At 45.0% G+C, this 111903-nt stretch overlaps 1 protein-coding gene and 1 pseudogene across 4 annotated transcripts; one reads left to right on the top strand and one right to left on the bottom strand.

Annotated features, from left to right (window-relative positions):
• Positions 1-232: 232 nt before the first annotated feature.
• Positions 233-111386, bottom strand: SNX9 (sorting nexin 9). 4 transcript variants are annotated; one of them, XM_085022972.1, is made up of 20 exons: positions 111295-111386; positions 111000-111145; positions 65960-66046; positions 63234-63308; positions 61760-61885; positions 47048-47131; positions 39745-39910; positions 37761-37911; positions 32237-32321; positions 29225-29350; positions 28987-29104; positions 23403-23533; positions 20873-20976; positions 19107-19210; positions 15936-16013; positions 10150-10226; positions 8439-8528; positions 5476-5590; positions 3038-3129; positions 233-1800 (listed from the first exon to the last, which is right to left on the bottom strand). In XM_085022972.1, the coding sequence occupies exons 3-20, from the start codon at positions 66035-66037 to the stop codon at positions 1753-1755; spliced, it is 1848 nt and encodes a 615-aa protein (XP_084879098.1). In that variant the 5' UTR covers positions 66038-66046; positions 111000-111145; positions 111295-111386; the 3' UTR covers positions 233-1752. The 4 variants fall into 4 exon arrangements, with proteins under 4 accessions (XP_084879098.1, XP_084879081.1, XP_003353219.1 ...); XM_085022955.1 differs by lacking the exons at positions 111000-111145; positions 111295-111386 and adding an exon at positions 110227-110447; XM_003353171.5 differs by lacking the exons at positions 47048-47131; positions 111000-111145; positions 111295-111386 and adding an exon at positions 110227-110447.
• On the top strand, positions 75674-81643 carry LOC102162833 (GA-binding protein alpha chain-like; annotated as a pseudogene).
• Positions 111387-111903: the final 517 nt, after the last annotated feature.

The raw sequence follows: 111903 nt of genomic DNA on the forward strand, positions 1-111903 counted from the left end.
TGTAGGTCGTCTCTCTAGAGACCCTAACACGCTGGGCGTCGGTCTGTTTCCTCACAGCTCTTCGGGTGACTGGGACATGATTCCAGGATTGATAAGGAATTAGAATTATTAATTCATGTCAGGAGAAATAAGTATTGGGGAAAAACTCACTACCTGGACTCTCTTCAGCAGCTGGCAACAAGAAACAACCATTCCCTCCTCCCCCCAAAAATCACACAAAAACACCAACAAGTGTCTTGAAAAAGTGCTTGAGAATTTACTGTACAGTTTTTTTAACAATTTATTTATATATGTTGGCTTCTACATGCTCTTACATTTGTGTAAAACATTTATACATATTCTTTACAATTTGTACATATATTAAATGGCTGTATCATAAACACTGCTCTATGAGTTTTTATAAAAGAAAAATCAAGTGGGGAAAATTACTTATAAAACAGGAACAAAAACCCGTGATACTGAAGAACAAGACGTTCTCATTTGCTTTCCACTTCTACTTAGTTTTTGGTGTCACTTTTTTTGTGCTGGCCCAAAATTGCCATTTTCTAGAATATAACCAATCGGTCAGAAAAGTGAAAGCGCGGGGGGGGGGGGGGGGGGGGACGGGACGATGCAGTAAGGCCGCTGTGGAGGACGGGGCGTCCGCGGGAGGCGCGTGTCTGCGAGGTTTGCTTTGTGCCCCTCGGCGACGTCCTAGCGGTGGGGACGAGGGTCTGCCGCGTGGGACACAGTCGGGCGCCGACTCTGCGCTCCTTCTCCGACGCCAGGCTGGGGGCTGCTGCGCGCAGGGCAGGCCGGCGGCCTCCGCATCGGCCCCTCGACGCGCCCCCTGCTGGGGACGGGCGGCTCCTCCAACCCGCGCCTTGCTCTTCGGGCAAAGGCCGGCTCCTCGACAGTCACGCAAATCGCCAACGGTGCTTTCCCCGCACTCCTCACCGCGACTCGGCCCCAGCGCCGAGATGAAAGCGAGTGGGGGGCAGTGGCCCCGAGGAGCAGGCTTCCAGCACGCAGGTCACAGGCCGCTCCTGCCCTGGGAGCAGGGGCTCCCTGCGGGGAGTCTTCCAGCGCCCAGCACGCCCTGCCCGGGCGCAGGCTGAGGCCCTTCAGAAACTCTGCGGGGTGGGAGGCGGGCAGCGGGCCGGGGAGCTGATCCTGGGCTCCTGCCCAGCCAGGTCCTCTGAAGGGACATGGGCGGCCCACCCACTGGGACTTGGGGTGCCGGGCCGGGCCCCAAGAGCCCCTCTGCTTCCTCCCTCCTGAGTCATAAATATGTCAGTGAAAGGCATGTGGGTTTTCCTAAATAGACAGGAATCCCAAAGGGCTAGAAAGAGTTATAAAAATATACAAACATATATTTTTTATTCTGCATATTTCATATTTTTAAGAAAGCAATTAGTAATCTGACATTGGGTAAGGACTAGAAGATCATGGGTGATTCATAAATTAAAATTTTATGTAAAATATCAGTGAGGGAAATCCCTAATTTTCCCTTCAAAATTCTGCTGACTTTAAGTACTTTCCAAAAATAGACAACTTCCACCGGCTTAGGCGATGGATGTGGAAGGAACAAAAGAAGAATATCCCTAAATAACTGATGCATTTAGGCTGGTTTACAAAGTAAATGCCATTTTTTCAACTGTTTCTTTTTGGTTTTCTTTTCTGTTTTTTGGATGAGGGAAAAAAAAATTACATTGCATTGCCCCAAGTCAGGAAGAAGCACTTCGGCAGCGTGTCTTGACGTGCTGTCCGCGCCTACATCACCGGGAAGCGGCCGAGGGCCTGCCTCAGCTTTTCCGCGATCTGGGGAGAAACACAACTGTGTCACTCCAGCTGTGACGTCAGTGACTCTCCTATTTCCATCTCTTATGAGTTAAACATTAGCAAAATTCCAATATTTTAACTGGTCTGGGCCCCCAGACCCTTCCAGCACCAGGCAGTGCAGAGACCCCCTCAACCCCGGGGGCGGGCTGCTGGCGGGGGCTCCTGGGTGGCAGGAAGGCCACTCCTTCCCGTGGCAGGCGACGAACCTGGCCTCTCCCGGAGCAGCATCTGCAGCCCCTCCGCCTGCCCTCAGGGAGCTGGGGGACCGGGTCTCTGCGCTGGGCCCACTCCGCAGCCTTCCCGGGCATCTGTGCAGTCCTGAGCCTCGGGGGACCAGCAGCCCCCGACCAGGCTCCGCCGCTGCCCCACAGCATGGAGACAGGTCGCACCCTCACCTTGTCCCTGAGACCAGCTGTTTCCAGCCACAACCGACAATGTGCACGGAGCAGGTCAGCGCGGCTCCCTGCTGAGGACGGGCGGTGAGCACCCAGAGACGACACAGGCGAGGGCCTACAACTGGGGCTTGCCCACCACTGTCCCTGAACACACAGGAGATGATACCACGGAAAGAGCGGGAAACTGCGGAAGCCGCTCGGCAGCCAGCACGTGGTCGATGGTAAAGCCACCGAACCCGTCTTGGGGTCCACGTTCCCATTTACACGCTACACACTCTGGCAAACGACAAACCGCTCTGCGGAGGCCACGTGTTTCCACTTTCATTACCGGTTCCCGCATGAAACTAAGGTCTCCCTCTCCCTCTCCTTTTAGTTCTCTTTCTGCAGTTCCTTTGGTTCAACTGCAAAGACCCCACTCTCCAACAAAGCCGGCCTGTGCCGCCTGAGCGGTGCCAGGCTCCTTCCCCAGCTGGGAGCCTGTGGGCGGCAGGGTGACCTAACCTCATTCACAGTGTTCCTGAGCGCGGGGCGGGGGGATGGGACCACACAATAAGGGCTTCTTGGGGCCCCACATCCAGCATCTAATACCCTTTCTTGTTAAAAAAAACAAACAAACCCAAACATACCCTTTTTTAACCCAGTGTTGTTCAAAAGGAGAAGGCAGAGGTGATGAAAAGAGATTAGGAACCCCCCCTGCTGACTATTTAGCCTCCTTTGCTTTATTACTTGACTTCCCAGAGTCAAAGCAAGAGAGCAGGGATCCTGCTCCCCCCCCCCCCACCCCATGTAGGCAGAGGCCTGGCGGCCGCTTGGCAACTCACCGTCTCGTAGAACTGCACCTGCTGCTCCAGGTACAGGCGGATGACACTGTTGTAGTCATAGATCCGGTTACTGTGGAAGTGATTCATCTCGGCTACAACCAAAGCAAGAGAGCGATCAGCTCCCACCACCCCGTGGGACCACCCTGTGTCTCTGCCCTGTTCTGACGGATCATCAACTGGGTTTAATCAGGTTGGCCTGTGCCAGTTCCAGAAAAAATGTTTTAAAGAGGCTAGATGAACAATGGGAATAGCTAATGGCAAACGACTTTCCAGGAGATGGGTGATTAGTGCTGATTTGCATGTGAAATCCTCTAAAGCCCAACACAGATCCTCACCCAAAGAGCGACCACCATTTGAGCAGGAAACCAGCTCGGTCCTGCCGTCTACACAGGACTGCAGTGCAGAAGGTGCAGAGTCTGTTTACAGGGACCTATTGAGGCTCCCGCTGGGCCCTGCCACATCCCGTTGCCCAGAGGCCGTCCAGGTGGCTTTATCAGGTGCCTCTGAAAGGCTGGGCAGAGGAGGGAGCCACACAGGAGGCCCTCTTCCTTCGGAGTGGAGCTTCATGCCGCTGAGAAGCAGGGCTGCTGGAACTCAGCCTCTCACCAGGCAGGAGTCGGAGGCCCCCCTCATCTTTGCAGAATACATGGATTCAGCAGATGAGGCCCTTCTCAAAATCCGCCTCTCAGCAGGCGCCCCCCCCCCCCACCAGTTGCCACTGGAGACCCCGGAGAGGCCCCATCAGTGCTCCACCCGCTTTCCCCTTATTCTCTGCGCCTACAAAGCCAACGGCTGGCATAAATTCCTACAAAAAGCTCATTGTTTGGAGTTTTACGTTGTTATCTGAAGTTGTACAAAGCTTCTCATTTATCTGTTTGGATGACCTCAAACATAAGTTCAAAACCAACTTCCCCATTTAAAACCCTTCAAAGCCCAAAGCTTCAATCAGGCGTCCCGGTCCGCCCGAGTGGCCCCAGTTCTGGCAAAATCTTTCACCTTCTTCTCTTCTCCCACTACTTCCCTGGTCCTGACGGCTGTCCCTTGGAAAAGCCCCCACACAGCACCTCATCTTCTCTGGGCCCTCAAAAGCTCAGATGGCAGGAGCCCGGTCTCTGGTTGAGGGGGCTGATGTCAACCCCCAGTTTGCATCCCCGCCGCCCCCGCAAACCTTCTCCCTTGAGCACCTTTTAATTGTCTTTTTTTTTTTTTTTTTTTTTTTTGTCTTTTGTCTTTTTGTTGTTGTTGCTATTTCTTGGGCCGCTCCCGAGGCATATGGAGGTTCCCAGGCTAGGGGTTGAATCAGAGCTGTAGCCACCGGCCTACGCCAGAGCCACAGCAACGCGGGATCCGAGCCACGTCTGCAACCTACACCACAGCTCACAGCATCGCCGGATCCTTAACCCACTGAGCAAGGGCAGGGACCGAACCCGCAAACTCATGGTTCCTAGTCGGATTCGTTAACCACTGCGCCACGATGGGAACTCCTTAATTGTCTTCTTAATGCCCACAGTAACTCTAGACTCTTGGCTTTCAAGGCCCCCCACAATGACCAGAATCCCACCCCCACCCCCAACAACCTGCAAGTGTGTTTATTCCCGAAGGCCAATCATCCAATCTGGTGCCGTTGTCTGTGTGCATGTTTTGTGCCCTCTAGAAACAGCCGACCCCTCCTCCTCTGCCATGTATGTTGTAGCCACAGGACAACTCCGTTCATTGTCCCTGTCTGCCGAAAAACACTAAAATAAACTGTCTTCTTTTTACTAACAGTCAAACTATGCCCAAAATGCTCTGTCCAAACTCCCTTCATATTCTATGACATCGGGGCCTGGAGGTTACGTGCTGCTCAAAGCTGAACTCTGGATCTAACACAGTGTTAGGATGGGGCTGCTGCTGAAGGTCATAAAAGGAATCTCCAAGTTCTCTGAGGTTTAATCGAGGTACAGGTTTTTGTTTTTGTTTTTTTAGGGCCAAACCCCTGGCATAGGGAAGTTCCCAGGCTAGGGGTTGAATTGGAGATAGAGCCACTGGCCTACCCCACAGCCACAGCAACTTGGGATCCAAGCCATGTCTGCGACCTACCTCACAGCTCATGGCAACACCGGATCGTTAACCCACCGAGCAAGGCCAGGGATCAAACCTGCGTCCTCATGGAAACTAGTCAGATTCGTCTCCGCTGAGCCACAACGGGAACTCCCAGGGTCAAGTGTAATCAAGCTGTCATTCATGGTTATGTCAGGTAAATGTGTGAAAAAGTAAATAAATACTAAAGCTTTTCATTAACACTGAGATCCTGCAAACAAGAGGCTTATGAAGATATTTTAAATCAGTTCTAATTAGTTTCACTGCTGTTCACATTTGAATTTCTCTCCAACAAGGAAAACAGAAAACTTGCTAGGGAAAAAAATCTCCACTAGCTGCGCATGGACCTCTTGTCTTACCTTGCAATGCATAAGACATCGTGCCAACGCGTTTCACCATGTTCTGTTTGTCCTGTGGGGTGATCTTACTAGTTGCAACCAGCTTATCACTTTCTTTCACTTTTTCTATTGCTCCCTGTGAAATATAAAATTAGTGGCATTAATAAAACCTATCTAAAAAAATTAGTCATTAGTTTAAAATATAACAAAGCTACCATATTCTATAATTGACTTGTTACTAAATAGGAAAATGTCCCCACAAAATAAAAACAGAAGGAAAGCATGTAACTTCCTCTAAGTCACTCGGGAACAAAAAGGCTGCTATTCTCTCAAACTATAACTAAGGTAAAATCTCTAATTTTATGCCAAAACAAAGCAGAAAACTAACTAGCACTCTAATTCTGTAATATTTACAAGCCATTGCCATGATAAGAGCAGCACATAAGAGAACAGGCACTAGGTTTAGGATGTCATTTTTTTTTTTTTTTTTTTTTTCTTTTCAGTTGCATTCACAGCATATGGAAGTTCCCTGGCCAGGGACTGAATCCAACCTGCATTTTCAACCTAAACCACAGCTGTGGCAATACCAGATCCTTAACCCACTGTGCCAGCCTGGGGATTGAGTCACCAATGCCACAGAGACTGTGCCCCAGTGGGAACTCCCTGGGACATCATCAGAGACAGTCTAGCACACGTGCACAGGCACTGTGTCTATCACAGAGTATTTCATAGGCTGGTGCTTAAGTGCACTGACCCTAAGCTTTACTGTGACTTTGGTAAGAAGCCTGAATTAATCTAAAATCAACGCTTAGATGGAAACAGCTGTGAAAGTTGCCGACACGTCCACGGCCGCAGCATGACAAGGTGCAGCCACCGAAGCGGCCTGGATAGAAGACCTCGACGCTCACGCCCAAGTCAGGCTGCCTGCCAGAGCTCCAACCGCAGGCCCGAGCTCACTGTTCTGAGTCTTTCAATAACTGAGATTTTAACGATTTTATCCACCTGGTTTTCCTGGGATATAACTGACAAACACCGCTCTATGACTTCAAGGTGCACAGCAGAGCGAATGTGACATGTATTTGCATGTGTATCACAGAGCAGAGTGACTACTACGGCAAAAGCATGTTCACATCTATCCCCTGAGACTCACAGGCGTTTTTCTCTCATGATGAGAATTTTTAAGACCTACTCTCCCAGCAATTCCAATTCTCAGCAAGAAAGCAAAATCACTGTCTTGAAGAGACAGCTGCCCTCCCATGGCCACTGCAGCACGAGTCACAACAGCCAGGCCAGGGAAACACGTGCGTGTCCACGCTGTGCCAGTGCGTAAAGAAGAGTCCTGAGTTTTATGCCAAGTTCTCTGAAGCCGCACAAAGCTTATTTCCCTCTGCTCCCCCTGCACCACGCCTCCACCGTAAAGCTGGATGCTAGACTGCCCCCATGCCAGGGTTATGAGGGTGGGAGACCAGCTTTGTAGGGATTCTCTCAATAAATCCAAGTATGTCACACCATCCTAGAGTACAACAGCCGATAAAATGCCCACGGGTCTGAGGCCATACAGATTTTGAAAGGAGAGAAAAATAAACCAGAGTCAAAATCTGAGGACACCTCAAACCAATCTTTTATTTAGTTTAAAAAAAACCCCTTGTGGGAGTTCCCGTCGTGGCGCAGTGGTTAACGAATCCGACTAGGAACCATGAGGTTTCGGGTTCGGTCCCTGCCCTTGCTCAGTGGGTTGACGATCTGGCGTTGCCGTGCGCTGTGGTGTAGGTTGCAGACGCGGCTCGGATCCCACGTTGCTGTGGCTCTGGCGTAGGCCGGTGGCTACAGCTCCGGTTCAACCCCTAGCCTGGGAACCTCCATATGCCGTGGCAGCGGCCCAGGAAATAGCAACAACAACAACAAAAGACAAAAAAGACAAAAATAAAAAAATTAAAAAAAAACCCCTTGTGATGAGAACTATAGTTCCCTTTTTATGAATAGAAACATAGAAAATCAGTATTGACCATTTAAATTTTTTTTTTTGTCTTTTCTAGGGCCGAGCTCTAGGAAGTTCCCAGGCTAGGGGTCTAATCAGAGCTGTAGCCGCCAGCCTACACCACAGCCACAGCAACGCGGGATCCGAGCCCTGTCTGTGACCCACACCACAGCTCACGGCAACGCCGGATCCTTAACGGTTAACCCCTGAGCAAGGCCAGGGATCGAACCCGCAACCTCATGATTTGTAGTTGGATTCGTTAACCACTGAGCCGTGACGGGAACTCCAACCGTTTTAATTTAAATTAGGAAACCCTTCTCTGGCTCAGAGACAGAACATCTTATTTCATCTGGACAGGAAGGCACCTTTGAGAAGCTTCCAGGCAGCGGCAGAGTCTCGCTCATAGATGGGGAAGGATCACGCCTGACCCCGCCTTGAAGACCAAACACCACGCCTGGGCGCCTCCATAAAGGACGAGCTCTCATACATTCAGCTCCCTCGGAATCATCCTTTTTTTTTTTGTCTTTTTTTGCTATTTCTTTGGGCCGCTCCCGAGGCATATGGAGGTTCCCAGGCCAGGGGGTGAATTGGAGCCGTAGCCACCGGCCTACGCCAGAGCCACAGCAACTCGGGATCCGAGCCGCGTCTGCAACCTACACCACAGCTCACGGCAACGCCGGATCGTTAACCCACTGAGCAAGGGCAGGGACCGAACCCGCAACCTCATGGTTCCTAGTCGGATTCGTTAACCACTGCGCCACGACGGGAACTCCGGAATCATCTTTTTATAGAACAAAAGACACTCCGACACACCCCATGTCGCTCAGCGCTTTAGGGGACGTCACTATTACAGCACTTGCAGCAGTGCCGGCTGCTCTCAGAAAGCTGCTCCTGACGGGGGGGGGCGGGGGGGGGGCTGCAAGGGGAGAGGGGCACATCCAGGCGGCCGTGCACCCGGCCCCGATGCACCCGGGACGTCATCCGTGAACTTGAGGGATCTCGTTACCTTGTGAGTGCCGATGATGTCAGGGAAGCAGCCGAGGAACCCTTTATACTCATGGTTACATTCCATCAGGAAGTGGAGGTCTTTCTTGGGCTGTAAGAAGACGCAGACTGGTTATTCCTGACGGAGGAATTGGGGCAAACAAGGACCCCTGCTCTGTCTGAGGACTGTACCAGCCAAATCCACCAGGCACTACGTTACACAACAGAGTGTCAAGCACTCAGCCTCGTTTCCCTATAAAATCATCCCCAAGACTTCTGTATTCTCATCATCAGTTGTGAAGAAAACAGTAAAATAATTTTTAGGTTGGTTGGTAAAATCAGATATTTTTGAGGTGGCCCAAAATACCACACTGTGAGGAAAAAAATTAGTTCATACAGTATGTTAACATATAAGCAACTAACGTGTTACAGTTTAATGTCTAAATTTCAGCAAGAATAAACATTAAAAATCTGATAATCACAAGCGGCAACTTTAAAATTTTTCCGGATTATCTTTTTTGGATTATCATTTTTAACAGTTACGGTATGTATGCAATTTTCAACACTTATCTTTTTTTTTAACAAGTATCGGGACGGTAGTTTATGGCCACTTGAACGTACACGCACACAAACATGTACTTCAAGAAGTCATCTGAAAAAGGTTTTTAAATTTAGGAATTTGAGACAGCTTAGATGTTATTCCCCTTCAGAAAACTTCATTTGTTATCTATAAACGTGACTGAAATTCGGCTTCTAAGGACTCCAGTAAAATCCACGTGGCTGTAACAAAACCGGCTCTGTGCTGGGAACAGGACCAGCTGCTCTCCCTTTGTCAGCTGTCGGGTCCTGAGGTCCTTGCAAGGTCGGGGCTACCACGGCCATTTACCAGGAAACCAAGGCTCACGGAGGATACGTGAGGGTCCAAACGGGGCGTGAGCGAAGCCTTTTCCTGTGCGTTCTAGCCCCATGGTGGCTAAAAATGGACCCAAACCTTCGATACTGGAAGGTACTTGCATTCCTTTGATGACTTTTTTATCCATCACTTTAACTTAGCCTAAGAAATACTATTATCAGATGTAATTAACAAAGATACACAGGGATAGAAGACAATAGCCATTTGAAAAGTCTGTCTTACAACAGGTTTTATTTTATTTATTTTTGCTTTTTAGGGCCTCATAGGTGACATATGGGGGTTCCCAAGCTAGGGGTCCAATCGGAGCTGCAGCTGCCAGCCTACGCCACAACAACTCGGGATCTGAGCCCCACCTGCGAGCTACGCCACAGCTCACAGCAGCGCCAGAGCCGTAACCCACTGAGCAAGGTCAGGGATAGAACCTGTGTCCTCATGGATACTAGTTGGGTTCGCTACTGCTGAGCCACGGCAGGAACTCCTACAACAGGTTTTAAATTAAGTATATGGATTGGGTAGCATGAAAATCTTTTTAAAAAAAGTTTTATTGAAGTACATTTAATTTACAAGCCTGTTATAATTTCTTCGGTACAGCAAAGTGGCCCAGTCATGCATACACACACATATCCATTCTCCCTCAGATTCTTTTCCCACTAGATGATCACAGAAAAACTGGCCAAGTTCTCTGTGCTGTGCAGCAGGTCCCCGTTGGCCAATCTTTCCATGTACCTCAGTGTGCATGTGCCAGTCCCCAACCCCAGCCCATCCCGCCCACCCTGGGTAGCACAAAATCTTCGTCGGAATTGTATGGTTATATGAATACCTGTTCTGCCACTAGGCTGGCAATTTCTTCGTAGGTCTTTCCTGCTTCTGTTATTGCATCATTGAGATCTGTTTCACCTGAAAATCATCAGAGGCATGTGAGTGGTTGTAATTTATGTTTCTTCTTCATTTATTTAAAAATTTTATTATAGAAAACTTTAAACTTATAAAAACTACAGAACAGTAGTGAGTCCTCGGCTACCCATCATCTGACGTCGCAGTTAACATCCCATCTCTTAGCTGACCCCCAACTCTCCCTTCACTGGTCATATAACATTTTGTCCATGCATTTCACCTCAAAGACAAAGGTTCTTCAGATAAAAAGGACAATACCAATCTCACACCTAAGACAAGACAGCTGGTCCTGATCGAAGCTGTCCAGCTAGTGTGCAGCTGCCTCGTGTCTCCAAACAAGCTGGCTGCTTGAATCAGGATACAAAGAGGGCCCACGGGGCACAGAGCTGACGTGTTCCCCGTATCTGAGGGTCCTTTCCCCCCATCCTTCTTTTTTTCCCTGCACTCTTCTTTCTGGGAGGTGCTGAGGAAACCGGGTCATTTGTCTTGGTACGGCGTCTGTTGTGCCGCCCGAGTCTCTGGGGTGATGACGGCCCTCTGTCCCCTGTGTCATCTGGATCTCTTATTATAACAGGTTTGCAAAATGGTGCTATTCCACTTCTATCACTGCTTCATTAGCTAAAATACTTCTATACAGAGAAACTTCCTTTATCAACGTTTGGGTTACCCTGAGGTATCGGAACAGGAAGAGCAGGTTAAATACTTCTTTCTCTTTACAGTTTGCAGAATAACAAGTTGATCCTCTTCCAGTCTCCAAAGGTAACTGAGGTTCACTTTTTTTTAGAAAAGTGTCCTTGCAAGTCTGGATTTAAACATATTTGATATGCTTCAACCCACTATAATTTCTGTTTCCATTAGTGCTTCAATCTTCTCTGCATCGGACGGTGGAAGGCTCTTCAGATTGGCATCTGAGTTCTTTTGCTAGGAACTCTGGTTCATTTCAGGAGGACATAAAGTTTAGAAATAGCCATGTGAGTGGTGCTGGGGGTGCTTCTTGCTATTGGACTAGAAAATTGTTTCTAGGCCTCTTCAGTGAACAGTGCAAGGCAAATTGTCTTTTTTAAAAAAAGAGGAAAATACAATAAACTCATTGATGTTTTGGAAAAACATTTAGGATTTTAGTGTTTTTCTTAATATATTTAAAGAATAAAAAAAATTTTTTTTGGCCCCACCCATGGCATGCAGAAGTTCCTGGGCCAGGGAGCAAATCAAGCAGTGGGCTAAGCCACAGGAGTGACAGCAACAGGGAAGTCCTAAGACTTCTGATTTTTATGTTTATCTCTCTCATTTAAAAAAAATCTTAGTTCCTAATAACAGTAATAAAGTTATCTATTTGCTTTGCCCTACGATATGTAAAATAGTTTTAGAAGTTTTAGAATAACAACACCAAGATTACATTGCTAACTACGTGGTTATAGAAAACAAAATTTTAAGTTTTTCTGACCGTAAGACATCTGCTCCTCAGCCTAGATAGTCAGAATACAATTTTTAAAGGTGATCTGAAGTAACCCCTCTCTGTGCAGTCATCTTGGTGTACCACGTCATTTGTTCTGTTTTGCTTTCGCTTTTTAGGAATATTTTACACTGTGATTTAAATTTGCTTTCTAATAATTACGTAAAACAGTCACATGGTTCTAAAGTCAAATCTACGAAACAAAACAATCACAAGTCTAGTTTCTATACCCATTCTTATCCTCTTCCAGAGATAAACATTTACATATTTTACTCGATTACACTTCCACAATAATCTCTAGGAAATGCCTCTCGGACGTGTGCAGAGGCCATGCTAATAACCTCGGCATTGTTCCACGGACCGAGGGAGCATGGCAAGTCATACTTGACACAATCCGAAGCGTCCTCGGCCATGGAGAGCCTCTGCGGTACTGAGAGATGGAAGAGCACAGTCTGAGCAAGGAAGGCGGGTCAGACCCGCCTCAGCGCGCTGACCTTCATCCTCCTCGCAAGGGGAGAAGCTAGCTGATCTTTAAAAACAAGATCTTTAGCAAGTGGAATTTAGTTAGGTTGTGTTAAGTATTCAACACAAAACGAGTCATTTTAACCCTTGAGAAAGTGCTATTTGATAATGTACTGACCAATAACTACTGTAAGTGCAGAAAAGATTAAGGAAGCGTTAGGTGGCAAACAGTGCTTCTCTGAGCTGTGGTTCTGCGGGGATGAAACGGGCAGGCACTTTGGAGACAGGTCACTTCTGTCACCTTCCACCCAGGAGGCCCAGGACACTGCAGGGAACTCATCCCACTGCTGCCACATCATGCTCCATCCCTCCTCTCTCTGCCTCGTCAGCTCCCCTTCCTCTGCGCTGCTTCAGGCTGAAGTTACACAGACTATGAAACTCTGGAGAGAACCTGACCATTCTGAAGGCACATGAATTCTACTGAAACGTAAAGAGTGGGTAATAGACCAGAAGATTTATTTACATTATAAAGTCATCAAAGAACTGCTTTAGGATTCATTTCCCAGATTATCAATGGTCTTCTCTTTTTTCCTTTTCCAAGACATCTGGTTCAGTTACCTGTGCCCTCTACTAATAATACCCCATTTAGTGAATAGCGAGTGATAGCTGTGTCTCTTCCAGCGTCAATCAGGAGAACAAGTGAACCGCTATTTTAAAATTCTGTGATTTAGCTCCGAATGGTTTCTAAATTTTACAGGTGACTTCAGGTGATGAGAGACTTCAAGTCTGGGTGCGTGTATTACAATCTAGCAATAGACTCTGAAATTACTGGAAAGGTCACTGTTAGGTTTAAAAACCTCGTCCTGGGGAGCTTCTATTTCTAGTTAAGACGAAGGTGATTGCAAGAGACTGTTTCTCTCACCATAATAATACCAAATAAACTAAAAGGTCATACTTGTCCTCCATGTCACGAGACACAGTAGGAAAGAAGAAATTAAAGCAAATGACGTTCAGAAAGGGGTGAGGCCTGCACCCTGGCACGCTGCTGAGCGGGAGGCCCTGGCTGGGTGGCCAGGGAGCCTTGCACAGACAGAGAAACTTTGCTGTGACAAGGAGGCACCCACGAAGCTTGGAGGAGGCTGGATGAAGAGCTGGTTCCCCTTGTGGACTATGGTGACAGTGGGAAGTGAGAGTGAGACTTAAGGACAGAGACATCAGGGGAAGTTTAGGGAAGGTCTGGATTCAGCTGAGTTCTGACACGTAAGGACTCGACTGGAACCAACTAGATGTTTTCCCAGCATCTCCAGACCCCACTGCCGCATCCTGTCAAGACAGCACAGAACCACAGAGATGAAAGGACTCCTGGAGACTGACCAGTACCTGAGCAGTGGGTACGGGTCTAGCCTTGGGGAGGCTCCTCCAGCAGCCACTGTGGAACCTCGCCAAGATGCTTATCTGTCTCTTTTTTTTTTAACTGAAGTACAGCTGGTTTACAATGCTGTGTTAGTTTCAGATGCTAAATGGATCAGCAAGGTGATTCAGTTATATAAATATAAAATGACACACACTCTTTTTCGGACTCCTTACCACTAGAGGTTATTATGAGATACTGAATATATTGAGTGTAGCTGCCTATGCTGTACCGTAGGTCCTTGCTGGTTTCCAGTTTACATGTAGTCGCATGTATCTGTTAATCCCAAACTCCTAATTTATCCCTCCCGCTTTTCCCCTCTGGTAACCACAACTTTGCTCTCTCTGTCTGTGCGTCTGTTTTGTGAATAAGTTCATTTGTGTCATTTTTTAAGATTCCACATATAAGTGATATCATATGATACTTGCCTTTCTCTGACTTCCTTCACTTAGTATGATAATCTCTAGGTCCATCAATGTTGCTGCAGATTTCATTCTTTTTTACAGATGAGTAGTACTCCGCTGCATATTATGTATACACACATACACCACATCTTCTTTATCCACTCATTCATTCTTTTTTTTTCTTTTTTCTTTTTAGGGCTGCACCCAAAGCATACGCAAGTTCCCAGGCTAGGGGTTGAACTGGAGCTGTAGCTGCTGGCCTTCACCACAGCCATAGCAACGCCAGATCTGAGCCGTGTCCGTGACCTACACTGCACCTTACAGCAACATCAGATCCTTTAACCCATGAGAGAAGCCAGGGATTGAACCCGAATCCTCATGGATACTAGTTGGGTTCTTAACCTGCTGAGCCATGACTGCAACTCTCTGTCTATTGATTTGTGATGGATACTTGGGTTGCTTCTGTCTCTTGGCTATTGTAAATAGGCTGCTATGACACTGGAGGCCTGTATCTTTTCGAATTAAGAGTTTTTGTCTTTTCCACATATAAGCCCCAGGAGTGGGATTGCTGGGTTATATGGCAATTCCAGTTTTAGTTTTTTAAGAAGCCTCCATACTGTTCTCCATCGTGGCTGTGCCAATTTACATTTGTGCTAATTTACATTTGCACCAACAGGGTGGGAAGCTTCGCTTTTCCTCACACCCTCTCCAGCATTTATTATTTGTAGACTTTTTTTTTTTTTTTTTTTTTTTTTTGCTTTTTAAGGCCGTCACTGTGGCACAGGAAGTTCCCAAACTCGGGGTCAAATCGGAACTGCAGGTGCTGGCCTCCACCACAGCCACAGCAATGCCAGATCCAAGCCACATCTGTGACCTACACCACAGCTCACAGAAACGCCGGATTCTTTAATCCACTGAGTGAGGCCAGGGATTGACCCTGGGTCTTCACGGATGCTAGTTGGGTTCGTAACCTGTTAATCCGCAACAGGAACTCCTATTATTTGTAGATTTTTTGATGCTGGCCATACTGACTGGTGAGGGATACCTCACTGCTCATTTTGATTGGCATTTCTCCAACTAGTGATGTTGAGCATCTTTTCACGTGCCTGGTAGCCACCAGATGCTCGTCTCAAAAACGAGGAGGTCAGGCTAACGAGTCCTCAAAGCTCCCACCCAGATGACAGACGTAATTCAGCCAGGTCAACAGGAAAGACTCACATACGGGAGCCCCAGCTCTTACATTCTGGTAAGGGGCTAATTTCTTATTCCTGAAAATACTCAGACACTGACCTCCAAAGATGTACCCTCCCTGGGCATCACGACGTATCACAAAGTACCAAGTCTGTCATTTCTGTAAGTGATAGGATGCTCTCAAAGTCAAGAGGTGCCTCTCACCTCGCCCATACTTTTTCCTTCCTATCTGCTCCACAGGCCAAATGAGAAAAACAAACCAAAATATAAAGGAAAAAGCTAACTTGTTCTAAGAAACGTTGTCAATGCAAATGCACAAGGAACTCAAAATACCACAACGAAGGAGGACAACACGGGAGGAGCTGACAGCGGTGACGAGGTATGGGGAGATGGGAGGCAAAGCAAACTTGTTACTCGGTCAACAATTTTTTCTCCAAGTGACCTTGATAAGGTCTGGCTTTTGACAGTCAGTCTTGACTTCAGAGTTTGGCAGAGAGATGAAAGCAGGGCACAGAGTCACTTACCATCACCGTCTGTTTTACCAAAACACAAGAGCTGTATCTGAGCACAAGAAAGGCGAAGAAGCCGGCAAGAAGATACAAATTACAACAACCCACTTATCTTTTCAAAAGTAATAAGGTGAGGTTGCAAAAGTCCTTGGAGCAGTGTAGCCAATTTACACGCCAGTCACTGACTAGGGTGCTTAAGTACAGTCACGGTTTGCAAGAGCCTAAAGAGGCTGGTCTGTTTGCATAAGACATTCAAGGCCCAAAGGATAGAGAAAGCTGTACCTTGATAGCCACTAGAACTGAAGACTGTTGCTAAACTCTGCAAGGCCTTGCCTATCTTCTGATATTCCTTGGGTAATGCTGCAAGAGAAGGAGGAATAAATCATTAACTAGGCCTCAGAGCAAAATGAGATGGATCCAACTATTTTCCAAAAACGATTACGTTCATAATAAAATTTTGAAATGACTCAAGAAGTCTATATTCTTTAATAAAATATTGACATAAAATAATTGTCTTTAAAAATTAATGACTGTTTCTTCAATTAACTTTTTTTTCAAATTTTTTGGGGGTCTTTTTAGGGCTGCGCCTGTGGCATATGGAGGTTCCCAGGCTAGGGGTCAAATCGGGGCTGCAGCTGCCGGCCTACACCACAGCCACAGCAATGCCAGTTCTGAGCCGCATCTGCAACCTTCACCACAGCTCACGGGAAGTGGGGATCCTTAACTCACTGAGGAAGGCCAGGGATCAAACCTGCATCCTCGTGGATGCTCGTCAGATTTGTTTCTGCTGAGCCATGGTGAGAACTCCCAGTTTTAATTAATCTACTGTCCCATTACTGGTGGGTGCTATTATCCTCAACACCACATTCTCATTTACTGAATGAAATCCAAGTGGACCAGAAGATGACGTCCAGCTTTGAGCCCCATCCCCACCTGCACCAGATGCCGAGGCCCCAGCTCTGTGTCGTGGGCTAGGAGAATAAGGGTCATGTGAGTAAACCGACTTGCCCAGGGTCATGTGGCGAATAAATGGTGGTGGATTTGCACTTGTGATTCCTAAATACACTGCTTTTCTCACTCAGTTATATATGTAACAAATGACCATTTGCAAAACCAAACCAAACCAAAAGCCACAGGGTGTGGAGAAAAATAAGGCAATGGGACGCCACAGGACCGGGGAGGAGGGATTTAGTTTTCTCATCTGTATAATAATACAATTAATGAAACCACCACTAAGACTCCTTCTGATGCTAAAATTCTAGGCTTGAGGGTCCCTCTGGAGGACTTAACCTAGGGAAGAGTCTGTATTTCAGGACACGTCTTCTGCATTTGTACACAGTCCCCTTAGACATGTCTGCTGTCTCTCAAAAGAAACCATTATTTGCATTTGAAGACAGTGCAGTTTAAAAAAAAAAAAAAACAAAAAAACAAAAAAAAACCAGGAAAACGATTCCAATGTTTAAAAAAAAAAAATCTAGGCCAGAGAAATCTGACATATGGTCCAAAAGCTGCAGTAATCAGGAAACACACATTCAAACTCTATTAGCTTAGTTAATTTAAATAAACCATTTACCCTTTTGTGACTCGGTTTTTGCCTCTATATTGGGGATTAAAAACACTCGCCCTGGGCTTCACCATGTGGAGTGTGTGCTGGATTCCTTATTTCACAGATTAGGAATTTTTAAAAACTCTTTTGTTGAGAGAATAGAAATTATGCCTGAATCAAACTCTAAACAAAGCACTTCGGCTGCCTCTCCCAGCCAAAGACAGCAGCCCTAAGCTATTACCATTTCATAAATCTGGCCTATGGATTATAAAGGACACGGAGTTGACCAGATGTTAGACATACGGGATTTAATTCTTCAACTGAAACAATAGTTCTAGATTTATGTGAGATCCCTAAAAAAACTTTATTGGCAGATGTGTACTCATTTTAATTTTTCTTTTCTTTTTTTTTTTTTTTTTTTTTTTTTGGTCTTTTTCCCTTTTCTAAGGGCCGCTCCCATGGCATATGGAGGTTCCTGGGCTAGGGGTCTAATTGGAGCTGTAGCTGCCGGCCTATGCCAGAGCCACAGCAACTGGGGATCCGAGCCGTGTCTGCAGTCTACACCACAGCTCACGGCAACACCAGATCCATAATCCACTGAGCAAGGCCAGGGATCTAACCTGCAACCTCACAGTTCCTAGTCAGATTCGTTAACCACTGCGCCACGATGGGAACGCCTTAATTTTTCTTTAAAAAGGGGGAAACAGCTGAGTTCATAGTTAAAATTATTTAAGAAAATGACCACATTTATGTTTTAGAGAAGCGTCACTCCCCCTTTTGCCCGTGAGCTACTCTCCGTGACCAAAGGCTTGAAGCAGAGTTTGTTTTCTGATGCTGCATTTGCATAGGTTATTTTTTCAGGCTCAGTTCTATTTTTAGGATTTTTTGCCTTGGGAAAGAAGCAACTGTTATTACTCCCAATGTCTGCCCACCAAGCACAAACAGCTGGTACACTACAAATGGTTCTGCTGATGTAAAATACCATGGGAACTGAGGAGGGCCATTCAGTCTAAGGTCTGGCTTTTTCCTGCAAAGGGCTGGAGTGTAAATATTTTAGGCTTTGCCGGGGCTACAGGTTTCTTCTGAAAAGCACTCAGCTCAACCCCCATTTACACAACAGCAGCAAAGACAATACACAAAGAGACGGGCAGGGCTGTGTTCCGGAAAACCTCATTTACAGAAACCGGCAGCAGGCTGGCAGGCTGCAGCTCGCCACTCCTGATGTGAGGCTGCAGCTCTGGACTCAGCAGATCTAGTGTCCCCCCGTCAGCCTCGCCAGGTAGCAAGTCCCTCCACATTCGATTTCTTATTCATTAAAGTTATTTTTTGACTTCGGATTCTGATTCTTTCCCCTCGTGTAGAAGAAAAATACCGCCTTAAAAAAAATCTTCACAAAAGCAGGTCATTAAGCTGCTTCCTATGCTGAGTCCAGAGTGAGTATGTATTACTTTCCTAATTCAAAGGAAGAGACATTTTAATTTATTTTTTAAACAAGAGCTGAACACAACTAGTGCTCTCGTAGAGTGTGGGCTGAAGGCCAGAGGGTTCCGAGTGACAGAAGAGAGGGGCACACGCGTGCTCTGAAACCGGAGCCCCGTTTCCTCCCTGGGCCTCAGAAGGCAGGGAGGCAGCAAGCGCGGGAAATACGCGCCCTCTGACCCGGGAGGAAAGGCCAGGTCCTGAGGGCGGTCAGAGGCCACCGTGTGAGTGACTGGGGGAGTCTGGCCTCTGCAGCAGCTGTGCCTTCGAGCCCCACAGCTGACGCCTGACCGCGTCTCCCCTGGGGTCCTGGACAGCTGAGCGGCGCGGGTTCGGGGATGCGGGAAAAGCAGTTTGCAGAATGACCGTCTGCAGACGGGGCCGGGCAGGCGGATGGGCAGCTCCCGGGGACGCAGGACAGCACTTACGTCCTGTGCAGCGCTTCCAGTGCTCCTGGCCCACGGTCAGCAGCTCCTTGACGCCGTCATCCATGGCCTTGGTGAACTTGCCAACAGCCTCGCACTTCTGTTCTCTGCGGGGCAAAAACACAAGGGGTGTGTCCTTGACTCTCAAACGTCCACACGGCTTAAGGGTAGGGGAGAGAAGTGCACGTGGTCGGTCGGGGGAGCTCAAGGCCAACGCAAGCACAGGGGCCTGTTTCCTGCATTCTCACAACCGCCCCTGAACTAAATTAGTCTTAAAATCAGGCTTGATTCAGGTTTTAAAGATTTACGACAAAGTGTGCCATTTCTATTTTAACGCTGCTTCCTTTCCCCCGATTCCTTGTATATTTTAACTAAAATTATTCTAACGTAAATAAAATCTTCATTTCTGGACTATCTTCCTTGGTGAAATCCAATCTCTGGGGGCACTGGAATCTACAAAAATGCGGTGTGGGTGCTAACAGGAGTCGTTCAATCATTCCAACAAGTACCTGAATGAATCAAAAGAAGAGCCTAGATGCACAGCATCCAAGTGACACGGAGCACAACCAGCTCCTCGAGGACGCAACAAGCTTTTACTGACTTGGAAAGAACGTCACAACATAATTTTAAATGAAGAGAGCAGATTATAAAAGCAAACATGGCAGCACAGACGGACCCAGAGACGAGCACAGTAAGTGAAGTCAGAGAGCGAAAGACAAACATCATGTGGCATCGCTTACATGTGGAGTCCAAAAAAAGGACACAATGAACCTTCTTTGTAGAACAGAATCAGACTCACAGACCTTGAAGACACACTTACGGTGACCACAGGGGACGGGTGAAGGGGGAGGGACTGGGGGTTGGGACTGGCATGTGCACACCGAGGCCTGTGCAATGACTCGCCGACGGGGCCTGCTGTCCAGCACAGGGAACTCCGCCCGGTATTATCTATGTGGGTAAAGAATCTGAAAGAGGATGGCTGTGTGGACATGTGCAACTGAATCGCTTTGTCGTACAGCAGAAATGATCACAACCTTGTAAACCAGCTCGACTTCCATACAACTTTATAAAAAAAAAAGCAAATGCATAATGTGAGGTCACTTGCGGTTAAACAAACAATTTTTCCTTTAGATGCCTGTGCACAGAGAAGGGTTTGGAAGACCACTGACCTAGGTCAACATACTAACACTGATTTTCTCTCTGGGTAGTTGGAAGACTTATTTGGTAACAAATAAGCAATGATTTTATGTTAAGAAAAAAGCTACTTAAAATTAAAAAAAAAAAAACCGCAGCCAAGATTTCTTATTAGTCTTCATATAGAAAAAGAACTCCAGTTCTTTGACCAAGCCTGTGTTAAAAAGATTACAAGATTAAAAACACCAAACAAAACAGAAAAAGCAGGTTTGGGACTGTTCCCTTCAAGGCAATGTTCAAAGAGATTTTTGCCTTGTGGACTATTACGTGGGTGTCGGCTGGCTCTGCGCCACCCTGTTTCATCATACTTTACTGGAAATAACTACTAACCACTCGGTCAACGAGGAAATCACTGACTTCAAGGTAAAGAGGAAGCAGACTTTAAAGGGTGTTAGGGTTAGAAAGACAGTGTTTCATGGACGAGGCTGTCCATGCCATCCGGCTACAAACCCCACTCGTTTCACACACTCTGCTCCGACGATCCCACTTCCAGCTGCGGTCGGCCTGGCCGAGACCCACAAGCCAAGGAGGCGGACACCGCGTGAGAAGGAGGAAAGTCTGGCAGTGTTGCTTACATCTCCACTAAGTCCAGGTCAGGCGCCTCTGGTTCCATGGTGGAAAATACCATCACTCCCACCAGCTCATCTTTTTCAGCCTTCCTCTTCCCAGTTTTCCACTCCTGTAAACAGGAACATTACAACATCACAGGGGAGAGCAGAGCCAAGCGGGTCTTTCAAAATTCCCTGAGAGAACTGGCTCTCCGATCATCTCTAGCCTCCTAATTTTCAGGAAGCAGCTCCACGCCACCTCCCTCTGCACGTGGGCCAAATGCCCATACCTCTCAACGTCACTTTGTATTCCAACAGTGCCACTGCACACAACGGTCCTGGGGGGCCCAGGTCATTTTATTTTTCTAATTGTTTGTCTTTTTAGGGCTGCACCTGTGGCACATGGAAGTTCCCAGGCTAGGGGGTGAATCGAAGCTGTAACCGATGGCCTACACCACAGCCACAGCAACACAGGATCCAAGCCTCCATCCTACTTTTTTCTTGCTCATTTCAACGGAAATCTGACATATCACTTCACCTGTAAATGCTTCGTTACATCTTTAAGAGATAAGGCCACGTCTTAAACACGTAACTACAACACCAATATCAAACCTAGCAAAATCGACAGACTCTGGTGAGGCAGAGACCATGTTTCACTTCTCCCAGCGATTCCATCCCACGGGAAGAGCACCGCTGGCTGAAAGGACTGTCCTTCCCTCACTATACGCAGTACCACCTTTGTCAGAAATCAAGTGCCCATTCCATTCTGTTCTACTGGTCTGCTTTTCAAGGAATTTTAGCTTTACAATAAGCTTTTTTTTTTTTTTTTCTTTCTCTTTAGGGCCGCACTCACGGTACACGGAGGTTCCTAGGCTAGGGGGTCTCATTGGAACCACAGCTGCCCGCCTACACCACAGTCACAGCAACACCAGATTTGAGCTGCGTCTGTGACTTATACCACAGCTCATGGCAATGCTGGATCCTTAACCCACTGATGGAGGCCAGGGATCGAACCTGCAACCGCATGGCTCCTAGTCGGATTCGTTTCTGCTGTGCCACGACGGGAACTTCCTGTAATAAGTCTTAATATCCAATAAAGTTCTCTTCCCACTTAATCCTTTTTAAAAAGAATTTTCTACTGATGACGTTTTTTCAGTTCTTTAATCCATGAAAAATAACTGCAATATTTATTTAGGTCTTCTTTTATTTCTCTTGAAAATGTTTCATAGTTTTGTTGTTTTTGGCCAAATCCATGGCATATGGAAGTTTGTGGGCCAGGGATCGAATCTGAGCCACAGCTGTGACCTATGCCACAGCTGTGGCAACGCTGGACTCTTAGCCCACTGCACTGGGTGGGGAATTGAACCTGCACTGCCGCAGAGACAACTCTGGATCCTTAACCTGCTGCACCACAATGGGAACTCCCTCACAGGGTAGATCTTTCACACTTTCTAGGGAAGATTCTTTGGGATTTTCTATATCCATCGCTATGAGCTATTATTGCCCAAAGAAGGAGTATTTTTAAAAGCAGCTTTCTAGTTTTACACTGCCAGTTAGCAGGCAAGGAAACTGTGGCCGAAAGAAATTAAATACTTTGATCAGGTCACAGACATAGTTGGCAACAGAGCCAAGACCAAAACCAAGTGCCCTGGCCCCAAGTTCTTTCTTTTTTCATTTATATTAAAAACACCAAAAAGGCTTATTAGATTTATTATTTTTGACAGTAATATCCTGCATCAAACAAAACCTTCAGAAGTGCTTCCTAAATCGCACCCTTGACAAATCCGTCAAGTAAGCCCTCGTTACAGCCCTGTGGCTAAGCAGGAAGGCACAAACTCAGAGAAGGTTCCATGTCGTTTTTGTAAATATGAAGCCTTTTCACATGTACTACTCACCACGAAATGCAAAAAGACCAGAAATATGTGAGTGGAATGAGCTCTAACCCTGAGATCACACTAGGTGCTACCAAACAAATCACACACATGGGAGACTAAAGTGACGCTCGGCTCCTTCCAAGACAGATACGAACAGCAGGAAGACCAGCAGCCAGCTTCTTCCTGATTTTCAAAAAAGAAGAGATGATGCTGGCAGGATGACTGCCCACGGGGCAGGCAGAGACAGACCAGTGTTTACTCTGGGCTCACAACAATAGTTCTGGAAAAACAATGTGGCTTTGAGAAAGCTGGTGCAATTCTGAATCTCCTTTTCCTTTCGAACGCTGTTTACTCTGCAAGGTCAAAATGTGATGCTAAGAGATCATTCGCCCACTTCCCTACCTTCACACTGAGAATGTCTGGCATGGTCTGGGGTCTGCGTTATTTTTCACAGCATCCAGGAAAAAGCCCCTTATCCTATCATATCCTTCACACTGGGCCAAGCCACTCCCGGTTTATGGGAAACCATCCTGGCAGTTCCTCTCACACAGGCCGTGACTGACTTCCTATTACTTAGAAATAATCAACTAGCCAACATGATTTCACCCCTTTCAGACTCAAAACTGGGGGTGAACGTGACAATTCTTAATATTCTCCGAGATCACCATAATAAGTCGTCCTACCTTTTCATCTCGGAAATTTAGAAACTGCTGGAAAACCTCACTTTCTGAGATTACTGGATGGCGACACATCCTGGACATCCATGCCTGAAGTCTCTCCATGCGCATTTTGATAAATTCTTCTTCAAAGCGACCTGCAAGAGAAACGCAGACACTGACGTGCAACCTTGTCTCAGATGAGTCACCGTCACACAAACGAAACGCTGTTACAGAGCCACTGGTTACTCGGTAGCAAGTTATTTACTAGAAGGTAAACCAAGGTCATTTTTTTCACTAACCTAAAAACAAGCAACAGTGAATGTTATCTGACAGAGGACATGCTTCCAGAATAAAGAATCTTGTCTCAAAATTCAGTAATAAGAAAACAACCTAATCAAAAAATGGGTAAAAGATTTGAACACTTTACAGAAAAAAAACATGTGGAAGGGAAATAAGCACATGAAAAGATGCTCACCGCCTCTAGTCCTTAAGGAAATGCAAATTAAAACCTTGAGGAGACACCACGACATTAGCCTAGCAGACATGTTAAAATAAAGAGAAAAGGACACTCTCAGAAGTGCAAGCAGGATGGGGAGCTCCTGGCGCTCCCATCCACTGCTGGCGGGGATTTCAAAATGGTACAGCCGCTTTGGGAAACAGCCAGACAATTTCCTTTTTTTTTTTGCTTTTCAGGGCCGCATCTGCAGCAGATAGAGGTTCCCAGGCTAGGGGGCGAATCGGAGTCACAGCCGTCAGCCTACACCACCGCCACAGCAGCGCGGGATCTGAGCCGCCTCTGTGACCTACACCACAGCTCACGGAAACACTGGATCCTTAACCCACTGAGTGAGGCCGGGAATCACACCCGCAACCTTGTGATTCCTAGTCGGATTCGTTTCTGCTGCGCCATGATGGGAACTCCCACAGCCTGGCAATTTCTTAAACATTAAATATATACCTACCATATGGCCCAGTCATTTCACTCCTAGGTATTTACCCAAGAGAAACGAAAATTTATAATTATGCAAAAACTTGAATGCAAATGTTTAGAGCAGATTTATAAATGCCCCAAACTGGAAACCTCCTTCAGTGAGTGAGTGGACAGAAACTATGTGGAGCGAGACAGTGAAATCCAGCTCGGCAATGAACCTATCGCTGCAACAGGAGAGGTGACTCTCAAAGGCATTATGTTAAGTGACGGAAGCCAGACTCACAAGACTCTAAAGTCAGACCACACACACCCTATACGCTGCCATGCAAAACACGACTCTGGAAAAGACAACACCCCAGAGACAGAGACCCAATCAGTACTCTGCCTTAGGGTTGGGGGAGGTGCAACAACGTCAGCACAAGGCAGTCTGGGGAGAGGGTGGAACATTCTGTATCTTTTTTTTTTTTTTTTTGTCTTTTTGCCATTTCTTGGGCCGCTCCCTCGGCATATGGAGGTTCCCAGGCTAGGGGTCCAATCGGAGCTGTAGCCACTGGCCTACGTCAGAGCCACAGCAACATGGGATCCAAGCCGCGTCTGCAACCTACACCACAGCTCACGGCAACACCGGATCGTCAACCCACTGAGCAAGGGCAGGGACCGAACCCGCAACCTCATGATTCCTAGTCGGATTCGTTAACCACTGCGCCACGACGGGAACTCCGAACATTCTGTATCTCGATCGTAGTGGTGGTTGCTAGACTGTGTGATAGCTGTCAAAACTCTTAGAACCATACACTGAAAGGAGTGAATTTACTGCATATAAGTTTTTTTTAAAAAAAAAGCAGCCTGGACTTTCCTTAAGAAATTACAGGTACAAATAAGCACAGGTATCTTTTCTGTTTTTTTGCTTTTGGCCATATCTGTGGCACATGGAAGTTCCTGGGCCAGGGATCCAACCCAAGCCACAGGAGCGACAATACTGGATCCTTAATCTGCTGCAGTGTCTGGGCACTCCTAAGAACAAGTTTCCGTTAATGAGAAGAGTATTATAAACACATGTATCAAAAACTCCTTAAAAGTGGTCCCTGGAGAGCATGATGGGTCTAGACATCTCCTGGATATTAAAACACTTCAGCTTCTGCACTTATTGGAAGTAGAGACTAAGTACTACATACGCTTAAGGCCACGCAAAAGATGCCCCAACTCAGAAAGGACCCAGTAAAGTCAGCACGGACCTAAGGGTTATACTGAATGGCCCATTATGAGCAAGTGAAGTACACCAAGAGTTTATAACCTATTCACTGGTTGAAATTAATTAATGTCTCTTATTCCTCCTGAAAAAATTTTCTGACATAGTTGGTTTACTCACAAACTGTGTCTTCATATGTTATCTTGTGCTCATTCAGATTTTCATATCAGGAGTTTCCATCATGGCGCAGCGGTTAATGAATCTGACTAGCAGCCATGAGGAGGCAGGTTCAATTCCTGGCCTCGCTCAGTGGGTTAAGGATGTGAGCTGTGGTGCAGGTTGCAGACACAGCTCAGATCCTGCATGGCTGTGGCTGTGGCTGTGGCGTAGGCCAGCAGTGAGGTCTCCAACTGGACCCCTAGCCTGGGAACCTCCATCTGCCGTGGGTGTGGCCCTAAAAAAATAAAAAAATTTCGTATCAGGTGCCATAGAATTAAAAAAGGGAGAGGGGGGATTTTCATTTCCTTGTTTTCTACAACCCTTACCTAGGCTTTCACTAGGTATGTGATATACCAGTCTGGCACTCAGAAATAAAAACAAATTTGTTCAATATTATTGCACAAAGGACAAAAGCTATACACCAATAAAAACTCTTAGTTGTAAGCTTTCCATGGCTGGATTATCAAGCCCACAGAAATGTCATGACATCGTCCACTTGGTATTCCTTTTTCTTTTCTCCAGGATTTAAGTGAGAGGGGAGTTTACATAATAAGGACCCAGTGGGCATCACAGGCAGCAGGCAAACAAGAGACGGAAGAAATAAAGTGGCTTCTGTGTTTTTCAGTTTCCTCGGCACACGTCCCAGTCACTGAAGTGAGGCTCAGCTTCCTTCGGACTGAGGGGCCACTGCTGTCTTGCTTTTCTGTGACATCTCCCTGACTTAAAAAAGAACCTCAGTATGGGAGAACGATGACTCTATGATGCTTTAAGATACCCATGAGTTATCTGACCCTGAATAAACAATGTATCATAAGCTGAAAGACAGGAGAATGCCCACGACCCTAAGACAGCTTATTAATCCATTTATTTATTTTTTAATTTTTTTTTTTCTTTTTAGGGCTGTACATGCAGTATATGGAGGTTCCTGAGCTAGTGTTGAATCAGAGCTGCAGCTGTGGGCCTACACCACAGCTACAGCAACGCCAGACCCGAGCTGTATCTGTGACCTACACTGCAGCTTGAGGCAATGCTGGACCTTTAACCTACTGAGTGAGGCCAGAGATCAAGTCTGCATCCTCACGGTCACCAGTCAGGTTCTTAACCCGCTGAGTCACAATGGGAAGGCCAATCCATTTACTGAAATACCACCATATATATATGCTAATATATTACGCTAATCAAGACCATATATTATTCTATGAGTAATAACAAATAAAAAAAATAATATTAATTTCCTGCCTAAGGGGGGGGGGGGAAGACCATATATTAGTCTAAACAAGTTGCTAGAGGAGAAGTCTGAAATGTGAAAATGTGGAGAAAAGGAGTTCCTGCTGTGGTGCAGCAGAAACGAATCCAACTAGGAACCATGAGGTTGGGGGTTTGATCTCTGGCCTCACTCAGTGGGTTAAGGATCCCGCATTGTTTTGGCTGTGGTGTAGGCCGGTGGCTACAGCTCCGATTCGACCCCTAGCCTGGGAACCTCCATATGCTGCGGGTGTGGCCCTAAAAAAAAAGGACAAAAGACAAAAAAAAAAAAAAAAAAAGAAAAAAGAAAAAAAAAGAAAATGTGGAGAAAGGAAGGCATCTAAATTTTTAAAAACAAATCTGTGATTTAAAACAAGAAGGAAGACAGAAAGGAGGGATGTGAGTATCTGAACTGGCACCGAAGTGGGGGTGCGGTGACATGTCTGTGTGGGAGGAAGCCACCGCTTACGCCAGCCCGGCCACCCTGACGTGGCTGTCACTCAACTGCCCCGGCTCCATGAGGGGCTGCCCGGGAGTCACCCCCCTGGGAGTCACCCCGCGTGAGGGCGAGGATGCAGCCCCACCCTCCTGCTCTGATGATTGGAAACTTTTGAAAAGTGTGCCAAGGGAAAAAAAATTAAGATCCAAATCAAAACAACTTTTTTAGAAACAAAGTTTCCATCTGCTCAAATTTCACAGAAACAAACATAAAACAAAGTAAAGGACAAGCACGATTTTAAGGAGAAGAGCTTTCCTCTCGGGAGGTCACTAAGGCCAGCTGCAGATGGGCTAGTCCACACCGCATGACCCAAAGCCAGCACGCTTTGGAATCACACTGACATCCGTATCTCGGCACCAAGTGAGCAGGGCCTGGCATCCCTGAGCTGAGAGCGCGTGTGTGAAATGCCCGGGTGACGCGTGACGCCTGGCATGTAAGGGACACATGTCACCACATGGCTGACTCAGATGCTTGGTCCCTCTAACCGCCCCCCCACCCCCCCGGCAGGGTCTTGGCTGCCTCACGGGCTCGGCCGGCCTTTCCATGCCTTTCCATGAGCCTTCGCTTCTCTTAGAGGCTGTCCCAGCTCTGACCTTTTAAGTCTTACTCTCATCTTTGATCCTTTCCTCTCCAGACGTACAGTTTCATTTATCTACACATTATCTAGCGACATACGCAAACTCTACGTGAAGCTCGGTTCCTTTATAGACTTTGATTCCAAGACAGATATACTGACTCCTCAGTGCTAACATACCAGTTTCTAGATTAGCTCGGAGAGTAAAAAAATTCAGTGACAGTTCTCAAAACAGATGCAGGAACAAATACTCTCCAACTGCATATTTACAAGGGGCTCTGGGAGCACCATGGGTTAGTTACTAGAAGATTATATGGGGTGGGAGGGCTGCGGGAAACATGACAATTTAAATACAGAAGAAACAAGGAGAGGACAGTAATCATGCTAAATAAAAAATTTAAGTATCAGTAGTCCCCAAAATAATTGCATAGAAAACTTGGTAACTGCCTAAACTAACGTGTGTGTATGTATGCATGTGTATAAAACAAATATGTATATAAAAACACATTTAGCTCTATGGCTTCTATTTTTTTTAAATGTTTCTAATGAAAAAGAGCACAATTGGACTGTATAATGCGTTTACATCATTCGGGTCATACATTTTAATTTCCATTTTAAGCTATTTGGATTGGATCATTTCTGTTTTCTCAGGTGTCATTTCTCACATTTTAAAAACGCATGTATTTCTTTTATGGGAAAGGGTGTAGCAATAAAGATACAGTGACTTCACCAGAACTGTATGCATGTATATGGGAACTGATAGAAAATTTCATGCAATGTTCTTGCTTGGTGTTGAGGGAACTTGCACAGACATATATATGTCTATTTGGCTGTATGTAGCCACTGTCTCCAAACCCTACATCTTGTTCCACTGGAGGACGGATGTACACTGGATACTCTAACGGGAGTCCTGCGACTTGGCATCCTGAGTTCAGTATCACACGCACTCACCTGTGACTTGCTTATCTGGGAGAGAAGGGATGGGGATGGCTAACCCAAACTTCACCAGGAGGCGCTCATACAGCCAGTCAAAGTGCTTATACCTGTGGTTTACAGATCGATTCGTGTTCTACAAAATAAGGAAAGAGAAAAAAGTTACCAGTGATAACTACAGAAAATGAAGAGGCAAGTGCATTGTTTGTTGCTAGCCATGCAGGCACGATTCTGTCTTGATAACTGCGATACTTACAGTGGGTGTTAACTGATACTCAATGTAGCTCTTCAGTCCATACATTTTGGAGCCTTTCCTGGGATCTGCTACCACACAGTCAAATGTAGAAGTAGGATAAACCCACATTGGGCCATAATCTCCAACCTACACAACAACGCAAGAAGAGTTCATTTCGTGACATGGAAAAAGAGTAAATATAATTGACATAAGTCACCGAATGAATCTTTTTAGGCCTAGAAGTCCTTAGGAGGGTCATTTTTGTTCTTCTCTGAGAAGTTACACAAATGCTCACTGTTCCTGCTAAGCTTCTATTTGAAGAACACACTTAAGGGGACCAGCCCTCTGCTCCCAAGCGGGCACCTCAGGCCACGGACAGGTGAGCTCTGCTTCCTCCAAAGAGTGCCGGACGGAACACAAGTTCTCTCTCCGGAGTCCAGCTGTCTCAGGAACGTGTAATGAAGGGACAGTTTAAAATTGCAAAACTACTGCAGACGGATAGTTCTGTGAAATGTAAAATGACACACTTGGATGTCTCGAGAATGCCATCAAGCTCTCTCGACACTTAGTCTCTTTTCTGTGTACTCTCATCTTTTTTTTCTTTTTAGGCCGCAGGTGTGGCATATGGAAGTTCTAGGGTAGGGGTCAAATTGGAGCTGCAGCTGCTGGCCTACATCACAGCCACAGTAACACCGAGCCCCATCTGCAACCTACACCCTAGCTCATGTCAACACCAGATCCTTAACCCACTGAGTGAGGCCAAGGATTGAACCTGTGTCCTCATGGATACCTGCTGAGCCACAATGGGAAATCCTGTATACCCTGATTCTCTAAATAGTCCTAATTCTTTTTAAAGGTGAAAGGAGAAAAAGTGAGATGGGGTATGAAGGTTAAGAGGCTATTAAGTTAGGACAGTGACTGGGGCACAGAGAAGTTCAGTCGAGGACTAAAGATCTCTGACAACGAGGGAATTTGGGGAGAGGATGGAACTTTCTGTATCTTGATCGTAGTGGTGGTTACTGGACTGTGGTGGTAGTTGTCAAAACTCTTAGAACTATATACCGAAAGGAGAGATTTACATATATAGTAAAAAAAGAAAAATGCAGGCTGGACTTCCCTTAAGAAATTACAAGTACAGGGAGTTCCCACTGTGGCTCAGCGGTAAGGAACCCGACTAAGATCCATGAGGATTTGGGTTCAATCCCTGGCCTCACTCAGTGGGCTAAGGATCTGGCGTTGCCATGAGCTGTGGTGTAGGTTGCAGATGTGGCTTGGAGCCTGCGTTGCTGTGGTGTAGGCTGGCAGCGGCAGCTCTGATGCAACCCCTAGCCTGGGAACCTCCATATGCTGTGAGTGTGGCCTCCCCCCAAAAAAAGAAAATTAAGCACAAGTATCTTTCCTTTTCTTCTTTTTTCCCCTGGCCATGCCTGTGGCAGGTGGAAGCTTGCTGGCAGGGATCCACCCGAGCCACAGTAGTGACAACGCCGGATCCTTAACGTGCTGACCCGTCAGGGCCCGCCTAAGAACAAGTTTCTCTTAAGGAGAAGAGGATCATAAACTCATACATCAGCAACTTCTAACAAGTGGCCCTTGAAGACCATGACCGGTCTAGACACAAGGGGGAGCCTGGCTGCAGAAAGCGCTGTGAAAGCTGCGGAGCAGGAATCCTGAAGAGGAGGCTCTTGGGAACTTGCCTCAGGGGAGAGCTCGGTGGGACCCAGAGACCAGGTGGACCTGACTCGGGCCCAGTACCCACGGGGTCATGTTTTAGCAGTTGGGAGGGTTACTGCACCTTAAAAGCAAAGAACCGGGCCTTTGCTTTTTCTTGGTTTTCTCAAGACTGGATGGCTTTTGTCAGCTTACTTTTCCACAGAAGAAACCCACACAGGCAGGACTGCCGACAGGGCACCCGGGCCCAGTTCCACCTAAAACACGTGGGACAGCTCAAATGCTGGGGTCCTTTAGCTCTGCTCCAACACCGACATGCTTGTGACAACCCAGGGGGCAAGGCTATGGGCTCTCAATCCTGTGGAGTTTCAACTTTTATGAAAAGAACAAGGGTCCATATTCCGCATTTACAAAAAGAAGTCTGAAGGAAAACAAGAAAACTCAAATAACCTTTAACCCAACCACTCAGAAAATAACTTCCCCAAGTTTGCTTTAAGGGAGAAGGAGCCCAGGGCTCTCGGTGGTCACCTTCTCTCTGGAAGTTTCCAGCATTTCAAGCTTTCCACAGAAGGAGGAGCAAGTGATACACAACCTTCAATAACATTCTTGCAATGCTGTCAAGTTTTCTAGGACCCAAAGATTCCAGGGTAAAACCAGAAAGGCTCCTGGCCCCTCAACTTATAGTTACGGGATGAAACCAACAGCGACAGGAGACAGCTTGGTTCTCTTTCCCGGAATTTCATCTGGAGATACACAGCTTGATAACATTTAGAGGGAAAATCTATCAGCCATCAACATCTGGGTGAAACCACAGGGCCTGTGTCATGTTATCATAAGCTGTTCAAAGACAGGTATTCTTCATGGTGTCAATAACCCCCAGCTCTTAGTTGCTGGCTCCTGACAGCTGGTTTACTAAAAGAAAGCCTATTACCCACAGCGTGGGAGGGGCAAGGTATCCTGACCACATGTATGTACTCTGCCATTGGGAACCGAAACATGTGAATTAGGCTTATGAGCTAAACATCACGGCTAGTAGGAAAACAGCATGTAAAAGATACTCCAAGACACTTTAGAGAAAGAAAAATTATTTAAAAAATACATATATATATACACACACTATGGGTGCTACTGATTCAACTGTTAACAGTCTGAAAGGTAAAAATAAAGACTAAACAATACGATAGGCATTAATTTATGCCAATTATTTTTAGTACTCTCAAAACACTAACCACCACTGGCCATTACTTACTTGGAGCATTGATGTGTTTAAAAATACTTTCCAAATGACTACTAACCCTCTTTGCTTTAAAGTATTATAAAAGAACTTAATTAGAAACAGAGGGGGAAAAAAGTGAACAAACTTACAATGATAGGAATTTTCTCTTTGGGTTTTGCTAGCTGCTTGGCCAACAAATACTGTTCCATTCCAGGTTTGGCAAATCCAGGAAACCTAATCATGAAGACAAATGCTTGTGAGTCTTAGGTCTTTCCTTATGAGAATTCTACAGCTCTCACCCACACGTCCTTAACACAGCAGGTAGAACGTGTTCTTTCAGATGTCCTAGACTTCGGAAACTGCAGAAAATGAAACCGAACGCAATCAGATTGTTCAACGGCCAATTAGTCATTTAATTAAGCTTCTTCTGGTAAGAGAACCGTTTGCCTCCAGGAGGTGTGACATTTATGGACTATCTCCTTAACTGGACCCGAGACACTGTCACCACACGAGGAGTGAAGGGCAGACTAGAAAACGTCCCCCAGGTCAAGGGGTTGAAGGCAATGACCATCCAGTCTGAATGGACCACAAGCTGCAAAGGCCACACACTGGCATTTTTATACCCAAATTAAGGCTGCCTTTCAATATTCTCCCTCGGGAGGCCACAATTTCCCAACGAAACTGCCACTGTTCATAAGGATATGTGCCCTTTTCTTTTGGAACCAGTTAATGAGACACACACACCTCCTTAATAAAGAGACCCAAAACATAACAGACTTGGCTATTTCCAGAAATCTAATGTACATCCAAAGCAAAGTTCTAAAACTGAAGAAAAGCTGGATAAATGCAGAGCCCTTAAAAGGACTACTTCTGAAGAGGGTAAGATTAATTTGGGTTTTGGAATTTTTTTTCCTTTTAATAAATAGGGGGTGAAAACCCTCGGGGCGGGGGGGAACCTAAAGTAGGAAAAGAAATCTTGTTCCTACAAAAACTAGCTGCATTACTTCTAACTGCATTCCTACACCAAGTTAAAGGCCAAGGTGACGCTCTCAGGGCCCACAGCTCTTCCTTCCTTCTGGACTGATCTCTCTTCAGGCTCTTTTCCCAGGATGTGCGTTAACACACAGTACATCAAAGAAAGTAGACGAGGAGCTGGGTGGCCTTGCGTGGAATTCCAACTCCAACACCCAACAGCTATGTGACCTTTGAGGCTTGTCTTCTGTGAAGAAACGGGACTAATGTGATCTACCTTTCAAGATGATAAAGGAATTCAATAAAAAGATTTGAATAAGGATTTACGTATATAAATCGAAAGCCCTAGTATGTACTCATAAATTAAAATTACTTCTCACGTTGCAACAGAAGAAAGGGTGGGGGAAAAAACTGTAACTGCAATGTGTACATCTAAGGATAACCTGACCCCCTTGCTGTACAGTGGGAAAATAAAAATAAATAAATAAATAAATAAAATAAAAATAAAATAAAATTACTTCTAATTACGTCATCATCTCTTTGGAAGTATTCCCTACAGCCTCAGGTAGAGCTTCCTCTGTGCTTATTTAACCTTCAAAGTATATTTTTGCTCTACAACTTACAGTGCCTATTTTTTTTTTTTTTTTTTAGGAGCTGCACCTGCAGCATATGGAATTTCCCAGGCTAGGGGTCGAATTGGAGCTGCAGCTGCCAGCCTAGCCACAGCCAGACCAGACCTGAGCTGCTTCTTCCAACTATACCACAGCTCAGAGCAACACCAGATTCTTATCCCACTGAGCGAGGCCCGGGATCAAACCTGTATCCTCCTGGATACTAGTCAGGTTTGTTACCTCTGAGCCACAACGGGAACTCCTACAGTGCCTAATTGCCCTTATTCATTACAGCAGACCAGAAGTACTTTCAAGAAAGTATTTCTAGCACCTGAGGAATTAAGGGAATATACTAAATACTTGATGAGTTACAGGCTCACCTGGAAGACTTTTATTAAAGAGCCTACATTTTTTGGCTAGAAAATGCTGATGGATAAATTGGAGGACTACACACAGCAACAATTCCCTGACTAGACTGTGACCTCTTCTCTGGGTGCAGAGACCACATTTCCCGCTTCCTTGGGGATTTTTAAGGACCAGAGCAGAGCAAGACTCTAGGGCTGATTATGTACTCACTGAATACTGACTCAACAGCAATGTAATCTAGTAATTCTTTGAGTATCATCAAGATGTGGTCTTATGCTCAAGTGTACCTAGGTGTCCGATCTCCTTTTCTGGGGTAAGGTTTATGTTCCATGATTGGAACACAGCTGTCATATAAAATGGATTAACTGCTGAAAAAATGTTGATATTAAAAAAGTTTCTTACAACTGTTTTATTTATACATTAGTCTAGATAAATAAAAATGTGTAGGATTTTAAATGGCTCCCAGTGCCACAGAGAGAGAGGGACACCTTCAGAAGTGCAGGTACAAATTAGGACTCCTTCTAGAAGTTTGGTTTCAACCTGGACTGAAATTTTAGAGCAGAAAAAATTATTTTTCTTTTTTGGCCCCACCCATGCCATGTGGAAGTTCTTGGGCCAGGAACTGAACCCTTAAGAGCAGGGACCTGAGCCACTGCAGTGACAATGCCGTATCCTTAACCCACTGCACTACCAGGACCACCAGGGAACTACAGAAAAAAATTCTTTTTTTTTTTTTTTTTGCTTTTTTAGGGCAGCAGGTGTGGCATATGGAAGTTCCCAGGCTAGGGGTCCAACTTGGGATCCCAGTCGCATCTGCAACCAGCTCACGGCAACGCCGGATCCCTACGCTGAGCCCAGGGATCGAACCCGAATCCTCATGGACACTAGTTGGATTCGTTTCCAGTGCACCACAGTGGGAACTCCTGAAAAAATTCTTAATTAAAGTCAATTCCTACACTTTAGAGATGAAGAAACTGAACTTCAAACAGATGATGCAACTTGCCCACGATCAGCAAACCAGAAGGCAGGCATGGAGCCCTGGGAAGCTGGAGAAAGTGGAGTCATGGACCAGCTACAAAACTCAAGAACTTGGCTAGTCTCTTGTCTAGTCTCTGCTTCCTTATTTTCAAAACTGGGCAGAGAGATACGTTATATTAAAGTGGGTTTCAAATGTCCTTTGTTTACAGGCTTAAACAACAACTGAAGGTAAGGTACACTCCAGGCCATAGTGAGAACTTCCAATCGGACTCTAGAAATGATACAGTCAGTACACACACAGTATGATTTTATTATGCATGCAACTGAGCAGGAAAATACACAATGGAAGAAACTGGACGGACAGACAGGAGAAGTGTGAGCTAAAAGGTAACTCATTTAAGCACCAGATGCTATTTAACAAGCAGAACTTGTGGGGCTCATTAAACTTTAGACATGTACCTCAAGACATTGAGCAAACATGTTTACAATTTTTTTCTGGACAAAGATAACATTCTTTGATGTCTGCTTGGAATCACAAATTTGAAACACTGAGAAAAACTCCTTTTTTTTTGGTCTTTTTGCTATTTCTTAGGTCGCTCCCATGGCATATGGAGGTTCCCAGGCCAGGGGTCCAATTGGAGCCATAGCCACCGGCTATGCCAGAGCCACAGCAACGCAGGATCCGAGCCGCGTCTGCAACCTACACCACAGCTCACGGCAACGCCGGATCCTTAACCCACTGAGCAAGGGCAGGAACCGAACCCGCGACCTCATGGTTCCTAGTCGGATTCGTTAACCACTGCGCCATGACGGGAACTCCAGAAAAACTCTTTTTTTGGCCATAGCGTACAGTGGCCTGATGTGGGATCTCAGTTCCCAGACCAGGGACTGAAGCTGGGCCACGGTGGTTAAAGTGCAGAGTCCTAACCAAGACACCACCAGGGAACTTCCCTAGAAAAACTGCTTTTTTTTTCTTTTTTGTCTTCTGTCTTTTGAGGGCTGCACCCGCGGGCCCGTGGAGGTTGCCAGGCTAGGGGTCAAATCGGAGCTGCAGCTGCCGGCCTACACCAGAGCCACAGCAACGTGGGATCTGAACCGCGTCTGCGATCTACACCACAGCTCACAGCTAGAAAACTTTTTATCTTTGTCTTTTTTTTTTTTTTTTTTTTTGTCTTTTGTCTTTTTGTCTTTTGTCGTTGTTGTTGTTGTTGTTGCTATCTCTTGGGCCGCTTCCGCGGTATATGGAGGTTCCCAGGCTAGGGGTTGAATCGGAGCTGTAGCCACTGGCCTACGCCAGAGCCACAGCAACGCGGGATCCGAGCCGTGTCTGCAACCTACACCACAGCTCACGGCAACGCCGTATCGTTAACCCACTGAGCAAGGGCAGGGACCGAACCCGCAACCTCATGGTTCCTAGTCGGATTCGTTAACCACTGCGCCACGACAGGAATTCCAGAAAACTTTTTAAATGTAAGAAGAGTATTTGAAGATAAATCGTCTGGAAGTCATAGATTCTATGTCCTTCAAGCTCCACTGGGTGTAAACTACAGACTCATCCAGAACTCTCTACCGGGGAACCCACAGGGCTGTGTCCACAGCCCTCCTCTTCCGCACGCTTTCCGCGAGGCAGCGTCTCTACGGCACCATTCAAAACATGACAAACCTAAGGATAAGCCCAGTGAAAACAAAGTCTGAGGCACATGAGGCAGAGCAGCTGTGAGTGTGCGCTCAGGAGGTCAGGGGCTGGCCTGAGTCCCGAGGAAATCACTTCTACCCGTGTGAACCTGGGCAGTGACTTCACCTCTCTGGGCTTCGGCTGTTCCCAGAGTGAAACAGAGGGTCACATGAGAATGTGCACAAACTGCTTTGCACAAAGCCTGGCACGGGGCACAAGACCAATGAATAGTGAAACATTTGTAAGAAAGTTAACATTATGTTTAGCTTTGCTGTACATCAGCAATGAGTTGATAAAACCAATATTCAGCATATCATGACATGGAACAAATATTTCACTTTAAGATGAAAAAAAAAACCCAAAACTTTCAAACAAACCTCCAAGCAAAGAGCCACATAAACATGATCAAACCACACCCAAAACTTGGCAGACCACTGACAAGAGAAAAGTGCCTCTTCATATCATCATCTTATTTCTTTTTTCTTTTCTTTTTATGGCTGCACCTGCGGCATATGGAAGTTCCTGGGCCAGGGGTTGAATTAGAGCTGCAGATGCAGCCTATGCCACAGCCACAGCCACACCAGATCTAAGTCACATCTATGACCTACACCACAGCTTGTGGCAACACTGGACCCTTAACCCACTGTGTGAGGCCAGGGATCAAACCTGCATCCTCACGGACACGATGTCAGGTTCTTAGCCTGCTGAGCCACAATGGGATCTCCTTGTTGCATCTTACATCTGTCTCTTTCTTTCTTTTTTTTTTTCGGTCTTTTTGTTTTTTCAGGGCCGCACCTGAAGCATATGGAGGTTCCCAGCCTAGGGGTCGATTTGGAGCCATAGCCGCCGACCTACGCCACAGCCACAGCAACTCAGGATCCGAGCCGCGTCTCTGACCTACACCACAGCTCACGGCAACGCCGGATCCTTAACCCGCTGAGCAAGACCAGGGATCAAACCCGCAACCTCATGGTTCCTAGTCAGATTTGTTTCTGCTGCGCCACGACAGGAACCCCATCTTATATCTGTTTCTACAGAGAGTTCATGTTCCCCCAGTGCCCTGAAACCTACTTGTTAAGCGGCAGCTTCATGGAGGAGGAGCCCGCCCGGCTGTTTCCCCGCTGGGCTCCTCCGGCTTCGGCCGACTCTCCGTCCTTGAAGTAGGGAGATGACGACTTGGGCTCGTCCCAGTCTTCGTCCCAGTCGTCATCGTCCCCAGTGGCTGGCGGGAGGCAAAGAAGATCGTCAGCAAAGGAAAACAAGATAAAAACGGGATGACACTTTTCTGATAACAACCGTCAACTGGGTTAACCGTGTATGAAAACTCGGAGAAAAGGGGCAGGGGCAGGACCACACTAAAGACCTGACAAGTACACGCTCTGCGGTCAGTTTGAGGCTGGAAGATTTTTTAAGAGCAAAACACAAGCTGGAAACAACTTAAAGTGGGTTGCCAGTCCCAGTACCTTCAGGTAGATGCCAACTATTAACACGCTCAGTGGGCCAGGGAAGGGCTTCCAAAGGCTGGCAGGCTGATAGGTCTGGCTTTATAAACTTGCCACCAGGCAGATCAAACACCCTTTAAACAGAGAAGACTGGAGGGGCCGAAGGGGACCCTAGGTCTCGGAAAAGCAGCTGTTCAACACTGATGATAACGCAGGTGAGAAGGGCGAGCTGGTGGAGGAGGGAGAGAGGAGAGGGACGGGCAGCAGCCAGCTGGCGCCAGGGGCCCAGCATTCCGGGAAGAGTCTGTGTCGGGCAAGGCGCTGCCAGCCTCGCTGCCCCCGCCCTTTCTCTTCCACTGCTCCGTGCCTCTGTCTCCCTGAGATGTCCCCTTAGCATCAGGCAGGAAACTGCCCTGGATTTCTGCCCAAAGAGTGCCATCGAGAGAAGCTGAGAGACGAATGGCGAAACAGAAAAGGAGGGGAAAGAAAGTATTAGAAGGATCTGAGCCAAGACGCCCGGGCCACGCCAAGCTACTCGAGGAGCAGGTGTCAGCAGTCTAGTCTCGCCGTTTCTGCTCCACCCACAGCTCCTGGGCCGGCCAGCAGCCAAGCTCCTGTCCACGACTGGGAGCTTGGAACCAGCACCTGGGCCCGTACGGCTCCTGCAGGCGAGTCCCCCGCCATTCAGCACATTCAATTCCTGGCACAATGTACTCATATGGGAATCATTAAAATTACTGGGTGGATCTCTCCTTGTTTTGTTTAATCCCAGAACAGACATAAACAGCCTTTCCTAATTCCTCAAGTGTTTCTCCTTTTAGAAATTCTGCTTTTGCCTCAATTTCTGTTAAGAACCTGGGAGTCAGAGAGGTAAAGAAAAGACAGAAGAGCCAAGTGAGAGGTCATAAACTGGCCGCTGATGACCATATTCAATCTGCGTGCACATTTTTGGAGCCAAGATTTAAAAACAAGTGTGTTAGCTGCTAAGATTTTAAAGTGGGAAGATGACATAAAAATTGAGACTTCCAGTCTCTGGAACTGTGGAGGCCCAGAAACACCAGCTCAGCTCTGCAATGGTGTCAATCCGCTCCCAGAGCAGGGCTGCCCACCTCCATCTTCCGCATGGGGTGGCTCTGTGGCTTTGCTTTACGAACCTGGGCCCACAAGCGTTTCTATTTGCGACTCCATGACAGATAACTGAGAGTGGACTAAAGCTCACAACTGAAGACCACTGGGAATTCCCATTGTGGCTCAGCAGGTTAAGAGCCTGACCAGCATCCATGAGGATGCAGGTCTGATCCCCGGCCTCGCTCAGGGGGTTAAGGATCCAGCATTGCCATGAGCTGTGGTGGAGGTTACAGATGTGGCCTGAATCCCGATTTGCTGAGGCTTGGTGCAGGCCTGCAGCTCCAATTTGACCCCTATCCTGGGAACTTCCATATGCTACAGGTGTGGCCCTAAAAAGCAAAAAAGAAAAAAAGGCCAAAAGGCAAAAAAGAAAAGAATGCCTACATCTGGATCCAGACAAACAAGTCTGCTGTTAGTGAATGCGGGCCGCTGAGAACAGTTCCTGAGATGAAACCTGTCCACCGACGGCAGAGCCTCCTCCTCACCTGGGCCTTGGTAGGCCTGGGGATGACCGAAGGCAGCGTCCCAGTTGTTGGAAGTGTTTCTCTGAGCTGCAGCCCCCTCTGGCTTGGCTCCCCAGCCATCCGTGTTATCCCAGTTTCCAGACTTGGAGGGATTCCAGGCTGACCAGGGGTCATTGCCACTGCTGACCTGTGGTCAAGGGTAAAAAAGAAGAAAGGATTTGTGACTTCTAGAAAGCATTACTCAATTCAGTAGGACTCACATAATAATTGAACAGGGATGCTGAAAAAATAGATAGAAATCTATAACAGTTTAAAATTTAAATAATACATTTTCAAAAAGTAGGAAAGCACAAAAAGTAGCCATCAACCGAATTTTAGTGATGTTAAAAATGTGTCAAGTGGAGTTCTCATCGTGGCTCAGTGGTTAATGAATCCGACTAGAAACCATGAGGTTGCAGGTTTGATCCCTGGCCTCGCTCAGCGGGTTAAGGATCCGGCGTTGCCGTCAGCTGTGGTGTAGGTTGCAGACTCGGCTCAGATCCTGCATTGCTATGGCTGTGGTGAAGACCGGTGGCTACAGCTCTGATTCGACCCCTAGCCTGGGAACCTCCATATGCCGTGGGAGCAGCCCTCAAAAGAAAAGGCAAAAAGGCAGAAAAGAAAAAAAAAAGTGTCATGTTTGCCTGGGAACTTTAAAACCAGTCACAAAGAAACTCCCTTTTTTTTCTTCCCTCGAATAACTACTTTTCTGAACCCGGCAGGTTCTTACACTTCCCTGAGTATGTAATGGAATACGTAACACATTATAAATACCAACTGTTTTCTATGTTAAAAACTGACCTGAAGGACACGGCCCTGTATGTGTCTCTTCTTTTTCTTTTTAGGGCCACACATGTGGCATATGGAAGTTCCCGCGCTAGCAGTGGAATTGGAGCTGCATCTGCAACCTACATCGCAGCTTGTGACGACGCCAGACCTTAATCCACTGATTGAGGCAGGGATCGAACCCGCATGCTCACGCACACTACGTCAGGTTCTTCACCCGCTGAGCCACAACAGGAACTTCCTGCATGCATCTCTTTGCAATTTTTTTTTTATAAATGTAATATCATGTGTTTTGAGATCATAATGCTGATAATAAAGAATCTATCTTACTCAATTTAACTGCTTTATAGTAATTGGTTGTAGTTATTTTTAATTGTCTTAATTTTTATTTGTAAAGGTAATATGTCCCCAGTAAAAAATTCAAATAGTACGTATAAAAGGATTTGAATTTTTTTTTTTAGGCAAGAAATAGATTTAAGATAGGACACTTGTGAGAGATGAGCAGGCAAGGAGGCTCTCAAAAGGATTTGAATTTTTGCTTATTTTTCAGTCTTTTGTCTTTTCGGGCCGCACCTGCAGCATATGGAGGTTCCCAGGCTAGGTAAGGGCTGAATCGGAGCTGTAGCTGCCGGCCTACACCACAGCCAAAGCAACGCAGGATCCAAGTTGCGTCTGCAACCTACACCACAGCTCATGGCAACGCCGGATCCCTAACCCACTGAGCAAGGCCAGGGATCAAACCCACAACCTCATGGTTCCTAGTCAAATTTGTTAACCACTGAGCCACGATGGGAACTCCATCTACCTGTTTTTTTACACTTTTTTTTTTTTTAACGGTCACAGCCACGACAACACTGTATCTGAGCTATGTCTGTGACCTGTGCTTGAGGCAATGCTGGATGCTTAACTCACTGAGGGAGGCCAGGGATGGAACCTGCATCCTCACAGAGACAACATCAGGTCCTTAACCTGCTGAGCCACAATGGGAACTCCTCATCTGTTTATTTTTAACATGCGGAATTTAGCACTGGCTTTGTGTTTTGAAACTAATCTTTAGTTTTAGCATTAGCATGTCAAGTTTAAAAAATGTGATGAGTTTCATTTGAATCACCTTAAAGTTACAGATAAATTCAGTGGAAACGAACAGTGCCTTTTAAAAGAATTTCAGTACTGGATCTGTTTATTCCAGAACATAGTGTAGCACATCTTTCCCTTTTACTACACTCTTCATTTTCACATAAAATCCGAAGTTAGTTAAGAGAGAGAGGAGAGAGAGATTTGAAAGAAAATTACCAAACTGCCTCAAATGCCTCTCTAATAGTTTTTTGTTGTTGTTTCTATTTTTTGTTTGTTTTTGTCTTTTTAGGGTCACACCTGTGGCACATGGAGATTCCCAGACTAGGGGTCTAACCGGAGCCTACACCAGAGCCACAGGAACACAGGATCTGAGCTGCGTCTGCAACCTACACCACAGCTCATGGCAACACCAGATCCTTAACCCACTGAGAGAGGCCAGGGATCGAACCTGAGTCCTCATGGATACTAGCAGGGTTGGTTTGTTAACCGCTGAGCCATGACGGGAAATCCTGCCTCTCTAGTGTTTTATTTTTTTGTTTGTTTTTGTTTTTTTTTTTTAGGGCTGTACCCACGGCCTGTGGAGGTTCCCAGGCTAGGGTCTAATCGGAACTGTAGCTGCCGGCCTACACCACAGCCACAGCAACACCAGATCCGAGCCATGTCTGTGACCTACACCACAGCTCACGGCAACACCAGATCCTTAACCCACTGAGTGAGGCCAGGGATCGAACCTGCAACCTCATGGCTCCTAGTTGGATTCGTTTCAGCTGTACCATACGGGAACTCTGTGCCTCTCTCATGTTTTAGAATGCTATTGTGGTTGGTCTTTTCTTTACTCTTCTTCAGTTGACACAGGAGGTGGATAACTGCCTGCCTGCCCACCCACTGGAAGCATCAACAACTGAGTATACATTTTATAAGGGGAAGTATGATTTCTTTCTAACATCTATTATACCTTCAAGAAAAGTGAAGTGACTAGTGATTTTGCTCAATGTCAAATATCAACAGCAGAAAAACTCTTCTGATCGCTGTGAATTTTTCGAATATATGGCTTACAAGGAGCCACACTCAGGCCACCCTCGTGGAGACTGGAAATGCAGGCTTCCTTTGAGAGAATCCTTCCACCACAGTTTTCTTTAAGGGAGAGCGTTTTGTTCAGTAATATATACTCTGTGTCCCCCAAACATTAAACTATGAGGCTTTGTTTTTAGAGTAAAAACTTCGAAAGCTACAAAAATTTTGGATAATAAGATGACAACAGGTGCAGATATTCATTTGTCTAGCGTATCTATAAAGCACTGAGGAAAAGGAACAGAAGGTTATAAACTAGAACTACAGGATGAGTGAGAGTCCAGCACGGCCACGACAGTAAGGCAACGAGTGTGAACAAGCTGGCAGAGGTTTTTATCGGCACTGAGAAGAAATGGGATGTCAAACTCATAGGAGGTATTCCAAAATGAATCAGCTTTATTTATTGATTTATTTAGTCTTTTTAGGGCTGCACCCGAGGCACCTGGAAGTTCCCAGGCTAGAAGTCAAATCACAGCTACAGCTGCTGGCCTGCACCACAGCCACAGCAACGTGAGATCCTTAACCCACTGAGCAAGGCCAGGGATCGAACGTGTGTCCTCATGGATACTAGCTGGGTTCGTTACTGCTAAGCCACGACCGGAACTCCCAAGTAAGTTTTAATTAGGACATAAACACATAACATGATTAAAAACTACTCTGGAGTTTCTGTTGTGGCGCAGCAGAAACAAATCCGACTAGGAACCATGAGGTTGCAGGTTTCATCCCTGGCCTTGTTCAGTGGGTTAGGGAATCTGGCGTTGCTGTGAGCTGTGGTGTAGGTTGCAGACTCGGCTCGGATCTGATGTGGCTGTGGTTGTGGTGTAGGCTGGCAGCTGTGCTCCGATTGGACCCCTAGCCTGGGAAAAAATGCAACAAAACAAAAAAAACTACTTTGTTTATAAATTGTTTATAATAATTACTATATTATGTGGTTATGTGTATAATCTTAGCTCCTTACCTAGGTTATTAAATACTTGCTGGCAAATCTAATCAGTTTGCTTCCTTCTGTGTTTTTTCCTTGCAACATTCCCTCCATCTTGTTTCAACCTGACTGATAAATCTTTCGAACCTGACCAACTGGATATCTCTCCAGGTTCTATCTTTGACTTTTTACTCACTCTCCTACAGGTGACTTTCCTAACCTCCAGGCCCTCCTCTAATGTCGATAACTAACACCGGCTCACCCGGCCCAATGGGGTCTGCTTCTCTGGACCCACCCTTCCTGTACTTGGCCTGTGGCTCCTTGGCTTTCAACGGCCAATAACCCTTTTTTTGTCCCCTAACTGCAGGCACACGATCACACCAGAGTCCCTACCTCCTCTAGCTTCCCTCCTCTCCTTTCTACAGCGACGCCTCCATCCTTTCCTTTTCCTTCCCTTTCTGGTACCCCCCCCCCCCCCACTCTATCAACCGCGTTCATCACTGACCTCTCTTCAGACCTCACCGACCACAGAACAGCTTCCCGGCGCCTCACTCTAGGCATGAAGAGCCTGACTTCTCCTTCGGCGCCGTTCCTCGTCCTCCTTGCCTGCCGCCAACCCTGGCTCCACGCTCCAGCCCGCAGTCGCCCTGACCTCCCGCCTCCCCGCCTCGGCTCCCGCTCTCCTCCGTCTGTGCGTGAACCTCTTCCTCACCGTCCTGAACGCTGTCACTGAGCGCGCCGGCTGACACTCAGGCTCGGGCTTCCTCCCAAAGCCAGTCTTCGGTTAGAGCTACGTGCACTTCAGGGGGTCGCTCCCATCGCAAGTCGTGAGCACATGTTTCTCCCGCATGATTCTCAAAATGCCTTACCTAAAGCGGCCAGGACTCAGATTTGGTTTTTACTTAACGATGCTCAAGAGTATATTGATCTTGAACATTTGTATGAAACGCATATTCTTCCTGCTGGAGGTCTAGCCTTCATCACATTATCACTGTTTCACAGAGGGAAATCAGAGCTTCCTCATGTGTACGGGCTAGGATCTTTTCTAGGAAGACAAGCAGCTGTGGACGACCAGAGAATGCGTGACTTCCGGCACTTCCACACTCTTAAGAGAACAAAGCCTTCCAAGCTATAAAAGCGCATGAGCACACTGCAGAAGAGCTGGAAGATGCTGACTGACGGGTACTGATGGGCAGAGGGATGGACACATGTGTGGCAAACCAAGAAGAGTAAACTTTTTCTTCTTTATTTTAGGCCTCACCTGCGGCACATGGAGATTCCCAGGCTAGGGGTTGAATGGGAGCTGCAGCTGCCAGTCTACACCACAGCCATAGCAACGCCAAATGTGAGCGGCATCCTGCAGCAACGCTGGATCCTTAGCCCACTGAGCCAGGCCAGGGATCAAACCCACATCCTCATGAATACTAGTCAGGTTCTTAACCGCCTGAGCCTCAACAGGAACTCCAAGAACCGTAAGATGTTAATGGTGAGATCGATAAGGTGGGTATATGATTATTCACTATGAATTCACTTGACTTTTCTATGCTTGAAGTTTTAGCAAATGTTGGAAAGTCCAACAAACAAAACTTGTGCATACAAATGTTCTGTCTTCTGAACTCCTCTAGGAAACACGTGACAGACAAGGAAAGGCCTGAGCCCGTTAGGGTCACCAGTGCCTTCTCGCTGGCTATGAACACGTTTAGTATACCAAGTATCTTAAACTAAAACACTCTCAAGGCAGGTTTGTCCAGATCTCTCTTATAGATGCATTTTTACCTGCCTTGTACCAGACTGGCTGATGATGTCTGCCCCCCCCCATGAAATGCTCCCCAGGTCCAGGAGCAATGGATTCAGCACATTTCCCGATGGGTTCTAGTCCTACAAGCTATCCTCTCCTCATAAGACCAACAAAGGAATACATTTACGCTGGCTTTATATCCTGAGGTTTATCTAAAGGTGTCCACTGAAAGGAGACTGGCTCGTCTCTACTGTACAGCAGGAAGACAGGGAGTGGAGGCAGAATGGCCACGAGGGTGTGGGCAGCGATGGGACAGTATTCCTGAGAGAATGGTAGGAAAGCCATACAAATACATCATGTATGGTAAAAGGGGGGCAAAGATAAGAACACTGGTCTACTGGCTGAATTTTAAATCCCTTTATGAAAGCGTAGAAATTTGACTCAATTTTCTCATGGGTGCAGTGGTTAAGAACTTAGGCTCTGCTGTCTGCTCTGGATTTGAATCCCAGCTTTCCCACTTACTACCTGCATGGACTTTGGGCAATTTACTCCATCTCTCTTAGTTTCCGTACTAACAGAATGGCTATAACACCATTAACTTCCTCACAGGACTTTGTTTTTTGGCTGTGTCCGTGGCATATAGAGGTTCCAGGGCCAGGGATCGAACCTGCGCCATAGCAGGGACCCCAGCCACTGCAGTGACGCCAGATCCTTAACCTACTGTGCCACATGGGAACCCCCTGCATAGGACTTTGAAAGGATTAAATGACGTGATGCATAGAAAGCACTCGTTACAGGTTATTTTACTACATGGGGCTCACCCAGAACATAAAGAAACAAATGAAGACTGGTGATTAATCTTTGAGTAAATTTCCCTTAGTTTATGCTTTAGAGGAAAAGATCAGACAGTCATATTTCCAAAAGGTATCAATGCCAGATCACATTAACAGAGACACTTTCAATTAAATAGGTGGTTATAAGTGCTTAAGACACTTCCTGTTTTAGCCAAAGATCTGTTTCCTTCCAATACATGAAAGAAAGACGACAACAGACATGTTTTGCCATACAGTTCAAAAGCAACTCTTAATTCTTGGGGGTCCTGGCAGATTTTCTTTGGGCTAAATGCTGAGATCTTGCTTTCTTCCAAGCCTAAGCTCTACTGCAACAAACCAGGCTGCACAACCGTCTGCGTTAATGACCCTCTGGCCTCTGACGTCTTTGTTCTCAATCCCAAGAAGCCCTTGTCCTCACCTGCAGACATTCGGTTGCACAGTAACGCATTCTGTCCCTCTGTGTAGGTTTCAAACCTGAGGAACTCTCCTCTTCCTCCAGCTCCTCCTCTTCTCCTTTCTACCGAGCAAAGCCATCATTCTCTTCTTTCTCCTCCCTTAACGGTACCAAAGTAGCTGGACTCTGCCAACTCCGTGATTAAAAACCCTCCATCAGACCCCCCATTCCATGGAGTCAATCCATCAACCATGTCCCATCGAAAGTCCCGGCTCAAAGGTCTCCAAGGTACAAACTGCGTTACCCTTCCAGCTTCTGCATGTCTCACAGCCAGTGTGGCCGGGCCCCGAGGAGAGCGGCAGTACCGTGCTTCACCTGAAACAATTACCTCGGTAGGGGGACAAAGGAGTACTTCTAGGGGCTTTAAATACATATTTCCACTTGCATTCAAGTCTGAATTTTACCTTATTTATGGAAGGAGAAGGAGAAGATGAATGTGGTGATTGGCTGAGACTTTCAACACAACCAATCTGAGCCAAAATATCCACCTTAAAATAAAAAAAGGTGCTCAGTAAGTGAAGTAATAAACCAAAGTTAAAAACAGTACATGCAGAGCAGGGCTCAGGTTGCCAGAAAATTCCAGCATGCCATTCATGCACAAACACTGCATGCAGAAAGCAAAGCCCCTGCTGTACAGTGGTGGGTTATCCTCAGTGCATTAGCATATATTCTAGAGACTGCTGTTCTCAGCACACAGTATCACTGAAGCACTAAAAAGCATCATAAGCAGCACAGAAGGAATGGAACATACACCACACAAGTCATACAGTCACTGGGGGGAAAAAACCTCCAGAGGAAAAATACAGTAAAGCTTTTAAAAATGTTAGGATGCTGAACCAGGGCTTTCAAAGCCACCAGACATGCGAGATGAGCGAAGGTTCCCAGACAATGCCAAGGAACCACAGGGCCACGGAGAACCTAGCACACCCGCCTGGAGCACAGCAGAGCCCGCGAGGCCTGAACTCGGTGTGTGCTCCTGGGCTGCCGACTGGCCGGTGTGCAGCATCCATGTGTCGACACCTAACTGATACACCCCCAGATAGCTGGTCAGCGACCAAACCAGCGTAGCCATTAGGAGGACAACCCTGGAGCCCAATTTCTAGGCTCTGACTCCCAGCTCCACAGCTACCTCATAGGGAAGCCGTCACGACTGACATTCACGTGGCGGCGTGAGGACGGACCTCTCAGGTACAACGTTCTTGTGAAGAAAGTTTATGGATGTCAATCAACTTGGTTTTGGAAACCAACTAATACACAAAGATGACAATGAAGACGGAGTAACTGGGATCCAGTTTACACTTCCACTTAAAACTGAAAAAGACAAAACATATGAAACTGACTTCAAATCACTGGGCATCTGGCAATAAGGGTGTGACCCCTGCCTGGAGAGACTTTCCAGGCCATGGTTCAGGGGTGGGGACCCACTGATACCACCCGTCTCTGTGAGCTGAGGAGACAGAGCTGGGAGTCCGGGCAGGTGCAAGGACACGGGGCTGCACAGAGACCTCGGCCTGAAGCTGCGCTCTGATCGGGTGTGGCTGTGAGAAGCCACCAGCTGAAAGGGTTAAGTATCAATCCCTCCTGTGGGGTGGCTCTCACAGGCCAGGATGGAAAGGCTCAGGATTCAGAGGGGATATCAGGTTTGGTGCTGAAAAGCTTTTTGCGAAAACATCCCTAGACTGAAAGCTGCTCTGGTCCCACCTTAAAAAGCATAAACTGAGAGAAACTATTTCTAAGTAACTTTCTTCTTCAAACTCCACTAGTCTGCAACTGCTAACCACAAAAATAACAGGGTCTGGTCTTAATTATATTTTGCTACTTTGTTGTACTTTGCTCTTCTTATGACATCTATGGGCCACCAGGATGAGTAGAATCAAACTCTTGTCCAGGAAAATGCACTAAGACCTGGGCAAAGGCCTGTCTGGGTAACAGTGAGATCGACTCAATTCACTGGTTTCCCAGTATGTTCTTCTGGTTTCAGAAGAAATAAGTTTCACTGGTTCAACTGGCTTCCCAGTTCTTCAAGACATGGCCCAAGAAGAATAACTTCCACCGCACAGATCATGGGACCAACAACACTGGGAGAGGCTGGAGGAAGATGGAGAGGTGGGCAACTGATGCTTTTACTTCTCGCCCAGTCCACATGAACTAGCTCAGACGTCAAGGGTCATCTAGGTCTGAGAATTAATGAAAACGAGAACTTATACTTCATTACGGCTGCTTTCTGTTTGGCCTTCTACAAACCAGCACACAAGAGGATAAAGAACATAAGGTTCAAAAGACACTGATGAGCGGGCACAGCTCCTGCTAAGCACCTGTTGCCTTACAGAGGCAGTCCAAAGTTCAGACAGGTCACTCGGTCTGATCAGGAAATGAGGACTAACGGCTCCCAAAGGGAGGGAGCTCTAAGTAAAACGAGGGACAACACTGGTGCGTTGGGTCCACACTGGCTGAGGCCCCAGGAACGCACTGGCCCTGGAGTGACCTCATCTTTGCTCCTGCCTGGAAAACACTGGGCACCTGAATGTCTACAGGTCAGAAGGGGCCCTGATCATGGGCTCACCAGCTTGTATATTATCAGCTCGGGCCAAAGGCCCTGGCAGCATTCGGGGGTCCATTCAGACCACACGGGGGCGTTCTCGCTGTGTCTCAGCCCCACACATCTGCATGCTATCTGTTACCTTGTCACAGTCTACCACTCTACCACACCCTGAGTATGGTCTGCCTGGAAGGAAAGAAGGAAGGAAGGAACTTCTGGAGGGAGACTTAATCCAGGGATATACAGCAACAATGAATGGGAACTTATTTTGTGAAAGCTGAGGTTATTGTGTTTTTGTTTGTTTGTAACTCATCTGCATGACTGAGGTATCAAAGTCTTTATCTGAAATTCCTCATTCATCAAACATTTAATAACCAAGTACCAACTGTGTATGGAAGTGGGAAGAGAAAGTAAATAACATGATTTTTATAACCCAAGAACATTTCAATCAGTTTCTGACAACGGTTTAGTTCTTTTTCTCTAAAAGACCTTCAGAAGGTGTAAGATTTTCTTTTTATTTTTTGAATGTGCCCTCAGCATGTGGAAATTCCTGGGCCAGGGACTGAACCTGCAGCAAATCGAGCCTCTTAACAGTGACAATGCTGGATCCTTAACCTTCTGTGCCACAAGGGAAATCCCAGGTATAAACTTCCTTATGTAAAAAGCCTAATCATTTCAGCTTAAAATACAGACAAATTTGTAAAATTTCCTATTTTGTTCTTCATAGATCTTTTACTCAAAGGACATCATCTAATTCTACAGATGAACTTCTACTGACTTCAAAAACACAACTAACAGAAATACAAAACTTACACATTCTTTTAAAAAATACGGCTAGATCACAGCAACAGATGAAATCCACTTGTACCCAGTCACACTGATACTACTGATGGGAAATTACCCCCAAAAAAGTTTAAATGGCCTAACAGATGCTTTATTAATTCACATTCTGAACACAAAGGTATCCATTCCAAGTACTGTAGAGTTGATTTACAATGTTAATTTCTGCTGCAAGCAAAGTGATTCAGTTATTACATATGTGTGTGTGTCTATACATCCATATCTATATGCACATGCATACACACAGACAGTCTTTTAAAAGTTTTCCTTCCCAAAGCCTTTGACAAAATCCAACACCCGCTTCTGATAAAAACCCTTCAGAAAGTGAGCACATTACCTCAACATAATAAAGGCTATATATGACAAACCCACAGCCAACATCATTCTCAATGGTGAAAAGCGGAAAGAATTCCCGCTGAGATCAGGAACAAGACAAGGATGTCCACTCTTGCACTACTATTTAACATAGTTTTCAAAATCCTAGCCACAGCGATCAGAGAAGTAAAAGAGATAAAAGGAGTCCAAATTGGAAAGGAAGAAGTAAAACTATCCCTATTTGCAGACGACATGATACTATACCGACAGAATCCTAAAGACTCTAGCAAAATACTGTTAGAGCTCATCCATGAACTTGGCAAAGTCACAGGATACAAAATTAATACACAGGAATCAACGGCATTTCTATACACTAACAATGAAAGAGCAGAAAGAAAAATTAGGGAAGCAATCCCATTTACCATCACATCCAAAAGAATAAAATACCTATGAGTAAACCTACCTAAAGAGATAAAAGACCTGTACTCTGAAAACTATAAGACACTGATGAAAGAAATCAAAGAGGACACAAATAGATGGAAAGACATACCATGCTCTTGGATCAGAAGAGTCAGTATTATCAAAATGACTATACTACCTAAGGCAATCTATATATTCAATGCAATCCCCATCAAATTACCAAGGACATTTTTCACAGGACTCGAACAAAATATTTTAAAGTTTGCTTGGAAGCACAAAAGACCCAGAATAGCCAAAGACATCCTGAAAAAGAAAAACGGAGATGGAGGAATCAGACTCCCGGACTTCAGACTATACTACAAAGCAACAATCATCAAAACCATATGGTACTGGCACAAAGACAGAAATAGAGATCAGTGGAACAGGACAGAAAGCCCAGAATTAAATCCATGCATCTACAGCCAACTAATCTATGACAAAGGAGGCAAGAATATACAACGGAGAAAAGACAGCCTGTTCAATAAGTGGTAACGGGAAAACTGGACGGCCACATGGAAAAGAATGAAATTAGAACATTCCCTAACACCATACACAAAAATAAACTCAAAATGGATTAAAGACCTAAATATAAGACAAGACACTATAAAACTCTAAAGAGGAAAACATAGGCCAAACACTCTCCAACATAAACAACAGCAACATCTTCTCAGATTCCCCTCTTAGAGTAATGACAATAAAAACAAAAATAAAAATAAACAAAAGGGACCTAATCAAACTTATAAGTTTCTGCACAGCAACAGAAACCCTAAACAAAACGAAAAGATAACCCACAGAATGGGAGAAAATCTTTGCAAATGAATCAACTGACAAGGGATTAATCTCCAAAATTTATAAACACCTCCTACAGCTCAATAGCAAAAAAATGAACAACCCCATCCAAAAATGGGCAGAAGATCTAAATAGACAGTTCAGCAAAGATGACATACAGATGGCCAAAAAACACATGAAAAGATGTTCAACATCACTCATTCTTAGAGAAACCACTCTGAGGTACCACCTTACACCAGCCAGAATGGCCATCATCCAAAAGTCTACAAAGAGTAAGTGCTGGAGAGGGTGTGGAGAAAAAGGAACCCTATTACACTGTTGGTGGGAGTGTAAAATGGTGCAACCACTGTGGAAAGCAGTATGGAGATTCCTCAGAAAACTGAAAATAGAACTACCTTTTGATCCAGCAATCCCACTCCTGGGCACCCAGAGAAAACCATGACTCCAAAGACACATGTACTCCGATGTTCACTGCAGCACTATTTGCAATAGCCAAGACATGGAAACGACTTAAATGTCCATTGACAGAGGAGTGGATCAAGAAGATGTGGTACATATACACAATGGAATATTACTCAGCCATTAAAAGGAACGAAATAACGGCATTTTAAGCAACATGGATGGACCTAGAAATTATCCTGCTAAGTGAAGTCAGTCAGACAATGAGACACCAACATCAAATGCTTTCACTGACATGTGGAATCTGAAAAAAGGACAGAATGAACTTTACAGAACAGATACTGACTCACAGACTTTGAAAAACTTATGGTTTCCAAAGGAGACAGTTTGGGAGGGGGGGGATGCGCTGGGGGTGTGGGATAGAAATCCTATAAAATTGGGCTGTGATGATCATTGTACAACTACAAATGTAATAAATTCATTGAGTAATAAATAAAATAAATAAATAAATAGTTTTCTTTCCCAGTATGGTTTATCACAGGCCATTGAACAAGGTTCCCTGTGCTATGCAGTAGGACTTTGTTGTTTAATCTCTTCCATGTATAATAGCTTTTTGAATCAGAACCTTTTGTCTTTTCCAGGTATCTGCCCAGGAGTGGGACTGCATGGTAACTCTGCTTTTAGTTTTTTAAGGAACCTTCATACTGTTCTCCATAGCGACTGCTCCAATTTCCATTCCCATCAAGAGTGTAGGAGGGTTTCCCTTTCTCTGCCTCCTCTCCAGCACTTATTGTTTATAGATTTTTTTTTTTTTTTTGTCTTTTGTCTTTTGTTGTTGTTGCTATTTCTTGGGCCGCTCCCGCGGCATATGGAGGTTCCCAGGCTAGGGGTTGAATCGGAGCTGTAGCCACCGGCCTACGCCAGAGGCACAGCAACGCCGGATCCGAGCCGCATCTGCAACCTACACCACAGCTCACGGCAACACCGGATCGTTAACCCACTGAGCAAGGGCAGGGACCGAACCCGCAACCTCATGGTTCCTAGTCGGATTCGTTAACCACTGCGCCACAACGGGAACTCCTGTTTATAGATTTTTTGATGATGGCCATTCTGACTGGTGTGCGGTGACACCAGATTGTAGTTTTGATTTACATTTCCCTAATAATTAGTGATGCGGAACAGCTTTTCCATGTGCCTGTGTGTCATCTGTATGTCTTCTTTGAAGAAACGTCTAGTTAGGTCTTCTGCTCATTTTTTTATTGAGTTGTTTTTTGTTGCTGTTGAGTTGCATGAGCTGTTTGTATATTTTGAAAATTAAGCCCTTGTTGGTAGCACCATTTGAAAATATTTTTTTTCCCAATCCGTAGGTTGTCTTTTTTTTTTTTTTTTTTTTTTGGTCTTTTGTCTTTTTTTAGGGCCACACCCATGGCATATGGAGGTTCCCAGGGATCTAATCAGAGCTACAGCTGCCGGCCTACAACAGAGCCACAGCAACACCAAATCCGAGCCACGTCTCTGACCTACACCACAGCTCATGGCAATGCCAGATCCTTAACTCACTGAGTGAGGCAAGGGATTGAACCTGCAACCTCATGGTTCCTAGTTGGATTTGTTTCTGCTGTGCCACGATGGGAACTCCCATGTCTTTTCATTTTTTAAAATGGTTTCCTTCACTGTACCAAAAAACTGGTAAGTTTAAGTCCTATTTGATGTAAGAAAACACTGGTACAATTTATGCCAAAGAATGTTTTGTCTATCTATGACCTCTTCTAGGAGTTTCATGGTGTTATGTCTTATTTTTAGATCTTTGAGCCATTTTGAGTCTATTTTTATGAATGGTAAAAGGGTGTGCTCTGACTTCACATGCTTTACATGCAGCTGTCCAGCTTTCCCAACACCACTTGCTGAAGAGACTGTCCTTTTCCCACTGTATATGTTTGCCTCCTTTGTGAAAGATTAACTAACCACAGGTATGAAGGTTTATTTCTGGGTTCTCTATTCTGTTCCATTGATCTGTATATCTGTTTTTGTACCAACACCATGCTGTTTTGATTACTGTAGGTTTGTAGTATTGTCTAAAGTCTGAGAGGGTTAAGCCTCCTGCTTTGTTCTTTCTCTTCAGGATTGCTCTGGCAATTCTGGGTCTTTTGCGGTTCCATATAAATTTTAGGCTTATTTGTTCTAGTTTCGTGAAAACTGTCATGGGTAATTCGATGGGGCTCACACTAAAGCTACACACGGCTTTGGACAGTTTGGCCATTTTAATGACATTCATTCTCCCAATCTAAGAGCATGGGATATCTTTCCCTTTATTTAAATCATCTTTAATTTCCTTTATTAATGTTTTATAGTTCTTAGCACATAAATCTTTCAGTTCCTTGGTCAAGTTTACTCAAGTATTTTATTTTGGGGGGTGTGACTTGAAATTTTTTTTTTTTACACATTCACTTTCTGCTATTCCATTGTTAGTATAAAGAAATGCAACTGATTTCTGCATGTTAATTTTGTAATCCTGCTATCTTGCTGAATTCATTTATCAGTTCTAATAGTTTCTGTGTAGAATCTTTAGGGCTGTCTAAATATAGTATCATGTCATCTGTATATAATGACAATGTTACCTCTTTCCTTTCAATCTGGATACCTTTTATTTCCTTTTCTTGTCTGACTTCTGTTGGCCAGGACTGCCAATACTACGTTGAATGAAAGAAGTGAGAGCAAGCATCCTCACCTTGTCCCATATTTTAGCGGGAAGGCTCTCGGCTTTCCCCCATTGAATATTACCATTGGCTGTGGGTTTGGCATAGATAGCTCGTATTATGTTGAGACATGTTCCCTCTATACCCACTTTAAATGGCACACAGCTTTATGTGCCCAACAAGACGATGCTGCAAGTAGCAAAAGACAATTTGCTTCCAGGTAGATCTAATCAATGTCCCTGTGAAAGAGGCTTTAACAGACATTTCTCCGATGATGGGTTGTGTGTGTATAACAATGCTGACTAGCCTCTTACCATAGCAGTTTTAAGGGTTAAAACAAAACGACACAAAACAAAAACGTTTGCTTTTGCCATTTGTTTCCTGTTAGATAAAACCAAACAACAACAACAAAACATCCTAAACAGTAAATTTCACCAGCATATATTCTGAATGGGTCCCAGACATGCAAAGCTGCCTTTTACTAGGCAAGAGTCTGTGAAAGAAAAAAGCATAGGTGTCACCAGCCTAGCACATTTTTGAAGAAAAATGCCAACAAATCCTTGGCACAGATATGTAGAATCTTCCTTACCTTTGAAGCCCTGTAACCAGGTTAAGGGATTCCTGTGGGGCTGGGAGGGCAGGGAAATGAGTAGGACCTTTGCAATAATGCTTTAGTACAGAGGAAATCTCAGGAGAAGCCCACAGCAAGACAGACTGAGATAACGAAATAAGCCTTCGTGAAGGCCTCTTTTGCTAATTTATTTTTAAATGGACTTCAAAATGGCCTTAACACAGGCTAAAGAGGACTTTAAGAGCAATGAGAAAGCAAAATGTAGTTGCAATATAAAATTATTATTGCCCTCCTCTCTTAATAAGAATTCCTTCACAACAAAGACCACTACACTGAAAATCCTTACCTAATGAAAAAGATCTTATGTCCCTAAATTTGAACATTTATTTAATATCTATTTTTTTTCTTTTTGCCATTTCTTGGGCTTCTCCCGCGGCATATAGAGGTTCCCAGGCTAGGGGTCGAATCAGAGCTGCAGCCACCAGCCTACACCAGAGCCACAGCAACGCGGGATCCGAGCCGCATCTGCAACCCACACCACAGTTCACGGCAACACCAGATCCTTAACCCACTGAGCAAGGCCAGGGATCAAACCCGCCACCTCATGGGTTCCCAGTTGGATTCGTTAACCACTGAGCCACAACGGGAACTCCCCATTTATTTAATATCTAAACTTAAAAATAATCCCGAACCCCAGAGGATTTTCTGTAAGAGAGTTTACCTCTTTCTAATTGGGTGACTCAGCAACTGGTAGAATGGTGGGCTAGCAACAGTCCTCGTCCCACAGCCACTGTGGCCAACACAAACCCCCTTTAGACAGGGGTTCAGGCTGAAATCTGTAAATCTCATAACGTTCTCCATTCAGAACATCTTGTGATGTATTTATGACGGAACAAAAAATCATCCCAACACATGCAGAACACCCTGTGACGGTGCAAGGCCTCCTGGAAGTTCTGGGAATAGAAAATACAAGGCAAAACCTCTGCTTCTCAGCAAGCGTCCAAGTTCCTAAGTACGACCACTTGTGAGAAGATCAGAAACAGCGCTAAGAGGATCGAGAGGAAGGGAAAAGCAAAGCCTTCTTCCTAAAGGGCGTGATATTGAGCTGAACCTTGAAGGATGGGCAGATGCCATCTCCCACCGTTCTTAGAAGAGAGCAAGATACAAAGAGAAGGTGGGGCGTATCTGGAGAAGAGCCTGTTTGGCTGGAACTCAATACGTAAGTGAGGATAAGGTAAAGATGGGCCGTGTGGAGGAATCACAGATGTAACTGAGCATGAAAAAGGATCCGGCCCCACCCCAAATTCAGCCGGATTTCTTCTAGTCTCCCTACCATGCATTGCTGAGTGTCTGCTTCATGGTCAAACTGACAGGACGGTGCCTATCTCCTGGCAGTGCTTCCTCGTAACACGCAGACATGCTTACCTGCTTCTGGAGGCCATGGGGGAGCCCCTGAAGTTTTTAAGTTAGAGGCAGTGGCATATAACTATAATCAACAATTACTGGAGCTCCCATCGTGACTCAGGGTAATGAACCTAACTAGTAAGCATGGGGACGCAGGTTCAATACCTGGCCTCACTCAGCGGCTTAAGGATCCAGCGTTGCCGTGAGCTGTGGTGTAGGCTTGGATCTGGTGTGGCTGTGGCTGTGGTGTAGGCTGGCAGCTGCAGCTCTGATGTGCCCTCTAGCCTGGGAACCTCCATATGCCATAGGTGAGGCCCTAACTAGCCAAAAAAATAAAAAAGAAAGAACCCCCCCCAAATAATCATTAAACCCCACTAAGTACCAAGTGTTGTTCTAAACACTTAAGAAAACTAGTTTGTGAGGAAAGAGTGAGGGATTTTGTTCATGCGGAGTTTGACTGAGATACAGAGGCGACAGGCAGATGGAGCTGCTCCAACAAGAAGCTGGACGGGTGAGCAAACGGAAAACTCAAAACTGGAGAGAGATTTATGAGGGACTCATCAGCACGGCTAGGAGAGAACCAAAGAGGATACGTGGACTGACATCATGCCTTGGAGCGGGAAGAGGTGAGAAAAAAAGGAAAATATTTGTTCAATGTCTTCCATGAGTCCGGCCCCACTTTATACAAGTGGCCTGGGGCTCCACCAGTTCAGGAGGCAGCCCGGGCTCTTGCGCAGCAGACAGACCGTCAACCCAGCTCTAACGCCAAACCTCACACCATGCTTCCCGCTGCACCGGCCGCCTTGGGGAGGAGGAAGGAGGGGATGAGAAACTCAAACAGAAGAGAGGAGCAGAGGGCAGCTGGGAAACAGCGTGATCAAAAGCAGCAAGAACCTTCACGGAAGGAGAAGCACTTTACCCCAAGTCCGCGTTCCTTTCTGGTGTTTAAGAAAGATAGGAAAATAAGTCCCTCCAGTCAAATACCCTCAGATAAAACACCTGGCTTTACACAACTTTCAATTACTGTTTAATCCCTACTGTTCTTTGAAAAGTACAAACAGAAATGTCTCGTTAATTTCTTAAAAGCAAGTTCTGCAAAGAGGCAGTGATCTAAGATTTTTAGGTGACCCATACTGAGAATCTTTTTAGAATCTATGATATAATTTAAACACTAATAACTGGGTGAAAAATAAGACGAGGCCAACTCTTAGCCCATGTCTGGTAATGACATCTGAGCTTCATCTCCACCAGCTGGTTAAGGCGTTCTAGCGGCACAGCCACCAATAGGAAATGCTCCTAAAACTCTAAGACATCAGATAAATGACCAGTAACGAAATCAGTATTAACCACTACAAACTAGTCTTTTCCAAAGGTACTGCAACAGCTGCCCTCATGAAACTTACAGTCTGTAACAGAAAAATAAAACAACCATCTGATCCATTTCTTGGGTATCTTTCAATTAGGTTTCTCCACGTTTTGCATCTGTGGTGTGTATGTATTTAACCGGAAGAAGGAGAACACTGCACATACTGCTATGCCTTCCAGAGAGTTCGTCCATCTGAAGCTACCCTCATTCCTCAAAAAGCAGCACCGCTTCCCACTGTGCGGCTGTCCTCTTGTCTAGCTGGCCAGCCCCCTACTGACAACACATCCATTCCAGGTTTGCTGTTACGACCCTGCTGCGGTCCAGCTCTTCTCTTGCCCAGGTGGCTGGGTTCTGAGGCTCAGCGCGGTAAGATAATCTCTGAAGTGCTGCGTCAGAGAGAAGATGCACTTGACATATTAACCTATATTATCAAACTGTTCTCCGAAAAGCTTCTTCAATTCATTCTTTACCAGAATGCCTGTTTGAACGTGAGCTGTTAAAACATTTTATTTTTATTTATTTATTTATTTATTTTGTCTTTTTTTGTCCTTTTTGTTGCTATCTCTTGGGCCGCTTCCGCAGCATATGTAGGTTCCCAGGCTAGGGGTCCAATTGGAGCTGTAGCCACCGGCCTACGCCAGAGCCACAGCAACGCGGGATCCGAGCCGCATCTGCAACCTACACCACAGCTCACGGCAACGCCGGATCGTTAACCTACTGAGCAAGGGCAGGGATCGAACCCGCGACCTCATGGTTCCTAGTCGGATTCGTTAACCACTGCGCCACGACAGGAACTCCCTGTTAAAACATTTTAATTCTCTGCTAATTTGATAGAAGAATTTCAAAACGAGCTTTTCCCTAATGGTTATGGCTCTCTGTACCACTTCTCCCAGTGAAAAATCTGTTCACACCCTTTGCCCGTTTCTTCTAAGTTGCTCACCTCTTTCCTATTTACAAGAGTTCTTCGTATAGTAACAGAATTAGCTGATATCTCTGGCATATTAGGATTCTTTTCCCCCAGTTTAATATTAGTTTTTGATTTAAATGTACCAATTCTTTCCTTAACGGCTGCCAGAAATTGTGTTGTGCTTAGACAGGCCTTATATATTTCCAACGGTTATTAAAAAAAAAAAAAAAAAAGTTGCCTTTATTTTCTCCAAGTACTTAAAAAAATAAACAGTGCTATCGTTTTGCAAATTAAATTGTTTCAATACATTTGAAGAATAATGCATTATGTTCCTTTGACCTTTTTGATACACCTGGCTCTTGGCTATAGTATAGACTATAGGTAAGGGTTTTACAGGTAAGGGTTCCCTCACATGCAGAAAAGGAAGAAAAAGATAACGGGAGGTTGGGGTGAATGCATCTATGTTACCCACTGCTACACCAGTTACTGCACTTACCCTGTGATTGCTCAGTAAGAAGCTAAAACCAGAAGGTACCCCAAGCAACATGAAATCAGGAGTTTTAAGAAAAACAAAAGGGAGTGCTTGATTTTACATATCAAGTTATACAAGTAATTGATAATGAACCGATTACTCTGAAATGCAGAAGAGCTTAAAAACAAAGTTAAGGAAGGCTCAGGTAAATTCAAAAATAGTAGGCTCGGAATAAGTGAGTCAAGAAATTCTGCAGACAGACATAACCTTTGAGAGAGCTCTTTCTAAAAAGATATGATTTAAAAGAAAGAGCAGTCGGAAAGTTGGACAACCCGGTGCTGGGTGTGGGTAAGCTCTAACTCGGGGGGGGTGGGGGAGCCGAATTGAAAACACGTGGCGCTGAGACAACGAAGCAGAAGGCGGCCGAGACGGCTGCACCGCTGAGGGGGTGCAGCCCGCCTGCCCCGACAGCTCAGAGGAGAGGCCCAGCTCCTCCTCCACGTAAAACTGTCCTCCGGGAGAGAACACCACGCCAGAACAACCCGAAAGTCCCAAGAGGCAGATCCCCGGAGCAAAAACGGTATTTCCTTACTGACCTTCAGAAAAGGAAATCATGGGCAAACCTGACGGCAACATTTTGAGAAGCTACCAATTAATAACGGTATTTATAAAATGTACCACGGTCTTGGCCCAGTTTAACTGTTCTCACATCTGGGATAACAGAGCACAGACGGCTGATGAAAATATTTTTACTTGATTTAAATTAAATGCAAGTGCTCAAATTAGCACGCTTTCTGTATTTTGTTCCTCTTGGTTTCAGTTCATTTCTCCTTTGCTTTCAAAGGATCTGATTAGATTTAATGTCAGGGTGGATCAGTAAAACTCAATTTTAAAAAGCTGGTTATATTTTCTTCTAAATAACCCGGAAGAAAAAAATTTAGACTTATGCTGATGACTTTATATCACTACACTTCAACACTGAGGAATCTTCTTCACAACAAAGTTTGAGTTTCACTTGGATTTGGGTTTATGAGCTCAAGTGCTTCAGTCTCTCCTGAGATAACGGCTGAAAGAGGCCCCTGAATTAAAATACGGTGCACATTCCTATCCTGTGTTTCCTTGTTCTACGATCCTCTCATTACAATTCCCCTCTGCTGAAATGCTGTCTCTCACTTGATGTAAACCCTTTCAATGATGTTTTTGTGTAACTCAGTGAGTCTCAGTCGGGTGGACTTTTCCCACGTGGCAACATGTGAGACCGTTTTGGTGACTGCAGCCCCGCTGGGGGCCACCGATCGAGCGGTGCCAATCACCCCGAGGAGGAGCGAGTACCAGGCCCTGACGGCTCTCGGTGCCCCGCTGAGAATCCCTCGAGCAACGTCCAATGAGGTTTAACTACTTCTTCACATTTTATCCCGAGTAAAAGCTTTACCTGACCAGTGTTCTCAGGAATGACAGACGAACAAAATATAGGAAGATGCCCAACTGTGGTGATATCCTTGTCTCTAAATTTTAAATATCTAATTTATAATTCAGAATGCCCACAAAAACTATTTTAAAATGTACAAAATGTGCAGTTAATGTACAGTAGCAGTACTTTGACAGACTCTCTTAAAAGGTTAAGATATAAATATCCTGCGAGCGAATAATTAAGTGACAGGATTACTGGGCTCTAGTAATCTAAACCTTTGATGTAGTTAAAAAGATGACTAACACCCCCCAAAGCCCACTCATTTCTAAAGACGCAGGAGGCAACAACATTTTTGAATGTTGACACTGGCTCTGGATAATCATTCGCAACCACTGAACTAGGCAGAGTCACCTCAACTGGTCAAATTCATGAAACTTTATGTAAGATTTCAGTAGCCCACTTTCCTACATTTTCTAGAAGTAGAACAGTAACTGCACCAACCGCCGGATTTGCAGCCATGTTTACATGCACTGCATCTGCCAGAGGAGGGGCCGTGAGCTGAGAGCGCAAGTCCGGACCGAGGTCACAGAAACTGCGCCCTGTTCCAGCCACAGCTTTGACACGACCGTCTCGCCTCAGCAGAGGGCCCTTGTCTTTCCACGCTCTCAGCTGAGAGGTGTTTGCAATTTACAGGGTCTGTGTTCACAGCACACCCGACTTTTGAAAGCAACTCCCAATGAACGCCCCGCCTTCTGGCTCATAATCCACCCTAGAAACAGTCTTTAGCAGGCTTAACGGGCAAGTGCTTTGTTAAAACCCAGCAAGAAATGCCACACAAACATCGAACAGCTATTTTGTGGACGCTTTCAGGGAAGGGCAAAGGCTCTAACGCATCACGAGCTCGCAGTCAGGGCAGCTGCGTCCAGCAGGACCACGCCGGCCGCTTACCTGGTTGGCGCCGCTGGCCGCTGCTGAGTTGGCTTGCGCTGTACTTGCCGAGAGGGAGTCGAGGAAGGCTTGGTCGGCCACCGAGTTCCCACAAGAAAACGGATCCTTTCCATCACTGGGCAGAATCTGGACAGCCGAAAGACCCAGGGTTATTTTCAGAGAGGAGAGTCCTTTCAGAGTTAGAGTCGCTGAGGGCAAGCCAGAACTGGCATCTGCTACGGAAAAGGGGTTTCTCTTCCGGGAGAAAGGTGTCCCCCCGACTGCTTTCTGTAGTAGGCACAGTTCCAGAAAATGCAACCAAGGCTAGTATCGACTTAAAACGCTCACTTTCTTCTCACTGCTGTCAATTTTTAGGATCCTGAACGCACAGAGGTAAAACACGGCACAAACATGAGACGTGTGGACTGGGTTCGGCAGTCTGGGAGCCCCTGAAACTGTCTGGGAAAGGCTGGGGTGTCCGCATGTGCACGTAACTCTGAGATTTCATCAGATTCTGCAGAGTGTTCAAAACCACCCACCCATCTCTAGGTGAGGAAGGCCAGGCACGGAGCCTTCCCGTTCCTGACCTCACTCCAATTTGACCCACAGGGAACCCGGCAACCTTAGTTTCCATCAACCTGATGAGAGGCAAGCTACCAGGCACCCAGGGCTGTTTTGAGTGACCTACAGAAAACCAGCAGGGGGCGCTAGGAGGCTGACTCAGAAGAGGATCTGTCCGCTGAGTGGGTGTGTCCCAGGCAGGCATCTGGCACAGCAGCGCTTAAGCCAGGCAATAGCTCCTCACAGTAGCTCATTCAAAACCCTTCGGACTTTGGGAATGGGAGGGGGAGCCGAGAGAGACGCCCTAAATCAGCACGGGGAGAAGCAAGCTACTTAAAAAATCTGCAATAAGCAGATTAATTTGTGAATTAATTCTACAATAAACAGTATTCTAGGCAGCAGCTATTATACAACAGCAAAGGAAAAATAGTGACTTTTATTCAGAATAATTAAAAGTTGCTATCCTGGGAAGGAACTTAATCTAAATATTTGGAATTGCTCTCTGGAGTTTAAGTCTATAACTAATATTTCTTAATTCTACTTTAATGTATTTTCCACATTTTATATAATCAGCATGTATTACTTTTTTTTTTCTTCTTACAGCTGCACCTGGGGCATATGGAAATTCCTACACCATGGCCACAGCCACACCAGATCCAAGCCACATCTGCGACCTACATCACAGCTTGTGGCAACGCTGGATCCTTAACCCACTAATCGAGGCCAGGGATAGAACCTGCGTCCTTACAGAGACAATGTCGGGTCCTTAACTCACTGAGCTACAACGGGAACTCCAGCATGTATTACTTTTACAGTGAATTATTTTTTAATTAAAAATAAAGTTATTTTCCAATCTTGTCCTTTAAATTGGTAATTTACGAAAATACGTTTTACAAAGACCAGGTTTAATGAGTAAACGACACTAAGTTCGCACCTCAACATAGTCTGTGGGAACGAGCCCTCGTTCTCCTTTGCTGTTTCTTCCTTCCAGCCATCCTCCACCAACGTCCTCAGGAAAGTAAAAGAGAAAAAAGAAAAAAGATTACAGTTGGAATTTTCCGCAGAAACTTTTCTTTGGGGATTGTTACACATAAAAAATGAACATTAACCTTCATTCCCAGAGAGCTAATACTGTTCAAAATTTTAAATTCTTAAGCCTTCTTTGCACCAGAAAATGATGTAATCTAAAAACAAGAAAAAGCAAACTTCAACAATAATTGATCAAAGATTGAAAAACAGGATATTAATAGAATGGCATGATTTTATAATTCTTTTCTATTTGCTGGTCTGTGGTAGATTAAAAAATGGTTTGCAGCTCCGACTGTCAAGAGGTAAAAAGCACACCCCCCTTTCTAGAGTCTGCACTGACCTTTGGCCAACAGAACGCGGTAGAGGAGTTCTCGTTGTGGCTCAGTGGTAATGAACCCGACTAGAATCTATGAGGACGTGGGTCCAATCCCCGGCCTCACTCTGTGGGTTAACAACCGATCCGGCATTGCCATGAGCTGTGGTGCAGGTTGAGAATGTGGCTTGGATCCTGCATTGCTGTGGCTGTGGTGTAGGCCGGCAGCTGCAGCTCTGATTTGACCCCTGGCGTGGGAACCTCCATATGCCACAGGTATTGCCCTAAAGAAAAAAGGGGGAAAAAAAAAAAGAAGGAGGTAGAGGTAACATGGGGTGAGTTCAGGGCCTTTCCTCAAGAGGCTTTTTGGTACACTTCTCCTTGCTCTTTTTTCCAAAAGAGCTGCTATGAGGATAAATTTGGACAAGGCCTAATCTCTCCACTGCCCCTTCCAAGGCAGCCCACAGCCAGCAGGAGAACCGCCAACATGAGGCCACAATGGAGGGCCCTGCCCCAGCCTCACACTGGTGACGGGCCCATCAGGAGAGCCATCTGGCTGACCTGAGATTCCCAAAGCAATGACAATCAAGTATTTGTTCAAGCCACTAAGCTTTGGGCTTGCCTGGTATTGAGGAAAAACAACCGGTCCATGCTTTTGTAGCTCTTCCAGGTAAGTCATAGCAATAAACTAAAGAACCAAATACTCCATACCAAGATTCCTGTTTTTCAGTATAACCTTAGCAAAGTCCTATTTCTCCCCTTAAAATAGTAAGCATTGTCTTAAATTCATAAACCGTACCCTAGTCAATAACTACCCAAATCTAGATGACAGTCTTTCTAAAAGTCCCTTAAGCCACAACCTTGTCAATTTTTGACCACAACAGCAACTTAAAAAATGCTTTATCAAGAAATGAAGAATACTTCATTTAAAACAAAATTCAATGGGAGATAAAAGAATCTTTAATCTCGTCTGTGATTAAAAATAGAAGCTATTTACTTATATAATCTGGTATATTATCTGGTATATTACCTAAAACTACCAATATATTTTCTAACTAGTAATTCTTTAAAAAAAACAATAGGTATAAGAAAATACTATCACGACTGAGAAACGGCCGTCCTCTCGGTCACTCCCCGCTCTCCTTCCCCGGGCTCTGTGCCGTCCTCGGCCCCAGCTGGTGGGGCAGGTGCAGCCCCTCCTCCCTCCTCGGAGGCTCCTGGCACCTTTCTTCACATGCATCCTCCCGAATGCGTCCAGAGGGCCGGCCTGTCTCCAGTCCTCATTTCTAGCTCTGCCTTTCTATTTCTAACCTCATGCAAAGCTCTAGGGTAGAGGTGACTATTTACTAGTCTCTAAATTCAACACTGAAAAAAATAAGCTCATTTAATCTTTCCGAAGAAGCGCTTCTTCCTGACTTTCATGCTTTAATAAATCCATCGTTTTCTCAGGTACAAAGGCCAGAAACCTCAGGGATCCTTTCTCACCAAGAGTATCGAACTGGGCACCAAGTCCCCCGTCCTCCCCTGGCTGCCCCATCCAACTCTGCACGGCCTCCTGCGTCTCTCTTCTTTCTACTCCCGTTGCCACCACCCAGTCAAGATCCTAGACTCCAGCCGCACCAACGCATTCACTTCCTTGAAGTGCAGGTTTCATCACGTCACCTCCCTACATTATCAACAATGAAACCACGCAGTGAATCCACTACCTCCCAGATGAAATCCAAGTCTAGAGCTGTCGCCTGGCCCATGGGGCCTGCTTGTCTGCCTCTCAGAGCCTGTTTTCTTAGCCCGTCTCCTACTAGTGTATATATACCACACTCCAGGGACACTTGTTTACAAGAGCGTCCCCAGCAAAGAAGAAAAAGCAGGGCTTAAAGGCCAAGAGATGTGGTTTCCAATCCCTGTTTTGCCACTTATGAGCACCACCCTCATCAGTAAAAAGAGATGAAAAGCACCAACCTCACAGCGTTCACAAGAAGAGACAAAGAGCATATGTGTGCACTGTACTGGGCCAAACAACGACCCCAGGCCGTCAGAAAACGGAGCTGAGGCTGCTGATCACTTTCCAACCTCTACGCCCGCGTCCGGCTGGGATCTACCGGGGCTGCGGCTCCAGTTCTGCCTCACGGAACCCCAGCCAGCTATTTTTAAGGAGGTCTTAATTGTTCTCAATGTTTATATAACAGATGATTATCCCACCATCAACAATGCAGACACAACAGGAAAAAAATTCGTGTGGGTTTGAACGATTAACTCCAAAAACAAAATCTTAAAAACAAGTCCTTAAGGGCCAGATTTACACGTAACGGTTTTCTTACTGGATTTGTAATTGTGATGATCTCTCCTTCACTGACTGTCAGTTCATTATTTCCAGGCTCAGCAGCAAAATCGTACATGACCCGAGCCTATTGGGAATAGAGAGGGAAAAAAAAGGAAGTTGTAAGTGTAAAGTTAACAGTATGAAAACCACCACCGCCATTCACTCTGTAATGTGCTGGTGTGAACGACACTCATGACAGGGCCTGTGGTTGTTTTGGAACAAAGGAAGACATGTCACCAAAATGATTCATGAGCCCTCCTGGGGCTCTCGGGAAGGCGTGCGTGCGCGGCTGCCCACACTGCACGCGGGGATCGGCCCCCAGGGTGTTCAAAATACACCCATGTCACCGAGAGGGGAAAGCCGGCCTTCCCTGCAGCGGGGCGAAGTGGTGATTCCGTTGTCCACCCTGGAAACCCTCACTCTGGGCGGAGGGCCCTCCCTACGGACACGCGGACGTGCGCACACCTAAGATGCAGAGTCCTGAGATTAACCCCTTGCTACTGAACGCACTCCTCCTCCTCTTTTTTTTTTTGCTTTGCTTTTTATGGCCTCATCTGCGGCATATGGACGTTCCCACGCTAGGGGTAGAATTATGGCTGTGGCCTCTGGCCTACACCACAGCCACAGCAACGCCAGGTCCAAGCCGCATCCGCGACCTACACCACAGCTCACGGCAACGGCAACACCGGATCCTCAACCCACGGAGCGAAGCCAGGGATCGAACCTGAGTCCTCATGGATGTTAGATTCATTTCCACTGAGCCACAACGGGAACACCTTGTGGCCTACCTTATAGAAGGAAGTCCTTCTTAAAAATTGGAGATCACAGCTGCCTAGGAAACATACAGTTTGTCATAATAATAAATAAATAATGAAAGCAGCGGTTTGTCCTAGGAGGCAAAGTGAAGTCTGCCTACAGGGCTAGTCACACGGGACTAAAGGAAGTGCATCATTTAACAAGTATTTGCCTCACTCCTGCCATATGGTCAGAAGCGTGCGAGGCCCCTGTGCTGGCCGGTGCCCTTTCTCCACACCTGCTTCATGATGCCTGGAGTCCTTGTGACAAGGATCAAGGATTCATAGCCAGCGACGGAACATTAGGGGGGAAAATACCATTTACTTTGAAATACATCCAAAGTAATAAGATGAACTAAAGATAAAGAAGTAAAACCTTATGTATAGACTCTAGATGGCGGGTTTATGGTGTTCAATGGGAAATGATTTCACCTTTTCCTCGTTTGAAAATTTTCCTAACAAAATGTTGGAAACAAATAAATGGCAGTGGAGTTCCCTTCGTGGCTCGGCAGTCAATGAACCCGACGAGTATCCATGAGGACGTGGGTTCAAAGCCCAGCCTTGCTCAGTGGGTTAAGGATCCAGTGTTGCCGTGAGCTCTGGCGTAGTTTGCAGATGTGGCTTGGATCTGGCATTGCTGTGGCTGTGGTGTAGGCCGGCAGCTGTAGCTCTGACTGGACCCCTAGCCTGGGAACCTCCATATGCCGAGGGTGTGGCCCTAAAAATCAAAGCCAAAGAAAAAAAAAAAAGAAAAAAACGGCAGAGTGCATTCTATCTGTCAAGAAACAGCATCGGCTCCTTTACACTGGGAGGCTGGGAAGGGGACTGAGCGCCAGACTGCAGGCAGGGTGAGAATCCTGGAAGCAGTACAGGTCTCCTTAGGCCACACCACAAAGGACAAGGAAACCATGCCGAGGAATTTTTCTCACACAGCCGCAGGAGTGTACAGCATTCTCCTTGTCACAATGAGGACTAATTTTTTCTAAGATATGTCACACTAACCTCAACCCTTCATGCAAGGAGGGCAGATGAAGGATAAAGGCCTGGGGAGAGAGAGGAGGGTCCCCGAGCCAGGACACCCCCCAAGACAACCAGCTTCCTGGGGGTGGGGGTGGGGGGCTGGGGTGCCGACAAGAGGAGCCTGCTGCTTTGTTTTTGCTCCCTAACGATCCTGGGTGACAATTTTTTGGACCCAGTTTAAGGCAATGAGCCCACACACAGAATATCAACGCCTCTTGTTTACTAGACTGACAACGTGGTGAAACAGAATGTGAAACAAGTCAAAAATAAAAAAAACGGAAACTCCCTTACACATTTAGACATTACTGAACATTTACCCACGGAAAAATGTCTATAAACACTGTTGGTTTATTTAAAACGTTGACTTAGGACTTTTTTCTTTTAACCTAGAGATGCTTCTTAAAAATTAGAACTGAGACTAATTTTAGAAAAAAAAAAAAAATTTAAAAAGCACATCCCCAAATGAGCGTAACATGTCAACAGGCGGAAAAAACAAAATCATTCAGCCTAGAGGTGCAACTCTTCCAAAGTTTAGGCAAGGCTGGAAAGCTCTGGACGGCTCGCCCCCGCCCTCCCTTGACCTCCCCGGTCGGCTCCCTCCCCCCGCTTCCCCAGGACAGCATCCAGACAGATGAAGATGCTGACCTGGGCCTCAACTGCCCATTAGCCCAGATGCGGCCTTTGAATGACAAGGTCCGTTTCTCTACACCTCCTTTTCTGCTGTTAGCTGTACTTTACAAAACGACTCCAAGTATTTTCACAAGCTAGACGGCCACACAGCTGGTCCGTAGATAACGTCCTGCTGTAGTAACACACGCTGTCAATCACAGCTCATCTCCTCAACAGCAACTTCAGAAAGTACCTCAGAGGAAGTGAAGGGCTGGCAGACGGCACTCGCAGAGGTGAGCAATGATCTAGACACAGTAAAACGAACACTGGTGGTGCAAGGCTTCAACTAAGTGTTTCAGGCACTGGACTATTAAGTGTGCCCCTCACACCTGCCTAATGTATGCGGAACCCACCATCCTGAACGCACGTCTCCTTTGGGCACAGGAAGGAATATAGAAATAGTCATGCTTTTCGGCCCACGTGGTCAGTATCGGTTACTCTGTCTGTCTCACATCCCCTCCTTCTGGAAACGTCCTTAAAATCACCCCAGAAACAGATATTTACAATGTGGGCCAAAAAGCATGACTAAACCCAATGGCGAGTCTATAAGCCGGACAGGGAAGATCTGCACTCAGCAGGGCTGCGGGGAGAGAGGGTCTTTTCGCTGGAAATGGTGCGGGGTTCAATGCCTGAGGGGGGGTGGGGGGCCTGAGGCGGAGGAATGTAGAGCGGAACGAGGGAGAGAAACAGCGTCGCACTGACAGTACCTGAAAGACAAGTCCAGAGCTGTGTTTGCCCTGCGGGATGTTTCAATCACCGGAGCCAACACATCTCCTGCCGTGCTGGAGCCACTGTGAGTTCAGACCATCCCTTGCAATCAACAGGGTCCAAGGTGATACAAACCAATAATCCCAAGCCAAAGAACTTGGGAAAATTTTTATTGGGGTACAGTTGACTTATAATGTTGTGTTAGTGTCCAGTACACAGCAAAGTGAATCAGTTCTGCATGTGCACACAGCCATTCCTTTTCAGAGTCTCTTCCCATGTAGGTTATCGCATGGTACTGAGTAGATGTCCCTGTGCTAGACAGCAGGTCCTTGTTCCCCATCTGCTGTGGATACAGCAGTGTCTGTAAGACCAGAGCTGCCACGAAGAACATGTCTGACTACAGATCAGAAAATTCCAAACCCAAGAATTTTTTTTTTGGTCTTTTTGTCTTTTGTTGTTGTTGTTGTTGCTGCTATTTCTTGGGCCGCTCCCGCAGCGTATGGAGGTTCCCAGGCTAGGGGTTGAATCAGAGCTGTAGCCACCGGCCGACGCCAGAGCCACAGCAACGCGGGATCCGAGCAGCGTCTGCAACCTACACCACAGCTCACGGCAACGCCGGATCGTTAACCCACTGAACAAGGGCAGGGACCAAACCCGCAACCTCATGGTTCCTAGTCGGATTCGTTAACCACTGCGCCACGACGGGAACTCCCAAACCCAAGAATTTTTTAAGAAAACATCCTACGTAAAGAAAAACACTGTATATAATATGTTCATTGCTGTATTTTCTATTTTGCAAAACAAAACCAAAAAACAACCTAAAGTGTACAACAGAGAATTTAATAAGTTCCAAATAGCAAGAAAACTGACAGCAAAAAAAGTTCATATGGGGATTAGAAGGTGGAAGGCAATTCTCAGACAATTCTAACAATTCTCCCCTTTTTTTTTTTTTTTTTGTCTTTTTGCCATTTCTTGGGCCACTCCCGTGGCATATGGAGGTTCCCAGGCTAGGGGTCGAATTGGAGCTGTAGCCACTGGCCTACACCACAGCCACAGCCACGCAGGATCCAAGCCGTGCCTGCAACCTACACCACAGCTCACGGCAATGCCGGATCCTTAACCCACTGAGCAAGGCCAGGGATCGAACCCGCAACCTCATGGTTCCTAGTTGGAACCACAATTCTCCCATTCTTAACATGTCTGCTTCTTCCACATGAATCACCATTAAATCTCAGGAAAAAACAGTAAACCTTTAGCAATGTGGCTCTCCCATCTTTAAAACAGAAACACTCAACCAAAAGAATAAGCAGTCTAATATGAGCTTTCTGAATTCGGAAGCCCTTATCCAATTATCCCTCCTCCTTTCCTCCTGAGGGTCGTCAGAAAGCCTGATAAACATGTTTCCCATAGTCTCACCTGTGCCACCGCTAACATATGGCCAGGCTGAGGTCTAAGACAGCTGCATGTGATTAAAAAGACTCTTTCCCAAGAGATATGGATCAATTATGCTTGGGGCATGCTGCTCTTAAAATTTCCAAGTAAGGAAATACAGTTTGCTTCTTTAAATGTTCACGAGCAATGTGTCTGATAGTCTATTCAAGAATATAGTGAAGATGACAGAGTGAAGGTTTTATTTGAACAGTTGTTCTAATAAGAGATCTTTTCCCAGTAGAAGAAATTCCTACAAAGAATTGGTAGTAGCCATTAAGAATGATGAAAGTTTATTTTCTTATACAAAATTTTCAAGAATAAACCACCAGTAAAATTGATATGTTCTCTTAAAAATGTTCTTCTTAAGGAGTTCCCTGGGGGCACAGCAAGTTAAGGATCCAGCATTGTCACTGCTGTGGCTTGGGTTTGATCACTGCTGTGGCTTTGCTGCTATGGCACGGGTTTGATCCCTGGCCTTGGAACTTCGGCACGCCTTGGGTGCAGCCCCCCAACCCCCAAAAAAGTTTTTCCTAAAATGGATCTGCATCAGTTATGCTGAAATGATGCATTGAAAAGGAATTTTTTCTAAACTGGTCAACTAGAAAAGCAACTTGGGAAATTTCCAAAACAAACAAATGTAAACAGAAATTCACTGAGTGTAGGAATTTAAGTTTCCAAGGAACATTTAGAGTAATCTTAAATCTGGAAGTAGTGGAGAGTAATTACACAGGGGCAAAGGGGAAGAAATCCTTCCAAACACTTAACAGTAAATCAACCAACTGCGCCATCCGCTTGCTCGGTACGCCTCCTCCCTCTGCCCCACTCGCGCACGGCAATGGGCCAAGGGGACCCTCCGAACTGAGGTCAAGTTGCAAGCACACTGCTGGAGGTTGGGGTGATTTTAAGAGACTTTCTGCCCAAACTCACCATGGTCAAAGTTTCCCTAGGTATAGGAGAACAATCAGACAAAAGCATTTTAACAGTTATTTGATGTGGCGGCATCAAACTGGCATATCACACACACATTAGTTTACCAAAACTCACTAATATATAAAACACGAGCTACAAAGGAGAAAATCTTTGCCATTCATATCACAAAGGGTTAACCTGAGGTTCTGGAACTCAAGAAAAAGGGCAGCAATCCATCAGAAAATGGGCAGAGGAACACATACACACCCCGCAGAAAAATATAAACGGCCCGTAAACCTGTGGGGAAAACACTCAATTCTACTCACAAAGGAAGACAAATCAATTTGGTAGCTGTAGCCAGATTTCCCTCCACTGGGGACTGTATCATTTAAACCTCTGCCAGCAAAATGTATGAAAGTCATGGTTGTCCATAGCCTCAAACAGAACAAATCGCCCAACCGCTTGCATTTTTGCTCATCTGGAGAGAAAAATTAATGTAGTGTTCAAGATACATTTTACGCTGAGATCCAGAAGTTTCATTTTGAGAATCCATTCTCCAGATGCACCTGTCTGCACTCTGAGTGCCAGGCTATTTCCTGAAGCACTGTCCGCAGTATGAGAAGACTGCAGGCAGCCCTTGTGTCTACTAAAAAGGAATCAGACAAACGGTGGAATATCATTTCAAGAAAATATTATGTAGCAATAAAAGAATGAGAAGGAGTTCCCATCGTGGCTCAGAGGTTAACGAACCCGACTAGCATCCATGAGGATGCAGGTTTGATCCCTGGCCTTGCTCAGTGGGTTAAGGATCCGGCACTGCTGTGAGCTGTGGTGTAGGTTGCAGATGTGGCTCGGATCCCGCGTTGCTGTGGCTGTGGGTGTAGGCTGGAGGCTTAAGCTCTCATTGCACCCCTAACCTGGGCACCTCCATATGCTGTGAGTGTGGCCCTAAAAAGACCAAAAAAAAATCCCCCCAAAAAACCCTTAAATGCTTACAGATATTTTCAGGTGAATATGGTGATGGCACAGAGTGTCTCGTTAAAAAAAAAAAAAAAAAAAGATTGAGAACAATCTCTATTACTGACATGGAATTATTATTAAGTGAGAAAAATAAGCTGCGGAATAGGGCATGTAGTATGCTACGTTTTCCCTAGGTAGAAGAATATTTATATTTGCTAGTATTTCCATAAAGAAGCATGAGATAAGTAAAAGAAATTCTTTTTAAATCAGTTACCTAGAGAGATGGGAGAGGAAAATGGATAAGATCAAGAATGGGAGTGAGATTTCTCTATTTCTTTTCATATCATTTTAACTCTGTACATAAATCACCTGCCAGAGAATTAAAGTGGAGGGGGAGACACCACTTATGGTAGCAGCAAAAGATAAAACACAAAGGAGTAAAGCCGGGAGAGACGTTAAGGGAAACTTTACAACATCCCCGAAAGACACAGAAAATTGGAAAAACTGAAGAATATGGCAGATTGCTTGCAAAAATGGCCACAATAAATCTTCCCATCCCTATATGAATGTCCCTTGCAAGGTGACTTTGTCACTCCTCCCACTGAGAAGTTTTTCTCACCTCTTGACTTTGGACTTGCTCATGTGCTTTGCTTTGGCCAAGAGAGTAACAGCAAACGTGATACAGGCCAAGGCATGAGAAGCACCTGTGCACTGGAGCTTGCCCTTCCCTTCGGCCAGGAACACGTCACGACGGCTGAATCAGCCTGCCTTAGCCTCTACAGGTGAGAGGCCACCATCTACCCCAGCCATCCTGGCTGCACAAGGGGACACCCCAACAGAGAGTGAAGGCCTCCCAAGGCCATCAAGCCTCAGCCAGGCTTTCCAATCCACAAGGACCCCTCACAGCCAACATGCAGAACTATAAGAAACAAGGATGTTGTTTTAAGCCCCTAAGTGTGGGGTAGTTTGTGATGCCACAAAAACTGATTCATACAAAGAACCTCCCCATGTGTTTAGATAGGAAGACCCAAGATCATCAAGACAGCAACTCCCCCTTCAGTAATTCTAACAAAAACATGCACAGAATTTTATTTTTCTGAAAAGGTTAAAACTGATCCTAAGATTCATTTGGACACATAAATAAGCAAGAATAGCCAAAAAATACCACCTCCCCCCAAAAAAACCAAGACAGACAAGAAAAGTTGAAAGTCTATAACTAGTCCCAAAGACATAGAAATCTAGTAGTATGATAAAGGTGGCATTATATTGTTTTAGCACAAACAAGTAGCCATCTGGAAAAAGACTAAAATGAATTCAAAGTGCATCAAAGATTTACAGTGAAAAAAATAAAAGCAACCACATATTTAGTGCCCAGATTGGAATCAACAAATAGTACTTTTTTTTCATTAAAAGGAAATAGATTTACTCAGAGAAACAGCCGATTCCAGATTTCAGGAAAGAAAATCAGAACAAAACCTGTACACAGCAGAAAAGCTGAGCCCAGAATACCTCCTCCTCCCAGATATCAAAGACTCCGGCAAAACCTACTGTGACTGTATCAGAAGGACTTGCAGAGGAGCCCGCTGTGTCCAAATAAGGGACAACATGAGCATCAACGAGGATAACAACTGACGGAAACATCAAACGTTTAAATCCATGAGTTCACAGTCATAAAACTAACTGGTCACCAGTGCAGAATACCAGGCCATCAATTCACTTTGAAAATTGGTAAATAAAGGTGAAAAAAATATCCTGCCTCTCCTTTATCAACTATACCACTAACGAAGTAGCAGGTAAGAGGTTTCTCTTTACAAAAACATTACAGCTAATGCAAAATGGTGCAGCCACCGTGGAAATCAGGATGGAGGGTCCTAAAAAAAAAACGTAAAAGTCCTACTTTAGGAGTTCCCGTTGTGGCTCAGTGGAAGCGAATCTGACTAGCATCCATGAGGACGCAGGTTTGATCCCTGGCCTTGCCTCGCTCAGTGGGTTAAGGATCTGGCGTTGCTGTGAGCTGTGGTGTAGGTCACAGACGCGGCTCGGATCTGGCGTGGCTGTGGTGTAGGCCAGCAGCTACAGCTCCAATTCCACCCCTAGCCTGGGAACCTCCATATGCCATGGGTGCGGCCCTAAAAAAAAAAAAAAAAAAAAAAAAAAGGTCCTATTCTGTAAAGCACAGGGAACAATATCCAATCTCTTGGGACAGACCATGATGGATAATATAAGAAAAGGAATATATATATGTGTGTGTACATATATATGTATATATATGCATATGTATATATGTACATGTGTGTATATATATGTGTATATATATGATTGGCTCACTGCTGTACAGCAGAAATTGGCACAACATTGGAAATCAACTATACTTAAATAAAAAATTAAATAATAAAGGGAAAAATTAAAAATAGTACTACCATATGATGCAGCAATTCTACTCATGGGTATTTATCCAACAGAACCAAACTCAGGGTCTCAAAGAATCACTGGCTTTCCCAAGTTCACTCCAGCACTATTCACAATAGCCACGATATGGAAATAACCTAAAGTCCTTTGACAGATGACTGGATAAAGAAAATGTGGTATATACACACAATGGGATATTATTCAGCTTTAAAAAAGAATGAAATTCTGTAATATGCAAAAGCAGAGATGCATCTTAAGGAGAGTTAATGAATGAAACAAATGAAGAAGGAACAACAGAATCGGAACATTGTTTTTCAATCCTTAATAATTCAGTGCTTCTAAGCCCAGTGCATCCAAAAGGCGACCAGACATTACTTGCTTTTGATGGCTACAATGCCAGTTACATACTTGAAAAAAGAACCTGAATCTTATTGACCCTCTAGACCCGAGTACCAATCTGCAGGAAATACAAAGGAACTTATTTCATTATGCAATGAGGATGCAATAAAAAAAAAATCCAGATGTAGGAAATTATAGACCATTTTCTCTAAAAAAACAAATCTCGAAGATAAAAGCAAGCCCAAGAATGGGGAAAGAGGAAGGGAAGTAGGGGAACCTATAAACTAAGAGGCTAAGACATTGATGGCGACTGCAATATACAGACTTCATTTGTATTTTTTTATCTGCTTATCTTTGTCCTACTCATTTTAACACTGAAGAACAGTTGATTTACAATGTTTCGGGTGTACAGCAAAGTGATTCAGTTATGCATATATGAATATGCATACTTGGTCATATTCCAGGTTATCACGATGTCGAACACAGTACTATACAGTAGGTCCTTGCTGTTGCATTTGTTTTATACATAGTAGCAGGTATATAACTAATCCCAAATTCCTAGTTTATCCCCCCTCCACTGATTGGATTCTAAGGCCAACAAAATAACAAAAGAGATTATAATATTTGAGACAATTGGAAATTTGAATACTTCGAGGTGGTATGATTTTTTTTGGTTTGTTTTTTAGGGTGGCACTTGCGGCATATGAAGTTCCCAGGCTAGGGATCAAATCAGAGCTGTAGCTATTGGTTTATGCCACAGCCACAGCAATGCCAGATCCAAGCCATGCCTGTGACCTACACCACACACAGCTCATGGCAACACTGGATCCTTAATCCACTAAGCAAGGCGAGGAATTGAACCTGAGTCCTCATGGATACTAGTTAGATTCACTTTTGCTGAGCTACGATGGGAACTCCCTAGGGCAATGTGATGTTTAAAGTAGTAAATTTCAAGTATCAAAATGGTATTGTGGTTATATTGTTAAAAGGCTTCCTATCCTTAAAGATATACACTAAAATATTTATGGATGAAGTGGTAAAATATCAGGCATTTCTTCAAAAATAAAGCAAGAGTAAAGGAAGCTGATGGAATGTAGGCAAAATGAGATGACAGGTGCTGAAGCTGGGTGAGGGGTACAGCTTCGTTACACACCCTTCTTTTGAGTATGTTTGACCATCTCCATAGAAAAAAGGCTTTTAAGAAAACTATAAAAAGTTCCAAAGGAAATTTTGGAGAAATTTTAAAAATTAGGAGAATTTTAAAAATAATCTTTCAGTGGAAGAGGATTTCAAGTATGAAACAAAATCCCTAAGTCCATAAAAGGGAGAGAGGGAGAAATTTCTCTTCTCTCCATTTTGCCTGGAAAAAGCCAAAATGAACAAGATTAAAAACAACAAACAAAACCCAGAAGACAAACTGGGAAACATATTTGTAATTTTTAATCAGAGAGTCTCCTATTCTATGAAGGGTAACTACAAATCAGTGAGAAATAAAAAGCTCTTGAAATGTAAAGCCTCACTGATAGAACTAAGTAAGTATCATTTCCCACCTATCAATGGGCAAAAGGCAAATACAAAACTCGGGCTCAGCGTGTGGTGGCGAGGGCAGAGGTTCAGAGAAACAGGAATTCTCCCGTGGTGCTGGTGGCGGCCACAGGCAACTTGGCGACGCCTGCCAAAATTACCAACGCGCACGCTCTCCTGCTGGGAGATGCCACTGCCAGGAATTCCTCCTCTAGAAACAGTCACACATTTGCCAGAGGTTATTCACCGCAGCCCCGTTCGGGAGAGCAAAAGACCAGAAAGGCAGGGACGGTCGGCCAAGAAGGGCGCCTCCACAGAACGGAGTAACCACCACGCACTCCGGCCACAAAGGAGGAGGGCTGGCCTACTTCTCACGTGTGGGATTCTCTCTCATGCGTATTAGATGAGAAAATAAAGCGAGGTACACCTTTTGCATAAAAAATGCACCTGCTTATGTATGGAAAAGAAGAAATCCGCTTCTAAGCTTTACAAGAAATTAGCAACATTGCTTGTGAGGAGAGGAGGCGGCTGGCTGAGGGGAGGGAGAGACAGGAGAGGGATTTCAGTGTGAGCCCTTTGGTACTTTTTTGCTGTTTCGTTTTTGTTTTTTTCTTTTTAGGGCCGCACCTGTGGCACATGGAAGGTCCCAGGCTAGCGATCCAATCAGAGCTGCAGCTGCCGGCCTACACCCCAGCCACAGCCAGATCCAAGCCACATCTTCAACCTACACCACAGCTCGTGGCAACACAGGATCCTTAACCCACTGAATGAGGCGAGGGATCAAACCTGCATCCTCATGGACATTATGTCAGGTTCTTAACCCACTGAGCCACAACGGGAACTCCCCTTTTTGGTGTTTTTTTTTTTTTTTTTAAACATGAACTTAATGCCTAGTCAAAAAAAATGAACAATTAAAAGCACCATCTTGGGAGTTCCTTGGTGGCCTAGTGGTTACGATCCACCACTTTCAATCCCTGGTCTGGGACCTGAGATCCCACCCACATCAAGCTGCTGCACCCAAGGCAAAAAAAAAAAAAAAAGAAAGAAAAAAAGAAAGCACTGTCTTGCATCTCTACTCAACAAGGTCAGAATCTATTTGAGAATGCTTCCTCAATTATAACAAATCATACAATTCTTCAGAGTGTAACTCTAAAAACGATTGGAAGGCAATCAGAATCTATATTAAAGGCTACACATGCTTGGAATTCTCATTCTGAGTAGTTATTTTCACTGCGCACACACACACACATGGGAAGGCGCTTTTATAACAACAACAAAAGTAATATAATGACGTTAAGAAAGGAAACGTTAGAAAATGTTCCTCTTCTTCCCAAAGGGCCCAGGGGTTAACATCACGCACTTGACGGTGCCTCTGCGAGTCACGCAGAGCCAGCGAGAACCACAGCACACGTAGCCTGTAGCCCTCCACGTTTCAGGCTTCAGTCGGCTCAGGACTCTTCCTGTCGCCGCATCTAGCTTGTTCTTTACCCCAGCCTCGAGGTGACTAATCCACTCCTCAACCTCCAGGGCAAAGCACAGGAAAACTCAGCTTAGCTGTGGTTAGTAACCTCGCCTCCACTCCAAATTAAAACAGCTCTACTGTTTTTCCTGATTACAAAATGACATGTGCATTGTAGGAAAAAAAAAAGATAACAATTTAACAACAAACAGCACCCAAACCTCAGCGACAACAGCAGAAAATACACACGCTGCCAAGAGCGGCATCCGTCCCGGCCGCCCCGCCCCGTCACACTGACGGGGTTTTTCATTTCTCGGCCCGAACCCGGGCTGAACTGTACTGACTGGCAACACGGACGGGGATGATGAGCTGGCTCTGGAGCCCGACTACACGGTTCAACTCCCAAGCCTGCAGTTTCACCGCCCCGCCAACTTGGCTGAATTCCTTCAAGTCTGTCTCAAATTCCTCAAGAACACGATAAGGCAGCCCGCAGGCGCCTCGAGATAGGAATGATTAATGAAAGTGATAAATACAAAGGGCTTACGACAAGGACGGGCACAAAGGGCTCAATACATGTGGGCCATCACGACCTTCAGTCTTGTGAACGTTATACATACATTCTGCACCTGCTAAAAACTGTCGCCTGACTATGTCCTCTCTCCCGCCTGCCAGCAGGTCTGGAACTGGCCCAAGGGTTCGAGGAAAAGAGCCAAGAGCTTATTCTCACACAAGGCCATTCTGGAGTTTGCCATGTCACCAAACTGTACTGCACGAGAAGCGGACCCACCTGAGGCGGGGGCGGGGGGGGGGCAAGGGGGGATCCTCCGAACTGAGGTCAAGCTGCACACTGCTGGAGGTTGGGGTGATTTTAAGAGACTTGCTACCCAGACTCACCATGGTCAAAGTTTCCTTAGGTATAGGAGAACAATCAGACAAAAGCATTTTAACAGTTATTTGATGTGGCGGCATCAAACTGGCATATCACACACACATTAGTTTACCAAAACTCACTAATATATAAAACACGAGCTACAAAGGAGATCAGGTAGAACTAAAAAGGCTATATAGTACAGACCAAATAAAATTTTTAAAAGAGAAAAACTAGAACATTAAATGAATAAGTGATACATCAAAACCTAGTAATTAAAATGACTAAGCTAATCAAAGTCAAATAGCAGAAAGCCCATAATGTAGTGACTGGTATTAGACTTGCTCTGTAACCATCTACAGCAAGAAAACTGGACAAAATACATACAACAACAGTTCCTGGATAGTGGGCAGAAGGATAGCAGGGGAGTGAACTCTGAGAAAAGGGGAACACGAGGTGAGCCCCGTGAAGGCGCCTGCTTTTTGCCTTGTGGCACTTTCAGATCCAGATGCTGGGAGAGCAGAGAGCCCCGCGCAGCAAGGCCAGGCCCTGCGGAGCTGAAGAGACAGAGACCAGGATTCCAGGGGGTCAAAGCACTGAAATATGAGGACAAACTACGGGAGAGACTCAGTGAAAAAGCTCCAGAAACCTGTGCCACGGTCTTCTTGAGCCTGTTGATAAATATGAAACTGCACATAGTCAAGAAAACTGCTTTAAAGCCAAGCCCAGAAGGACTCCTGGGAGCTGCAGGCTGAAAAACTTCTCCAAGATCAGGGGGGCGCAGAAGGCACTAGAGCTCTGACTTAGCAGGGTGAGGAAAGGCCACTGAACACACCCAGAGCTGGTGGTCAGACCCCCTTAGGGCTGGGGTAGGGCGAAACGTACTCAGGATAAGGCTACTCTGGACCCTCCCGAGCAAACGTTAGAAATAAGCCTTGAAAAAATCATACTGATTCACAAGTAACTTGACTGGCCACCAGAACACACCTTAACACCTTTCAAAGGGAGACAGCAAAATCCAGACACTCAACAACATGCCAACACAATGTCTAGTATCAATAAAAAATTAACAGACAAGCCAAGAAACGCGAGGAAATGTAATACAGGACCAAAATGTCAGTCAACAGAAACAAACCAAGAAACGACAGACAGGTGGTTGACACTTGTGGAAGCGTTTCAGGGACACTCTGCTACTGGACAGCTCTAGGTGAGATGGAAGCCCAGCGGGAGGAAGCAGACAGGCTGAGATTTAAAGTAATTCAACACTGGTGAAAAGGGAAACAGAGGAGCTGACAGAAACTGGGACTGATGAAACAGAGAAAGCAGAATGCACAGAAGAAAGCGCTGTAGAACAAACCATACCCCAGCTGAATGGTAATCCTGGCCATAGACATCAATGAGCCAATGGACAACTTAAAGAAACTACTAGAACCAAGACTACAGTATTCTCTGGATGCTCATGGCCTGCAAGATAGTCAACTGGATCCAGAATGAAGTTTATCTGACCAAGGAGTAAAGACAGATGGAACTGTATGGCTTAGTGTAACAGGTAATTTCTTATCAAGGAAATGAACCAAAGCTAAACATCCTGGAAGCTGGTACACCTGTGGGAAGAGCTGAAGTCATTATTGATCCAGATGCCCACCACACTGAAGCAGAAGCACCTCTTACTCAGGAAGCTCAAGTGATAACTCATGAGGGCACAACACACATTACAATCATTTCAGGTGAAACCTCAGAACAAGTGATGAGATGGGCTGTTGCACTTGAAGGTTACAGGGAAGAGCAAGAACGTCTCGGGTACCCTAGGCTCTCAGACAGTGGTCCACAGACCAAGTCCTGCATTGGGTGGTTTGGGTAAGGAAGGACTTCCACATGACAGAGACACACCTCACGACGCTGAGTGTTTCCAGAAGAGCACTATGTAGTCTCAACCAAGAAAGTTTTTTTCAGTGGGTCCTTGGGGCAGAAATCCTCTGGAGTCACCTGGAGCTTCTTGTGCTGGCCAGTCAAGAACAGCTGAGTGAAGCAGTTAACAACTAATCAGCCTGTGCAAATCATTCCAGCATCAGTGCAGTCTGTGATACCAACTACCTAAAGCTATAAACACTAGTGCGAAGGCAGGTAAGAGCGCAAAGAGCTCCAAGGATTTCAGAAGTTCACCTGAGAACAGAACAGAAACAATGGTCAAATCCAACTGGGGCCGTTTTTGCTACAACTTCTCACTGACGAGGATGCTTGAGATTGCACTTCTTGGGTTGGTGACGAAAGAGAATTTAAGCTAAATCAGGCTGAACCGGATGCAAAGAAATGGGGACACTAAAAATAAACCCACAGTGCACCATGAAAAACTCAGTCATGCATTAAGGTGGTATGATGATAGGGATTTGATTTGTAAAGTTCAAGACAAGAGATCTGTATACAAGTTTGTTTGTGACTTGAAGATTCTTATTGGATCCAGAGCAGCAGAATTAAAACATTTGGTCACAGAATGTGAACAGAAGAAACTTGCAAAGATGTAGCTCCACAGAACTGTCCAGCCACAGCAGAGCCCTGGCTACTGCATCTCTGCAAACAGAAAAGGATAACTGAGTCCAGGACATTCTGGGATCCAAGGTCTTTTTTAAATGCTGTAGCAAGTATTATTCTCATCTTTTTTATTGAATTTGAATCTTTTTTTATTTCTAGACTGCATAAGCTGATGCATGGGTTTTTAAAATAAATACTTTGCACCCCTGTGAATGTGGATCTTTTTACTTGGAGCATATATGTTAGAAGAACGTGTGTGCTAAAGGATCTCCACCATGTCGTGAGGCCAGTTCCCTGTGGCATACAGTGTGTTAACAGTCAGGAAAGCTAAACTGGCCAGTGTACACGTCTGGCCCTACCAAAAATAGCCGGCAGCATCTGAGGATGAAAAATAAATGAAGTATCTCCAGGAAACAGTCTGGTTTAACTATTTTTGACAATATAACTGCTTCCCCTCTCTTCTGCTTTAGATGTTGCTTTTTACACAGAACCAGAAAATAGAATTTTTCACATCTAAAGCATGTATGCCTATTTCATCTAATCAAACAGAGTTAAAATAGTCATATCAAATAAAACTATAATGTTAATAAATTACTAACTTTAATAAGCTGATAATCTTAGGTAATTTATCTATCTGCAAGCAAAGGATAATAAAAGACTGGCAGAAACGCAGTGCTGAAGGAGATCCAGGTTTAAATCTGATTTTTTTTTTTTTATCTTTTTTTGCCATTTCTTAGGCTGCTCCCAAAGCATATGGAGAGTCCCAGGCTAGGGGTCCAATCGGAGCTGTAGCCACCTGCCTATGCCAGAGCCACAGCAACACTGGATCCGAACTGCGTCTGCAACCTACACCACAGCTCACGGCAACGCCAGATCCTTAACTCACTGAGCAAGGCCAGGGATTGAACCCGCAACCCCACGGTTCCTAGTCAGATTCGCTAACCACTGAGCCATGAGGGAACTCCAAAATCTGATTTTACTCAAGCCAATTTTAAGGCTACATTGTATAGATTATTCGTAATGTCAGGCCGAGAATTTAAATTATTATAAGAGAGGCATTAAATTCTAACAAACCAACTATTATAAAAATTCTCAAATTATTTCTTTTCCCAGAGATTTTAAAAACTGAAAAAATATACCTCAATCAGAAAATGAAAGTTTGGTTTAATTTGGGGAAAAAAAAAGAAATGACAGACATAATAAAACTGACAGACACTTTGGAATAACTATGACAAATATGTTCAGGGACTAAAAGGAACACATGATCATAATAAAGACAAAATGGATGTTATAAAAAGAACCAAATGGAATGACTAGAGCCATAAAATACAATTTCTCAAATGAAAAAAATTTACTGGATGAGCTTGATAGACGATTAAACATTCCACAAAAAAAAATCAAGGAAAAAAAAAGAGAAATCATCAATGAACTTGAAAATACAGCAATAGGAACTATTAACAGAAAGAAAAGAGGCTGAAAAAATAAGCCATGTGAGACAGTAACATGTAGTCTAACATGCATGCAACAGTAATCCCAGAAGGATGAGGCGGAGAAGAGAAAAAAAGCAGTGACGGCAGAATTTCCCCAATTTTATGAAAATCATAACCCACAGATCCAAGAAGCTGAATAAATCTCACAAAAGAAAAACACACACGGGAGAACTACACAAGGAGGAGTTCCTATGTGGTTTGGAGGGTTAAGGACCCAGAGATGTCACTATAGCAGCTTGGGTTACTGCTGTGGTATGGGTTCGATCCCTGGCCAGGGAATTTCCACGTGCTTCGGATTTGGTAAAACAAAACAAAACAAAAAACCCACAAGAAAACCTACACAAAGGGATACTATAATGAAATTGCAGAAAGAGAACTCTCTTAAAAGCAGCCAGGGGAGCAGGGGAGGACAATTAGATATGTGACATACTCCTCATCAGAAACAATATAATCAAAACCCATCTTCAAAGTAGTGAACAATAATAAAAACTATCAACCTAGAATTCTATATCCCGGAAAAACACCCTTCAAAACTCAAGGTGATATAAAGACATTTTCAGACAAACAAAAGCTGAGAGAATTTGTCACCAGCAAACTGACACTATAAGTAATGTTAAAGGAAGCTCTTTAACCAGAAGGAAAATGACACTAGATAAAAATCTGAATCTACACAAAGGAAAGAAGAGCATCAGTAATGAAAATATGTGCGCCATAAAAAACCTCTCATTGTTTAATTTCCCTAAAAGACAACTGACTTTAAAAAGATAACTGAATAACAGCAGTGCATTGTGGGGCTTATAATACTGAGAAATAAAATGAACAACAAAAAAGCACAGAAGACAAGAGGGAGACAGAGAAGTATACTGTTACAGAGTGTTAAGTGCTGTAATATTGTTTGAAGTTAGAATGTTAAGGTATCAATGCATACCGTGAACTTGAGGGCAATTATAGAAAGAAAAAAGAAATAAACATATATGTATGTATGTATGTATGTATGTATAATAAGCCAAAGGCGAAGATAAAAGGGAATATTCTTTTTAAAAAATGGAACAAAGAATAGATGGGGCAAATAAAAAACAAACAGTAAGAAAGTGCACTTGAAACAAATCACTAATTTTATTAAGTGTGAACACTCCAATTTTATTTTATTAAATGTGTATATACTCCAATTAAGAGAGATTGTCGATAAAAAAAGACCCCAACAATAGCTATCTACAAGAAATGTACTTTAAGCATAAAGAGACAAGACTTCGAGCAAAGGGATGAAAGGTAAGAAAGATGGCAGTCCTGCTGCCAAGGTGCTCGCTTCCACCAGCACACGGGATGCGACAGCAGAGAGAAGCGGCCCGGACCGAATCACCCTGCTAGCCGGCTGGGTGACAACATCAAACATGTGCCTAACATAACCAAGATTTAGGATCTCTGAACATCTGTCCGATGTGACTCTGGATGTGTGTGGAAGAAAGAGACAGGTACATGTCACTACGAAACTACCCACGAGAGACAGGAAAGGGTGAGCAGCGAAGAGAGAAGGAGGATACGGGGCGGGGCTTTTATCCTGAAGTTGACGGGTCCCAGAAAAAGGCCAATAGAACAAAATGTACCTCAGAAGGTAGACAGCATTTCAAAAACAGGGAGCAAACTTGAACTTGCAAAAAAAAAAAAAAAAAAAAAAATGTATGCCAGGTACTAGATGTACTTTCCAACTTTAAACAACTCAAATACTGACCAAAATCCATGAAGGAAGAGTTTTCAGGCAGACAGGAGGGAGCCTCGAGAGATGGCGAAAAAGGAGGTGAGCCCCAAACTGCCACAGTCGGGAAGGGGAACGCAGGCAAAGCGACGGCGGAGGCTGGGATTCTGGGGAGGCCCAAGAGGTGAGCGACCACGGGACAGAGTGTGGGAAAGAGCTGCAGAAAGACTGTTCCGAATCTGCAGAGGGACGGTCCCCATGGGTCTCCAACTGAGACCTCATCAGCACTTGCAGCAGGAAAACAGCCCCAAGGCGGAGGAGCAGGCAGAACCATCTCCAGAGGTCACCCAGAGTTGTTGGGCCTGCCTAAGTCATTCCGACAGGTGCGCTCAGCAGTGAGGAGAAAAAAAGCCCTGCAGTAAAGGCTGAGCTGATCACACCTTCCAAAGATAAAAGCAAGCCTGAAAAAAATCAAACTCTTTTGAAGTACCTTAACTGCGTCTCCGAAACAGCTTGGGAATGTTTTGAAAAAGTATACAACTATCCAGCACCCAAAAGGTAAAATTCACTATGTCTGGTATCTAATCAAAAATTACCAGGCATAGGACTTCCCCCGTGGCACAGCGGAAACGAATCTGACTAGGAACCATGAGGTTGCGGGTTCAATCCTTGGCCCTGCTCAGTGGGTTAAGGATCCGGCGATGCCGTGAGCTGTGGTATAGGTCACAGATGCAGCTCGGATCCAGCGTTGCTGTGGCTCTGGTGTAGGCTGGCAGCTGTAGTTCCGATTGGATCCCTAGCCTGGGAACCTCCATATGCCTCGGGAGCAGCCCTAAAAAGACAGAAATGACAAAAAAAAAAAAAAAAAAATTACCAGGCAGGAAAACAGACTCCTAATGAGGACAGAAGAAATCAATGCAAACTGAAATGCAAACTGATAAGCAAAAGTTGAGAGAATTCAGCAATACTAAACCAGCCTTACAACAAATACTAAAGAACTTCTCTAGGCAGAAAAGAAAACACAGCAACAGGAAACAAAAATTCCACAAATGACAAGGCTCACCAGTAAAGGCATAGATACAGTAAAGATACGAAATCATCCATGCACAACTATGCCACCAAAATCTGAAATCATGAGAAGAGGTGGGTACAAATGCAGGACACTGGAGATGAACTTGCAATTAAGAGAACAACAACTTAAAACAATCTCACATACATATAGACTCATATCAAAACTTCAGAATAACTGCAAACCAAAAATCTACAACTGATACACAAACAAGGAATCTCTGAGGAAGTATATCTCATAGTAAATAAGTGCGTAATCCACCATGAAGGGGGTCATTTGACATCATTCTTGGAATGCTGAAGTCTTCTTAGATCTTACTCTGATTTCCTCTCCATCAAAGAACTTATGATAATTATAATTAAATAATGACACTGTACAATTAAATAATACAGCTCTACAACTGTATTATTAATAACCATTTCTCTCCATGGTACAATGTAAGGTCTATAATGTCTTGTTTATCACACACCTAGAATGGTGTAATGCCTATACTGAAGAATCAATAAGATGTAACAAATTGTGAGGATGTATTTATATAGTTACACTGTTTTTTAACCAACTTATGCATTTTATATTTTACTTATTTTCAGATGGTGTATTATTTTTGTTATTCTTACCACTTAAGTTATTCTTTTTATTATGCTATATAAAATATTTAATGGTATATAAGGCTTTCTTCTTTATAAATTTTAGTTGCATAATATAGATGATTTTAATACAATGCTAATATTTAAAGAAAAATTGAAATGTAATAGATAATACTAAGTAGTAAAGATGAAAGCCATACAAAATGGGATAAAGTATAGAATAAATTTCCTATTTGTCTCAGCCTATTTTCCATTCCACTTCTCCAAAGGGAGTCACTTAATCTGTTTCTTAAGATCCATGATATAATAATCTGTGTGAATGTAATTGTGTTTAAATATATGTATTTTATTCTGTAAAAAAAAAATAAAATTAAAATTAAAAAAAAAATCAATGGAAACTGAAATGTCTACTAATTCTATCATCAGTGACAAGGTTAACATTAAACATTAGTTATAATAAACATTAAAAATTAAATATTAATTTTGAATTAATTATATAGTGATATAACAATGAAAAACTCTAAGATACACATTTTGAATGATAAAAGTGTGTCACTGAACAATAATATGATCCCATTTATTAAAATTACATGTACACTTGGGCATAACTGTATTTTATAAGTCTCTGGAAGGATGCATACACAACAAGTAAAAATTATCCCGATGAGGCTCAGAGACAGTAAAGAGGGCTTCAATTTGCTACTATAGACAGAAGTGTGTGTTTTCTTCTTTGTTGTTTGTTATTCAGGTCACTTTAGACCAATGTATTCACAAAATGTATCCACTCAAAAGATGTATACAAAACGCATGACAAAGTAACCAAAGCTGGGGGCTAGCCCCAGCAAAGTCTAGTATTTGTTCAACAAAAATTTCTTGAGTGATTGTCACATGAAATACCAGTTACTTAGAAAAAAACTGCTGTTTAGTAACATTAGGTTGCTTATGTATGTTATTTTTCTAAATCATAAAGGGAAATGAATTAATATGTAAGCATTATTACGAATTCCTGATTGTTGGTAAAATGATGAAATTGAACAACAGATAATTAACTAAATTTTTTGTCTTTTTAGGGCCGCACCCACAGCACATGGAGGTTCCCAGGCTGGGAGCTGAATCTGAGCTGTTGCCGTCAGCAATGCCACAGCCACAGCAAATGCCAGATCCAAGCAGCATCTGTGACCTACACCACAGCTCACGGTAATGCCGGATTCTTAACCCGCTGAACGAGGCCAGGAATTGAACCCCCAACCTCATGGTTCCTAGTTGGATTCATTTCCACTGCACCCCAATGGGAACTCCCCCAAATTTTTGAAAATAGTATGAAATAATATTATTCGGTTTACTTGGCCAAGGTTAACCGAAAGGCCATATAATTGCAAACTCTAGTTTAGTATAGTCTAGTACAACGAAATGTCATAGTAAAGAAATCAGAAGTCAGGGAAATTAGGGCGATATGTCACAGAGTCAAAAAGGATTATGAATTCTGAGAATCATGACCTAATAAATAGCAGTCTTTGGTGTTTGGTAATTTTGATATTTCATTAATTCAAACTAACTTCTACTTTCATTAGTTCAAACTTTTCTGGCTTTAGAATATCTGTAAAATGGAGACATAGTTTTAAAAAGAGTTCAGGGAGTTCCCGTCGTGGCACAGTGGTTAACGAATCCGACTAGGAACCATGAGGTTGCGGGTTCGGTCCCTGCCCTTGCTCAGTGGGTTAACGATCCGGCGTTGCCGTGAGCTGTGGTGTAGGTTGCAGACGCGGCTCGGATCCCACGTTGCTGTGGCTCTGGCGTAGGCCGGTGGCTACAGCTCCGATTCGACCCCTAGCCTGGGAACCTCCATATGCTGCGTGGGATCGGCCCAAAGAAATAAGCAAAAAGACAAAAAAAAATAAATAAATAAAATAAAATAAAATAAAAAATAAAAAAATAAAAAGAGTTCAGGAGTTCCTGTTCTGGTGCAGCAGAAGCGAATCTGACGAGGAACCATGAGACTACAGATTCAATCCCTGGCCTCGGTCAGTGGGTTAAGGATCTGGCGTTGCTGTGAGCTGTGGTGTAGGTCGAAGATATGGCTCAGATCTGGTGTTGCTGTGTCTGTGGTATAGGCTGGCAGCTACAGCTCCAATTAGACCCCTAGCCTGGGAACCTCCATATGCTGCAGGTGTGGCCCTAGAAAGACAAAAAAAAAAAAAAAAAAAAAAAAAAAAAAAAAAAAAAAGTTGAAGGAAAACAAAATGAATTGTTGACAGGAATGTAAAATGAGGCAGCCACTGTGCAAAACAGTTTGACAGTTCCTCAAAAGTTAAACATAGAATCACCATAATTTACCAGCAATTTCACAACTAGGCATATACCCAAAAGAACTGAAAGCAGGTTCTCAAACAGATATTTGTACATCAATGTTCAGAGCAGCATTATTCACAACAGCCAAAAGGTGGAAGCAGGCCAAGTTTCCATCAGCCGATGAAAAGATAAACAATGGAACACTAGATAGCCATAAACAGGAATGCAAGTCTGATAAATGCTAAGACACGGATGATTTCAGAAAACATGCTACGTGAAAGACGCCAGATAGAAAAGGTCAGATATATAAGGTACCTAGCCCAGGACAAACTCATAGAGACAGAAAACAGAACAGATCCAACCATGGGCTGGGAGAGGCAACGCCAAGTTACTGTTTAATAACAGTATCGTTTCTGTTTGGCATGATGAAAAGAATTCTAAAAATACAGATGACGGTTAGAGGGACCCTGTGCATGTATTTAATGTCAAAGAATGGTGCATCTAAAAATGGTTAAAATGGTAAAGTCATGTTATGGATACTTGAACATAATTTTTAAAGTTCATATGAATAAACAGTACAATTGGGAAAAAAACCCACTGGTACACTAATTACACTTTCTTCCTTCTATGGAATTGGCCTTCTGTGGCTGACCGTGGGCTCACATTCCCAGCTGCCAGCAGCTAGCAATGAGGGTTGAAAAGGCAAAGAAACAAAGATACGGTCTCAGAAGTAGTCTGCCAGAAGCCTCAAACAAAAGTAAAAACTCTACACACAGACGCCAAGCATATAAAGCAGATGTGAGGAGCTTACCACTGAAAAACGACTTTCAAATTTTTGCTTAAGGGCACTTTGGGGGTTTACCTGTAAGCACAGGACCTTGGCTCTAACTTCAAAAAACCAAACAAAACAAAAATAAAGAAAGGAGAGGCGCCAGGAGGAAACCCTCAGCAAACTACAAAGACAACCCCGCCTCGCCAGCTACCCTGGGCTGCTGGCAGCCACCTCCTTTCTCAAGACTCCGTGACTTTCAACTGCTCTGCTCCCGCCTTCCCATGAGCACTTGACCACTCCTGTCTAGCGCCTCTTTAAGAAGAAAAAACGCCGATCTCAACACCAACTATTCCTTTGACCAATGCCACCCTTAGCATCTCCAAGAAACTTAAATTTTAAGAAATTTAAATTCCAAGGAAGCCAGGCAGGCAGGCAGACAGGCTGTCCATGGAGTTCTCTGGTGGCCTAGCAGTTAAGGATTTGGCATTGTCACTGCTGTGGTTCCAGTTCAATCCTTGGCCCGGGAACTTCTGTATGCCAAGGGTGCCGCCAAAAAGTTAAAGTAAAATAAAAAAAAAAGAAGAAAAGCTGTCCACATTCACTGTGTCTCCTTCACAGGCTGCTCATTCTCGGCCCCCACCCCCCCAGCAGTTGAGCTCTGCACTGTCACACCTCTGCCAAGGCCACCAGCGACCCTCCTGCAGGGCAAGCCAGTGGACTCACGGGCCCTGGCTCACTGCACCTCCCGAGAGCAGGCGGCACCGCCCTCCGTTTCTCCTGGAAACACGCAACACTCTCCCCCTCGCTCTGCCACGCTTTCCATCTCTCCTTTCTCGGGCTTCTTTTTGGAGACAGGCAAGGCCGCCCTACATCCGGTCATGTTCCCCAGGGTCACGTGCCTTCCTAACCGACACTGGATGACACTCACCCTGACAGCGTCCACCTGCCATCTCTGATGACTCCTAGATCTGCTCCAACTGCTTTCTTCGTCGGACCAAATCCTAGTCATCTTTCAGGGGGATCCCTCAATCCGCTTAGATTTCCCATGTGGGAAACATTCTTCGACCTTGGAAACTGCCACCGCCTGCCTCTGGGTCAACACTGTCCCTCCCATCACTGTCTTGGCACGGTGTTAGCTTTGCTTGTGTACCTGTGGCGTATTCTCTGCTAAACGCTACGTTCCTTCTCTAGCTTGTTCAGCACAGTACCTGACACAGCAATCACTCACATGCACACTAAGTGAATTATTAATCATTTACCCATAGCACGGTATCTCCTATCGAATAGGTGTTCAAGCGAATGAAGTCATTGCCATTTCTGAGTAAATTTAATCTTGCTATTTCAGTTTTGAAATTACAGAAAGTACAGTTTCCTTGAGATGAAAAAACTTCATTTAGTCTAGGTTTACTATCCCAGATAAAGAACCAAAAACCATTTAACAGGCAACCATAAACCTCAAGTTTATAAAGTGAACTCTATTCTGCAAAATGCCAGCACTTATCCCGAATTTTTTTTTTTTTTTTTTTTTTTTTTTTTTAAAGGGCTGCTCCTGCGGCATTTGGAAATTCCCAGGCTAGGGGTCAAACTGGAGCTGCAGCTGCCAGCATGCACCACAGCCACGCCAGATCCGCATCTACAACCTACACCACAGCTCACAGCAATGTGGGATCCTCCACCCACTGAGAGAGGCCGGGGATTAAGCCTGCTTCCTCATGGGTACTGGATAGGCTCTTAACCTGCTGAGCCACACAGACACTCCCCTGATCATTTCTTAATTATGTTTTTCCTAAATCTCCACCTTGACTTTGGGGAAGACCTTTCCCCTAGTATCCTAGCTTCTTCTGCTCAGAGCAACCAGAGGCAATGGTTAAAGTCTGCACTCTCCCCAGATGCTATGCGGTTGCTAAATTGATAACCGGGAGCCCAAACCCAAGCTGGGTGGCAGGTGTGCATTCGTTTTGTCAACAAACACATAACAGGCAGTTCCTGGCACGAGGCTCTCCTCTAGGTGGGCGCAGTGGTGGAAAGCATAAAAGTGCCGAACTGCCCTCAGAAGCGTTTCTTTCAGGAAGAGGGGACACTCAACACACAAGGTACTTGCAGGCGGTGGCGGGCAGGCGCTGTCAAAAGCTTGTCAGGTGATGTGATAGAGCTGGCGGAGGCTGCGCTACAGGAGGCGCTCGGCTTGGAAGGTCACTTGCAGGAGCTGTCATGAGACCTATGAACGAGGGCGCCAGCTTGTGCAGGACGGGCTGGGGAGAAGGAAGGCCGGGTGCAGCAGAGGAGCAGCCGGTGCAGAGGCTCAGAGGAAGGGCTGTGCAAAGCTAAGCGCGAAAGTACCATTGGGGGTCAAATAATGCTAAAGCACATTTACCAGGACAGGTTTAAAAATTCACCCTTTGTTTTTTGCAGGGCTTCTCTGCTGTGTCTATGTACATGAACCTTCAGGAGAAATAAGGGATATTTTTTACATAACACGTGAATAAAATATGCTGGAAAAGACTTCCAGGAATCAGCACTACTAAAACCAGAACGGAAGCGGTGCAGTGCATTGCGCAGTCATCCCGCCTCCTTCTTGGGCCCGCAGTAGAAAGGACCAGTCCAGTAAACAGCACAGTCTGAACACAGCCTCAGTCCCTCTCAGCAGCGCCTCTCTAGCAGCACCTGCTTGCCATCTCAGGCTTGAAAGTGCAATAATCCAAATGGATCAAATTAAAAACATTTTTTTTAAATTAGAAAACTAGTGAAGAATATATGCTTCATTGTCCTTCTTTTATAAAGATGACACATTTTCCTGGTTTGAAAAAGATTACCTTGAAAGTCTAATTCCCGAAGTCTTTTCTTAATAATTGAGAATCTCCACCATAACCATGTATTGGTGGATGCTTATTTTCTAGGCCTCATCTTTTTCACACCTGAAAAATGACAGGATGACCTGCAAGTCCTTTGGGGTCTATCTCAAGAATTTAAGTTAAATATCTTACATTAATCTATTTAAAGGACACCACTAAAGTGAAATGTACAGGTCTTTAAAATTAATGTTTCTCCTTAAAGTCATCTGCATAAATACACATACGACTGGGTTACATGAGGAAAATGGATGTCGGCTTTAAAGTGACACTTGGACGAAGGCCAGTTCTCTGAGCTATGATTTATTTTTATCAGTGGTTCCTCTTCAGGGCAATTTCTCTCCTAGACTCATACAGCTAATAGCAAACTCACCACAGCACGCCAGCTGGTTTTCACTGCATCACAAGTGTAAAGGTACACAGCAAAGGAAGACTGCCAAAGCGAATGAATCAGTGAAGTAAAATACAATTTGAAGAACTGACTGAATGTTCATTACACCAAAAACGGAAGAATCCTAGTCAAATACAGAGATTTAAACTCAAGAGCAACTGAGAGACAGGAAACATTTAGAATGAGGAGCCGTTATATGCAAAGACAGAGAAGCCAGAAAAGCTCCCTGGTGCGTCCTCACCAGGCGCCTTCTACGATGCACGTAATGACCAGGTTTTTGCTCGCATCCTCTCTTCCCTTTCTAGTTAGTTCTTCCTGCAAAACTAAAAAGCACTACAAGAGAAAGCCATCAGATGAGAAAGGGTGAGTGGGACGAAGCCTCTCTAGGCAGGAGGCACTTCACAGAGGTCCCTGGTTTCCCTTCTCCCTTTTTTTTAAAAACTGGAGTAGAGCTGATTTACAGTGTTGTGTCAATTTCTGCCACGCAGCATAATGACCCAGGCAAACATGTGTATACACTCTTTTTCTCATCCTATCTTCCATCATGTTCTACCCCAAGAGGCTGGACATAGTTCCCTGTGCTGTACAGCAGGACCGGTTCTTAATTTTCAGAACAATTCTCAATAGTGGTATTACTCAGTTTTGCAGGAGAAACAGCAGCTCACGCCAATTACATAGATCAAGTAACCCGTCTTGAGACAGATGCCCAACAAGTGGAAGAAGTGGAGTTTTAACCCCATTCTTGGCCCTTTACCGTCTGTGATATCAGTGCCCTGGAGCAGGTGGTATCCTGCCTCTACACTGATCTGGGCATAATCTTTCCCGTGAGCCAGTCAAGCCCCCTCACTGCTGACAAAGGCTCTGTGGATAAAACAGGCATCACATCACGTAGCAAAAATCCTAAAGACTCCCGGTACACTGGGATCAAGTTCAGATGCACTGTCCCTGGCGTTTACAAGCCTCCATAATCTAACTCCATAATCTAATCCTAAAAATCCAGCCGCATCTCCCACTGTGGCGCAGTTCCAACCGCACACACATCCCCGCTCTCCTCTGACCCGGGAGCACGTCACGGGAATCAGCACGGCAGAGGGCTCACAACTTCCACGCTCTCCTCCTCCCTCTTCCCTGGGTGGTTAAAACCCGCCATTCTGCTCAGGTTTTCATCCTTCCCTCTTGTGAGTCAGGTAAGGTGACCCCACGTCCAGCTTGAGGGACTCAGCCGTGGTGCAATCAGCATTTGGGCGGGGGCGGGGGGGGGGAAATAATTCTTTCCGCTGAGGCTCTCCTGCAAGTCACAGAAGTTTCACATCCCTGCAAGCGCAGGACAAGACAGGCTGTGGCGTAATTACAGATGAGGAGCCACAGCTGGAGTGAGTAATCCGCTTATGGTCACGGGGCCAGAAAGCAGCAAAGCGGGGCCTGCATGCAACCCAGGCCTGTCCCTCTCAGGACGCCCAGAAGGCTCCCAGCTCTGAGTCCAAAAATCAGCTACTGAACACCCGCTACTGATCATTCCACGGGGATGTGAAAGCACGAGAGGAAGAGCCCCTGCCCTCGGAGGCTGGGGAGGGGGAAGCGCACCGGTGACAAGAGAGGGCGGTGTGAGAAAGAGGCTGCCTGCCAGCAGGACAGAACACAGAGGGCGGGGAAGGAGGGTCGCCAGGAGGGCACGAACCAGAGAAAGCCAGCGAGAGGGTCTTCTGAGCCTTCGTGATCCGGCTGGTACCTTTCATTTTGCCATTGAATATGGTCTTTAGAGTTGTTTTTAAAACACTGAAACCACGAGCATCTCAAGAACAGAAGCTATGCTTGTCTTTCTTTTACATGCTCTACGGTAAATAAACCTCGTCACTTCAGCTGCAGATGATACTAGGCACTGATCACAGGCTAAATTCAAACACCAAGGGAGACCTGTCCCATCACCACCAGCAGAACACCTTTTTTCAAAGGGATTAAGTTTTCTCTTACGTCTAGAGCAGAAGGAAAGACAATGCAGAAACTCTAACTATCAAGTTCCCATGCTTGTGAGATCCTCTCAATTTAAAAAGCTGATACCATTTTCTTTTCTAAAATAGAAAAATTATATATCATTTAGTAAACTATGTTTTGTTACTTTTTGGGTAACTGTCTAAAATCCACTTTGACTGAAAATGTTAAGAAAGCACTTCGGGTAATTGTTGAAATCCTGATACGGCACTGGGATGCTGATTTATTGAAAGCAGCTGATCAAGTTAAAACAGGAAGGAACAGGAGTTCCCATCGTGGTGCAGCGGAAATGAATCTGACTAGGAACCATGAGGTTGCGGGTTCAATCCCTGGCCTTGCTCAGTGGGTGAGGGATCCGGCATTACCATGAACTGTGGTCTAGGTTGCAGAAATGGCTTGGATCTGGCATTGCTGTGGCTGTGGTACAGGCCAGCAGCTGCAGCTCTGATTCAACCCCTAGCCTGGGAACTTCCATATGCAGCAGGTGAGGCCCTAAAAAGCAAAAAGACCAAAAAAAAAAAAAAAAAAAAAAAAAAAACCCCAAACAAAAAACCAGCAAGGAACAAATCCTAAATCTATCACCCACCATCAATTCTCCTTAAAGCCTGATGAGTCCACGAGAACAATACTCTAACTAAGCAAACCCAGGTCACCAGCTACACACACATCTCAACCATCTGATTCATTAATGGGAATGTACCGTGCGGCCTGTATACCACGGGACCAACTTAGAGACTCACTGCCACGCTCTGTGCTCGCTATGAGACATGGGGCACCCTGAAGGCGCTCTGGCATTTGGCAGGCTACTCCCCAGTGCAGACGGGAAGTTCTGATCCCACCAGCTGAAGCTGTACTTACTGCTATAGCTGAGCAACTGAATTAGCACGTAAGCGCGTGCGTGGAAACAAGTGTGGAAAAAAGAGTAATTACTTCTAAGAAAACTAAGTTGAGTGGTTTGAGGAGCCTTGATAAAGTATAAGTTGCTAAAAAGCTTACTGTCAAAATAAGTGTTGCTGTGACAACAGTTAAGACAAATAGGAAATAATTTTTAAAAAATCTAAGATATTGCATTCACAATACTTTGATATTGTTTGTAAATTCTTTAAGCTCTTTAAAAGAAATTAAAAGTGGAAACCACAGGCAATGCATTATATCATACAAGAAGAGTCACTCAGAACTACAATCAGAGGTAGAGACAAAGAGAGGACCGTGGCTTTCTATCAAAGGATTGGTAACTACCTGGATATTTATAAATGTTAAGTTCAAGTAAGACGGTCACTATTTCCTTTTCAATCTTCATTCTCATCAACTTCTGGACCAAGGACAGGAACCACCTGAGGCTGAAGGTCAGCCACGCCTTTCTCAACTCTGATAAGTGCACTTATAACCCCGTTCTTCTCAGCTCTAGTTCTAAGCATCCTCCCACGGCCTGCACCAACCAAACTGCACAGAAAGGCTTCTGAAGGCCCTTGTCTGTTGGGGATTTTGCTACGTGTGGAGTTGAGAAGAGGAAAGCAACACACACACGTATCCTAAAGCCTCTGGGTACTGTTAGCTGCAGTCACACTACTGAGAGCAAAATTCATTTTAAGTTAACACAGGCAGGTTCACACAAATGCCAATTAGTAATACTTTTAAACACCATCACCTAAGCATCTAGCTAAACTAGACGACACTGTCCTTACATTGGTGTACATAAGCCACATAAATACAGCAAGCTAGTAATTTACGAAGAGTTTACACTGCCTATCAGACTGCATGTTTCCAGATATTAAGGCTTTATTCTTAATTTTTAAGTATGATAACAGAAATTGTTCCGTGTTGTTTAAAAAGCTTTTTATGAGGTGTATACTGAGATAATTATAAAATGTCTGGAATTTGCTTCAAAATAATGAAGGAAAATGGAAGAGGAAGGTTAGAGGAAACTGGCTGAGGTTGGTGATTGGTATCTAATGGGTTCACTGTCTTCTGCCTGTTTGCAATCTTTATAAATAAAGTTAACATAAAAAATATTGATTTACTCAAATTGTTTAGATAACATCTTAAAAACTGTTTAGATAGTATCTTTAAAACGTTGACATGGAGTTTTTAAGCAGACATAATATTAATATATTTCATACCAAAATAAACAAACCAAAAGACCACTTGATGGAAGCAGGAAAAGAAGAGAGATTCACTGAATCTCCAAATCCTGAGCCCAGATGACGCTGTGTCTTCCGAGCCCATGAGAACATGCTGACCCGACTCACAGGTTCCACTTACTTTCTCACACTACTGTTCTCAAAACTGCTGAGGCTTCAGGACGTTTACCTAAGAAAGTGCTTTGGTGAGCAGTGATTCCAATTAGAAAAGGAAACTAGTCGGCTATAACTGGTTATGAATATTTCTGTATCTGCTTAAAACTCACCAGTCTGGAGCTATTTTACTGTCTGGGTAAACACCAGTCAACAGGATGGTGACAGCCAAACTATCCTACAGCCCAAAGGGGCAAATGATCTGACAGGTGTACATATTCCCTTTCAGTTTACCCAGGAGACATGATCCAGATGTTTCCATCAGACAGAATATAAAATTCAGTACATTCGAAATGCTTGCAACTTCACTTAAAAATTATTTTCAAATGACTGGATTGGGATAGCCCACGAGTACGGATGTAAAAGGATAATCTGCTGATCCTTTTGTGCCCTGATTGGCTTAAGGAGGACACAGGCTTTCCCTAGTATGGCTTTAATTAGATAAAAGCAATTAAGGCTCAAGAAGGGATAAAATAAGACCTGAGTCTAATATGCAAGTGAACAGGGCATTAACTCCCTGCAGTTAGCTTTGGCCAATAAAGGCAAGCTCCACTCCTAAGGAAAAGAAAAGAGTCAGGTATTCTAGGTCTGCTGAAACCCCTCCAGTGGTTTCACAGCTCACTGAGAAGAAATGCCAAAGCCCTCACATCACGCATCGCCTCCCACTCTCACTCTGACCTGGGGCGGAGGGGGCTGCACAGACTTCCAGGCACCATCCTGCCTGAGGGCAACGGTCCTGAAGCCTTAGAGGTGCAACTGCGAACCTTCCATGAGCCCAAAGGATGCCCTGGCCACCCCATCCCACGTGGGGACACCCACCAGCAGTGCCCACTGTGTCCACTGTCCCAGGAGAGGCTATGGCGTGGCCAGAGAACTTGGGGAGCTGGCAGCATGAGAAATACCGCGAGGGAGAGACAGAGTAAGGCCTCCACTTCCCGCCCCGCCTGCACTCCCCAAACCTGGACAAGAGGACCTGGGCTGGGGGAAGAGACAGCGGGGAAGCGCAGAGCCCCGTCCCGAGGCAATGGTGAGACCAGGCGGCGGAGAGAGTCTCACCCGGTGCCAGGGCCCCGGGAAGCAGCTCACTGCTGCATCGGGGCAGAAAGGGGCTGGGTTCTGCGGGGCTTTGTGTCCCCCAGCAGCCGGACAACAGCATGGCCTTCCCGTTCCCTCAGGTGCAGCCGGGGGTGGGGGTGGGGGGAGGAACACGTACCCTGAGGGGTGCGGCCTACAGCAGAGGAGTCTGTACCCATTCCCCACCTTCAAGTCAGACGCACCGTGGCCAAGAGGAGGAGGCCTCGAGCTCACAGGTTGGCACTGATTTCCCCAGGAGGCTGCCAATGTCATCTGCTGTCATTACAGAAAGAGTTGGTTTTTTCCCCCTCCCCAGCCTGTGCAGTGGAACTTACACTTAAAGAGTTCACATCATGACCTGTATTTTACAGATGAGGAAACTGAAGCATGAAGTGACGTTCCAAAGTAATACGGCAGAATTTGATGGGATTTGAACCCAGACTCCCAATCACTACGCTATTCCACCACTACTGCATTCAATACATACATTCCATAATCCCGGAGAACTGACTTCAGTCACGGAGAACTGATTTCATTCATTCCATAATCACGGAGAACTGACTTCATTCATTCACTGGATCTCTAGCAGAAGAGATGACAAAATTTCTCTTCCAAATATGCAGTTCAAGGAAAATCAAACAGAAATAAGGGAAATGGGCTTTTCTGTAATAGCTAACCTGATTCGTAGGGGAATGCCAACGTCAAAATCCATTTATTACATACATATGTCACCCACAAACACAAGTAAATACATAAAAGTCAAATTCACTGAGAAATATTTAATGCCAAAGAGGTACTACAAAGTCATTAGCATTTCCAAATGTATCCAGATTTTATTACTAACATAAATCTACATACATTTTTAAAACAGTGTTGCAAATGTGAAGAAGGTACAGTCGGGAACAATGTCTGCTCTTTCAGATTTAAGGATCCTCTGAAAACTCACCAGCTGGGAATCTTTAATCCAGAATAAACTCTGGGTGTTGTAAACCAGGCACACGAAACACTCCAAATATTTTAACAACTGCTAACGTGTAACTCGAAAGGACCAGATCCGTTTTAACCATCCCAAGACACCCTGTCCAAGGCGCCAGGGGGTTGAGAAGGAGCTGAGCCACAGAAACAGTTTATCTGCTGGGCACGCCTTGCTTACTGGTTTCCAACTGGCTTAGCGTTTCGTCCCAGATAACATTTTAGATCGCAACCAGGCCTCCTGGAAACGTATGCCTTCTCTGAACGGTACTTTCTGTCCTGCAGGGGCAGTCAGTCGCTCTAATAAAGAACTGTTACAAAGACCGCCAAGGTCTCAATGCATCCTCGCTAATTCCTTCATCTCAAGCAGAGAGATCACCTACACTGTGACTGCGGAACGTCAGGGGAATTAACCAGTTTTTCTCTTTCCGTAAAATTTCCAAACTGTGCCCTCTACTGACATAAACTCTTTTTTACTCTTAAGTTTCCAGTGACAGTGACTGCAGGAAAATAGACAAAGAGGCTCACTTCTGACGCCAGATTCTGTGCCATGGCTGGACACTGTGTGTACATCTACCATAGCAACCAGAATGCTTAACTCAAGAGGTTAAAGCGTGTTCCTCCCATCAGACGATAAATTCTTTGAAAGTAGGAAAACATGCACTCCCTGTTCACTTAGAGTATTTAGAAGTCCTGGAGAGAGACTGTTGCACGAAAAAAACCAAACGAACATGCTTTTGATTTCTGGTGGCACACTTAACATCTCCCGTTAATATCCCTTGATATTTATGTCTAATAATATTCGAATGTTAACCACAGATGGTGAAAAGCAAAGGTGTTCCTTCCATAACCAATAGCTACGCTGTTTATGGCACAGGAAAAAGACCGTGAGCGGTTTAAATGCCAACAGGATTTCATAATATTTTCCTCCACTATTCTTGCACAGACACTTGCTAATTCTTATTGGTAGTGCACAGGCAAGTTACAGGAACTTAATCACAGGCTGTTGTCTAAAGCACACCCTCGCCTCCATACATTTGAGTCCTAAATCAACTTAATTTTCCAAAGCTAGGTTTTTCGTCTTTAGGGACTATACTTACTCTTTTCTCTGGCTTTAAAACGTTTGTTATTTTGCTTCTTGAGGTGTCTAAGTGGGCAAACTGTAAAGCTGAATTTGGTGAAGTTTAAATTAATCAAAATTAAGTCCAGGTGCACATCACCGGAAGTAAGTTTTTTTTAAAAAATGGATTTACACAGATACAGATTATCTACAAATAATAAAAAAAGGATTCTTTTAAATAGCAATCCTTGCTTGTGAATTAAAAACTCTTCTCATTATACAACCACTTTGGGAATATATAATACAAAGCAAATAAATCTGGACTGGTTACTGTGAACTATAATGACATTCAAAATTGTATGTCACATTGTTCTCTGGTTAACCAAAAAGCAACAGCAAAGTCATAACCAGCCACAGTCACCTCACCACCACACTAATCAGAGACCCTAACAGAGTAAAATCATTTTGCACATAACGCAAATAACCAATCAACACAACACTGAAAAATTACCAGAAACCACAAATACCTTCCGAATTAGAAACTCAGAAATCACAGAACAATTTGCACTTAACAAGCTCTCCAGGTGAGACTGTGGCACAGCCGGGGCACCACAGCTCCACCATTAATGCCTAAACTCAGGAAACATGATCGCCACCCATGAAATGTTTATGCACTTTAGTCAGAGTCCAATTTCGCCCTTGGATGGATGCTTGTCACCATTGCCATAGTCTTTACAGCAGAGATTCTTGACGAGTCACAGAAGACGGGGAGCTGGGGAAAACATCCAGCACTTGCGTTTTAGGGAACAGTCACCTATCGCTTTTATAACACAAACCACAAGAAGAGAGCATGGAGTGTTTTTACTTATCAAAAAGGGGAATGGGTTTTTAAATGTTATAGTAGGAAAGACTAGAATGAGAAGTAGCTTCAAATGTCAGAATTTAAAAAAACCACCTCCATGTTTTTGGGTACCACCTTGGCTCTGAAGGACTGGGACGACCCATCTAATATAATTGCAGATCTCAGCAGTCTAAAGCCTAGTGATTTTCTAGGATTTTCTGGTTATAAGAAATGGAATATATTTATTGGTAATGGCAATCACGAGACAAAGTAAGCCTGACACAACAACCAAAGGCTGTAAAATCTTAAATTCAACTCTTGACTCTGAAATCTGAAGTTTCATCACGGAAGTGATGAAACTACTGCTGACTGCAAAGGATTCCTCTGAGCTCCGGAGGAAAAGGGTGTGGAGAGGTAGGTAAATAGAAATGTATTTTAAAAGAGCAGTTTTTAAGAACTTCATGTTCAGTGCTGGTTGTTCGGTAAGTTTTTAGTTATTTTTAAGAGTTTTTTAAAAAAACATACTTTTCCTCCTTTAGAAAGGAAAATATGGTGCTTAAGGAAGTAAAATAAATTTTAAGTTCTATTTATAATACTGAATGCATTAGCATTTTTCTACTGAGGTGCTAACTTACTATGTATAAGCATTAATTAAAATTTTTTTTCATCTTAGCATACATAACTCAAAACAAATTAACAGAAGGTGGATACATTTGGGAGCCTGCTTTAGAGGCCTGGTTAATCGACAGTAAGTTTTTAAGTTAAAAAACATTAATTTGTTTTCTCCCTTATTACAAAAGCAATGAATACTCATTACTTAAAAGCTGGAGAATACAAAATAGGCTAAAAGATGAGAAGTTCCTAAGTGTGAGATAGACAATTATTATTAACACACATATTTACACGTTTTAGCCCTCTTCTGTGCATTTGCATTCGAAATACACTTAAACTGGAATTTAACTCATACATTATAAATAGTTCATTAATTTTTGAAGGTCTACTCTCTTAGAGGAGGATCCAAACCTTAGTCTTACCTCCAGTGTGAGAAAGACACCTAAGAGCCAATGAAATGTCTGCTGACCTGACAATCTGGGATCCCCTAAGACAGAGTCTAGACTTGCAGTCTGTCGGGACTGTACCAAGTATTTTTTTTAAATGACGGATGTGATAAACTAAGAGTTAAAACTTCATTCAATAAGTTAAAGAAAAAAATGGATATTTCAGGACTCCGTTCCTTGGAAAGCCCTGCTGGCTTGAGAAGCTGTGGCAGGAGCACCCCGGTGCCCTGCAGAAAGCCTGCCCTCTCCTAGGCCAGCACAGGCTTTTCAGATTGACACCCTAGTGTGGAGCGGAGGGCTGGGCCCTGGGCTCTGCCGAAGCTCAGACAGAGCCGTCGGTGGACGAGGATGGGCAACAGTTCCCAGAACAAACTGGTGCATTTTTTGCTTCATTAACTGATGTCCAAAGTTACATGTCTCTCTGACTTAATGAACAAACACAAATAGGTGACTTTTGAATCCTGCCTCTGCAGGTAATACGACTTACTATATGACTCCATTTTCAGATACTAAAAATAGCTTAGAAAAATTGAGTCACACTGAAGAGCATCCTCAAGCACTGTACCTACGATGCCAAAACAAACCGGTACAGTAGGACACGGACAGCACACTGTAAACCAGCTATGACGGAAAAAATAAAAATCATTTAAAAAAAAAAGATGGGCTAAATCTACCACATGCTTTTGATAGTCAAAGGGGTGAAAAGAGATGAAAAATACCAACTGGAAACTGGAAATGCCCACAGTGTGTTATTTTGATGGCTGAGGGTTTCGTGTCAACTAAAATGCTTAACCATTTTGCTTTTCTGCTTTTTCCCCTCCAAAGAGCAGATTAACTCCTTGTGTGCAGACAGCCCCTTCCTTCACTTTATCAGCTGTTATGAAAATGCCCTGACATGGACTCTGTTCTGGCACACGAGGGGCAAGCGGATACCCTGAGCCACCACTGGACTGAAACACTGAAGTGCTGAATAAAATATTACGAGCAAAAGACAGCCACACACACAAACACCTTTTAAAACACAGCGCCGAGTCAGCACAAAAGGAGGGCGGAAGTGGGAGCAGAAAGCCCAGGAAGAAAAGGTGCTGAGAGGGGATTGCACCCTGGGCGGCTGGCGGCCCCTCTGAGTCTTTGCTTCACAGGCTGTGCTGGGGAGGCGGGAGGTGAGAACAGAGTCCCGCCCTAAGCTCAAAGCTGAGACCCCAAAAGGACCCCAACAGAAGGGAAAAGACCCTACTGTGCAAAAGGGAACAGCAGGGAAACTTGTCATCACCGACCCAGGGGAAGGAAGAAGGGTGGTTTCCCCCGAGATCAGAGGTCCATTTTCAGGCCCCAGAGTGGCTGGAAAATCCTTCAGCCAGGAATTAAGGTCGCAGTGACCCCAAGGATGTGGTGTCCCCGGGAGATGGGCATAAGACAGACAAATTCTCTCTGGAAGAATGTAAATTCAACTTAGTTATCAAAACCCTTAGATAAAATACCAAGGAAAATGAGCAACTCACAGAAAACCACAAAACACACAGGAAAACAAGGCACCATGAGTGAGAATGAGCCCAGAAGCAGCTGAATTAGACCTCGGATATCAGCATTAATGGACACAAACTCTAAATGTTTAATATGCTTCTGAGAAGCATAAAAATATGAGCAATGAGAGATTATAAAGAATGATCAAGCTGAAGTAGAGCCAAATTAATTGAAACTTAAACGGATGGATAAAAGTGCAAATTAGGCCCAACTAAAGAAAGAATAATGAACTGAAGGTAGGAACCAAAGAAATTTTCTAGGATGCAGAATAAAAAAAAGCCACGACAGGTGGAGAATTAGAAAGTCAGACATCTGTTGGACCTCGTCATGCTAATTAAGGTTCCAGAACGAGAGACTGGGGAAGAGGCCACCTTCACGAATCACTGGAGTTTTCTACAGCTGCACTCCCGCCTATGCTAGCCAGTAGTCACGTGGGAACATTTACGCCAAAATTTAAAACCCAGTTCCCACATCACACTAACTACACTTTGAGTTCTTGTTAGCCACGTGTGGCAGGTGGCTACTATGGGGCTGCACAAATGTAGAATGTTTCTACCACCACAGAACATTCCAGTGAACTGCACTGTTCCAGAACTACCGAAACACCTACTGCCACATTCAAGCTGCCCAGTAAACCCCAGGCTACATAAGTAAAATCCACACGTGATGACACTAAGGTGAAACCGCAAAATACTAAAGACAAACACAAGGTCTTAAAATAGGCACAGGGAAGCGTCAAACTTATTAGCTGTGCTGTTTCCACCTGTATCCTTAATTTTTTTTTTTTTTTAAGGGCTGCATCTGTGCCATATGGAAGTTCCCAGGCTAGAGGTCCAATCGGAGCTGCAGCTGAGGCCTATGCCACAGCACGGCAATGGCAGATACCGAGCCACATCTGTCACCTACACCACAGCTTGCGGCAATGCTAGATCCTTAACCACTGAAGATCTGTGGCAACCACAGAGCAAGTCTGCTGGTGCCACTTTTCCAACAGCATCTGCTCACTTTGTGTCTCTGTCATATGTTGGTAATCCTCCCAAGATTACAAACTTTTAAATTATTACCACGTGTTATGGTGATCTGTGATCAGACTCTCTGATGTAAATAACTCAACATTTTTAGCAATAAAGTATTAATCGGGATGTATACATTGTTTTACAGATACAACAAATGCTATTACGTACGAAATAGACTACCATATAGTGTAAACATCACTTTTAAATGCACTTCGAAACCAAAAAAATCGTGTGATTTGCTTTATTGCAATCTTCACTTACTGCAGTGGTCTGGAACTGAACCCACGCCATCTCTGAGGTCTGCCTGTAAAGAATAAACCTCTAGGAGTTCCAGTCATGGCACAGCAGTAACAAACCTGACTAGTATCCATGAGGTTGGGTTCAATCCCAGCCTCACTCAGTGGGTTAGAGCCAGCGTTGCTGTGAGCTGTGGTGTAGGTTGCAGATGTGGCTTGGATCCTGAGTGGCGTGGTGTAGGCCGGCAGCTGCAGCTCTGATTTGACCCCTAGCCTGGGAACTTCCATATGCCACAGGTGTGACCCTAAAAAAAAAAAAAAGACAAAACAAACCTTCTAAAAGGTTGAGGTGATGGGGTGAGGGTGGATGGACGGATGGGGGATCCTCAGTCAATCTATAATACAGAAGCCAGAAATACAAACATATCAATCACATAAATAAAACAAAACGCTACAGCCACAAAGGCTGCCAGATGAAATGAAAGGTAAAATTCAGTTTCAGGCATTGAAAATATTTACCAAAAATGGAATTCCTGTGGTGGCTCAGTGGAGACAAACCCGACTAACATCCATGAGGATTAGGGTTCCATCCCTGACCTCGCTCAGTAGATTAAGGATCTAGCATTGCCGCAAGCTGTGGTGTAGGTCACAGATGTGGCATGGGATCTGCCATTGCTGTGACTGTGCTATAGGCCTCAGCTGCAGTTCCGATTCAACCTCTAGCCTGGCAACTTCCATATGCTGCAGGTGCAGCCCTAAAAAGTAAAAAAAAAAAAAAGAGAGAGAGAGAGAATTAAGGATACAGATGGGAACAGTGTAATTAATAAGTTTCTATGGACATACACTGAAAATACACATACAAACACTGGTCAGAGAATATATATATTCTTTTTAGACACAGGTGGAACACTCAAAAACTGACTATATGCTAGGCAGAAAGTCAGCCTCAACAAATTTTCAGATATGGTTACTAGTATCAATCAGATTCTCTGATCAGGGTGAAATTAAGTTTGAAATCATTAACAGGAGCTCCCGTCAAGGCACAGCAGAGACGAATCTGACTAGGAACCATGAGGTTGTTGGTTCGATCCCTGGCCTCATTCAATGGGTTAAGGATCTGGCGGTGCCATGAGCTGTGGTGTAGGTTGCACACTTGGCTGGGATCTGTTGTTGCTGTGGCTGTGTCATGGGCCATCAGCTGTAGCTCCGATTGGACCCCTAGCCTGGGAACCTCCATATACCACAGGTGTGGCCCTAAAAAAGCAAAAAAAAAAAAAAGAAATCATTAACAAAAAGATAAATAGTAAACCCTCTGCCTTCAGAAATACATTTCTAACAATTTGTGGGTTAAAGACAACTCTTTAAAGTCTCAGATGTATGATGTTTGTTCCAATTACCTAGAAACATAACAACAAATATCTCATGTAATCATTAGTAAAACTGAATTATCATATTTAAATAACATTGTTCAGGAGTTCCCGTCGTGGCTCAGTGGTTAACGAATCCGACTAGGAACCATGAGGTTGCAAGTTCAATCTCTGGCCTTGCTCAGTGGGTTAAGGATCCAGCGTTGCTGTGGCTGTGGCGTAGGTCTGCGGCTACAGCTCCGATTCGACCCCTAGCCTGGGAACCTCCACGGGCCCTGGGTGTGGCCCCAGAAAAAGACACAAAGATCAAAATAATGATAATAATAATAACAACAATAAATAAATAACACTGTTCATACCTAAGCTGTAGATGTGTATTTTCCATTGTGCAGGTATACCTTATAAATTTCTACTAGAAGGCACAATTAAAAGAAAAAAGCTTCCAGGTGGAGATAAATGCTTTTAACAGCCACTTATCTCACTGGAGAATCTTTTTGCTCTTTCAAACTGGAGAGGGAGGCATCAAGGCAAGAATATCCAACATTCATTCATGGAACAACAGTTTGTCAGACTCACAGAAGACAGAAAGATGAGCAAACGCACAGTCCCCGTCTCCTGGGGCTGAAGGCATCCTCAGTGAGACAGCCACTGGCCAGAGACACACGCATAAAACGGCGGCAGTTTGGACATGTGACGTGACCCTGGAACGGGGGTTCCGGAGATCAGAAAGCTTTTTGTAGAAAGTAATGCGCTGAGCTGAGCCATCATGTATAAAAGAGAGTACCTAGATGAAAAGGCCGGAGAACAGCATTCCAGAAGAGAGGAAAAGCATGTGCAAAGTTACAAAGTTTCTGGTGGGCAAAGTAAAACTATAATGAAATTTTCAGATGGCTGCTGTAAAAGCAGGACAGTAGAAAACCTGGCAAAATTGTGATGCTTTCTCAGTTATTCCTCCTTTGATAAGAAATTGGTTGGCCTTTCTACTGTCGTAGAATTTTTCTGAGACTCTACAAACACTGTCTAGATAGTCTCTGTATGAAGACACTTTTAACAACATTCCTCACTCGCTTAACTCAACCAGACAAGCACTATAACATTAATATGTAACTCTAGATATCGGGGCTGGAAAGAAAAGTTTAAAAAAAAGTATCCGAGCCTCCTGGAATCTGGTTCTAACGATTACTCGTAAAAGTGACTACATAAGCACAAAAGGATTCAAACTAGTTATCAAAGGTTAACTGTGACATGGAAATTACAGCTAAATTATAGGGCTATGGATTAACTTCCGTTAACTATTTCCTTCATGTCCCTTTTGCCCAGGTTAACAAAAAAATGTCTTCCCAAGACTTAATACAGCTTAACTTATTTCTAAATTCACTGTAAGACTGTGTCAAAATATAACCTGGCGTTTATAGAAATCAGGACTCTACACGCTCATATTAGCCTTTTGCTGTTATTTATAAAATGAAACAAGACTGGGAGTGAAAATGAATTCAGTATACAGTGATTAGAAACAATGAACACACAACTTCTTTAAAATGTGCAGCTACTGATTAATTTTCTCTGGCAGTGAAGAACTGCTCAATTCAAGCATTTCTTCCAAAAGATCATTTCTTTCTATTGTGAATATACCAGTGTAGTTTTTTAAAAAGAATGATAGTTCAAAGATAACTGCATCTTCAAGAGATCATGTAAGAACAATTCCTGAGAAAAGGGGATCTGAGGAAAACAGAAGCCATTCTCTAGTAAATTCAAACCCAACACTTTGAGTAAAGGGAAACCCAATACTACCTAAAATGTCCAGAAACTGTATTTATTCCTCATCACTTAATGCTGTGGCAGGAGCCTGAGTGCCACATGAATCTTCAATTTTTAAACAGATGTTATTACTTACTAAAAGTACGTTCTCTCTGACAAGTACCCACCCAATTAAAGAAAGGGAGGATAAAACCCCCAGCTACTCAGACGTTGGTAAGGGCAGGGATCCAGGAACGACAAGGTCAAACTTACTCCCTGGGAACAATTTAAAAAGGAGACTTTGGTTGGATCCAAGGGTCACCAGAAAGTAGGAAAAAACCAGAGAACTGAGGAAGAGCCCTATATAATAAGTGCTTCTCTGCTCTTCCATTTATTAAAAAACAAAACTGGAAGTGGTTTGTCACAACGTAAACATGGCAAGGAGGACCATGTGGAATAGTGATTACAATGGGGAAAGAACCCATAGCTCAGAATTACTGGAATTTGCCTTCAGAGGCGTGCAGATAATAAAGGAGGAAGTGGTTACACATGCTTCAAGGCTCATGCCGAGTGAGGATATATGCAACTCAAGTTGAGTACAAGTCACTCTAATTTTATGGAAAAACTAAGTTCAGGTGTCAAGTATCAAATAAAACTTTCATTCCATATACCAATACCAGCTGCTGAGTTCCACTTGTCTCTATAACTAGCCCCAGTAGATCAGGACGCAAAATAGCACAACACTGACCACCACTGAAAAGATACCGACAACAACAAACAGCTTTTAAAGTTGCGAGTTGAGTGTCTATAGGACCTGTAATTGGTCATTTCTGGGCTGTTTGGGAACAAACCTCAAAATCAAGTTCCCTTAGAAATCCTTGGCTTACCTCTTGTTTTTAAAAAGACCAAAGACAAAATGATACATGTTAAAAGGGCAGCAAAGTTCTATGGCATCTAATAACACCAAAGCAAAGCAATGCCAATAATCCATAAACCAGAAGGTAATTATTGCAGTAACAGCAACAGGTTCACTGGAGAAGAGTCTCCATTAAAAATAATAATAATAGTAATAAACACTGCACCTAGACAGACACAGAGCACAACATTTAACAGACTATCAATCTGATCCTTCAAAGGGATGTGACATTTATTATTAGTTTTCTAAGTTTTCTCTCTCTACCCAAAACAAAAACCCAACAACAAACTTCTAAGATTTCCACCAACCCAGGAGTAGCTTCCAGGTTTCAAACATAAATATGGAAGGGGGTGCTGATGTTTTAAAAGGGAACATTACAAAAACTATTTGCAAAAAGCAATCAGATAAAAAAGTCAACTCAAACCACATCACTGGCTCCAGACGGAGGGGACTCCCTACCTCTAGTCCTCATTCCGTGATCGTGGCTTTTTTTTTTTTTTTTTTTTTTTTTTAATTACGAGCCTGCATCAAACTCTAAAGAAAACGCCCCAGCCCAGGGAGCGGGGGAGGGTGGCTCCTGCAGACTCAGGTGACAAAAGGTGACCGCTAATCCCACCGACAATACCGTGAAATAAGCAGACCAGTCCTCCTGGCCAATTACCAAGCGCGAGTCAAAGTTCCACCACGTAATTCGGGCCTGGACCTTTATTCAAGCAAATACGTAACTGAAAGCAGAGTCATTTCCCTCTTTGTATTTTATTCATGCTGGAAATAACATTCAAACTGAAAAGGTAGCAAGACAAAAGGAAAACAAAAAACAAGAAAACCGAAGGCAGTGGAAGCGCGGGGCGTTCAAGTGGCGTTTTCCGTCCTCGGGAGCCTCCGGTCACCGGCCCGAACTCAAAATCCCCAGCGCGCTCGGGCCGGGGTCTCCGGGGGAATCGGCCCCCCGCCAGCGGCCCGCGACGCTGGGGTTCCCGCTCCGGCGGGCGGCGGGCGGCGGGGGCGACGCTCTCCCGCGGCGGCCGGACGCGCGGGGCGGCGGGGAGTGGACGCCGCTCTGGACGGAGTCGGGCCCCCGGGGGTCGGGCGGCGCTGGCGAGCCGGCGCGGGGGCTGCGGGAACTTCGCCTCCCTCCCGCCCGCCGCGGCCCCCGCTCAGGAGCAAACTTTGCAGACAGCGCGGCTCGCGTCCGGGGTCCCGCCCGGGGACCCTCCCGCGCGTCCAGCCGACCCGGAGCGCCCCAGCCCCGGCCGCCCGTCCGTCCCGCGCCACTCAGGCCCCTCAGGGACTGTTGGCTGGGCCCCGGCGCGCCCCCTCGGCCTCCCCGGCGGCCGCCGCCGCCCGCGCCCCCCGCGCCGACCCTGCCCGCGCCGCGGCGGGGCCGAGCGGCCGGCCGGGCCTGTGCCGCGCGCCCCTCACCTTGGTGGCCATGGCGGGCGGCTCCCCCGACCCGGGACGGCCGGCTCCTCTCCCGCGTCGCGGCTGGCGGCCCGAGGCGGCCCGGCGAGAGCGAAGGCGACGGCGGCTACGGCTGGGCCCCGGCGCGGCGGCGGCGGCGGCGGCGGCGGCTCCGCCTCGGCCCCGAGTCTCGGCGCAGGGCGACTCCTGCCGCCGCCCGTTCCTCCAGTTCCTGAAACTCCCCGGCTGCGCGGCCCCCGCCCCCGCCGGCCGAGCCTCCCATTTACCGCGGCGTGCGCGGCGCGGCCGGCGGAAGCGCGCCCGGTGCCCTCGGCCGGCCCGGCCTCCTCGCCCGCTTTCCGCCCCCGCCCGGAGCCTCCGCCCCGGGCCCCGCCGCCGCCGCCGCCGCCGGGCGCCCTTTGTTCCAGTGCTCGGGGCCGCGTCCCGAGTGGCGGCCGGGGCCCGGGGTCACCGCCCGTGGGGACCGAAGAGGGGAGTGGGGACACGCTCGGGGGCAGCGCCTGCCGGGGGAGCCGAGTCCCAACCGCCGCCCCCCACCCCCCGGCGGCCACCGCGGCTGAACTTTCGGGGCGAGATGCACCGGGTGCGGCCGGTGCTCTGCGTCCCCCGGCGGGGCACGAGTCCCCCGCGGGCTCTTTGTCCCCCGTCGGGACTGCGGCGGGCCCGTCGTGCTCCGGGCAGAGTGCACTGAGTGTGCAGTAAACAGCCAGCACGGCGCCGAGCAATGGCTTCCCGGCCCTTCAAGGAGGATCTGCCTCCAGCCTGGAGTTTACCGCGGGCTGTAATCTCGGCTGGAGCTTCTGGGCCCCGACGCTTGAGAATTTCGTTCCGAGGCATCCCCTTAACCTCCTTCTGGCCTCTTGATAAATGTAGAAGCTTCTCAGGGCCTCAGAGGTTTGGGGGAGACCCCACAGGTTTCCTGAAAGGGAAAAAATGGGAGTCTAAGAATTTCCATTTTCCTGTCAAAAGCTTTTTCTTCAGGGTTGGATGCAGGGCTGCATTAACGAATGAATGACTTAGGCAGCAGGATTTTCCCTCTAGTGTAAAAGAGAGGACTGGAAAACATACCTTGATGGAGAGAGTAGCGTTGTCCTTCTTGATTTTTATCAGGAATATATATATCCTGGTCCTTCAGAGAACCAGGAATGCCTAAGAAATCCTCATCTGCGGGGTTGAAGCTCAATTTAGGCTGGGAAAGTGATATTTAGAGTCAGAGTCAAATTGTGTCCTCTCAAAAATATTCTGTTTGACTTCCAGAGATTTCACTGGTTACATTCAACGGAAGGGTTTAAAACGGATATGGTACTACAGCTTTCTGTGAATTTTTGTGTTTGCTGAGCTCATGGCTATAGCCATACTCATAATATTCATAAATAGTTGACTTTCTAGGTGAAAGTAAAGTTACAAACCAGCATTCACTGACAGCCTGCTTGCTATGCGGTAGACTTTTATATGCCTTAATCTCACTTAATCCTTATAAGAAAACTTGGAGAAAGTGGTTATTGGCCGCTATTTGCAGACACGAAGAAATCAAGTCTCACTTAAATAACTTGGTTGATTTGGTAATGCCTACCAAAATTAGAAATGACCATAGCCTTGGACCTAGCAGCTCTACTTCTAGGAATTTATCCTATCAGACTTGTTCCAGTGAGCAAAAATGTTCAGTAAAGCATTGTT

Source organism: Sus scrofa, chromosome 1, assembly GCF_054392235.1.
Source record: "Sus scrofa isolate SSC_HxYL_T2T_F1_AM1 chromosome 1, Sscrofa_HxYL_maternal_Yorkshire_Landrace_v2.0, whole genome shotgun sequence".
In the NCBI taxonomy this organism is placed as follows: domain Eukaryota; kingdom Metazoa; phylum Chordata; class Mammalia; order Artiodactyla; family Suidae; genus Sus; species Sus scrofa.

What these genes read in the sequence shown, in the direction of transcription:
- SNX9 (XM_085022955.1), bottom strand. An exon ending in TAAATTTCCGAGATGAAAAG is followed by an intron (nt 20,977 to 23,402) that starts GTAGGACGACTT and finishes TCCTGTTTACAG; the next exon opens with GAGTGGAAAACTGGGAAGAG. An exon ending in AGGTGCAGTTCTACGAGACG is followed by an intron (nt 1,801 to 3,037) that starts GTGAGTTGCCAA and finishes GTTTCTCCCCAG; the next exon opens with ATCGCGGAAAAGCTGAGGCA.